At 43.8% G+C, this 144179-nt stretch overlaps 1 protein-coding gene across 4 annotated transcripts; it reads right to left on the bottom strand.

Moving 5' to 3' along the window:
* Positions 1 to 43208: 43208 nt before the first annotated feature.
* Positions 43209 to 126855, bottom strand: KIT (KIT proto-oncogene, receptor tyrosine kinase). 4 transcript variants are annotated; one of them, XM_025435629.3, is made up of 21 exons: positions 126682 to 126855; positions 90545 to 90814; positions 87478 to 87759; positions 86257 to 86393; positions 81508 to 81679; positions 77409 to 77598; positions 74216 to 74331; positions 60081 to 60195; positions 58145 to 58338; positions 56842 to 56948; positions 56622 to 56748; positions 56232 to 56336; positions 56035 to 56145; positions 54693 to 54843; positions 52719 to 52810; positions 52114 to 52241; positions 50887 to 51009; positions 47285 to 47396; positions 47072 to 47171; positions 46613 to 46718; positions 43209 to 45556 (listed from the first exon to the last, which is right to left on the bottom strand). In XM_025435629.3, exons 1-21 carry the CDS (start codon positions 126752 to 126754, stop codon positions 45428 to 45430), a joined length of 2940 nt encoding a protein of 979 aa, XP_025291414.1. In that variant the 5' UTR covers positions 126755 to 126855; the 3' UTR covers positions 43209 to 45427. The 4 variants fall into 4 exon arrangements, with proteins under 4 accessions (XP_025291414.1, XP_025291416.1, XP_025291415.1 ...); XM_025435631.3 differs by having other exon boundaries at positions 58157 to 58338; XM_025435630.3 differs by having other exon boundaries at positions 81508 to 81676.
* Between the last annotated feature and the right edge of the window lie 17324 nt (positions 126856 to 144179).

Raw genomic sequence — 144179 nt, 5'->3', positions numbered from 1 at the left:
GATGCAGGGACAGATAGATGAGTGGGGGGATGGATGCATGGGTGGGTGGGTGGATGGATGGATGGGTAGATAGATAGATGGATGAGTTCTTCTAGGTTTGGTTCAGGCATTATCTCCTCCAGAAAGCTGTTGTTAGCTTCTCCAGGCCCATAATGCTCCCTGTTCTCTTGTCAATCACAGAGTTGACCAGCTCACCAAAAATTCTGCTTATCCATTTGTCTCTCCACCAGCCTATGAGCCCCTCAAGAGCGGGGATCTTATCTCATTTATGTTTGTGTCCTCAGTGCCTTGAATATTGCCTTGCCTATAGTCATTCAACTCATTTGGATTAAATATTGGCCTTGGGCAACCCGCATTTTCTTCTTGATGTGCAGTGAAGTGGTGGAAGGGATGATCTGCCCACCTCATAGTGAGCAAACTTCATAACCCCAAAAGTCTTTGGCAAGGAGTAGCAAATGGCCAGCTAACCCTGAGGCATTCCAGTAACCACTACCTGGAAGCTGATAATAGAATTTTAGATGTTGTTGGTATCTGTTATTGAATTTTAGGATTTCCTTTTATTTTGGTTAACAGATATCTTCCCAGAGAAATGCATATAAATCAAGATTTTGCCCTTTTAGATAGAAAATTATTTAAAATTCAAATTCAAGATGAACTATGAAAGATTAAAAGATTGAAAAATATTTTTGATATCAATCTTGTGCCAGACACTATACTAGGCATTTTGAAATGTGTTATTTCACAACAGCCTAAAACAGAAGTATTTTGTATGTCCAGAGGACAAGCTTGAGGTTCAAGGTGGTTAAGTAGCTTGTCCAAGGTCTCACAGCTAGTATGTAGCAGGATCTGGATTTACTCCTATATGTAAATTCTGTGTATCATGAACAACACCACTAGAAAACAGCAGGGAACCTCTACTTAACCTGATTTTTTGGTTAGAATTCTTGGGTGTTGGGCTTTCTTGAAGAGAGGGTCCCCACAATTCCTTATGCGGCTCTCTATCTCCACAATTCAGCTCCTTTAACTGCTGGCAGGGGTTTAGCATGAGAATTATACTGACTAGGTCTGACATATGGGTATTCCTACTTGAATGACAGATCGTTTGTGTAGCTAGTCCCTTTATAATAAAAATGAAGTACTTGGGAAGATTGAAAGCAATTTGGGTTTAAATCATTGTTGGCTTTGTGGTCCAGGGCATATCAGCAAATAGATGAACAGCTGCTTTCCTTAAAAATTGTACAGAAAAAATGTCATCACTGGGTAAAAATCAAGTCTCCACAAACCGAAATATTTTGGCTACAAATCCCCATAACAATGATCACATTGTCTGCAAGTTCTGGCCATATATTATTAATGCATTTTCAGAGACAGAGTTTTAGTAAATGCAAGTTTTATGGATCTCACTTCAAGCACAGATACTTTAGAGATGTTCCAGGTAGAGTTTCTTCATTGGATATGTTTTGGCAAGTAGGAGGGGAAATTGCAGGGGGGACTTGAGATTTGCTTTAGTTTATTTTGGGATTCAGATTTTTTTTTTTTGAATGCTTGTGTTAATACAATCATGTGGACTTTAAATCTAATATAAATGCCACATAATCTTTAAGCCAACTCTGGCCTTTCCTGTCATTTCTCCTTGGCACCCCTTGTTCAGAAGTCCTGCAGCATCAGCATGGCAAGGCAGCATGGCGAGAGCCGGGGTCACCTAGTCTATGACTTGGGCACACCTCTTTGTATGGAAAGTGTGTGTCCAAATCTTGGCTCCAGCCTTTATTAGCTGGGTGACCTAGAGCAGGTTTCTTAAGCTCTCCAAGCCTCAGTTTTCTTAACTATAAAGTGGAGATAATAGTGCCTACTCCAGAACATTTTTTCAAGGAAAAATGAAATAGTAGATATGAAAGAGCCTGGGATAGTTCTGAGGCCATAGGGGTGCCTCTTGCTTTGCCAGTTACAGGATAGAAAATAATGGCATATGGATAACTCAACCTTGTATTTCAAAATTTTTGACAAATTAGGTGCAGATTCATTCATCTGTTGGATTCACCCAAGCCCAGTCTTTGGGTTGTATGTATCTCTACGTGTGTCTGCATTTGTGTGCTCTCTGGGAAAAAAGAAATTAAGTTGTGATATGCAGAGACCACCTAGATAATGATTAAGAACGTGAGTTCTGTAGACAACACTATATTGATTTAACTTCTTGTTCTGTCTCTTATTGACCATGTGGCTTTGGGTAATTCCCTAACCTCTCTGTGACACAATCTCTTCATCCGTAGAAGGAGGGGATGGGGGCAATAGCTTAGGCTTGATGTGAAAATTTATCATATATATGTGTATATACACTCTTAATATCAGCTGTTTTTATTTAACCCTGTTTTGTGATGGAGCTGGAAACAGAGCTCTGTCTGGCTTTTTAAAAATATTTTATTTATTTACTCATGAGAGACACAGAGAGAGGCAGAGACACAGGCAGAAGGAGAAGCAGGTTCCCTGTGGGGAGCCTGATGCGGGACTCAATCCCAGGACCCAAGGATCATGCCCTGAGCCGAAGGCAGACGTTCAACCACTGAGCCACCCAGGCATCCCTCTCTGACTTTTAGACCCCAAGTCAATAGTTGTGTTCTCCATTTCTAGGAGCAGCAGAACATGACAGAGGAGAAAACTGTGGCAGTGAAGGTGATAGAGATTCTAGGGAGGCTGGTGCTCAAGATGATGCCAGGTCAATGATCCATGATGGGATAGAAGCCAAGAGCCTAGAAGGGTCCAACAAGATGGGTAGAAGGGAGTCATTAATGGTATAGAGCAGAACCCAGGCCCCAGGGTGCTAGGGACACAGGGATACTCTGCCTCCTGTTGATGACTAAAGTTGAAAGTAGGATTTGCAACTTGGGGTTTGGGAATATTGCAGGCTTTGGGGGTCACCGCATGTGGAGATGCAGGTTAAGCAGCGTGGAGGAAGCCTGCAGCTCCTGCTTGGCATCTGCTGAAGTGGTCAGGCCCCATCTTGTAGTGCCATGTTGAGGGTGCTGGCTGGTGGGGAGAGCAGAGGGTTCAAGGAGGCACGTCTTTCCAGGAGCCAGAGAAAGACACAATCACTGCCCTGCATGGTGATGTGGGGTGAAGGCCTCCTGTACGGTTAGGAGGTGACAACTACAGTTAAGACAGAAGAGAAGCGTAATTACATAATCTGTGCTTATTGCTTTAATGTCACTCAGGCCACTAAATACACTGAGTTCTGGGAATTGGGACCTTATTGTCAAGCTAAATATGTTATAGATGATAATGTACAAAGGGGAGCCATACACAGTCATGTCTCATTGCAAGGACTCGGGAACCAGACTTCCTGGGTAGGAAACCCACCTCAACAACCCGTGCAGTAGAGTTTAGGGAAAATCACTTAACTTCTCTTTGACTGAATTTCCTCATCATTATGGGCTGAACTGTGTTCCCCCAAAACTCGTCTGTTGGCACCTCAGAATAGATGGTCTCTAGAGGTAGGGCCTTTAAAGAGATGATTCAGTTAAAATGAGGTCATTAGAATTGGCCCTAATCCAATCTGACTGGTGACCTTATAAGAACAGGAAATTTTGACACAAAAAAAAGGACACCAGGGATGCACCAGCATAGAGGAAAGAATGTGTGAAGGACAGCCATCTGCAAGCCAAGGACGGAGGCCTCACAAGAAACCAACCCTGACACCTCAATCTTAGACTTCTAGCCTCCAGAATTGTGAGAAAATTAATTTCTGTTGTGTAAGCCACCCAGTCTGTGATCTTTTGCCATGGTGGTCCTAGCAAATTAATATGCTTGTCTATAACATGAAGATTAAAAATAGTATGTGCCTCGTGGAGTTGTTAGGAAGTTTAAATGAGATATTCCTTGTAAGGCACTTGTCTTCCCTGGGCCGTAGTTAACACTCCATAAATGTTAGATTATAAAAAGTGCACCTATAAGTTCTGCTGTGTTGTGGGTGTTGAGTGGAGAGGGGACAGGTTCTCTAAAATGCATAGGTCTTGACTTAAGTGACAGCTGTCATGTATTAAGTGTGTGGATCCTCTTTAGAATTAGAATTCCTGAAAGGAATAGAGAAGAAGTATTTAAATAAGATAAAGTGTATTTCTCTCTCCCCTGCCAGTATCTAGAAGCCAACAGTCCAGGGTAGTTACGGTACTCCATTATGTTAGAGACCTAGGCTCTTTCTAGTTTGTTAAATCGTCATGTGTGGATTTCTTTCCCCAAGTCTCCATATTGCCCAAGAAGGCTGCAGGAGCTCCCGCCATCGTACCCCAGTTCTCTCCAGGGTGAAGGACAAAAGAAGTGCAAACCTTCATTTTAAAGACACTTCCAGGAAGTTATGCATACCCCTTCCACTCGCATTTCTTTGACCAGAACTTGTTCCTATCACCTCACTTAGGTGTCAGGGAGTCTGGGAAATATAGTCTTTATTCCAGACAGTCAAGAACCCAGCTAAAACTCCAGGATTTTATTATCAAGGATAAATAAAAGGGGAGAGGAGATATCTGGAAACAACAATTGTCACAATGTACAATGTGTGTCCTTGTGAAACAGGCATCATTATTGTGTTATTTTTTTCAGATAGGGAAACTGAGCCTTGGTTTCTTCTTCAAGGGCCATACAGCTAGAAAGTGGCCAGGGTGTGATCCGATGCCCAGTCCCTGTCTCTGATGTTATGATCTACCTCTTAACAAGTAAGATCGACTGTATGTAATCAAGGACCTTGAGGTGATGGGGACAAGCTTCCCAAATCCCCACTGTCATCAGATGGAAAACTGTAAGTTGGACTGCAGTCACTTGAGTCATGAAGAAGAAAGTGTTACATCTTACCACAATGATGTGTGGCAATGGGTCTGGAAGAAAATTGTGACATCATCTTGCCACTGCTAGGAGGTGCTTAGGGACAAGCAAGAGAGCACTGCGTGGGATGCTTTGGTGGCTCCTCCCTCCACAAGTTGGCCAATGGTGAATCTATGATTAGAACGAAAGGGGCTAATATACATGAAGAAAAAGTTATGATGGCTGTATCTGGTTAGGTTAAAGGTCTCCAGAGAAGAAAGAAATCTGACAGAAAAGTTGAAGGAGCAAATGTTAGACTGGAATAGAAAAAAAAAAAAAAAAAAAAAAAGCTTTCACCAAAATGTCAGGGGAAAAAGAAGTGCTGGGAAGTGAGACCATTAATAAGTGAGCACTGGATAATGCTGGCGGCAGTTCTGAAAAGGGGGGAGCTACTGGGCTACTTTTTTAAAAATGTTCATTTTTTTTCTTTTTATTCAGCTCATTTATAGGTGTCCATTACAGAACATCTAATCTCTTACAGGCAAATAGACTAAATAGAACATTGAAGTAGTCTCGATCCAATGAATTAGGCCAAGTCTGCAGCTCGAGGAAGCTCAGGAGACTGCATGGGGTGCTGGGAGCAAGAGTCTCAGGAAATAAAAGTCTTCCCAAGCACTGCTTAGTTGAAGCCCTGGCTGGGTTGGACTAGGGAGGATGTGGGGATGGATGACTGAATTCAGACATCATCAAGGCAGATGGACGACAAAGAACGACCTAAATCCTACCTGACAGCTAAGATCTTTGCCAGACTTTTGTTGTAAGGGTTCTTTTAAAATGACCCTGACCAAAATTTTCTTTTATTGGCCCGGAAGAGAGAAAAGAGTGCTAGGACTCATCCAATGGTATTCCTCAAACACATCAATCCTCCAAGTGTGCGGGACGTGTGTGGAACGTGTGGTAGGCAGCCGTGACGAGGTCTGAGGGATGCAGGGCAGTTGGTGTCCCACCACAGATCTGGCCTTGACCATCTCCTCATTTTAGAGTATTTGAATACTTATTTGTTCTAGCCTTCCACTGGGTTAAGGTGTTGTTCATCCAAAGCAGAGGCTGAAAGGCAAAGACCCAAAGCATAACCCATTCGCCCTGCAGGGCCTTCACACAAGTGTTTCTTAGATTCAAAATCCAGAGAGGCCCAGGGTTGGCTGACTAGGCCTCACTGAACTTTAGAGACAAGTGGGGAAAGAGGAGGAGGAGAGGAGGGGATGGTGGTGGCTGGGATGGGTACTTGGGATGGGTACTCAGGATGGGGGTGGCTGGGTGGGGATGGGACCAGAGTGATGAATGGGAAGGTGTGGGGCCTCCTGATGGTTTACTCTTTCTCCCTGACAAGTTCCACCAGGGTCAGATCTGTTCTCACCTAAGGGCTCTTCTTCTTCCTCAAGCCCACTGGGCAATTCACCCTGGAGTAAGCATCTGGAGAGGAGACATCTCGATTCCTTTTAATTATTAAAACAAAAAAATAATCATTAAGCATTGGTTCTTAACTTGGGAGAGAGGTGATAATGAAAATCCTCTGAGAATCTGATAAAAACTGTGCTTCTCCTTCTCAAAAAAATGCATTTTATGCACAGCCACACAAAATATATTTTCATTTGATTTATGGACACTGTGGGAGCCCATCTTCAGATCCCATAAGAAGCATGGCCTCCTGGTGTAAATGCTCTGATTTATTTTTTAATAACCTAACACAGATTTTGGTTTTGTGCATTATTTCTACGTCTTCCATATGCATGCAAAATTGTTACTGTGCAATCATAATCTACATACAATTTATGTGTTCTACTTTATAAAATCTGACATTATCTTGTAAACATTTTTCCATGTTGCTATATAGTCTTCATAATTATAAATTTGAATGAATGCATAATATTATATTGAATCGTTGCAGTGTAATTTTCCTAACTGTTCCTCAATGATTAGTGCTTAAATGGCATCTAATTTTGTAGTATAGATAATGCTGCATTGAATATCTTTATACATTTATCTTGCTTCTGTTTAATGTTTCTTTCAGACCAATTCCCAGGAGCGGTTTTACTGAATCAAAGAGTAAGAACATTTTTAATGGCTCTTGTGGCATGATGTCATATCGGTTTCCAAAGGGGTTATGGTTTTTGCTATTGCCAACAACATAGAAGTAGCTCAACTTCACTACACCTTTCCCTGTAATGGGGTAGAATCACTGAAAATTTTTTTTTCCTAATTTAATAGTTTTCAGAACATCAAGGGGACAGACAGCCCGATGTTGGGTTGCCGGGGGTGGGTGGGGGGGTGGTGAAGTGGAGAATGAGAAGTGTGTTGGGAGAGTGGGAGAGTCTGAGTCTATAATGGGAGTGGGTAACTCTCTTCTACTTTTAAGTAGGACCAGGCAGGAGATGTGCATTAAAGAACAGACCATTTGATTTAAGAAATAGTACCTCCTAATCGTCTGTTCAATCCCTTCTCAAGCCTTCACTTCTAAATTCAACCAGTCAAAATGGAAACTGGAAGCTGGGGTTCAGTCAGAACCAAAAGGGTTACCCTCAGTCACTTTATAAGGCTACTATTTAATAATCCATGTTATTGATCTATCCCCTTGGGCACACTGATCCCTCAAGCAACTCCTTGTGCCAGATAGCAATGTCATTCAATAGAAGCATGATACAAGCCATACATGTAATTTTCAATATTCTAGTAGCCACATGAAAAAGAAAAAAGAGGGACGCCAGAGTGGCTCAGTGGTTGAGCTTCTGCCTTTGGCTCAGGTCATGATCCTGGGGTCATGCAGGGATCGATTCTCACATCTAGGTCCCAGCAGGCAGCTGGTTCTCCCTCTGCCTATGTCTCTACCTCTCTCTCTGTCTCTCATGAATAAATAAATAAAATCTTAAAAGAAAAAAGAAACCAGTGAAATTAACCTTTATATTTTCTTTAACCCATCATACCCATAATCTATCATTTTTGAGCAGGTCATGTTAATCAATACAAAAATTAGTAATTAGATATTTTACATTCTTTTTTTCATACTAAATCTTTGAAATCTGGTGCCTATTTTACACTCATAGCACATCGCAACTCCAACTGGCCACATTTTTTTTTTTTTCCAACTGGCCACATTTTAAACTCTCGTTTAGCTGCATCGGTCCCGGCCACTCTACCGGACAATGTAGTTCTATGGTCTCAGCCTGTCAAAGGTGGATAGAATTTACCTCTTCATGCGTTGAGCTACTGGGAAATCAAAACCATCTTTATCAGAAAAGAACATTTTATTAAAAATATAAAATATCCTGGGTTCTATGGCTCGTTGCCCTTGTAGAGGAAACACAGGGAAATCGGGCCATGTGCTGCCATCTATCAAAATACATAGATTCTCAGGCCTCACTCAGACACACTGAAATAAGATCTTTGGGGCAAGGGGAGTCCAGAAATCTGTACTTCTAAAACATATTTTTCATTACAGGTTTTAATGACATAAGACATGGTGCTTGTTATCAACAGGAGGAAACGGAATCCCATACAGAGTAAATGACTTACTCATGTTCTCGTAGTCAGGGGTCAGCCAGCAAAGGACCCTGGTTTGGCCCATAAGTTCATTTCCACACCATCACACTCACTGCCAACTCGTCTTCCAGCACAGTTCCTGCCAATAAAATAATCAGTTGGCAAGTGACAGGTTTCGGAACAGTCAAAATAACTTTCTGGAAAGGTAACGTATATTTAACCATTAACACAAATAAGAGGAGGAAGGATGAATTTCTTTCTCTAATCTGCCTTTGTTGAAATTGCTCTCTTGGCCAATTACAAACTAATCATGGCATAAAATTAGTAGGCCAAAAATGACCCTCGTGACCTGTCTTTAACAAAATATACAGCTCTAGTCCCTCTTCCTGTTATCACTGTAGAAATATGCAGGTGCCTACCCGGAAAGGAACATTTGAAACAAACGCCTCTGACAAGTTTCAATCACAGAGAAGAGCCAGCCGAATGGCCTGCGTCGGCCAGGGCCATGTGGCCAAATACTCTTCAGACCCAAGTGCGATCATGAAACAAGAACGTCGAGAACAGCAGGTCTGTAAACATCCTGATGACAATGGGGGGACAAACAGCTGGGCTGAGGCCAAATCAGTTCAGGCCAACGTGCTCATGCTTTTGATCCAAGAGCAAGATGAACGGATGCAGGGGAGGCAGCAGCTGCAGCACAGCTGGACTCAGGAGGCATGTGACAGCGTGACTTGCAAATCATGCTTGAAAAATTCATTCTACTGAGCTTGGACGTGAACACAGTCACATGGGCCCCCAATCAGCTCGCACACTGCAGCCAAGAGGGAGACAGATATGTAACTGGGCTAATAAGAAGCATTAGCCCCACTTCTGGCTGGACATGGCTGCCTTTCAGGGATGGGACTGCACAGGATATGTACTATATTTGGAAATGACCCTAAATTTAGAGCTATTTGAAGGATGGGGCTGGCTCAAGCAGAGAGAGAGAGAGAGAGAGAGAGAGGGAGCTTGGCTGAGAGTTTGCATAAATGCATTCTGTAATCATGTAAGGCATTTGTTGGGGTCTCTATCTCAGTGTCTTTGTTTTTTTTTTTCATTTGTTTTTATTGAAGTTCGATTTGCCAACATATAGTATAACACCCAGTGCTCATCCCAGTGTCTTAAAGGAAAGATTATTCTGACCTCTTCTAGTGGTCTGGCATTTTGGGTGTGCAAAGAGCCTTACGTTAACTTTCACTTCACAGATGAGTAGATGAGCCTCATAGAAATCAAGTAAACATCGCATGTGTGCGTGCGCGCACACTATTTATGTGTATCCTCCGTAAGCATATTCCCGACACCACATACTTTTATACATCCTGTATTTTAAGATCATATGCACATATGGATGTATATATCTCTCTCCACATAGTAGTAGAATCGTTCATCCCACAGATATTTACAGAGAAATCACTAAGTCCTAGATTAGTCTATAGGTGCTGCATCAATAAGGGGCGGGGATACAGACTCATCACTCATCCAACTTACAATCTCGGTAGGAAGAAAAGGTTAAATAAATAATCACACATGAATATATACTTAGTCTGGAGAATGTGCTACCAAGGAAAAGCACAAGGGGTCACGAGAACGTACAGGAAGGGCCTGGCCAGCCCGGAGGAAAGGCCTTGGAGCTGAGGTATCAAGATGAGCAGGTGTAGACCACAGCCTATACGCAGCATCTGCTGAGAATCTAGAAATGAAACCACGGGTATGGGGGTTCATCACGCTGTGGATGAGGCAGGAGTTTCCTGAAAAGAGACCAATTTCACAAAGCTAGATCCTAAGTCTCAGCCCAGATCAAAAGGTAGGAGGGCTTCATGGTTAGCTGAGGTTAAAGTCCAATCAATTAGTGACCACTTAGAACGTGGCATGCTGTAGAAATGGAAATCTGAACACAGATGAGCTCTCCAATAGGTTTTTCTGCTCTTTAAGCTTGAAAAAAAAAATAGCAAGAAGCACAAGACTTGCTTCTGGCTGTCAGAGCTTCCTGGTTTTGATGTTTTTCTCTCCACTCCCCATCATTTCTTTCTTCTCTGCCTCTACTTCTCTTTCCTCTACCTCTGGATTACTCTCAGCTACTCTATTAATCTTGATTATAAATACCCATCCTCTTCATGTTGAGTGCTGACCAGTTGTCTTCTAGGGTCCAAAATTTAAAACTATATATGACATGGCAAAGCCTTTTACCGTATCACAGAATCAAGCTTTTATTTTGTATTTACACACACACACACACACACACACACGATCAATACCAAGGGTTGTTGGTGCAGGCTGGCATCAAATAGTTTTCTGGCGTCCAACACTGGAGGTTCATACACATTCAGGAGAGCTCAACCTGCTCCTGGATGGTTGACTTAGCCTGGAGGGCCTTTGCAAGCAGGTAGTAAAACCAACACAGCATTACATTACAGCAACGTTCTCAAAAACAAAGAGCTGGATGCTTGCTGTTGCCTTTCCTAAGTAAAGGAGAGATTTCCTGCCTTCCTTGCTCCTATTCAGCAGTTTCCAAGAGGCAAGAACATCAACACTTGGGCAGAAGCCGAGGTGGAAGGGGGGGGGCGAAGCTAGCCAGTGGCCCCCAGTGAAGTTTCCACACAGTGGTTGCCTTGGAGCCCATTTGGAGGTTAACTTGCTCTTGTTTCTCCAACATTTCCTTGCTCAAGGAGGTTTGTACTCCAATTCCTCCCTGGTTCCAGCTCCAATAAAACAGCGATAAGATGCCCTGGAGGGTTGAAGTCAAGCCTGAGGGGCAAACGGGGTCAAATCGCATCATGGGAACAAGATGGGATTTTACATAGTTTGAGTGTTGGCTGTTTCCCACTCGCCAACAGTAGGACGTTTGTTCTTGTTGTTAAATAATTAAATAGGCAGTTTGTATTTATTTAACATACAGGCTCCAGCCAATTCCCGCTGACAGCTACCAAAATAACCCCGCACTGCCTGGGCCCCAGTGGCTGGGGAGGCTGCTGGCTGACTGTGGGGGCACCTGGGCGAGCGAAACTCCCCTCCAAGTCTCCGAACACCTTTTTTCATCACTTGGAACAATAAATCAATTCACAGCGTGGGATCCAAAAACAACAGGCCGGTTTTATTGGATGAGATTCCCGTGCTCCGAGGCGCTTCCCGCCACCAGCGCTGAGCTGTCTTGAAACTATGCTGGGCTGCGAGGAGGATGAAAAAAAAAAAAAAGGCTATATTACGTTCCCTCGTTTGTGCCTGTCCGGGAAGGAAAGTGCTCTGTGCTCTGATGATTTAAAAATAGCAGGGGTGGTGGGGGGGGGAGTGGATGATGAGAAAGGAGAGAGTTTGGGAGACGCAGGCCATGGAGGGAGGGTCGAGGAAGGATGTATTTCAATGTCGGGTTGGGTCACCTGGGGAACTTTGGAACAGTCCCTGGTAAAGTGTAGGCTCTGGGTGGTTCCCAGAGGGGGGTGCCAGGAGCCACCAAAGACCAAAGATCCTCTGGATCAGGAGAGGGTGCTGCTGAGGGGATGCTGGGCATCTTGATGTATTCATTGTCAAGGCTTTTACCCTATCACAGGTGCAGAAAGTGTTAGCAGAGGAGCTAGAAACCAGACGCCCCTCGAGGTTTCCATGGGCTAGTGCTTGGGGTATGTAGACAGTGCCCGCTCAGGAAGGGGTTTTAGTGGAAGCTGGAGCCCGAGGAGGAAGCCCTCTGGGCCTCCCTGTGTAGGGAGCATCGCCCATTGGCCAGCAGTGTGTCGATGTGTGGGTGCCACCAGGCCACATCAGCTTCCTTCTGATGCTCCCATCAAGGTGGGCACCAAAGGACCCCCCACCCCCGACCCCGGGGAGAAGCAAGCAAAGGAAGCAACAAGGGGGATGCCCAGGGGGAAGAAGGTTTCTTTTCCAACTCCCCATTCTGCCCTCATCGCCTCCCTGACTCTGGAATGGTCCCTCTTCTGGGCCGTTTGCCTCTTCGAGTGGCTCTGCGGAGGGTGGGCACCGGGAAGGCCTCTTTATGGTCAATGTGAAAACTAAGCATCCACGAGGCAAAGTGGCCCCGCTTTGAAGGGTTCAACTTCAATAGCAGCACAGGTTGGAAGGAAGGTAAAGAAAACCATCCACACAAGTCAGAGATAAGAACCTGTTCGCATGGCTCAGCATTTCATCTGGAATGTGATGCCCGAACCCTGTCACCTGTACATTTTTAATGGTCTGGCCTCAGTTTCCTCATCTGTGAAATGCACCCCCCCCCCATCACTGTGTCATCCTGAGGACTGGAAAGCATCGTGGGAATGGAAGTCACTCTCTGCCATTCATCATTAGTGCCATCCTGTTAACCAACCTGGGGGCACCAGGGTTCAATTTCTACCTCTTCCAAGATGGGAAACTATGGATCAAACCTCAGAAATAATTTGTTGTTGTTGTTTTTTTTTTTTTTATGAAATCTTTTTTTTAAGAGTTTATTTTGTTTTTTCTTTTTAAGTGGTCACTTCAGCCCCTGATTTTCTCATTTGCAAAGGGAGGAAGTTTTCCTATAAAATCTCCAAGGTTTCTTCCAACCTTAAAGGAGAAGAAGAAGAAAGAAGAAGAAGAAGAGGAAGAAGAAGGAGGGGGAGGGGAGGGGGAAGGGAAGGGGAGGAGGAGGGGGAGGAGAAGGAGAAAGAGAAAAAGAAGAAGAAGAAGAAGAAGAAGAAGAAGAAGAAGAAGAAGAAGAAGAAGAAGAAGAAGGAGGAGGAGGAGGAGGAGGAGGAGGAGGAGGGGGAGGAGGGAGGTGGACAGTCTTCAGGAATGTCACTCATAGGGTCTTGACCAACTTTGGAATGAGAAGCGACTTCTCATTCCAGTAAACCTCAGCTCAACCTCTGTTAGCTCAGCCACAGAAGCAGATGTTCCGGGCTTGGACAGCTCAGGAGCGGAGGCAGAGACCTTGGCATGTTTGAAGGCGTGTTGAAGTGGGCGTGGGTACCAGAGAAGTGTGTCAAAACTGCGCGTTATCCGGGACCACACTCCTAGGAGGCCCATGCAGCTATTCATAGCCAAGAACCATTCCTGGTCACGGTCCCAACTCTCCTGTGGGAAACCTGCTTCGGGTGCATCACCTGTCCCTGGTGAGCTTTGCCATTCCCCCAGACCATGAATCAAGAGACCACTGCCAGAAGCAGTCAGGTGGCTGACTCTGGATTTTCTAGAAGGGTCGCTCACCTCTCGCTGCACTTTATTTCTTCTCCCCTTCTTGCCCCACCCACAGGGACCCTCTACTTTCTTCACTATCATCCCTTTTCTCTCCTGATCCTTTCTCTCCCCTTCATTTTCTCCTTCCTCAGCACCTCCGCTGATGGCAGATGCTGTTTTCCATATTTCTAAGCTTCTATCAGAATCCACACAGCCAGCTTCACTTACATTTCCCTTCCACCCCTCCTTGCCTGTGCCATTATGATTCCTCCCCACGGAGGACAAGGGGGCTGTGTCCAAACTGGGACCAAATGCAATCAACAGGGACTTTAATAACGCCCCACGCCCACAGTACCCTAAACCCCAGTATCATGTTCAGCAGGTCAGAGGACCAAACATCAAGCCCTTATTAGGATGGGATATTTTTGATCCCTGTGGAGACTTCGCCTCTGCCAGTCGAATCCCTTGACATCCATCATACAGAACTGGATAATGGGCAAAGAAAAAAAAAAAGATCACAGTTTGGAGGTTATGGGAAAAAAAGTCAGAGAGACAAATCAAAGTAATGTGATAAATACCGAGCGAGAGACATAGAGCTGAATGAGATGGAGAAGCATTTTGTGGGAAGGGGGGCGGGCAGTGTTAGTGAATGGGAACAGCAGAGTAACACGGGGTCCAAGAGAACTGGGGCGACAAACAGGAGGTAGGAAACATGTCTCTGGGTTATAAGTTGGATCCTCACAGCCGTTTTTTAAAAAAGAGATACATCTTGGAGGCTGGATTCCTTCTTGATTACTTTTGGCTGTTTGATCTATCAGTCTTTGAACATACGTCTCTCTAGAAACGGAGCCATGTGAGTCAAGGAGGCAGATGGTTACACACTGGAGTTTAGGTAAATACAGGAACTTCTGGGTTGTCTTCAGATTAAGCTCTGACCACTGAGGTTTAGGAAGGGTGATAATCGCTGGAATTTCCCCTACAGCACTCTCTCATCAGACAGATATTTTTTTTTCCCCCAAAGGGGAGTCATTTTAGCACAATTGGATAAAGAGATAAATGGCATCCCTATGAGTCTGGTATTTGATGCATCCGTCCTCCCCTGAGAAGCTAATGCCTTCATTCCAGGCTTACCTGAAGCCATTAGGAGACTACCAAAGATTTAAAACTCCTGTGCTAGGCTGAGAGTCAGTAGGTTTTAAAGCTAGAAGAATTCTCTCTCCGTAGTTCAAATGGCATTCAGAAATCCAATTAATGTTTGGTTTTTAAAGCAGAACCTGTAATTGTGTTCAATACCGCCAACTGTTCAGTCTGATAATAAAATAGGCGACTCCGAAGATGACTTTTAGTCATTAGGGAAGTCTGGCTCTGTAGGATAAACTTTCCCTTTGGAATAATAATATCTTACATTTTTATAATTTCTTTTATCCAAGAATTTCACAGCATTTTAAAATAGTTTGGGGGTAGATGAGAAATGTAATGTTTCATAAGTTATGTTACATATGTCAATACTTCGCCTGGGGCCAGAAATTACTTATGCTATGGCAGTGATGTGGGTATCTCATTTTATTCCACTTACGCTGTGAAAGTATCACTGTTAATCATTACAATAGCTATTATTTGTTGAAAGCAGAATGCTTCTTCTGTTAGGCTTCACTGTATTAAGTGCTTTACATGTATTAGCTCATTTAATCTTCCCATGAATCTAATTCTAAACCTCGAGTCATCCTAGTACGAATCTTTGAGACAATTACTGTTTTTATCCTTCCTTCACAGATGATGTAGATTAGACTCAGAGAGGTTAAGTAACTTGTTCCCCTGTCACACATCTACTGAGAGTGATCGTGTCCCTTATTGGGTGGGGATCAGTCAGTAAAAGTTCTGGTGGTCAGCCACTTTTCCAAATGTCATCTGCATGGCAGTTTATGCAACCTCTTAGATCATGAGGCGATGCACTTCTTAATCCTGGAACTGTGTGGCTGAAGTCTCTGCCAATTCTTCAATGTGCTAAGGGGTGGCTCCATTGTCCCTTGACACCTCAGTAAGTAGAGAAAACTCAAGGGTGATTTTGAAAATACAGCAAATGACACCCCTTCTCAACTGTCAGCCAGTTCTCTAGAATTACAGCTACACCACGTACCACAGCCAAAAATTCTAGTACTTGGAGATATAGGGCCACCATCTTTCCCCTGGATTGTTGCAATATCCTCCTCTCAATTGGTCCTCCTGCTTCTACTCTTGTCCCCCACAATCTCATATTGATTGCACATTTAGAAAAATCATCCTAACATGTAAAACCAAGTTAATGCCCTGCTTACCATCTCCCAGGGCTTTCTCATCATATTTAGAATCAAGCCCACAGTGGAATGCTCTACAGGATCTAACCAAGTCTACCGTCAACTTGCTCCCGTCTTATACCACTCTTCTGGTCCACTCCATCCTAGCCTGACCCATTCAGCCTTTTTCAGATCTCTAAACACACCGAGTTCATCCTGCCCATGGGTCTTCATGAATATTGTCACTTCCTGCTGAAACCTCTTACCCCTGGTCTCCTCCCAAATCCTTTCCTCTAGTCGCAGGTCTCAAATGTCACACCTAGCTTTTAGTGACACGCACACACACGCTCCTAAATTCTCTCCTTGCCACATTTTCTCCTAATGCCTTGTGTTTTTCCTTCATAGCTCTCATCCATATGTGTTTCCTATTTTTTTTTTTTTTTGAGTAATGAGTGCCATGAGGAAAAACTCCTTATCTTTTTCGTCACATTGGACTCTCAGCACAGGAGACATTGCCTGGCATGCTAGGTACCAATGAAATATTGGTAAGTTGAGCAACTCAAAATTTGATTCCTTATCAACCACCTAATTGCTAGTTACTTTGGAAATATATTCAGTTTCTCTAAGTCTCTGTCTCTTTCTCCGGTAAGTGGAGCTCACAATAACTATGTCACAGAATCTATGCAAAGAAGATGTATGATATTGTGTATACCACGCTTCATAAATTATTAAACCTTGTATTATAGAATTTTAAATTTTAAATTTCAGATTCAGCTTCACCCCTCGGAAGCAAAGGGCACTTCCTCCTGTGTGCTAGGCTAAGCTTGCAGAAAGAGCAACATGTGGGCAGTTTTCGCAAGGCTTGTAACTGGACTCCAGGGTGCTCAGGGGCTCAGAAAGGAGTGAAACGGGTCCAGCTTGTCCCCTGAGAAGTGCACTGGCCCCTCAATGGAGCTAGATGCTCAGATTGCTTATTTAGGCTTCAGAGATTCAGCCACCTCCTGTTGGCCTTTCATCCTCTTTCCTAACTGACTTCTCCCCCAAAGCACAAAGCCAAAGGGAAACCCACAAGGGCATGTGTATCAACAGAGCACATGTCCTTGGAGGGGCAGGGTGATCTGTGGTTATTTTAGGTAATAAAAAGATGGAAAGGCTCTGCAGTCACCTCAAACACGGGGCTCTTATCTATACTCAAAGTAGACATCACCCTCTTGACTGCTTATAGATGTTTGGAAGGAAGGGCTACGTCTGATGCAGACTAGGACTTTCCCCAGGGGTTTTGATGAAAACCCCCTTGCTTCTTGTTGATCTGGACCTAAAAAAGCAGTAGCATCAGTAACTGTATTAGGGGAAAGGTCAGGATGACTTGAGGCCATTTGCTAGGGGAAGAGGTCACCTGTGGACACCAAGGTCTAAGATATATGCTTTCCTTTGACTTTTTTCTTTGCATCAGTGGGCGAAGCATCTGTGGAACCATCCTTGGAAGTTCTCCAATCTTCTCTAGCACCTCGAAGTAAACAGAGTACCTCAGAGCAGACTACAGAGCTTCCTTGCCTTACAATGACTTACATCTTGATAAATCCATTGAAATATCATAAGTAGAAAGGCATTTAATACACTTCACCTCCTGAGCATCGTTAACTTAGCCGAGCCTGCTTTCAACATGCTCAGGACGCTCACATCAGCCTACAGCTGGGCAACATCATCTAATGTAAAGACTACTTTATAATAAAGTGCTGAACATTTCACACGATTTCTTAAATACTGAAACTGAAAACCAAAATAATTGTATAGGTACAGAATGGGTCAGTGGTTTGCCCACATTCAAACCCAGAATTGTCAAAGTCTGGAGCCCAGATTCCAATCTAGGATGTTTCTCTTGACCTTGAATAATGAGTAGAACTCTGGGATGAGTATTTGAAAGTACTTCTCAAAGTAAGAGTCATAAAGAAAAAAGAGAGGGTGGGGTTGACATGGCACCAGCCTGGGAATCGATATTAGAACAGAAACTTGAAAACTGGTGTGTCCTGCCTGGAGGAGAATGTGCTGAGCGGGCCCAGCTGTGGTTGGTGCACACCTGGTGAGCAAGCAGCCGCAGTTCACATAGCACCCTGGGCTGGCAGCGGGAGCTCCAGGGAGGGGAGCACGGACTCCCTCGCACTCCCTCCAACCAGGCTGCTGCTGCTGGGATCTGCTGTGAAAGCAAAACACTTCCCTCCTTAAACACCAGGTAGGCCCCCTCCTGTTACTCTGACTAGCTGTAATAAGAGCTGAAGGGATGCATCAAAGAAACAGCAGAGCTGGGGATCCCGTTCAGCAAACTTTAATTGCTCCAAAGGAACGGTTATAGTGTGTCTACATAAAAGCCCCTAATTATCTGTTAACCCAATAAAACAAATTTCAAAGGGCCCACAAAGACCTATTAACCAAATGTGTAATCTGTAATTACAAATCATCCATTGGGCAATCAATAGACGTTTTAGCCATTACTTGAAAGTTTATGTACTTCTGCGGGAGGTGGTTTTCCTGAAGCCTTTTATGTTTATTTTTCAACTGAAATATACATAAAAATTGGATCATGGGTATGAGCTACCCACTGTTAAGGGAATCCCACATCAAGACGGAATATCTGAACGCTGATGGGTTTGCAGATGCAGACGACGATGTTGAGAACAGTTCCTAAGTTGTACTAAAGGCAATGTATGAACTTGAAATTGGGTCTACAGGAATAAAATGCTGGTCTTAATTCAAGAACTAACAGCTTTTGGTGTGTCTCAGCCATGATACTAGAGCATCCTGGCCCTTGGGCTGAACGAGACCCTCGTAGGTGGTTTCATCCACGTATATGTTCATTCAGCCAACAGATATTCATACTGTACTCCTATGCCAGACACTGCTACACAGGAGGATTAGATTGACAAGGCCCTGCTCCCAGTGAGCTTGTATTTGGATGTTGGCAAGAAATAAGTAAATGGATAAGATAATTTCAGAGACTGGGTCGCTATTGAGACACTAAAGAGAGATGAGGGGATAGTGATGACCCAGTAGGAGGCTGGAGAGGGACTGATCTAGATTGAATAGAAGGCCTCTTGGGGAATGGGATTCTTTAGCAGAAGATTGATGAGAAGGATCCAGGAACATAAAGATCAACAGTGAGCTTGCCGTGTGTGAGAACCAAACAGAAGGCCAACGCGGCTGGAGCACAGTGAGCAAAGTGGTTACAAAACAATATCGGAGAGGCAGGCAGGGGACCAACTCATCTGGGAAGTTGTCATTCTGTGTTTCATTTTAAGTGCAGTAGGAAAACTGTAGGAGTGTTCAAGTAGAGGGATGACTTGAAAATATACATTTAAAAATAAAGAGCATTCTGACTACTGAGCTGATAATAGATCACAGGAAAGCATGAGTAGACAAGGAGACAGCTCAGAGGCTATTGGAATAATCCACACAAGAGGAAAAAAGAAAAAAAAAACATAGGCTTGGATTACAGTGATAACAATGGAGATGGTGAGAAGTGGTTGGGCTTGGAATCTATCCTGGCCTCAGAGCCAACAAGGCCTACTTCATATGGAGGATGACGGAAAGTGATAAATGGAGGCTAATTCCTGGGATTTGGACCTGGGCTATTGGGTGGATGACGGAAGTGGTCGCTGAAATAGGGGAAGGCAGATGAGGAGGAAGTTTCAGGAGCTGAAGCTGCAGGAATCAGTAGGTCTACTTTGAAAATGAGTTGCATCTGCCTGTTGGGTATCGAAGCGAAGAGGTCAAATTGGCACCGAATGACTTAGAGCTCAGAGGAGAGGTCAGGATTGGAGCTTTTACATATTGAAAAGTATCCCCATGTCAGGAAAACGGAGACTTGGGCAGAGGGGTCGTATATGATTGAGGTCCTACAGCTCATGAACATAACCTCCCAGACCCCCGTGAGGGCCTCCTTCTACCCCTCAGCGGCATTCACGGCCCCCTTGCCTGTTGAATCTCCAGCCACACTGCCTTTCACTCTACTCCTCAAAGGTCCAGAGCTCCTTCCTGCCTGGAGCCTTATAGCTTCAGCCCAGACATTCTTCTAGTTTTCTATCCAGCCCAAAGTCATTTCTCAGAAAAGCTTTTCTGACCCCCTGAAGTAGATCGTGTATATCTCTGCAATCCGTATTCACAGTTCCTTTTATGTGTTACTACGTGCCGTAATCAAATTTAAATAGGTGCGATTATTTGATTAACTTCTGCTCCTCCCCTAGAACATAAGCTTCATCAATGATCTCTTACTACCACAAATCCAGGACCTGGTAATCAGGAAATAGACATTGAAATTGGCAATTCATAAATAGTGGCAATCGATAAATACATGTCAATATATGTTGAAAGAATGAATACGTTTTTAAAATGTTATGATTTTCTTATTGAATTCTAAAAATTAGGGCAGCCCTGGTGGCTCAGCGGTTTAGCGCCACCTTCGGCCCAGGGCATGATCCTGGAGACCCGGGATCGAGTCCCACATCGGGCTCCCTGCATGGAGCCTGCTTCTCCCTCTGCCTGTGTCTCTGCCTCTCTCTCTCTCTCTCTGGGTGTGTCTCTCATTAATAAATAAATAAAATCTTTAAAAAAAATAATTGATGACTAGATGGATAGTTTTGTTGCCTGAATGATGTCAAGGAAGTTATTTAGCTTTCCTTCATCTTCTGCTAGATGTATAAAATTAAAGTGAAAACATCTTCTTTATCCTTCTGGGGATGTTAAAAGGCTAAAGATAAAGTGCTTTGCTAGTTTAAAGATAAGACCTGTATAAGTATATAAGGGTATTTCTAGACACAGAGAAAATATCCGTACTAAATCCATACTAAATATCGTTTAGTTAGCAGTCTACTTTATCAAACCTTTTCTTAGAGTGGCAAACAAATTCATTTGAACAGATTCATGTTTTTCCTCCCTTCTCATCCTTTGCTCACCCACTTTTAGAAAGTGGCAATCTTTAAAGAAAATGTTTCAGTTTGAGAGGGACCAGGAACGTCCCTGGTAATCTTCTAATAACTACGGAGTTAATCCCCAGAGGTTAGAAAAGCTGAGTATTTTTCTCTCCAGTTGCCTTCTTCATTGATGGCCAAAAGACTTGGGACCCAATAAAGCCATCACAGGGCATCTGTGGGCCATGGGAAAAAAAGTGCCCTTCGCACTTGAGCCAAATGTAAGAAGCCCAGCTACCTGCTGGAAAGACCATGTGCAGAGGGGAGAGGTCCTGGGATTACACCAGGGTCACTGGGAGCGTGAGAGCATAGCCCAGTGAGCGGTGCAGCCAAATCTCCCTACCATCCCCACCAAGGTCCCAGAAATATGAGCAAATCAGGTCTGGAGACTTTAGTCCCTTGGCCCCCACCGTGACTATAGGCACAGCTGACACTGTATGTGAAGCAGAAAACAAACTGCCAAGTTAGTCCACAGAATCACACGAAATCATAAATTGTTGCTTTAATCCTCTAATATGTGTGATGATTTCTTAGGCATCAATGCAGAAGATTATTGTATTTTTATATACCACTCACAATATATTGCTTCAAATATCATTTGTACATCAAAACAATTAAATATTTAGGACTAAATATAACAAGAGCTGTTAAGATCTATGCGCTGAAAGTTATAAAATGTTACTGAGAGAAATTGAAGAAATCCTAGGTAGGACCTACTTGCTAAATTGGATGCTGCCTGAATCAAAAATCCCTTAATCGAGCCAATTAGATAGGAGGAGGAGGAGGGGGGAGGAGAAGGAGGAGGAGAAGGGAGAGGAGGAGGAGGAGGAGGAGGAGGAGGAGGAGGAAGGAAAGAAGGAAGGAAGGAAGAAGGAAGGAAGGAAGGAAGGAAGGAAGGAAGGAAGGAAGGAAGGAAGGAAAGAAAGAAAGAAGAGCCAAAGGAAGGAAGGGGAAAAGAGGGAAAGGAAAGACAATAGAGAAAAGACAAAGGAAATCCTAAATAAACTGAAAGCTAGGCCAATTTTCATGACCCAGAGATTAATAGCATAAGATATCCATCTCCTCAAACTAATCTACAGATTTAATGCAATGCTAATAAAAATTCCAATAGGTAATTTTGTCAAAAATTGACAAGGGAATTCTAAATTTTATATGGAAGTACAAAGGGTTAAGAATAGCCTATCTACTCCCTACATCGTGAAGAAGTTCTAATTTAGAGAATTTAGATTACTAGACATCCAGTCTTAATTATAAAGCCCTGGTAACAAAGACCGTGTGATGTTTGCACAAAGATCTACAAATAAACAGAGAGCACAGGATAGATTTCTGCCCAGATGGACACTTTTATTGACTTTAAAAGTGGCAAAGTAAAGCAGAGGGGAAGCTACGCTCTTTTCAGGAAATGGAGCCATTTACTTGTACACTTTCCTGAACGTATATTCCACTTCAATAAAAATGCCTATTAAACAATTACTTTGCCAACGTGGGACGGGCGGCCCTCCTTGGCCTTCAGAGGCGAGTCTTGAGAAGAGCACGTTGCTGGTTTAAGAGTCCAGCTTGGAATGCAAAATCTGCGTCTAACTATGATGAGCATCACTCAAACCCCAAGTGAGGAATGATCTACTTTAAAAGTGTCAGCGTCACGCAGGACAGAGAAGGGCCGTGGAAATAGTCCAGACCAAAGGTAACTAAGGAGGCACAACAGTGAAACACAATACCTGATGCTGTGCAAAAGGAGTGAACTAGATCAAGAGATCTAACTGGACGACGGCACTACTTTCATGAAACCCAATATTTAAGCAAAAAGGGCGATAGTGAATGAAGATTAGTCTCAGATGGCTCAGAGAAAAAATATTTCACATATATACACAAATATAAGTACACATAGCAGGTGAATCTGGGCGAAGGATAGTCGCTGTGTTTTATGTACAATTCTGATTCTGGCATATTTTCTCCAAGTCTGCAGTTATTTCAAAATAAAAAGATTTCAAAATTGCACTGGCTTATTGGATACCTCCGCGGCACAGACACTAGTTGACATGGTTTCTGAGTTTATACGTGTTACAAATAACTGAATAAATGGTTGAATCGCCCGTCACAGCCTGTTCTGCGTGGTTCTCCGGGCCCAGCCACCCAGCTAGGTGTAATGAAAAGGGTGTCCCCCCGTAACCCTACAGGTGGACTCAGCAATCAGATTCCGTAAGTGGCATTGGCAATGACTTACAAGTCATGTTTAGTGTCCCTCAAACTTGGGAATATAGAATGTCTGTGACACTCGCATGTCTTTCCTTCTCATTGATCAATTCGCCCATGGAGCACCTACTATGTGCCAGGCCCTGCTTGAGGCTCTGAGGGTAGGGCTGAAAAGTAGAGAACCCACATACTACCCGAACTCCAGAAGGGAACATTAGAAGGGAGCGACATAAGAACAATTTAATCGAGGCAATACTGATTTCACAAATGCTTATTGACTGGATTTCGATACAATGGGAAAGTTTTTCAAATGATGATTAAATACACAAACAATAGAGCTATAAAAATTCGGTCTACTTACTGGGTAAGGATCCAGAATTACCCTGCTAGGGTAGCAGGTGTGTGGCCATGGCCTTCCCCCCATATATTCAGAGCCGCCCGCCAACCTCCCATGGGGTGCACACCAAAGAGAGCAAAAGGAATGGAAGCAATCATCTGTGGAGAGATTATTGTCTACTGGACGCTGAAGGTGTTCGGCTTGGTGGTGAGTTGAATCATGCCCCCCCCCCAAGACATACGTGGAACGACTAGCCCCCCTTTACCTGTGAATGTGGCCTTATTTAGAGAATAGGCTCTCTGGGCACCTGGGTGGCTCAGTGGTTGAGCATCTGCCTTTGGCTCAGGTCGTGATCCCGGAGTCCTGGGATCGAGTCCCGCATCGGTTTCCCTTCGAGGAGCCTCCTTCTCTCTGTGTGTCTGTCACAAATAAATAAAATCTTTAAAAAGGGGGGAAAAAAGAAAATAGGATCTTGGCAGATGTAATCAAATTAAGATGCAGTCATAGTAAATGAGGGTGGCCTCTAACCCAGTGACTGGTGACTTTGTAAGAGAAAGGACAGGGAGATGAAGCACATGGAAAGCGGGCGAGACATGCCCTTGACATCAGAGGCAGAGCCTGGAGAATGCCCCAGGATCGCCTGCAGCCACCAGCCACTGGGAAGGCAAGAAGGAGTTCTTCCCTAGAGTCTTCAGAGGGAGGCTGGTCAGCCCTGCCCATAGCTTGATTCTCAGCCTCTGGACTCCAGAACTTTCCAACCACCCAGTCTGGGGTGACCCTAGGAAACTAATGCAGCCCTGGTTTATCACTGAGGATGCTGGAGTTCAGAGACGTTACTGCTTGCTCAAGTTCACACAGCTGGTTATTAGCAGAACCAAAAGCCCATCCTGGCACTTTCTCTCCTTCTCTCTCCAACCCTGACCTCTCTCTCTCCTGCATCACACCTGCCATATCAAGACGTCTATCTCGTAGTGTGACTGGATGACGCATAAGCGTCTCTTCCATGTCAAAATTAACGGGTCAGAAATGAACTCTTGAGTCTCCCTTCTCCCCCCCCTCCCCAGACTCCCCATCCCAATAACTTATATCGCCATCCACTCAACTTTTTCATTGAAAAACCAGAGTCACCCCTGCTTCTTATCCCCCATTCCCCAATCCCTTATGTCTAATCCATTAGCGAGTGCTGCTCAGTTCATCTCCAAACTGAATCCTCAAGCTGGCCACGTGTTGTGGCCCTCAGTGCAGCCACACTGGTCAGGACGACGCTAACCCATCTCCACCTGGCAGCCGGGGTGACCTTTGACAAATATAGATCAGGTCCTACCACTTCCTGGTGAAGGTCCTCCAATGACTTCCTATTTGCACTCAAATAAAAAGCTAACCTTTGTCATGATAGAGTGGACATCTGTCATTTCTTTGGTGATTCAGAATCCAAACCTGCTTTCTACATTTGGGGAACTCCCTGATTTGTGAGTTTTGATGGGTGCCAGAGTCTACTTCCCACTCTGGAACACTTCAGATACTCATTTTCCAGGCTGTTGTGTCCCCTAAAATGTGGGCAAGTGACCACTCAGCCAATGGGCTGCGCTTACCCACCACAGTGGTTAAGTTTATGTGTCAACTCGACCTGGCCAGGGAGTGGCCAAACGTGGGGTTAAGCATGATTCTGGGTGTTTGTGGATGAGATAAGCATCTGAGTCAGTAGACTCCGCGAAGCAGATAGGTCTCCCCAGAGTGCGCAAGCCTCATCACTGAAGGCCTGACTAGAACTAAAGGCAGAGAGGTGGAGTTAGCTCTCTCTGCTTGAATGTCTTTGGGCTGGAATGTGGGGATTTTTTTTCCCCTGCCTTCAGACTGGGACTCAGGGACTGGAACTCACACCGTTGGCTCTCCTGGGTCTCCAGCATGCCAACTGCAGATCTTGGCACTTCTCAATCTCCAAAATCATCTAAGCCAATTCCTTATAATAAACCTCTTTATCTATCCGTACACGCATAGCACACATGTCCTACATCCTACTGGTTCTGTTTCTCTGAAGGACCCCGATATACCCACCGCTTGCAAGCTCTGGTGACTTCAGGGAATCGTCCTGACGGTGGTGGCTTGAAGCAGCTTGGTTGCCATCCAGGGAAGTGTCCGGCAACCAGTGCTGGCAGGGGAGGTAGCATTGTCCGAGTCCAGCTGCCATCCCTTCTCTTGTCACGCTTCCATATCTGTCCCTGGCAAAACTACCTAAACTCTTTTCAATAAATTCCTTTTCTGATATAATCAACCAGTCAGTCTCTGTGACTTACAAAGGGACCAGTTTATGGTAAATGTGGCCTGTAAGCCTTACAAATGCTACCTCCTTGTCCAATTTCATCATACCCCACCCTTCCCACTGGGTCCCTACACTCCATCTCTCTGGATCTTTTTTCTCCAAACCCTTGCCCCGGGTCTTTGGTGCTCAGCCTTCCCTGGGGGTCTTTACATGGTGGCTCCTTCTTATTACTGAGGATTCAGCCCAAAGAGCTCCTCTTGGGGAGGACTATCCTGACTGTGTGACTTAAAGCAAGTCCTTCCCCACCAAGATACCTTCATTATTTTTTTAAATTTTCTTGATAACACTTGTAACTACCTTAACGTGTCTTGTTCATGTGTTTACATGTTTATGGTCTACCTCTCCCATTAGAGGTGAGCCCAGGAGAGCAGAGACCTTTTCTTCCCCATCAATGCTGCATATCCAGGACCTCGAATGACATCTGGCACATGGTCAATGTGCAGGAATCATTTGCAGAATAGAAAAAATAAAAATAAAAAAAGAACGAAGGCCCCTCATGGGAAGCACCCAGGGCTAGACTTCTCGGGGGCCCTCTGCCCTGCTCCAGGCCTCACGCTTCCTGCCCGAGCATTCATTTCTAAGTGTAGTAAACTCATGAATTTTTTTCTTTCTGAGGATCTGGGCTTTATCCCCCTCAGGGTGCCAGCAGGGGTGGTTCTGTCCATGTCGATTACTGCCATTTAAACTCTGAAAACTGCTAGAATGTTTGACAGGGAAAAGTTAGAAGGCCAAAGGCCCTGACCACCCCCAGCTACAAATGTCATCAAGAGAGCCCTGGCTGTGCTGGCGACAAAGGGCATCCACTGGTACTTTTCACTGAGTAGCAATAGTAACAAAAAAAGAAAAAATTCTTTCTTTGTTCTGGTCTGTCCTAATCCTATTAGCATGTTTCTTGCTGGAGAAGGGAGGGCACAGGGAAGAAGAGGACCTGGTTTTTCAGGCTTTGGGAGGAATATTTATAGAACCAGGCTGTTTGGGGTGGGCATGGGGAGGAGGATGCAGATAGGGGGAAATCGGAGGGGAGGGAGAAGGGAGGGAGAGAGCCAATCTCAGAGGGCAGCAGCGAGCTGGAGGGAAGGAGGAAATGCAGCAGAGGGATGAAGGATGGAGGCAGGAAAGGGGGAAGGAAAGATAAGAGCAGGAGGGAAAGGGAAGGAAGGGAAGGAGGAGGAAGAGAACCTGAGGCCAAGAAGTGGGACAGGTATGGAGAAGTGTGGATCCCAGCCACTTTTTTTTTTTTTTTTTTTTGTCCTCAAAACAGCAATTTCCCTCAGTGAGGTAGTAGAAGGCGCTCTTGTGTGGTTCATCTGGATCCCGTGCACGACCCTCCCCTCCTTCCTCCATCCTCCAGACTCTGGCCCATCGGACATCCACAGCGATGAGCAAACCCAGCACACTTGCAGGGGGCCCCACACGGCTCATGTTACCCCTTAAGCCTTGCCAAGGCCCTAGGCTGGAAGGCTGGTGCCAGTGGCCCCATTTTTCAGATGGGAAAACCGAGACGCACAGAGGCGAGTTAAGCCTGCCGGGGGTCATACGTCTGATGAAGCGGCGCTGGGGTTCGACTCAAGCCGTCGAGCTCCAGAGTCCGACTGCTGCAAACATCCCTCCCTGCCACAGAGAGTGGAGCTGCCAGTGCACTCGGGGCTCCCTGACGCCTCTTCCACCGGCCCAGGCGAAGCTGGCCACCCCCTTCTGCGCTCCCAAGGTGTGTGTGTGCCCCAGGTGTCGTCGTGATAGATTGTCCCTGGATGATCTGCTTGCCCCGGGAGCCCTGACGTTGCTCGAGGGCCGCTGGCTATGCCTCCTTTCCCACGTGCACCTGGCACCCAGTCGTGCACCTTGCACACAGCAGGTCCCCACGCAGAGGGTGTGTGTTGGCTCACAGGGAGTGCACCACTGCTCTGCCAACGTTACCCCCTCAGAGCCCAGCGCTGCAGGTGCCGAGGCCGCAGTGAGGGCCCCAAGGCAGTGTGTGATCGCCTGTCCCTGTCCCGATCCACATACTGCCAACTCGTGTAGCCCAAGGCGAGCTGGGGGGCCGGGTGGGGCAAGCAAGGGGTGCAATCACCAAAGCGGGGGGGAGGCAGGGGGCATTGCATCGGCAACTCCAATCCCCCAAGGGGCCTTGCCCAGCCCAGGGGGGCTCGGGGCTGGCACAGCATCTCTGGGATGCGAGCCCTTGAGGGGGGGCCCCAGTGGGACAGCACCGAGGGGGCCTCGGTAGGACAGCAGACCGGGGAAAGGTCACCCTCCCTTCTCAGCAGATGCCACCGCCTTCACAGTATCCCAGGCCCCAGAGCTCAACCCACTGGTGGTTTGCAGAACCTTTCTCTTGCCTGAGCAGCAGGACCCTTTCTTCCGACCAGAGCCCACAGTGGAGAAATGTCAGGGGGCTCTGGTTAACACGGGGGGCAGGGGGGGGGACTCAGACGTCCCACCACTCCCACCTCCACACTCACGGAGTGTTTTGAAAACCACAGAGGCAGCACGACTGGCTCATTTCAAAGAGGGCGACCCTGAGCCCCAGAGAACCTGAATGACCTGGAGGAGGTGACCTCGGGGCCAAGGGGCATGTGGGTGGGATGAACCAGACCCGAAGATGTGCCCTCCACTATGTCCCTCTGCTTCTTTTTAGAATAAATACAAATCCACTACGAGCAGTGATGAGAAGGGTGCTCCGAACGCTCCAGTGGGTGGCTGTCAGGGCGCTCGCTGCCTGCTGGAACCCGCCGACTGGCCCCTGGACAAGTGGCAAAGCCCTGGGTTGTGTTCCGTGCGCTGGTGTTAACACCCGACGGGCAGAGAAGCTCTTTTTTGGATGTGGTGGTGTCCTCTGCTGAAAGATGAGTTTGCGTGACAGGCAGATGCTGCTAGAAGACAGACACCTTCTCCCTTCTGTCGCCTTCGCTTTCTAGAGGCTGGGTTCCCGGCAAGGCCTTAGGCAGGTTTGCCCAGAGGGAGTGAGGTGGCAACTGGACTCCTGTGGGGGGCACTGGGGTGGGGGAGGACTTGGAGAGGCTCCTCACAGGGCCTAGGAGCTGCCCTGGAAGGCAGGCAGCTAGGATTCGAGCTCCACACCAGTAGGGGGGCAAGTCCTCAGTGGACAGAGAGCCAGGCCCAAGGCAAAGGTCAGGTCCCCCCCAGCAGTCACCAAAGCAACAAGCGTGCCTGGCTTCCAGGGGACCGTGCATGACTTTTCTTTCCCCAGCTTTATTGGGGTATAATCTACAAATAAAACTGTAAATATATTATATTTAAAGTGTGCGATGACATAATTTGGTATATAAGTGCATTGTGGAAAGGATTCTCACTACTGAGTTAATGCACACATCCATCATCTCACATCGTTACTTTTTGTTTGTTTGTTTTCTTTTTTAGTGAGAACACGTATGATTAATCTCTCGCCAGCTTGGTAGGATGGGGGTGTGGAGCAGCTAAAATTTGATTTAGAAAAAGAAATGTGACTTGTCTTTTGGAGACAAAAATGCTGAGATCCCCATCATAGACAAGATTGAGGGAGCCAAATAAGCCAAATACGCTTGGCGCCTTATCTTCTCGGCTCCGCACTATGACGTGAGGTAGGTAGGGCACGTGCTACTGCTATATTCTCATTTTCTCAATGAGCAAACTGGGTCTCCGAGTGGTTTAGTGTCCCACGGCTACTAAAAGGGTCTTCTCCTTTTTCCTCCAAATATCACTTCCAAGATTTGTCTCAGAAAAAAGGGTATAATTGCTTCTCTCTCTGCCTGTGTCTCTGTCTCTGTCTCTCTCTCTCTCTGTGTCTCGAATGAATGAATGAATAAAAATAAATAAATAAATAAATAAATAAATAAATAAATAAATAAATAAATAAATCTCTTTAAAAAAAAAAGGGTGGTGGGGGATCCCTGGGTGGCTCAGCAGTTTAGCGCCTGCCTTCAGCCCAGGGTGTCATCTGGAGACCCAGGATCGAGTCCCACATCGGGCTCCCTGCATGGGGCCTGCTTCTCCCTCTGCCTGTGTCTCTCTCTCTCTCTGTGGCTCTAATGAATAAATAAATAAATAAAAATCTTAAAAAAAAAAAAGAAAGAAAAAGAATATATTGGATATGATGTCATGGGAGAGCTTGCTACTCTTAAGAAAGTAAGGGGATGGGTGCCTGGGTGGTTCAGTCAGTTGGGCGTCTGACTTCAGCTCAGGTCATAATCTCGGGGTCCTAAGCTGGATCCCCACATCAGGCTCCGCACTCATTGGGAAGTCTGCTCCTCCCTTTCCCTCTACCCCTCCCACTGTTCATGCTCTCTCTCAAATAAATAAATAAAATCTTAGGAAAAAAAAGAAAGTAAAGGGATGGGAGTATTTTTGTAATTAGATTCCCCCACGCTTGGACCCAAAAGGATGCACAGTGACTCAGAAAAATACTTAAAGTGGGGATGCCTGGGTAGCTCAGAGGTTGAGCATCTGCCTTCAGCTCAGGTCTTGATCCTGGGGCCCTGGGATTGAGTCCTGTGCTGGACTCCTTGCAGGGAGCCTGCTTCTCCCTCTGCCTGTGTCTCTGCCTCTCTCTGTGTGTGTCTCTCATGAATAAGTAAATAAAATCTTTAAAAAAAACTACTTAAAGTGTAGTGTAGGGAATTGGCCCCCTGCATCCATTGCAACCTTCTTCTGTCATTTGCAGCTAACAGGATGTCCTAAGCTCCTTGAAGCTAGGGTTCTGACTATGAATTAGATTCCACGCGTTTCAAGTGTTTATGTGAGATGGAGCAGGTGAAAGGGACACAGGGCCATCTTTCCCCTCCCGCCTCAGCTGCTGCGTTGGCCCACATGGGCACTGGGACAGGGGTATTCTTGCCTGGCCCCTAGCTTCATGGGTGTGAAAGGCAGTAGCAGCAACTCACCAACAGCCATGTCTTCATCCCTGCACTGCAGCTCCGAGGGGAGCTTTGGAAGTCAACAATTCCAGTGGCGGCCTCCTGATTTTCATTTCCTGCTCATAGACATTAGTTAGCTGACTCTGCAAAGACAGTTTTTACAATAGAGGTAGCTGGATTTAACTCCTGCAATTAAAAAAAATTCTGAGACAGTGGAAGGATGGGGAAACACCATTTTATATATTTTTAAAACATATTTTTAATATCTTAATATAAACATTTAAAAATTATGTATATACTTATATATAAACACATAATTTTAAATTACACAAAAATATTACACAAAATATTAAATATTACACAAAAATATTCATTATACATATATAAAATATTTCTATAATATTTATATTTATATAAGCAAATTAAAATATAAATATTATATTATATTATATTATATTATATAATATATGCACCAGAGACAGCAGCTTCTTTGGTGAGTCAGTTCAGCAGTGTTTTTCAGAGGGCATACTTACAGGACTGGTCTAGAGCCCACCTTTTAATGCTTTAAATCCCGCATAAACACTGAATCTCCTGTATTAAATCTCTCTCTACTTGAAATAGAACAGTTATGGGTTTTGTATTGGTACCTTGAATGATACACAAAGTTCTATAAGATAACATAAGCCTTAGAAAACTATACTGGAAAATGAAAGGAGGGGCAAACGAGGCATGTGATTAGTACAAAGTGCGTATCATCACACTGTCTCCGTCTGCAAGTGGTGGATCGCTCATTTGGTTCTAACCTTTCTAGGAGTGACTCCTGAGAGGAGAAAGAAGCATTTGATTTGCAAAATTCATTAAGCCAAAACATTCCATTTCAGGGAAAAGCACCATTTGTTTCAGGACCGGAAAGAGATTTCTCTCATGGCTCTTAAAAATGCTGTTAGTGACAATAATGTAGTAGGAGTGATCTGGGCACAGTATTTCACTAATTGATTTAAAAACAAAACAAACAGAACCCCAATACTGATTAAAGTGGGGGGCAATTATTTACCAAACCATCATGATGCAGGCACACCTTATACCTTTTATTTAAATTAATCCTATGAATATATGTTTGTTTCCCAATCTTTTGGTAGGGTAAGGCCCTTTCTTTGATTCTGAATCTTCTGCTTTGAGTTATGGTGTCATCTTTCTTCTGTAAATCACATCCACAATACATCATGACTTGAAGTTAAACTGGAGCATGAAATTAAACAAATTGTGAAGTATTTTGAGTGTGTATTTCTTCTGAGGTTTTTATAGTTTTTTCCCCCATTTTAAAAATTGTTGTTATATTCATACCTACATTGAGAGCAATTTTTCTTGGCTACTGATCTTTATGAAGTTTTTCCAAATATTTTCCTTTATTTTTATTAAAATAAATTGCAGTCATACATATTGGAGCATTTTAATGTAAATATCAAAATATATTACTGTGATAAATTCAACTGACATAAATATGTTTGGAATAAAACAACTTGGCTGGTATGAGCACAAGTGGGAGGGCAGACGGGAGAATAACCCTATTGGCCCAGAGTGTCCAGAAGGTCTGGACATCAGTCTTTATGATTCACAGAGGGTTTAGAGGACTCTGGTGAAAGTCAAGCTCAAGTAAGACCATGAGCTGAGTACCGTACTGCTAGAACTTAACACAGGTTATCTCCTGTAATTCAACAAACAGCCTATGAGCTAGGAGCTGTTGTTATTTCTATTTAACAGATGAGACAGCTGAGGCTCAGAGAAATTACAGGACTGGCCTAAAGTCTTATACTTAATAGATGGCAGGGCTGGGATCAAAACTCAGGTCTTCTCAGGGCTCCTGAGTGGTGCAGTTAAGTGTTCACCTCTTGGTTTCAGCTCAGTTTGTGATCAGGATTGTGAGACTGAGCTCTGAAACAGCTCGGTACCCAGTGGGGAGTCTGCGTGAGTTTCTCTCTCCCTCTCCTTCTGCTCCTCCCCTCACCACTCCCTCTCTGAAATAAGTAAATCTTTAAAAAAAAAACAAAGAAAACAAACTCAGGTCTTTTCAACTCCAAACATTAACCACAATAATGTTCTTTTTATAATATCCTTAATCTAAGGTGGAAGCCAATGGAATATCTCAATGTCTAATTCAGCAAAAGAATTTCTGGGGATTATGGGACAATATAAACCTAGTCTGTGCACACAGCTTTCTTCTGTTCATGGATAGAACTTGACGTTCAAATGAGAGGGGAGATGAACTAATTATTCTTTAGACAATTGTGCATAAGCATGGTTTCTATCTATGTGGTTTTCAATGGATTCTGAATGTCAGGGAGTTGGAGGTTACCCTGCCTGACAAGTACCTGGAACACAGCTATTTTCACTGTCAGGATAAAAGCAGACTAATGCTTTACTAATCAGCCCAAAGAGGGGCAAGGATTGACATTCATGGGAGCAGGGGAGTTGCGATCATTGGGCAGCAGTTCGAAGAAAAAGTGATAGCCTATTGTAGTCTGAACAGTTCACATCTAATGTAACCATGGTGTGGTTTGGCTTTATTTTACTCAGAGACAACTGAGCTCTAAAGCATGGGTGTGATTGAGAAATAACTCCTTTCTTCCAATTTCCCTTAGACATCTAAGAAAAGCTAATAATCTTACTTTTTAAATGCATTGAATGAAAACCAATCCAGGCAAACTAATATTCCTTCTACTTTCTCTGTCCTTTTTTTTTTACCAACTAAAGGATATTATACTTCCGGTCTTCAATAATGAATGCATGAACCCGCCTAGCACCGCTCTGTACCCTCTCCTATGGATCATCTTTATTTAATAAACTGACTAAAATGTATTATCACATACTTCCCCTTGATTTAGCTTCTTACCCAAACAAAACAATGCATGATATCCTCTACATTTGTTAGAAGTGGACCAAAAATATTAGGTCTTAGACTTCCAGTCGCCAATGTGGCAAGCTCTTATCTAAAAACATCAGGTTTTTGGCACGTCCATCCTACGGGAAATCATATGTTTAATTTATATGGGATGATCTGTCATGATAATCACCATATACTGGAAGTTAAAAATGTAAGTTGTAGTATTAATAATATTCCCATTTCTTTAAAAAATTTTTTAAGATTTATTGATTTATTTTAGAAAGACAGAGAGAGTGGAGGGAGGGGCAGAAGGAGAGGGAGAGAGAGAATCTTAAGCATCACTCATCACTGAGCATGGAGCCCTGCTCAGGGCTCGATCTCATGACTCTGAGATCATGACTTGAGCTGAAACCAAGAGTCAGATGCTCAACTGACAGAGCCACCCAGGCGCCTCTATCCCTATTTCTTAAATAACAGGAATGTACATATATATCGAAAGGTATGGAAGGAACCATACCAAAATGATCATTGATTACCTAAGGGACAGGTAACAGCTCAACAAATCTTTTTAAAATAATAGTATATGACATACAAGTTAAAAAGAAATTTAGAAACAAATTGGTGCTGGAGAAGTCTGGAAATATTGCAGACAAGGAAGGTGTACTTTCTTCTCTATCTCCCTACTAAGTCAAAAGGGGAGTCTGTGGTTAAGTGGCTGGGGACTGCCCCTGAAGTGCTGCAGGCCTGGGTGTCTTCCAGCAAGAAGAGGCATGAGCCACAGCCAACCACAGCAGGTGGGATGGCATTTTAAGCTTCTGAACTGCAGAGGACTTTCAGTGGTCTTTGTAAGATGAGAGAGTCTGGGGGTAGCTGTGGGACAGGGGTGTAGAAGCCCGGTAGGTAGACTTCAGGGACCCCATTGCCACTGTTATGGAATTTTCATGTAACTTGGGCTGCAGCAGAGGCAGCAACAAAAGAAGTTGAAAATTTCCAATTCCACTCAGAGGGACTTTGGAGTCAAACAAAATGTACTTCATCTCCCTCTCACACAGCTTCCTCATCTGTGTAACATAGATAAATTCAGACCTTTTAGGGCTGTTAGGAGCATAACAAGAAATAATGCAGTTAGGTACTTAGCATTTGATATATGGTCACTTAAAAGAAAAAAAGGGTCACCTACATGGTAAATAGAGGCACAAGTGGGGCAAGTGACAGGCTTGGAATACCTTCCACTATACCACTGTCTTCGACTTTCTCTGTCACCTTTAGACATTATGCTTTTCAGAGACCTGGGTTAAATGGTCACCAACATGTGTTCTGAGCACCTGTTCATCCTAGGAACTTACTCTTTCCCTGAGAAAGTCATCGCATTTTGCCAGGCTCCTCCCTAAATGCTCATCAGCCTGGGAGGAAAGAAGGCCAGTAGGACACAAAGCTCATGTCTAGTGATTGTGATGGTGAAGACCCCCTTCTTGGATTGTAGGCCAGGACAAAATGCAAGGCCTTTACTGACCCAAGCAGTCTGTCTTGATCGAAACAGGATAATAAATACACAGAGAGGAAGTTTGACATGATGTTCAGAACCCCAACTCTGAAACTAGACTCCCTGGATTCAAATCCTGCCCCAGCCCTCACTGACTATGCGGACTTGGTCAAGTTACCTGCCCTCTCTGTGCCTTAGTTTTCTCATCCATAAAATAAAAACTATTGCATATGCTTGTTGAGAGGGTCAGATTAGTTAATGTACACAAAGCACTTAAAACAGAGCTATGTAAGTGTGCACTATAAGTGAATTCACACACTACATTTCTCATCGACATAAATCGATGACAACATTCTTTTTTACTGAATCTCTTTGAGGTCTCTGTAGCCTTCTGATCAAAGCCACTCTATGTATTGTTAATTGATTGGCTCGCCAAATGAAAACTATTTTCATATCATATTATAATGTCAACTGGAATGTTTAGAGGTAAGCAGTAGAGAGAGTCAGTTCCCTCATACCAGTTCTCTATGTCAAACACTCTGCAAAAGTAAAAATGTATTTTTATTAGAGGCAAATGATGCCATGCAAGGGAGATTGGGCACTCAGACCAGGCAGCTTGCTGTGTGGACACAAGGGTTTTCAGCAGCCCTAGAATGCTTATTCACATCCTGAGACAAGCAGCCATGAAAACGTCCTTTTGCCTGTCCTCATTCTTCATTTGCTATAGAATACGAGTGGCTGCTAAGCCACAGACCACAAAGAAAAAGGTCAGTCTCATAAAATATGCCACAGTCCTGCTGATGTGCTTGAAAAAGCACGCACACTTCAAAGCCAGCTATGGACGGAGACACATGGACGAACCACTCGAGAACATTCATTTCAACTAGGAACATTTACCCTGAGGACCCAGCCCTTGTGAGGTTAAACCCCTCATAGAAGAACCCACATCATAAAAGCTGCATTTAACCAACAAAAGTGGAATCAACAGTGAAGGAGACATATGGCTAACAGCTTGTTAATTTATAACCAACAATAACAACTGTTGAAGGGAAGGCAAAGTGGTGTTTTCACCCCCTACTCTCACTGAACCGAAATTCTTGATTTGCCCTCTCTCTCCTGCTCTTCTCTGCACTTCAGACCCCACCCCCTCCACCAACCCAACATTTTGTTTTTCTCGTGAGGCTCAAATGAACAACTGTTGTTTGAAACATAAAGGGAAAAATGTTCCTGGAGGGTATGGGGGAACTTTGCGTGGTACAAAAGGGAGTGGACAGATGAGGAACCTGCGAGATTGATAGATAATTCTGGAACCTCACATTTAATTTTTACTTCAACTGCCATTCTCGCCAACATTTAGAAGAGCTGGTAATGAGTAGCAAAGTGGTTGATTTATCTTTTCTTATACTTTTGAAGGTGAATGAAATGGCTAAAAGATCACCCAAAGCCAAAAAAATGAATAATAAGGGACTTGCCCATATACCAATTGGATTGGTGACATTATTGTTTAGAATCCTAGGATTCAGAGGTCAAACAAACTAGCACTTGCCTCTCAGCTCCACTGCTCTTAAACATGAGGTTTAAGCAAGATAGTGAGCCTCTGAGAGGCAAAGTTTTTTCATCTTTATTTTTTAATGATTTATTTATTATTTATTTATTTATTTGAGCGAGAGAGTGAGAGGGAGAACAAGCAGGATGGCGGGGAGAGGCAGACAAGCAGACTCCCCAAAAAGCAGGAAGCCTGACTCGAGCCTCCATCCTAGGACCGCAGGGTCATGGCCTGAGCTGAAGGCAGATGCTTAACCAACCGAGTCACCTAGGTGCCCGTTTCTTCATCTTAAATGGAGATAAATCATAGCTACCTCCTGGTGGTAATGTGAGGCATAAATAAGGAAATATGTATAAAACAGCCGATGTAGATCCAGGTACATGGTAGACACTCAATAACTATCATTATCATTATCACCGTCATCATCATCATCATTGATGATGATCCAAACAAGGTAAACCTATCAGTTATCACTGTTAATTATATGACCAAAACATCTAGAAAGATCCCAGAGACAATAAGTGAGACTGGTTGAGTGTGTGCATGCTGTAAGAGAGAGTCAGACATGTGGTGTCATCTTACAAGGCAAGAATATTGAAAATTAATCCATGGAAATTATTTTAATATCTATTAACTACAAACAGGTATGAGAGAAATTGAGGGGAGGATGAGGGCAATGTTCTAAAACTGAATCATAGGGATGGATGAACAACTTTATAAATTTAATAAAATCACTGAATTATATACTTACAATGAGTGAGTTTTATGATATGTTAATTATACCTCAATAAAAATGCCAAAAAGATTCTCCATGGACAGGAGCTGACGGGGAATTCAGATAACAGGAAAACAGAAAATGCCTTGCATGAAGCATAAAAAGACAAAAAGAAGGAAAATGTGAAAGTTGGATTAGAAGACACTGAGAACAGAGTAAGAGACTCTGTGGTGCACTGAGCGGGAATCCCAGAAGAGAAACATGATGGGCAGAGGCAATTTTAAAAGGGCTGACAATGTCTCAATATTGATGAAAGACACCAATCCACAGATTCTAGAAACCAAATAATCCCTCAGAAGATAAATAAAAAGAGATCCGAGTTTAGATAGACGATAGTGACACTATAAAGACCAAAGGCAAAGGGACAGTGTTAAAATCAACAAATAAAGCACAACAACTATCCTTAAAAGAACAAATTGATCTGACTTCTAAACAGCAAAGATGGAAACCAGAAAAGAGGGAAATAAATGTGCTGAGATGAATGTGCTGAATATAATTGCCATTCTTAAATTCTACTTCCTGTGAAAATACTGTTCAAGATTAAATGTGAGGGACCCCCGGGTGGCTCAGTCAGTTGACCATCTGACTCTTGGTTTTGGCTCAAGTCATGATCTCGGGGTCCTGAGATCAAGCCCCAAACTGGGCTCCGCAATCAGCAGAGAGTCGCCTTCTCTCTCCTCCCTTTCCCCATCCCCTGCTCATACACACTCTCTCTAAAATAAATAAAATCTTGGGGGATCCCTGGGTGGCTCAGTGGCTTGGCGCCTGCCTTTGGCCCAGGGCGCAATCCTGGAGTCCCAGGATCGAGTTCCGCGGTGGGCTCCTGGCATGGAGCCTGCTTCTCCCTCTGCCTGTGTGTCTCTGCCTCTCTCTCTCTCTCTCTCTTTCTCTCTCTGTGTGTGTATCATGAATGAATAAATAAAATCTTTAAATAAATAAATAAATAAATAAATAAATCTTAAAAAACAAAAAAGAACAAAGGTGAGATAACACCTTTAGACTCCAAAAACAAGATTTGCCACCTATAGACCTTCACGACAATCCAATTCCTCCTGGTGTTGGGTTTTTGTTTTTTGTTTTGCTATCACTGAAACTCTACATTTCTTCCATGAGTTGGGCCTTGATAGTCAATAATTAGATGCAGTGCCTAACTTCAAGAATCCCCAAATCTAGAGTTATTAGATTTAGCAAACAAAATAAACCCAGCTTAGTGGATTTAACAAAAATGCAACCCAGTTTAGTTTGCATTTCAGATGAATGATACTAGTATCTGTGTGTGCCAACTAGCACACAGGACATTTAACTGGGTAGCCTCTGTTTTACTGGCAACCACAGTCTATTTGAGGGGAGAGATGTCAGAGATAGCACTGGAAATTGTCAGCTCATAGGTGATGCCCACATCCCAGGGTGGGGACTGGATGAGACAGATCTGAGCTTGGTGAGAGCACGTCAGGTGAAAGAAGACAGTAAAGGACCAGGCCCAGCATTCCAACCTTCGAAGAGTGAAAAGAAGAAAAACAGAGAAGAGGAGGACAGGGAGGGCAGGCAAGAAGGCAAGTTCCAACGAGGAGGACTTTCCCATCACATGAAGCTGCATTCATTCGACACGTATTCAGTCTGCTACAGACCAGATAGCCTGGTGGACATTGTTCTAAATAATAAGAAAAATTGAAAAGGATGCCCTGAAATTTGCACTTTGGAGATTGTATTCTTAAAGTTCTTCGAGAGCCAATTTTACTACTCTAGTGAGGACCAGGTCACCGGCTACAATATGGAGGGATTTTGAGGCCTTCCTGTTATGGATTGAATTATGTCCCATCAAATTCATATGTTGAAGTCATAATGGTAACTAACTCCCAGGACCTCAGAAGGTGACCTTATTTGGAAATCAAGTCATTGCAGATGCAGTTAAGATGAGTTCATACAGGAGTAGGGTGGGCCTTTAATCCAACAGGACCACTATCCTTATAAAAAGAGGAAATTTGGATGCAGACATACACACAGAGGGAGAACACCATATGAAGACGCAGAGCTCTGCAAGTCAGGGAATGCCTGAGATTGCCAGCAAATCACCAGAAGCTAGGAGCGAGGCATGGGACAGATTCTCTCGCAGCACTCAGAAGGCGCCAACACTGCCAACACCGTGTTCACCTCCAGAACTGTGAGACAATACTTCTCTGTTGTTTCCACCCCTTTTCCCCCGCAACATGCAGTACTTCATTACAGAAGCCCCAGAAGACTAATACTTCCTTCCACAAAAATCTCCTTGGATGCTGACCAGATGGTACTTCCTTTCCACCCCTTTTCCCCGCAACATGCAGTACTTCATTATAGAAGCCCCAGAAGACTAATACTTCCTTCCACAAAAATCTCCTTGGATGCTGACCAGATGGTACTTCCTGCTACAGCTTAGCTGGTCCCAAGTCCCCTCATGGGGGGTGTTTCCCCATGCAGATGCTGCCCCCCATCAGCCCTCTCCTAAGATCAAGCCTAGAATGGTGGAGGTCTCCCATCAGCAGTTTCTGTACTCCCAGTCCAGGGACTTGTTGGTAGCTCCAGTGCCTTTCCCCCATTCCAGCTATGGAAAGAGAATTTCTGCCACTGCTCCTTCCTGCCTACACTTCCCCATCCACCCAAGTCCCCCTTTTGTCTACTTCTTAGCTCCTCACTCCCACAAAGCAGCTGTGCACCCCTCACCAAGCCTGCCCAAAAGAACTTTCCTAGTTCCCCTTTCCCTTTCTCCCGAAAGAAAGACTTAAAAGCCCTCTGACTCACCTCCCACTAGTGAGTGTAAAATAAAGTCCCACTCTGGGTAAAAGTTGTGCTTTTGTAGAGTTCCTATCTTTCCTGGACCCATGTCTTCCCAGATGGCTCTCCCTTACTCCATGCTGATGGGATGTTTAATTATTCATTCAAAAATATTAATCACTCATGAAGCACTGTCCTAGAATCTTCCTGAGTGTCTGAGACAGAGACCACCTGTGTCTCAAGAAAGGTGAAATGTGGTAATCATCTAAGGGTGACAAGGCTTAGGCTAACTCCAATAGATCTGTATGGGCTCCCTGGAGAAGACTGGGACTTCTAAGGCACCTTGGCTCTTTGAGAAAGAGTGATAGATGAGTGATGTCTGCATGCACATGCAGTGAGGGACGTCAGCATGGGAATACTCGCCACCACCAAAGTACAGACTCCAATCTGGATCCAAATTCTGGCTCCTTGTCTACTAAGTGAACTTAGGGAAGTCTTAAGCTCTCTCACAACCTCCTGAGCAGTTTAACCTTTGGAGTGTTAGATAAATATTTTAACAAGGAAGTGATGATCACTAAACCTAGCAATCCTAGCACATAGAGGTATTTTATGTTAACTGATTTTAAGACAGGATAGAGTGGGGGGGTGAGGAGGAGACATACGAACCAAAATAATGACCGTACAAGGCAGAAGAGATTTTAAGAGCAGTCAGTTTGAGTACAGAACGCCATGGGAATCGAAAGCCATCTTCCAATTGAGATCATTTCTCTGGTCTTGAAAGGTGGCAGCTGATAGGAAAGGAACAGACAATATGAAGTCTGAATGGGTGGAGGCAGAAAGAGTGGGGCATATTCATGGGTATATGGTATATGTAAGAGAAGCCAGGAAGGAAGGCTTGATCAAGGACAGGGAGCCCTGCATTCCTGGCTAAAAAGTTGGAATTTTAATAAAACACAGAAATCTCCATAGCAAAGTCAAATTTCACAGCAAACTAGTGCGATATTGTTTGCATTTGGGGAAAAAAAAAACAACTAGAAGCAAATGTTGACGGTACCGTTCCACATGGGATACCAGCTGGGTTATGCTGGTACAGGAGCATCTTCTTTGTTCCTAGTAAGCCTAACTAGTCTTGACAAAAGTTACCATTTGTGAGCACTATTTATGTATTAGGCATATGAATGTGGTCTCGACAGCTTCACATTAGTACGTTGAGGCAGATCATACTATTACGGAAACATAAGATTTCAAGAGCCGATCTGCCCAATATCACGCATTTTAGTAAGTGGTCAAGACAAGGCTGGAACCAGGACTTGAGCCCAGGTTTAGCCAGGACATCAAGCACCTGATGCTACTGTGTGATTAGAAGCTGAGCCGGTCGACAGACACATGAAAAATGCTCCACATCACTCGGCATCAGGGGAATACAAATCAAATCACAATGAGGTACGACTTCACACCAGTCAGAATGGCTAAAATTTGCCAAGTCAGGAGAGGACAGATGCTGGCGAGGACTCAGAGGAAGGTGGGCCCTCTTGCACTGTTGGTGGGAATGCAAGCTGGTGCAGCCACTCTGGAGAGCAGTATGGAGGAGGTTCCTCAAAATGTTGACGATAGAGCTACCCTATGACCCAGAAATTGCACTACTGGGTATTTACCCCAAAGACACAAACATAGTGATCCAAAGGGGAACCTGCATCCCAATGTTTATAGCAGCAATGTCCACAATAGCCAAACTATGAAAAGAGCCCAGAGGTCTATTGATAGATGAATAGATAAAGAAGAGGTGGTATATATACAACGGACTACTACTCAACCATCAAAAAATGAAACCTTGCTATTTGCAATGATGTGGATGGAACTAGAAGGTTCAGAGAAAACAATTATCATATGATCTCATTCGCATGTGGAATTTAAGAAACAGGATCATAGGGAAAGAAAGGAAAAAATAAAACAGGATGAAATCAGAGAGGGAGACAAACCAAAAGAGACTAGACTCACTCTTAAATACTGGAAACAAACAGGGTCACTGGAGAGAGGGGTGTGGGGGAATGGGGTAACTGGGGGATGGGCATTAAGGAGGGCACAGGATGTAATGAGTACGGGTATTATATAAGACTGATGAATCATTGATCTCTCCCTCTGAAACCAATAATACATTATATGTTAATTGAATTTAAGGAAAATTGAAAAGAATTAAAAAGAAAAGAGAAAAGCTGGGCCAGTCAGGGAACTAACTGGAGGCTAATAATACAGGGGCCGTCGACGGCTTTTAACTCAAGATTTCACACAATGAAAAAGTCTAAATGACACTGAAAACATTCAGAAAGAAAGGACTTCTTTGTTTTGTGGTCAATTAGCATTCATTCCTGTCTGTAATATAATAATGGAAAAAGCTTGGCAGAAATGTGGGTGCTTTCACAGACAATTGAAGTGTTCCTGGCCACACCATTCCCTCCTGTAAAAGGATTCTTCTTCATTGTAGGTCGCACCTTTCACCCTTCTTCCTTTTCCCTTCTGGAGCGAACTTCTGCAGGTTTGGACGCCACGTCAATAAAGAAAATCAAAACTGATGGTGTTTTATGTGCCTAACTCATTTTTAGGAGGATTCTGTGGTTCAGGGTGGTTGTTTGTTTCAAGATGGGAGGACTCGCAGGCCCTGGACAGGTTTCCCTGGTTTGGACAGTATTTCCTAATCACAAAGGATGCTCCGGCCACAGGACAGGACCCAACTAATTGGCACAAATCACCTTCCCCCAAGCAAGAGACAGAGCTTAACTGTTCAGAAGCAAGTGAGAATAATGGTTGAAGGGTAGAGCATGAACATCTCATGATGGACCAAAACTCTTTTCAAAATCCAAGCCAACAAGAACACACACCAGTGTCTTGGGAGTCCTCATGTCAACCCTGTGGATTACTTTACAGTTCACGTTCATTTTTAGGCAATCTCTTTCAGGAGGAAACATGCCAGTTATATCAGACTGAACCACATGAAATTGCTATTTAGCTATCATTTTGCCCACAAAAACGGTCATTTCACACAAATCAACCTAATTATAATCATAGCAATGCATAGTATTCTCAAAATGTTTCCTATATTTATTTTTCAATTTACACGGGGACACTGGGTTGCAAAAATAAAAGGAGAAAATACAGCACATACTAAATTCTTAATATATCTGTTGAATCTTCAAGTATATAAATCCTAGTGATGCGACGGTCTTGCTCAGATCCTAGGCCTGCCAGGAACAAACTTTCTAATGTCAGAGTGAATGCACTTTAACACTTTGAGGTTGGGTTTCACTAAGCTTGAAGAAATAAGCAAAAAATTCCACTTGATTTATATATGTACATTTTTATTAGAATTCTTCAGAACTGTCAACAATTGGACAACATACCAGGAAGAAAAAAAAAAAAAAAAAACACATGGAATACCAACATCCTTTAAACTTGCACCGCTTACTTATTTACACATAAAGTTACTGTATATATAAAAAATATTTTCAAGGACTCATGGGCTTAGGAATATTCAAAAGACATTATTGCTACATTTCAATATTTACAAAAAAAGCCATAAAATAATTTCAAACATTAAGCCACTGCAAAGAAATATCCGATGTAAAAAAAAAATATAAAAATATAAACTTTCAAGAATATCCAAGACAAAACTCTCAGTGAAGTGCCCCTGAAGTACCTAGACATCTACAATTAACAACCACTTTTCTTACCATAATCAAAGTCAATAGAAACACAAAGGAAAGTTTCCGACAAAGGAGAGCAAACAGCGACAATCTCTTACGTGACGACAAAACCCCAAAACCTGTTACCTTTGGAAAGGTGCAAGAGTATAGAACTCCAGTGCAAATGGTTACTTCCAGATAAATGACCACAGTTCTCTAAAATGTAGTCTAAGGGACCCAGGAGGGGGGAACCATGAAGGCAGCATACCTGAATCTCGCAGGACAACACACGAACCTTACCGCAAACACGCGGACCTCTGACAGTTGGGCAGTGAGTTTAATTAAAAAAAAAAAAAAAAAGTGAACTCTAAGAATAATATCGAGGCTACAGCATAAAGGGTAAAATTTAAATATGCTTTAGTAGGAAAGTAGCCTTAGGTCTAAGGAATAGGTACAGTATATTGAGTCTAAACAACAGAGTGCTTGAAGTGTAGGTGGACTGCAAATAAATAAGTATTTAAGCACTCTGCTTCCTATATGGACGCTATGTAAGCTTTTGGGAAGCTCCTCTAGACAGCTAGGTTCAGAGAAATGAGCAGTACTGATGATAAAAGCCAAGCTACTACTTGGGTACTGAAGGACCCTCCTGGTCTCAAGGCAAAGAACACCCCCAGAAATATTTTTCTACAAGCACACACACACGCATACACGCATACACGCGCACACACACTTATATAGGTACTGGCCCGGCGTCCAGGACATGCCTGCAGTTGGAGGCTGGATTTAAATTTAATTTCTGGCTACCGAAGAATCCAAACTAAAAGAGCACTGTATCGTCACTCCCGCGGGAGTCATGCAGTAGTAAATCAAGTCACTTTTTCAAACGGCATCAAATCCATTGAGCGCAATGCCATTCTTTCTGAAGCTGGTAGGCTTGTTCTGGAGAATCTGCAGAGCAAGTTCATAGACTACAAAAGGAGATTTTTGTGAAGATTGTGCTTGGCAATTATGGGTTTTTTTCTTAAAAAAGAAAAAAAGAAAAGAAAAAGCACGGTTTCCTTCAATCCTGTCTGGCTCTTCATCTATTTCTACAACACAGCAGACTTGAGCCAGGGTCGTATCCAGAAACTACATCTTGTGGGTCCCCCCCCCTTCAAATATAGGAACATGTACAATTTATAGATGAGTATATACAGATGCTGGCTGGGGAGGCCTTCTCTCCAATTCTCAGCGTCCTAATAGCAAACTCTATTTACAAACCAGGTCAGTAGTACAAAGGCTCATGCACAGCAGCGAGTCTTTATTCATGCTCAGGGAGCATTTTTCCATGGCCTATGTCTCATTCCCAGCATGAAATACTAGATTTCTTAAGCCCAGACATTCATAAGCTTCTGCCCTTTGTTCTAATAACATTCCATTTTCCACATCAAGAGATCAGGTTTCAGCTTCTAATCTTGCTGCATCATCATATCATTATGGATGGTTAGGAGGCCCAAAGGCGACCACTGCCATTTATTCAAATAAACTATCAACTGTGCTTTTCAAACAGAAACTGGAGAAGCCTTGGAAAGGACTCGGGGTGTCTAGCCCATCCCATCCTCCCTTGCTCCAAGTCTGTATTATTTTTTTTTCATTAATGGGGGCTTCCTTGCTATTGGGAATACAATATGCAGTCTGAACTCTTACAACAGGATGGTGGCTGATGACAAAAGTCACTGGCCACTAATTAGGGTGTGCTCGTAAAGAGGGAGGGACAGAGGGGTGTCCGCTACCCTGGAATAGGATGCAAGCCGAAGGAGGACAGAATAACCAGTATAGGAACCAAAAGAACAGGGATCGCTCTTGTTGGGGAGACCCCCGGCACTCCTCCTGCTTCACACATCTTCGTGTACCAGCAGAGGCTGGGTGGAAGACGCGCTGCTGCCCACGGAATTGATCCGCACGGAATGGTCCACCACGGGGCGCTCTGGGTTGGGGCTGCAGTTCGCGAGGTTGGAATAAATCTGAGGAAAACAAGTCCACAGTTAATATGCCAGTCCCCACAACGGACACAGCAACAAGGGGGGCACATCTGCATTCTCAGGATCACAAATAACTCACAAAGCTTCTTAAGGAGAAGAGATTTACAAGACTTTCACAGCCAAAACCCCATATTGATGAAAGAAAATATAAGCTTTGTCTTATTCCTCATTTCCCCCAAGGTCTGATGCATAAGACGTGATGGCCAAAAAAAAAAAATTTACTTTTTGCTGGGACACATATGGAAACAAGTACTATCTAACCTATTAAAAGAGTTTCTAAACCTCTGTAGCCAACTATAACCCAATGGCTGATGTCATTTACTGGGAAACGGGTGGCCTTCCCAGGGGCCCTCTGCTGAGAATAAACACATAGGTGGGGAACGCTGTTTAATTTGAAACATGCTCTGACACCCAAAAGAGCAAGCTTTAACCCCAAAATACCAGTGGTATGCTTTTAGAAAGGATAGCTCCAGGCCAATCCATCCAAAAAGCAGCTTTAAAAAAATCTGAGTTAAAGTAAGGATCACTAATTCTTCCGTAAGAGGGGGAGGAGAAATAATGGATTTGAGTTGTTGAATTCCACCCCTGCTCCCCTAAATCACTGGCAGGGATCTCCCAAACTCAAAAAGCTCTTCATGTTATATGGCTTGTGGGCATGACAGCTAGCTGCCATTTCTGGCTATGCTTGTTTGAGCAGAAGGCTTATTTCACTGCCGTAACAAGCTGTCTTTTCTGTGCTTTTATTCTAGTTCACGTTACCCCAACCGTCCGAAGGCTGAATGGCCCAGACACGTGAGGCAGAGACCACGCCGACCCCATGATCAGCATTTGGGGTGGGGAGGAACCATGGCAAATCTGTATGGCAGGCTCAGGACGGGGGTTGGTCCAGAAGAACCTGTTTCCATTGCCTTCCTAGCCTCCCCGAAGCCTAGTACACTGCTTGAGCCAAGGATAGAAGGGATGGGTAACAGAACCCCAAGAGCCTGACAATCCCAGGAGAAAGCAGGGAGGTTCTACGGCTGGCGGGAGTGAACTCACATGATTGGTGCTATCTGAAATCTGCTTCTCAATTAGCTGCACGATCTGCTTGAACGTCGGCCTTTTCAGGGGATCAGCATCCCAGCACGTCTTCATGATGTCATACCTGCAGAGCGAGGACCATTTCCTGTCACTCCTCAACGCCCTTAGCCTAAGGTGTCATGCGACAGTCTCAAAAAAAATTCCAGGGCCATGCAAACTGGACATATCACGCATGAACTAAAACACCGTGCATGTGAAAGGCTGCTGAAACTTTCTGTATATTTGGTGACAAGAGATTATGAAAAGAAGCTACAAAAATGACATTTGATCACGACATGTCATAAGAAGGAACCAGGAGACACTGCTGTTTCAAACCATGAAACCCTAGTGAAAACCCTCAATACTCAGGTTTCGGTCTTTGAAAAGGAAAATAAAAGGAGAAGCATGATCTCAAGGGAAATATATCTCGGCCCTTACATTTCAGCAGGTGCATGCTCAGGGCTGAGCATCCGGAACCCTTCCTTGATCATCTTGTAGAACTTTGAATCGACTGGCATCCCAGGGTAGGGGCTGCTTCCTGAGGCACAAACGGTTTGCAAATCAGCATTAATAATAAGCAAGCAGGACCCTGCTAACCCCTTAAAGAAGATGCTCTCGCCCAACCAAGGTGCCTTTGCCCAGGCGTTTTACCTAAAGAGAAGAGCTCCCACAGAAAAATCCCATAGGACCAGACATCACTTTCAAATGTGTACACACAGTTGAAAATGCTCTCAGGGGCCATCCACTTCACAGGTAGCCGAGCCTGTAATGGAAGCACAACAGATCCGGCAATGTTAATTAAGAAGTTCAAAAAAAAAAAAAAGAAAGAAAGAATAGAAAGTATTCCTACAGACATCGCTCCAGCTGAGGGGGTGAGGGTGAGAAGGTGATGGCCATCTCACAAAGGCCTTTTACCCTATGACCTCAGAGGACTCCTCCCCACTTCTGAAATAGGTGGCTCACATGGTACTACCCTCATCTTCAAGATGGGGAACATTGAGGGACACCTGGGTGGCTCAGTTTGTTAAGTGTCTGCCTTCGGCTCAGGTCATGATCTCGGGGTCCTAGGATCAAGTCCCACATGGCACTTCCCTGCTCAGTGGGGAGTCAGTTTCTCCCTCTGCAACCCCCACTCTGCTCATGCTCTCTCTCCCTCTCAATTTCTCTCTTACAAAATCTTTTAAAAAGGCGGGGCGGGGGGCACCCTGAGTCCATACAGCATGGTGGTTAAGAGCACAGATGTCAGAGACAGACACATGGGTTCTATTCTTGGCTCCACCACTGGCCTTGATTAACACAGAGATTTGTTAGTTGCCACTGAATATGTTTTCCCTTTTTTCCTTAATAAGAGAAACATGGCCCTCCTACAATAAAAACTACATTCCCAGCTCCTTTGCGGCTTAGCAGAGCCACGTGACTCAGGGTCAGCCACTAAGTGGGAAGTATGATATGGCAGGTGCAGGGAAGCCTTCTTAAGACATGGCTGGCATGTGCCCTTTGCTCTTTTCCTTCTTGTCCCTCCTCCATCCTGCCTCTGGCTCTGGTGGCTGGCTATCTGGTGGCCATCGCGGCCCAACGAGGAGGGCCACACCAGCCATGGTAAGAAAATAGAAGAGTAGAAGGACTTGGTCCCTAGTGCTTCACAGAAGCTCTACACCTGTTCTGGCCTATGACTACGACACTTCTTTGACTCTTCTTTTGGGTTTTCTCTCATACGAAACCCAAACTATCCTTTACAAATACATTGCAAACGTCACTTAAGTATCTGTAAGTAAGCCTCAATATGTTCTTGTGTCAAGAAGAAATAACGTTTCAAATTTCATGAGTCATTTTGCGGGTTAAATGAGATCGTGTGGGTGGCCAAAGGTGCTTAGCACAGTACTGCTGACTCACTAATCTCTAAGCAAATGCCTCGCATAAGCAGACACACAATGAACAGTAGGGGCTTATGGTGACCATGACTATTCCAAGGTGGCAAGCGGCAGTTCGGGTTTTAAATTCAACAGCTGAACCTCACATCCCAAACCCTTTCTGCTAAAATTGAGCCAAACTTGCTGTGACTATTCCTCTTATAGACACTGTGGGTTCTTGGATCTTAATCTACCATAAAAAGCTACATCAATCCTTCTCTTAATCCATTTAGGGTTGAAAACTGGGAAGACCATCTTTTTTCTAGCGTTAAAGTTATTTTAGCCAGCAGGAAAAAAGAAAGTAAGAAAGAGAGCAAGTGGGTGCCTTGGTGGCTCAGTGGTTGAGCATCTGCCTTCAGCTCAGGTCGTGATCCCAGGGTCACGATCAAGTCCCACATCGGGCTCCCCACAAGGAGCCTGCTTCTCCCTCTGCCTGTGTCTCTACCTCTGTGTCTCTCATGAATAAATAAATAAAATATTTTTAAAAGATAGGAAGAAAGCCTTCTAGTATCCCCTTCCCAGATTTTATGCTAATACTCCCATGGGGGCTCTTAACCTGAGACCTACTACAGGTGTCTTGGGTTCAGGGGCCTGTGAAAGACCTTTCCGAGAAACCGACACAGGGACATCTCAGTGACTGTGGATATAGTGAATTTGGGGTGGTAACAAGCTGTGTGAGCTTGGTGAGGAGAGATTTGTAATTGGTTAGTTCAATGGCCCTGAGCTGGAGCCCCCGATCTTGAAGCCTGGTGGGACCTAACCCATCCTTTTCCATTCCAACTATGGTCACTAACCAGTAACAAGCTAGTAAGAAGCTGCAGCCTAACAACCACTGTCATGATTATTTATATTCCAAATCAGACATCTATAAAGAACAGTTCGGAAGAACAAGTGCCATGTATTAGCTGCAATGTGGCTGGCACTGTTTTAAGCACTTCACATAGATTAACTCATTTAATCCTCACAACGTGATGAGTCAGGTGACAGTTATTATTCCCAAGAGGAGGAAAACAAGCAAAGTTGAGAGGCACTGGGTAATTCTTGCCAAATAATAACACACAGCCACCTAACGACGGAACCAGATTCAAACTGGGGGAGACTGGGTCCTGAACCTGCTGCCTTCCTCCTCGTGCCCTTCATTCTTTCTTCCAATACTGCATGGACCAGGATGAAGAGAACTTGCTTCCATTAACCCTCATAATGATGGAACCTAGTCTTAGAAGAGGTTTATTAGAAATGCATGCATTGAGGGGCACCTGGGTGGCTCAGTGGATTAAGCATCTGCCTTTAGCTCAGGTCATGATCTCGGGGTCCTGGGGTCAAACCCCTGCATCAGGCTCCCTGCTCGGGCTATTTCTCCCTCAGCCCCTCCCCCTTGCTGGTGCTCTCTCTCAAATAAATAAATTAATTAATTAATTAATCAAACAAGGAAAGAAATACATGATTTGATCAGGAAGTAAAGCCAGCAGCATTTCTACAAAACCAAGTCAAGTACAGAGATGCCATGGTGATGGAGGAGAAAATATTACATTATCATAAGGCACATAAATAGTTACCTCCAGAAATAAATCTGGACTGGGGAAATGGGTCTGGGCAAATAGATGTAGAAGAATACATAGATACAGGACTAATATGGCTTCCCATACTAATGGGACGTTGCTCTGGAGATCGTGGGCTCTGGTTTCAGCCTTTACCGACCTGTGTCAGACTTAGTTGATGCTTATTACTAAAATATATAAAATAGACTGAGCTTTAGTTTCTCCAACGCTGAAAATGTGAAGACACTGCACTCCAATGCCAGGGGCTTGTTCTGATGCTACATGGAGAATTGGCAGGGACATAAAGCACTTTGAAATAAAATCACTATGTTCTCTAACCCAATTATTACTTACGAACCTATTTAATATGCTCTCTATTGATTAGAAGATCCAACATTCTACATACCTAATTCTGAACATTATCTTAGATTTTAATCTTTTGCGCATAGCATGTCAATCTCCAAGTAAAATTCCCCTGCTGTGACCTTCAGGCCCACATTTGTTTCACTTGAACAAAATAGAGTTCATTGCTATTCTCAGGCTATAATGAAAATTAAGGCTATTTCTGTTTCCTTCACATGCCCCATAATTACACAATTAGAATTAGGAATTCTATTATCGGAATGTTAGTTGTAGTAATGTTCAGCCTACCATGCAAATTTTGCTGAAGTACACTTAATTTGACTGCTAAAATGCATGGTATCTCAAAGGTAGGATTTGCATTAGGAAACTCATAAAAAGCAATTCTTAGAAAAACTTGAAACTAAAATCCTTCACTGGACTGTCAAGCAGAGTGGGTACTCACGTTTCCTTTGACCACATAATTAGAATCATTCTTGATGTCTCTGGCTAGACCAAAATCACAAATCTTTGTGATTCGACCATGAGTAAGGAGGATATTTCTAGCAGCCAAGTCTCTGTGAATACACTATTAGGAGAGTGGGAGAGAAAAAGAAAACCATTTACATTTATTTTAAACTCTTCAAGAATGAAAACTCTGTTCAACACGAGAATGCTGCTATGTCACACAAATCCAGTACCTTGGCTTTGCCTTGAAACTCTTCGGTGCACCAAAAATAAAGATCTAAATTATGCTCTGAATGATGTTCAAAATTTGTGTTTCACATCGTTTAGGACCTTAATTACGATAATCGCTTTCCAAACCAACTCGAATAAATTTTTTTTTCTTCTTATGACTTGCTTTCATTCATAGGAAAATACATTATAAATAGTCGTATCATATTTTTTAAACCAAAACCTCATTTTGCATGCTTCTCTTTGAATGTCCTTTTATAGAGTTTTTAAAATGTCTTTGCAACTCCAATTTGATGTCTCCCGAGGACACAGGGAAGAGGCTCTTTATTTCAGCCATCCTATATCCCTCTTTTAGTTTCGTAATTGTTTGGAAATGTCACCAATGACACTTAAGGGTAGGATCTGTTCCCTCCTCCTGGTCTGCTAGTCTCATTTGCTACTGAATTCCTCTCACCCTTCCAGAGCCATGTTCCTTGCTTTGGTTCCTTCGTTCTCTTCCCATTTCTACCTTTTTCCCAAATGCTTATTATTCTCTCCGATTCCTTATTCCCCCACACTTCATGAAGCCACACGATATCTGAGGCCCAACTTCAACAAGACCCAAGCATGTGCTTCACCAAGCACTGCAATTGCATGAGGTAACGCCTCCCTTTGCTGATGAAACCATTCTCTATTTTCTAAGAGCAGCTCCTGTATTCTAAGAGCCAGGATTTTTAAATGAATTTGCTGCATAAAAAAAAAAAAATTCATAGAAAGTTCATTTAGACAGGCTTATACTTTAAAGCTTATAAATGAGAATAGGAATTCCAAAAAGATAGCGGTTGGAACATGAAGAAATGAAATTTCCCCTGTTTTGGGTTACCACACTTCAAAACGACACTGTGCATTCTCAAAATGACACTGTGCATTCTAACTATGAACTCTAAAATGCGCCACTGGAGTTAGGGGATTGGGGGGGGGGGGTTGGCAATACTCCTCGAGAACCACATCCACTCACATTCTTCGAGGCCAGGAATGCCATACCCTTGGCCACCTGGTAAGAAAAGCTCAGCAAGTCCTCTAGATCTAGAGCCAACTCATCATCTTCCATGATGGCAGGAGTCACATCCCTTTCTATGTATGAGCCTGTTAAGAGAAGAAGGACTTTCTTAGCAATTAAGCCTCAAAGCTTGGAAAACAGAAGACAGCACAACAACAATACCAAAGGTTGGTAATAAGGAACTGATGTGACCGCGCAGGCAAGTCACCCACCCGGCGTTGAGGAAAGTTAAGTGCCCAAGCACCAAGTTAATATTCACAGTCTGGGGCTTCAGGGGAGAAGGATGGTGGATAAATACACAAATCTCCTATTTTTTTTTTTTGATGTGTAAAATACCTAGTTGATACACATATATCTTCATTCATGCAGTGAGATGCTCCTATACGATAATGAACACTCTCTCACCCCAATGCTCACTTGGAACCCTGACCTGCCACTGACTTTTGCCATCGGGCCCTCCTGGAAAGGAGAACCAGTCACTATGGGGCATAGTAATGTATTTCCCAGCAGCATGAGAAAGCCTTTGTAAATGAAGTTCTTTTTATTATTTGATAGGTACCCACCTATTCTCGCAGATCTCCTTTTGTCTGCCTTGGTTGGCACAACGTAAGAAACGCCGGGTTTCATGTCCATGTATTCATTAGTACTGTCACTGCTGTGAGAGATGAAATATCCATCCATCAAATTATGACTGAATAAAATGGGAAAATGGGGGAGTTCCCATGGGGCAGGCTCTATCTCCCCACTGTCTTTTTACGTAAGAGGCTGATTTTATTCAGAGAAAGTATTACTAGGTTTGAATGAAGAAAAGCTTGTTCGTTATACAGGAGTTTTTAATATTCAACATCAGGGCCCGATGCCCAGGAATGAGACGGTCTCTTTTGTGTTCATAGATGGGACTCACGTTAGAAATGTCCCATCTCTTGACACCAGAGGTGTAATGGAAACAGAGAACCATAAACAGTATCCCCTGTTCCCTCAAAGTCTCTAAATTAGCCCCAAGAGACAAGATGAAAGACACAAGAAAGACGAGAAGAGCAAGAGCTCTGAGATGTGTGATGGGGAGGAAGGCAGGGATCGCTAACATAGAGCGACTGATGGAAGAAGGTTTAAAAAAACCAAGTTTAGTTCAGATAAACACCAATAATTTGGATGATTTTCTGAACCATCTGGACCTCTTGAATCTGCAACATTTGGCTGGAAAGTCTTCAAGATTTCTAGTACTTCCTGCTTCTGATTAGCATAGAAACACTATGACAACAATCTCCTTCAGAGTGTGCTGGTGGTTCCAGTCCCATATGGGATCCCAAAGCACAAAGAACACGACATCGGATAGAACAATTTGAGCCATTATTTCAGCAAGTTGAAAAACATGTATGGGGCCAAGGTTTTAGAAATAAGGCAAAGTGGCTCATTTATTCACATAAGGAGCATATGCTCTGGAGAAACTAACAAAAGGTGGTTTGTAATGTGTTTTTACTACCACTTGACACTACCCAAGTCTATAGGACTAAAAAAAAAAAAGTAAAATGAAAAGGCTTCACCTGGGGTGAAGAAACCCTTTAGTCAAGGGGTACAGAAAAGGTCTTTAAGAAGTAACCACCCATCAATAATAGTTGCTGAGGCCTTCTAGAGGGCCTGGAGCTAAGTTTAAGAAACACAGTCTTGCCATCTCAAAACGTAGGGGACAGAACGAATAGAAAGGAGAGGAAAAAATCCACCACACAACTTCAAAAATATAAAGTATAAGGGATTGGGCATGATGAATATGATTTCTGTTGGGCTGGGTGCATCTAGGAAATCTTTCTCAACCTTTGGAAAGAACAGGCAAGGCTAGGCAGAGAGGAATCCTATTCTGGTTGTTAAGCCACACTAATTGTTCTTAAAGGAATCTGAAGCTCTTTGTACGTCATTCAAATTCAGAAGGATATTAAAGAGGAAAAGAGATGAAAATAAGGTACAGAATTTTTAAACACGTGCTAGAATCGTTGTGCCTTTTTATAGCATGATTGAGTTTTTTTTTTTTAAAGAAGGGCAAGGTATACGGAAATAATTCAGAGGTAGATGGTGAGAAACCTATGTGCAGAGATATGTTCAGAGCTCTTTTGCCACTCCGTTAAAGGTTTTCAAGAAATTTACCGAGACAACTTGACAGACTTTAGCATTTTCCCTACAGTGTCTCACTGCAGAGATGCATACAGTACCAAGCCCAACAGAATAAATGAAAGGACACACGAGAATAGAGCCCTGATAAGTGAAACAAGTACAGAATTATTCAATTGAACAGAACACTTTGAAAAAAAAAAAACTAAAGATGCATTAAAAAAATCAATAAAAATCTAAGTTCAACACTATTTAAATCTTTACAAACGCTATTCAAACTTTCTAAATTGTTGACGACACCTAAATGATTTAATAATTCTGATTTGGCACCTCGAAGTACCTCTGTTCATTTGTTTAAAGAATCAGCCTTGATTGCAAACCCTTTCGACCCCCTGAACTGCCTGTTGACAGCTATTTATGTAAATCAGTCTTACCAGGAAGACTCCTTTGAATGCAGAAGGTTCTTATAAAGTGCCACTTCTCCGTGATCTTCCTGCTTTGAGCAAATAAATGAATCACGTTTCCTTCGCAAAAAATTCAAAAGATCACCATAGCAACAATATTCAGTAATGACCAAGGTGGGCCCTGCAGATATGTAAGAGAAGGTTAAAGAGAGGTGAGCTCTCTAGACGATCCTGCCCCCTTTAAATAGACTCAGGGGCCATCATGACCGTTTTCATTCAGGTTCATTGATAAGGCAAATACTTAGCAGGCTTAGCAAAAACCAGCATTCTGAGGAGGACAACTCAACAAGTAAGCCTCCTTTTACCCCTTCCTAAGTGAGGTCAGTGCTCGGGGCCTGGCCTGACTTACATCCAAGTTACCAACTTTCAACAATATCCTACAATCATCATAATTTCCTGCACTAATCCTTCCATCCACTTCGATATGCAACAGGGCTTCACACCCTCTCCTCGTGTTATTATGGAAATGATGAAGGGCAGAAAGTGCAGCCTCAGAGGAAAACCGACAGCACAGGATGGCCAGCTGAGATGACCCTGGAGAGGGTGAGCACCTGGCACGCCAGGACACCACCTGCCTTCTGAGCACTACCGGCCACCAGTGTTTCCGGGGCTGTAATTAAACCTCACGCTGCAGCTCTGAAGTCAACAGGCACCCGATTAACTTGGGCAGGAATTTTTACCAACAGGTCATGATGTGGAAGCAACATTTATAGGGGCTGTTTTAAGAAGTTAGCTAAGCTGTCAACTTGACCGTGAACCTCAGTACATCTTGAGGAATGGCTCATTTTACACATCTCTGTCCTTTTAGACCAAAAGGTTTTCTGGAAACATCGCAGAAATCCTTGATGGAAGGCTCTACCTCAGAATTGCTTCCAACTGGAAATTTACTTTTTTTTTTTGCCGAGGTGAAGTGTTTGTCTCATTTGGTGTGTACTGGAGAACTTGCAGGCTTCAAAGTCTATCTTTAATTATGGATAGTAACCCTTTAGTGACTAGATAGGCTCCAGTAAAATAGCTTGAAAGATAAAAGAAAAGTTTTCTGGAGGAGATGAGAGGTTCTCAAGATACTCAAGAGGTTGATACTGATGCAACGCCCATGACAGTAACTAGGGTATGTCCCCATGATGATAAAACTCAAATATACATTCTTAAGAATGGCTTTTGGGGCAGGGGTGTGAAACATCTACAAGAGGTAACAACCCGGGTAAAATCCTGCAATAAGATATAACCAAGCACTGTCGCAATGGTATTAAAATCTCCCCTCTTCAGATAATTTGAAAGATAATGAAAGTTAATTTGGTCATGGCCCTACCTCCAACGGTGCACGCTCCAAGAAGATTCACAATATTCATATGATTACCGAGGTAACTCAAGACTTTGAGCTCAGACATTAGGGCTTCTCGTTCGGTTAAATGGGCACTTGCTAAAATCAGAAAAAAATTTCATTTTAGCAAGAAGCAAATTTGGCAAGCCAATGTTGAGGGCATGCAGCCACCTGCAGAAACTTACGTTTGAGCATCTTAACGGCAACAGTCATGGCCGCATCCGACTTAATCAGGCCATATGCAGTGGCTTCAACCACTTTCCCGAAGGCACCAGCACCCAAAGTTTTCCCTGCAGAAAGGAAGAAAAGAGTAAGGGGTGGTGATAGGACCAAAGGAGCATCTGGGTAATTTCAAAGTCAACAATCAAGGAATTGTTAAGGAATTAAGGACAAATCCAGCTAAGGACATTTCTCTATAAGGTGCTTTATGAGGAATCTATCAAAAATGATGAAACTTCACAGAAAATACTTATTGTCTCAGTTGGAACAGAACAAAGGAAGCTAATGGGGTTCCCTAAAGTCATTGTTACACGTACACAAAAAGGTTACATGGAAAGCCCCTATTTCATACTGACCAAAGCTCAGCCTGTTTCTGGGAAACTCCCATTTGTGATCGTAAGGAAGCTGTGTTGGGTCTATGTAAACATAATTGTTTCCATTGATCTCCTCAACAACCTTCCACTGTACTTCATACATGGGTTTCTGGTGGGGGGAGAAAAGAGAGACAGATCATCTTTTAATGAATAACATTTCGATCATTATAGCACTTAGGGTAGAGAACAAATGAATGATTACCTGTAGATACTTGTAGGTAAGAATCATCACGATAATGCACATCATTCCAGCTGCGATCACAAAGCCAATCAGCAAAGGTGTGAACAGGGTGTGGGGATGGATTTGTTCTAAAATGAAAGGGGAATGTGGAATTACAACGTATTAGCAGGGGTGGAGCTTCATGACAACCACCTGACCCCAAACTCACCCATCCCCCGCCTTACAGACCACGGCAGGATTCAAAGCCAAGGGCATCTCATAAACTCCTTGCCTTGCTAATACTACCTTCCTCTGGTTATTCAAAGGGATCTCATGAAGGAACAACTTCAAACCAGACTACTGTGGAAGTTGAGATTTCTGTAGCCCACAAATAATTTTATGGCTGTTTTGTCAATAAAAAGCAACATTATAAATGAACTTTGTATTTCAACTAAATTCCTGCCTTGGACAACTTTAAGAAGTTTCCTTTACGGATAGTTATATTTTCTTCCTTACGCTTTCCTGTATTTTCCAAATTTTCTACACTGATAAGAATTTCTTTTACAACCAAGAAAATATCTTTAAAGTGTTCTTTTCATTGCCTGAGGGGGAAAAAAAAAACCTGTGATGAAGAACAATGTAAGATTCTCCCCCTCATTACTCAAAAACTGGAAGTATACCACTTATTGGCACACATCTTTGCCAACTCAAGAAAACAAAACTAAGCCCTGGGAATGTAGATGCCCAGCTTCTTTGTCTTCTAACTTCATACCAATTCATCAATGTATCCACAAGGATCATTTCACTTAATGTTCAGAGGTAGTCCCTCATGAATCAAATCTGACAGACACGAAAGAAATGGCTCACTGACATAACTTCATAAAAGGCAATGTTAACTTTCTTGTATAGCATCCGGCAATGTGTTCAAATACACGATTTTCAAGGACTAAAATTTTAAACTCAATTTAAAATTTTTAACTGCCCTAATTCTGGTTATATCTGGCTGTGAGGCAAATATAATTCCCTATTTTCTTTCCCCGCCCCTTTTCAGTAGGAATGACTGGAAATACGCAATTCACTACATACACACACACACACACACACGCATGCGTACATACATACGTGCATATACACATGCAAATATATATGTATGTGGTTAAAATCACTGCGTACATGTTATTAACAGACTAGTACAGGATGAAACTTAGTGAGTTTGATGACAGCATGGTACAATGTGGAAATTACCAGAAATGACATGGCCATTGATGGAATGGACTTAAAATCATGATTGATATGGCAGGCAGAGCCTAAACATCCCCTTAAATTGGATTAAAAAGAAATATACCTTTGCTGTTACCTTTAAATGCAAAGTTAAAAAAGGCAGAACTCCTGCCTACATTGTTGTAAGCCCTACACTCGACTGTGCCATTGTGCTTGAAGGCACTATAATCGATGGAACTCTGAACCACTAGTTTTCCAGACGGTGACAGAGACGAGTTTTGCATCTGCACATCCATTGGCCCAATAGGGACAGAACATCTAGAGGGAAGAGAAAATAACAGCCTGGATTTACTCTAGGAAAATCAATCAATCAATCAATCACATTGGAATTGGCATACGTTTAAAACTAAGAGAGTAGGTCATAATCAGAAATGTCCTTTTTCAAAATAAATAAATAAATAAAAATAAATAAATAAATAAATAAATAATAAAAAAAAATGTCCTTTTTCAACCAAGGGTGTGAGGATGCATGAGCACTCCCCTGGCGCCGTGAGCAAGAGAAGCAGGGCGGAAAGGAAGAAATAGGGAGTGAGACAGGAGTTTGAATCCGGATTCAAATACCTGTTTTGTTGACAAGCTACTTAAAACCCTCCAGGACTCCGTTTCTACAGCTAGAAGGTCGGGATGGTAATACCCACTTTGGAGAGTTACGGAAAGGGTTAGAAATGAATGGAAGAAAGGTAGTAGCTGGCACACAGTAGATCTTTATAAAGTAAGTGTGAAAGGGTACATGCGTGAGGGTTGAAAAAAGAGCTTAGAGGAGGAGAGAGTTCAAGTCTACAAGGATGAAGACAGGTCAGCCCCCCAAATCCCAGCAGCTGAGATCCTGATCCAGGTTTTAGAGGGAGACAGAGGCCAGACCACTGGCTTGTACTCGAGGTAGCAAAGCCCATCCATCAGGGGCTGGACCCCCATTTTAAATTACGTCCCCCATATACCTAATATTTTTCTATTCCCTTATACCTTGCTTTATTTTTCTCATTAGCACTTAACTGTTTATTTCATCTTTTGCTCACCTCTCTCTACCCATTAGATATAAACTCACAAAGCTGGGACTCCGAGGTGTGTTTGGCTCACTAGACCAGGGTCTGGCATACAATTGACGCCCCATAAATATTTGCTGTATGGAGAACAGTAACTGCTGGGGTTACTTCCTGCAAACTGTAGGGGCTTTTCCAGGGGCCTCGGGTCCTTCTTACTGTTCCCCGAAGAAAACATTCCACTAAAACGCCGCTGAAAACAACAATCCTATGTAACCTCTTCCAACGTGTTGTGATAAAAAGGACTATTCTGTGAGAAATAAAATTTCTATTATTATCCTGACTATTCAATTGTGATGTTACACTGGGCTTTTAAAGCCCGAGCGCAAAATAGCATTTGATGGATAAAAACAGCCATGGTGACCCCATTTTCATCTTCAGGTAATGTGAAAGGACAATTTAAGGCTTAAGTGCAGATTGGAAGGGAGAGGAAGCACCCTGCCAGATGTGCTCTGCTCAGGGGCCGGGCACCTAATCAAGGAGAAAAAAAAAACCTTTTAAAAACACGCAGCTTACAAATGCCATATGTATGTTGTAACTGCACGATCATTACTTTTTGGTAACTTGGCAATTAACTTCTGAGGCAATTTTTTTTTTCATGAAAACTACAGCCACATCTCCCACACACATTGCCTCCTGTGTACAGAATGGAAATCTAATTACTCTGTCCTGGAAAATTGCTTTATCTACCTGCAGGCTAGAAATTGCATGATAAATCCAAAAGATAACCACCAAAACAGAGAAGTAAGTCACTCAGTAATCATTTCTCAGCAAACAAAATTAATGTCTACCACGAAAAATATAGCAATTATGCCCCCCTTAAAAAACCACATGGATAGGGAAAAAAAGGATAATCAAACAAAGCTTTAAAAAAAAGAATCTGAAAACCTATCTGAAGTTCAACTACCCTGCTGTCCTTCCCTCGTGCACATTAAGTAGTAGCCAAAATAATCCTCTCACCTCTGCTCAGCTCCTGGACAGAAATACCAATCTACTGCGGGCTCTGGGAATCCTGCAACCACACACTGGAGCATGCCATTCGTGAGACTTTCATGAGTCAGGATTTCTGGTTTTGCTGTAGGAAAAGAGAAATGGCCATAGGTCAGACTGCTGGAACACCTCACCAAGGCTCCCCGCCACGGTTTCCAAATCCTTAGAACCTTCTTGAGTTTGAAGAGGACCCTGAGGGAACATATTCAAAGGGGAGCATCGGAACCAGTGAGTGAAAGGCACAGGGAGGCAGAAGCGAGGGTCAGACCAGGAAAGGGTTTCCCCCATTTAGAGCTGCCTGGCCCCATTGTGGACTGTCCACACTGCAGGTGAGAACTCCCTGTTTGGGGTTGAGTGAACGGAGGTGGGGTTCACAGGACCCCTGGCCGGGTTTCTGCTTCCAGTTGGGGGGTAGGGGGGCAGAATTTTCAAGACTGCTTCTAATCCAAACTTTAGGATTCCAAACTGTTGTGAAGGTGGAAATTGTGTTTAAGATTCTTGCCATCAGACTTTCAAATTACTGAACCTGTCATAGAGAATTTCAAGTTATGGCACAGACTGGGATGGATAAAATTAAGAGGAGTTCTAGGAAATGAGAAGCCCCCCCCACCCACCCACCCACTTCCCCCCCTCCAAGAATGTCCTCCTTTTTAGGGGTGGGGGCAGAAGGGAGTGGGTGGAAATAAAAGAACTGAATCACCCTATTTACGGAGAAGCCAAAACATAAGAGTAAAATACAATATGGGCTTTTAAACTCCAAATTTGTATTTCAAATGCAAAATATGGACAGAAAATTTTAAGAGGAAACCAGCCCAAGAGTTTTATTCACATGTCTATCTAAACCTGTATATAATCACTGAAAAAGTAGGTTGTATCAGCAGGCATGCTCTAATTTGACGTTTCTGGGGAACGACAATAATCAACTGATATTCATTCAATCAAGGGTGCCTAAAAGCACTGCAAATTCTTGAGATTATTTTCTAAAGTGAAAGGAAAATGAACTTATTATATTCAGTTGTTCTACTGGAAATATAAGTGAAGGGGTCTAAGCCTTGGAAAATGAGTAAGCCGACCTGTAAGGATCTGATGGCAGGGGCGGGGATGCGCTCACCCTGAATCCTCAGTATGACATCAGACACAGAATGGGATGCACCCCACTGTGTGTGTGTGGGGGGGGGGGGGGGCGTGAAGGGTGTCCTGCCGCTGGCTCCCACGTTTACCAATAATCTGTCCCTCCATCAAGCCTCCTCGTGTGTCATGTGGGAATAACAACAGTCCCCATTTCATAACGATGCTGGGACAATTAAATGAGATGGAGCACCCAAAGGAGGAAGAATGTTTCGCAGACACGAGACAGTTTTATTAACCATTAATTTATTAATGATTCAGCTATCATTTCCTATTTCGGAATACCTACCCTCTCTGGTTAATCAAGTTTGCTACCCCTCAACTGTGTTTGCCACCAGGAATATTCTCTTCAGTGATCTAAAAATCTTCAGATAGTGTGATAATGAGTGTTTTAACCCCACGCGTTGGGAATCTGACCTTGATTAGGTTGCAACTGATAGGAAAATTGTACATGGTGAGAAGATAGGGACCGACAGATCGGAAGCTCAGGAGCGTATTTCTTCAAGGGAAGGGACCACTGTAGAACCACCTCTCAGCACCTCACCTCCTTGCAGGCAAAACGGCTTGGCGGGGATCAGTGTCCACATGCATGGCACACCCACCTGTCACTCAGCCTGGCCCGATGCATGGGCAGGCCATTTGGCAAATACACACAAAAGAGTGGCACTCCAAAGCGATCTCAAGGTAGGGGCATCCTTGAGAGTTTGGATCCAATGCCAGCTTTCACAAATAGAGCAAGAAGACGAGCCATCGTCTTGCGAAAGTATCCATCTGGCAAGTCTCATTTAATTATCATGGGCAACTGTGTGATTGTGCTGAAAAGTAGGACAGAACACAAAAAAACAGTGGAACTTTAGGAGAATGCTATTTGCTGAAGACGGCAGGCGCCATAAGGCAGGTCTCTCTGGACTCCATTCAAGTGTCATCTCCTGTTCCAAGCCATCCTCAACTCTCCAAAGCCAAGTTGGTTGGTCTCTCCTCCCTCTTCCCGCAGCATGCGAGAGCACCTGACACTCTTACACAACCTCCTGGGCTGCCTCCTCCATCAGACTCTACATTCTCAAGGGCAGAACCACATCTCCCTGATTGCACCTCCAACTCGGAGCAGAGTCTGACCTGTGGCAGACACACAAAGGAAGAGCTGTTTGAACCACTAAGTCCCCTCTAAAAAACCAAGTTCCTCGGAGTCCAAGGAATTCGATTAGAATCATAAGAAGGGACCTGGGACAAGAGCCCGATGTTGACTTTGCTGTGTTAGGGGCTCTATTCCCACTCTTACAAGAAGCTATCCACACATCTACCTGGTCAGGTGAATTCTTCTTTAACACAGAGATTATAGGTGAGAGGGGAGGTCTACACAGAGATGGCAAAGGTAACAGGATAGGACTTAGACTGGAATCGAGGTCTTAAGATGGATTCCCTCCTATCGACATTCCTTTTGTCACCCATCCTTCCTAATCCAGATGATTAGATTTCTTAGAGTGGAATTAAATATTAATTCAATAGGGAAAAAAAAAGGCTGAAAGGGTACCTTAAGATGTTAATGATGGTTACCTCTGGGTAAAAGGATTATGGATAGTTTCTACTTTTTTCTTTTGACTTATTTTCTCTCTCTTTTTTTTTTTTACGGTGAACGTGTAGCTAATAATGAACCAATAAAACATTTTTTAATTAAAAAAATTGGAACAGCTCAAAATTACATAATCAATTACATTCAGCTCTGGCTATAAGTGCTCAAGATCCAAGCCTTCCAGCGTGACACCTGGTGGCAGTTACACAACGGCCAGGGCTGGCAAGTGGTGCAGTCCGGCTGGCCTACTTGTTCCCGTGTGCTGGTTAATTGGGCAGATTTTTAAGCTACCGTCTCAGGCCAGTTGTAACCCGAGGCTAGCAGAGCAGCTTTGTCCTGTTGGTCCTTAGCCTGGCCAACCAAGCCCAGAAGGTCTCTAAACATTAATGTGTGTTGGAAGTACTAAGAAAATAAAGACTAAAAAAAATAGACATTTCTGCCCCCTACCCCCATCCCAGAGATTCAGTAAGCCAAGGATCTGACCCAGCAATGCACCTTTTTAGTGGACCTACAAAAAAAGACCCTGACTGGGGGTAGGATGAGGGTGAGGCAAGAGAAGCACATCAGATGTGGAATTTAAGAAGGCACTCACCCTCCTCAAGGTCTTGCAGATACAGGGCTGGCACCTCGAGTGAGCTCTTCCTTAAATTCTACACCCCAGGCGCCTCGCCCTAATCCCAGTCGTGTCCCTAACATTGGTGATGACAGACCTCATTTTGAAAAGGCTAAATTACACGAGTACAGTTTCAGCTCTACATGGCAAGTTGCACTACGAAAATGTTTAATGCATAAAGAATGAGCTAGGTATAAATCTGATTCCTAAAAATGAAAATCTGGGCTCATCTGCATTTTGTAAGTGCCTCAATGCACTGTGTAAGGCATTAAATATGCATTTTGCTTTTAAAGACACATAACTGCAATTCTCCAGGTTAAATCTGAGCTGTGGTTTCTGAGATATTCGGCAATCAGCAGTATACCAAATGACACATTCCCTAATTCCTCCCAAGTTGGAGGTTTGGATAAGCCTAAGAGGTGCATGAGTTATGTATTTCCTGCGGAGATTAAGAAAATAGCCTTTTCTCCTTTCAAAGCGTTGAGGGCCTGGGTCATTCCAGCGTCTGCAACAACACTGATCAACTTGTAGGCTGATTTCAGAGTGCTTACGACTCTACTCAGAATTTATGGCTCGTGCAATTAAAAAAATCCTAACCATTTGCTGATTTACCCCAAAGATATGTGATCTTGAAAAAATACTCCTTCTCACCACCATCAGGTCCAGACGGGAGGCAAGAACAAAACAAATTTTTAAGACACAGCACAGATAATAAGAGCTGGGGTGGGGTGGGAGGAGATGCACGAGTCATTGATGGGGAAGCATTTCTGAGTTGAGCTCCCCTCTTGCCCCTGAGCACCTCGACCAGTTCCTGCTAATAAACCACATTTGCCCACACTCTATAACCAGCAAAGAACATAGACTGAAGCCTCCACAAGCAATAAAAGACTAAATGAAGAGGGATCATAAGGATGCATTTTGTTTTTACGATTGATTGTGGGTCTGCTGTAGTTTTAATGGCCACACAGCAATGCTTTCCAGCAATTTGGCCCTATTTGGGCCTGGGTCAAATCCACATTCCTGCCATAACACTGCTATGATAAAGGAACTTAAGTCTGCTAAAACAGGACTATAAAAAATTTCAGATTAACTTTCACTTATATAAGGCTATACTTAAAAAAATAAATAAATAAATAAAACTGGAATAGATGTCCTGAGATTTAGCTCCGCTGAATGGATTCAGGCTCCATGCTGGGCAAAGAGCCTACTTAAGATTCTCTCTCTCTCTCTCTCTGTCTCTCTCTCTCTCTCTCCCCCTCTGCCCTTCCCCTTCCCTCTCTCCCCTTCTCTTTAAAAAAAAAAAAGATTGTTAGAAACTGGCATATGGGCACTTTGATAGAAGTTTGTTTAACAAATCAAACAAAACTTCAATTATAGTTGCCTGTATCCAGCTGTCTTTAACAGAGTTTTTACTATTAAAAAAAAAAATCACCCTCCTAACGCAGTGACATTCTAAACTAGGAGTAAGCTAACTTTTATGGTAAAGACTGAGGTGGTAAACAACTTCGGCTGTGTGGGCCTTAGGGTCTCTCTTGCAAATACTCAACTGTGCCACTGTACCTCAAATGTAGCCAGACATGCAAAGCCATGTGCACAGCTGTGTTCCAATAAACTTTACTTATGGACACTGACATTTGAATTTTATCTTCACGTCTCACAAAATCTTCTGATTTTTTTCAACCATTCGACCAAAAATCTTAGTTTATGGGCCCTTTGAAAAGAGGCTGCAGGCTGACTCCGGCCCTAGGACTACAGTTTGCCAACATCTGTTCTAAACAGTCAGTAAAGATCTCCTAGTCCTGAGATTAAGTTAAAAAAATTTAAAAAAGTGATACAACTAACTGCACAAAGCCTTGCCCAGCCAGAATCACGATGCTCGATTTACAGGGCACCACTGCCATGTGACCCAGACACGCAGAGAGCAGATGTAGACACACACGTGGAGGACAGGCATGTGATATAAATGCTATTTCTCTATTCAGTAAAAGCAGTGAATTCATTTCCAACATAATTCAAAAGTGGAAGGCAAGGGTTATTGCCATAAAACCCATGGAAAAATCATGCACCTATTCTCGGGTTAATTTAAATTTACACTAAATTATAGATGAGCCTGGATCCACGTATAAATGAAGGGAGCTAATCTGATGTAAAAACATATATGGGCTCAGATAGCAAGGGAACTTCCACAGAGTCGAAGTTCCACTAACACGAGGGAAGAGTACTCACACCGTCTTTAGAAAATTATGCCCCAATTCAGGGTCCATTCCTAGCAGACACTGACAGTCGTATAACTTAAAACTGTTTCTCCTGCTTTTCTACCATAAGCACTAAATGATGGCCAGACCACACCAACAAAGGGCCCAATGATCTAGACGGGTTTCCTGTTCTCAGTTTCGGCCTTTAACTAGATCCTCCAAATTAGCAATACACCCCACCCGACCAACTTTCTCATGATACACGAAGGAAAAAGAATACTAATACATTTCCTAAATTTTTTCAGAATATAAGAGAATCAAAGTAGACTTTAAAAGTAGGTTGCAGTGATATCCCTTTTTTCTTTCAACTCAAACGTCTATAGCAATTCTTGCAGACATAGAGATCTTCATTATGAGAAGGAGATATTAAAGTGTCACATCAAAACAACACTCATAACTCCAAAGCATTTAACAACAAGAACTCATTTCAAATTCAGTAACAGAATCTGAAAAATAGAGCTCAGATGCTGTCAGGTATCACAAATGAACATGCACTACCTATAAAAAGATTAATATAAAAAGACAAGAGACTACTTTTACATAGACTAGCAACCATACTAAGAAGACCTGAAAATTATTCCTTAATTTAGAACTGCCCCAAAAGCCAGGAGAGTGAAATCTTCTGTGACATATGTTTAAGACATGGGCGAGCATGAAAGATAATGACAGATGATAACCTTATTTACTGCCAGGCACTTAAGCTAGGTCACTCATTTGAGATTAAACAAGATAATTATAAACCTTAAATAAGCATTTGATGGGTTTCTTTAAAACCCCAGTCAATCATTTGTGACCCATCCCATACTATACAATGTCTCAAAACTGCACCAGATGTGGGTTAAAAAAAAATGATGCACTATCCATGCAACAGGATACCAAAATGAGGTTGCAGACAGGTATCTCATGTCATGGAAAGGTGTACGCAATGCATTCATTATTCAGCATCAAAACACAAGTTCATGAAGCATTAGGACCTCAGTTTTGTTAAAAAAAAAAAAGTTAACAAAAAATGTTCACAAAGAACATATACAATAAGGGATATATTAAGCAACAGTATAAAATGTAAACCAACTTTAAGAGGCACAATTAAAATGTGCTTCTTGTTTTTGCTTATTTACATTTTCCAGCTTTTCCTATCCTTTGCGTGACATTTTTACAATAAGAAAAAACTGTTTTAATTTAAAACTGTTTTATGTATACATATGTTTGCACTAACCAAGCTACATTTCTGGTTACTGTGATAGCCTTACAGCAAATTTTCAAAAGCAAGTAAATCAATCAGAAAGGAGTTCTATTCAGCACTGGTTTTATTTAATGTTTAAGAATTCCAGTCATTTGGGGGCACTTGGGCGGCTCAGTCGGTTGAGTGTCCGACTCTTGATTTCGTCTCTGGTCATGATCTTGGGGTCGTGGGATCAGGCCCCGGGTGGGGCTCCACACTGGGCTGGGTGTGGAGCCTATTTGGGGCATTATCTCTCTCTCTCTCTCCCTCTCTCTCTCTCTCTCTCCCTCTGCCTCTCCCCACTGCTCATGTGCTCTCTCTCTCTCTCTCAAAAAAAAAAAGAATTCCAATAATTTTAGAGTAGATTTAATAGAATCCACCTAATAGGGGGAAAAAACACTAAAAAGCAAAACCTCTTAAGCAAAACTCAATGGTCAAGTGTGTTAGTCATAAGCCTTATTAAAACGTTTAGCCTCTAATGCAAGAATGGTTTGGACACCCAAATGTTTGAAAGGTCCTATCAGCCCTAAAAAAGGGAGACAGATGGTAGAAAACACTTCTTCCTCCCAAAAAGGCAAAGTTCTAGTAACTCTGTTCTCATCTCACAGGGATCATGAAAGACACAGACCCAAAGCCCCTAAACTGAGCAATCCTTGAAGGCCAGCCCACATTACCATTTAACCCTGGGTGAAGGTCCCTGAGGACTTCCAGCCAGGTGGGTGACTCAGAGGGCTGTCTGGCCAGGGGGTCTAAGCCATCTATTTACGTGGCTGACTTGACACATCTGCCCTCACCTTTGGCAAATGTGCCACTTTGTCTGCGGGGTGCTCCCCTTCAGAGTGGCTTCTCCCTAGGAGGACAGATTGAACTATGACCAAAACTACATAAAAGGCAGCCCAGATTTTGCAAACGTGGTCAAAGAGAAACTTACTCCTCATCAAGAGACCTCACTCCGGATGATTTATTACTTTGACTGATACGGGCACGCGGTATGATCTATAAATAATTGCTCATACCAGACAGGATGTTAATTACATGATACGGTGATTTAGAAATAATGCATTATTTAGCATTTCCTTAAATCGTTTCAACCCACTGTTAACACTGCCGTAAATGAAGTAGAGTCGGTGACTTTGAAAGTTAATTTGGTGTACTTCTGCAGTCATTTTGGATAGCCGGTCTAGCTTAACAGGACCTGTGTTCCACATAAGCCCGATGGTGAAGGGCAAGCCCCTGAGTTCTCTCTATATGCTTGTCCTCCCTCCCTTCCTGTGACCACCCCCTGAGCCCCCCAGTACCACAATACTCTGACTCACCTGGCGAGGTTTGTCATTAAAGGGCAGACCTTTAAGACTGGCCAGAGATCTACTTATGGCCCCTTGATACCATTTCCCCCAAATTTTAGATTCACAAAGCTGATCTTGGAAAGGTTACCCGATAATGTGTTCAAGAGGCATTTTAAGACTATGGGTGAATCAAAAAAAGCAAAATGAGGTGATCACCCACACCGTTAGCACGTGTATTACCAAAAAGATAAGAAATAACAAACATTGACAAAGGCACAGAGAAAAGGGAACCCTCATGCACTGTTGGTGGGAATGCAAACTGGTGCCACTGTGGAAAAGAGCATGGAGGTTCCCCCAAAGAAATTAAAAACACAACTACCATATGATCCAGCAAGTCCCACTTCTTGATACATATCCTAATGAAACAAAACTATTACCTTGAAGAGAGATCTGTACTCCCATGGTCACTGCGGTATTACTTACACTAGCCAAGGTATGGAAACAACCTAAATTTCCTTCGATGGATGAGCGGATAAAAGAAAATGTGATACACACAGACACTGGATTATTGTTCAGCCTGAAAAAAAAGGAAATCCTGCCATTTGCGACAACAAATTAGGTTGGATAAACCTAGAGGGCATTATGTTCCATGTAATAAGCCAGATAGAGAAAGACAAATACTGCATGGTATCACTTAAAGGGAGTCTTTAAAAAAAAAATCAAGTTCATTGAAAAAGAGTAGAAAAGTGGTTGTCAAAGCCTAAGGGATGGGAGGAATGGGGAGAGGCATTAAAGGAATACAAACAGGTGTAAGACGAGCAAGGTCTAAGCATCTAATGAATTACATGGTGACTATAGTTGATAACTCTGTATTACATAATCGAAATTTGCTAAGAAAGTAGAGCTTAAATGTTCTCACCAAAACACAAAACAAGCACCCCGCCCCCCCAAAACCCCGGAAAATCAAAAACAAGAAGGGTAAACATAAACACGTAAACTGATGTGTTAATTAACTTGATGTGTGTGTGTGTGTGGGGGGGGTCTTTTCAAATGTTTACATATATCAAAATCATGTATACACTTTAAAATCTTATTTTTCCCAGCTTTATTGGGGTACAATTGATAAAATTATAAGTTTATTAGATCTTCTTAAAATCATTCCACAGGAAAAAAAAATCATTCCACAGTTGTGAAAAAACAATTGTTTTATCATATTAATCATACTTTCCACCATCATGTAGGTTACTTCAGGATTCACATGGGGCATTTGAAATTATATGTCAAAATAAACTCATTAAATATGTACATTACTAACATTTAAGTCCACTGCAACGTTTGAGATTTAATCAAGAAATATTGGGTGGGGAGGGAAAAGAGACAGTGGATCACTTAGAGTTAAATGTGCATTTGGCCTTTTATTTGTCCTGGATCTGGTAAAAACCTCAATTGTGTGACATTTATTGCAAACAAAGAGACCATAGGTTTCTAACCAAGTATCATAGGCTACATATAGAACCTTGGTGGTGTCGGTTTTTCTAATACCTCTAAGAATTTTAGAAAGAGTAGGTCCTATTAGGAAAGCACTTTTATCATGTATATTATGTCATTGTAGCTAAATATATTTTTTAAAAAAAGAAAACAAGAAAGCATGTTTGGGTAGCTCTATAGATTTTAGAACTCTTTCCTCCCAATTTTGATCTGCAAAGGAAACAAATGGCCAATTTCACCAAAGATCTCAAACTTAAAAAAAAAAAAAAGATTTTATGTATTTATTTGAGAGAGAGAGAGAGAGACCACAGAGGGAGATGAAGAGGGAGAGGGAGGAGCAGATTGGTCACTGAGCGGAGAGCCCGACGCGGAGCTGGATCCCAGGACCCCAAGATGATGATCTGAGCCAAAAGCAGATGCTTAACCAACTGAGCCACCCAGGTGCCCCTCACACTTCTTTTTGGAACTAAGAACCTGATTTCTTTTTTTTTTAATTCAATTTTTTAAAAGATTTTATTTATTCATGAGAGACACACAGAGAGAGAGGCAGAGACACAAGCAGAGGGAGAAGCAGGCTCCCTATGGGGAGCCCAATGTGGGACTCGATCCCAGGACTCCGGGATCACACCCTGAGCCAAAGGCAGACGCTCAAACACTGAGCCACCCAGGAGTCCCAGAACCTGATTTCTATATACATCTTCAATAAGTAGGGCAAGGGTGACTATAGTAATGCAAATTCAATGCTTTTGTTGTTTGTTTTTTTTAATGAAAACTCCGCCCCTCCTTCCCCCCAGCCAAAAAAAAAGTGGGGTGGGGGACACCTGGGGTGGCTCAGTTGGCTAAGAGTCCTACTCTTGATTTTGGCTCAGATCACGGTCCCAGGGTCATGAGATTGGAGCCCCGCTTCAGGCTCCGTGCTGGGTGTGGAGTCTGCTTAAGGTTCTCTTTCTCCCTCTCACTCTGGCCCCGACCTCAACTCCACACACTCTCTCTCTCATTCTTTCTAAACAAAACCAAAACCAAAAAAAAACACAAAAAAACAAAAAAACAAAAACTCCCATCAGTTTCCACTGGGAGTTATGCTCAAAAATAGCAAATATGTCATATAGCTCTTGTCCTTTATACACCACCTTTAATGCCATGGAGCCAACTAACAGACCCATGTAAATCATAGCTTGGTTAGAGGAGTTAAAAACAGACCTAAAACATTATCAAGTTTAATATGCTACACATTTTTCTCTAACACAAACTGATAGAACATGGTATTTTTTAAAGCCTCCCACATAAGCAATTAAAACACACACACACGCATACGCACGTACACGCACACGCTCAATGTACTCAAATCTACATGTGGAGTTTTTAAAACAAATGAATTTTTCAACGATCAAACATTTAACCATTCAAAATCGGGGATTTTCATAAGCATTTCTCCCAGTTGAATCTATTAAGCAATTATGCAGCAATGTCACTGAGGAAAAGTCACTGAACTTCTGCACTAATATTATGCATTTATTATTCTGATTTTTATCAATTCTAATTTTTGCACAGCAGAATTCCTTCCCTCCTTGGGGCTAAGCTTATTTACAGAACAAATCACACAGTGGATCTACTTGGCTCAGCTGAAATGTTATGTCAAAACGGACACAACCGCTCCGATTTTAAATTTCAAAACTATTTTTAGCTTTTGATTTTAAAGTGTAACATTAGAAACCTTTTCCAATTAAAAAAAAATCGACAAAGTGATTAGCTAACTTTATCTGTAAAGAGCGATTGGACACACTTCACAAGAGGTAGATGTTTTTTAAGTTTCACACAAAAAAATACCACCTCTGTCAAAGTATGTGGAGCTCAAGAAATCCAACGTGTTAGGTAAATGAAAGAAATGCCTTTTGTCGCTTAAGGGTTTATAACAAACTGACAGCAATGAAAGACTTCCTGAAAAACTTTACCTAAGTGGAAAGACACTAAACCACCCTTATCTGTGTGCCCAGTGCCATGGAGCAGCTGTTCATCAGTTGATGCTGGGTGGGCATCTGAGACCTGGGCCCCCAAATAAACAAAGTCCTGCCCCAACAGGGAATCCACCCCCTCCAGAAAAAAAAATCATTTGGGAAGCTTAATGTGGTTCCCTATCTAGTTTCAAAGAGGCAGGAGTTCACCAGCAGAGGTGACTAACACCAATCGTGCGGGATGGCAAATGAGCCTGGTAAGTAAAATGGCAGCAATTTTGTCACCAGAAAAATGGGACTTCAGAGACATCTTTCTAAGGTCATTGACCCACAGCCTCCTTGACCTTGAAGCCAGGGAAAGACAGATGCAAATGGCACTGAGTTTTACAAAATTCCCGCTCCCAAGTAGGGCTGAAGTGAGGCCTGTGGAGTAGGCCGCGGCCATGATCTGCTGTTACTGGTCCGCAAAGAGGTGAGGTGCAGCTGACAAGAAGCATTTAGCAGGAGCAGTTTTCTATCTATGGAATCTCCTTAAAAAAAAACAAAAAAAAATTTAAACTTGGGTTTTGCATACATCTCTATTCTTATTCAATTCACTTTCCTAGTGATAGGTTCTTACCGTATTTTGTAGCAAGGACTGATCCCGAATAACTTGGAAATTAAAAAAAAAAAAAAGGTCCTTTCCCATAGACAGTCTGAGAAGCACTGCACTAGAGCACCCAAAAATCCAGTTTTGGGTGGATAATATGCATATTCGGCTTGTAAGAATACTGATTTACCTGTAATCGTCTCTTAAGTTACTTGAATATTGAGATTTTTCAGAAGCAGGTAATTTTGCCCATGTGCGCTATGCTAAGCTCCTCTGATTAACATCTGAATTAATCTAGAGCTATTTGAAATGCAGGCCAATGAGATACCATATAATCAACACTGTTCTGAGGAAGGGAGACGTTAATGAGTATGATTCCCTCAAAAAAAAAAAAAAAAAGGTAAGTTCTGTGGTCAAACAAGTTTGAGCTGTATACCCCATCCCACAGCCTCCTCCTGGCACATTAAGGATCCTGACAAGGTCTGTAGTTAAGAAATTCGTCTGGCGGGGGATCCCTACGTGACTCAGCGGTTTAGCGCCTGCCTTAGGCCTAGGGCGTGATCCTGGGATTCCAGGATCGAGAGCCACGTCGGGCTCCCTGCATGGAGCCTGCTTCTCCCTCTGCCTGTGTCTCTGCCCCCTCTCTCTATGTCTATCATAATTAATTAATTAATTAATTAATTAATTAATCTTTAAAAAAAAAGAAAAAGAAATTTGTCTAGCTCCACAGATGTGATTTTAAGGATCCTGACAAGGTCTATAGTTAAGAAATTTATTTAGCTCCACAGATATGACCCTCTTGTTCTTGGAAATGAGGACAGAGTTAAAAGGCTCCAGATTAGGAATCCAAAGCCTTGAGTGTCACTCTCCTGTCTTCATTTGCAGCTGGATCATGCTACCCCTACCCCGTAAGGCTGAGCTGCAGCACCAATGAAGTAACTTGTAAAATGACTTCACAGAAGGTCAGCTCTTTGAGGACAAGAAACTGGCACCCCTTTGTTCCCACAGCCCCTCCTGCACCCCAACACACACACACACACACACACACACGAAGCACTCAGCACAGTTACTAAGCTATCCCCTAGGGAATGTTCCAGATTGTCTCCTAATCCCTCACCTCCCAACACACACCCAGGATGGCTAATCCCAATGGTCCTGTTGTGGACCACTCCCCTGGAATTCTGTGTCTGTGGAGGCCTCCCATCCCCTGGTCCCCTGGTCCTCTGGCTGGTGTGGTGCGTCAGACACCTGCTGTCCTTCCTTGGATGTGCAGATGGGCCCTAGAGTAGAGCCAGGAGGGTGCCCTGCACGGAGCAGAAGCCCCCCAACTGGCGAGCATGCTCCCTTGGCCTCAACCTCTGTGCAAAGCCATTTCTCTGAGATGCTGCAGGGGCCACAGCAGGGCAGGACTCAGGTGTTCAGGTTCCCACGCCCAAAGCCATCCTCCCGCCCAAACCACCTGCTCCCTCTCCCACAGTCCCCACGTGCTTTGCAGGAGGGTCTCGTTGAGCTGGATCGATACTGCATTCGTCTTAGTGAGAGAACAATCTCAACACAAATAATATCACAACCCTGAAAGAGAAAGCGCTCTAACAGAGAAATCATGACGGAGCCTGATAGCATCTCTTGCCCAACTAACACCATAATCCAGGTCCTATTCAACCTCTGGCTCCCCATTTCAACAATCAATAATAATACATTTTCCCCCCTCACATGACGGTTATTTTTAACTTCTCTGGCTCCTCTGTTTGCTTCAACGGCAGCACCCGGAATCCGAGTGACCTCTGCAAGGTCGCGTGGTCAGTGAAATGTAGGGCAAGGAATTGGTTTTCGTACACATTCTTCCAACCACCAAACCACAGGGTCTTTGTTAAGGTCAAAATTATCATGAAACATTATTTACATAGTACACAACGAGCTCAGTGCTGCAGCTGTTCCAAGCACGAGCCACAACTTAAAATAATAAAAAATAAAAAGATAAGGGACCGTTCGTTTTACTCACTGTTCACATAAACATTAAATGTCACCGAAGAATTGACATCGGAATTGGACACTTGAAATGTGTAAGTGCCTCCTTCGTTCCCTTTTAATCTGGTTAGATGAAGTTCACTCACATATCTACAAAAGATAAAATAGAAAAGAAAAGAAATCAAGCACTCGTGGACGGCCTGCCTCGGGTGCGCATCTTGTCCACAGTTTCTCTCTGGAAACACATGCCTGTGGGAGGAAGAACCAGACCAAGCACTTAACTCAGTATTAACAGGATCCATGTTAACAGATACAAACCTATAGGCATGTATTGAATTTGGGCCCAATGGCTGAGTGGGGAGAGGCTTTCGTGGCCTCGTGGAGGCCGCAGCCTCTTTGGCCTCCTGGCTGCCCTCATGCCCAGGCCCCCTCTGCCCATAATCCTTCCCCGGTGTCCTGAACTCACCCGCCCTGCTGCCCTATAACGCTGTGCTCCTGGCAGGGCCCCCAGACGAGCAGGTGCCCACATGGAGGACCCTCACCTTCCTTCTTGCAAAGATCATAATCTCCCAATTCTCCTTTCACCCCCACTACTTCTTCCTGGCATCCTTTCCAGTATGTGCTATTCAAGCTTCTGTTTTCCTACCGGGATGATACTAGATACGGCTGTGTAGACTGAGCCCACAGGCCTGCCAAGGGAGTTCCCGACATGGGCGCTGGTGTGGGTGGAGCGCCCTGGGCAGCCCTTGACCCATGTGAGCAACATACACAACCGCCCAGACATACGCAGTGGCCTCTTCAGACTTTCATCTCATCTCACAATGCACACGCCCCCGAGCGATCCACTCTCACAATGAACTCCTTGCTGTTTGCTCACAGCTTTCAAATCTTTACCTCTGGTTCAGAGTTCTCGGTCCTTCGCCTCCTCTACAGAGCTATTTGCATGCCTGCATCTCCCTGCCTCGTGGGTACAGCTTATAATGATTCACACCTGCAACATCCTCCCAAGTCTTGCCCTTGGACACTTGGCCCCTTTTGGACACTGACTGCCTCTCCAGGTCTAGAGCTGATGAGTGACTGCCTGTGGGGAGGGACAAAAGCTCTGATGAGCGCCCCTGAGATCAGCCTGCCAATCACCCTTCCATCCTTTCTTTCCTCCTTTACCCTTCCTGCCCTGCTCTCCCTCTCCCTTAATGAAGCTCTTGACCCAGAATCCCTGTCTCAGGCTCTGCTTCTGGGGAACCTGCCCTCGATACTTCCTACCTGAATGTCCACACTCAAGAGCCCATGGACATTCTCAAATTCAACCAACCCCAAAAACTCATGGTCTTTGCCATCCCAACCCTTCCCCCTCCTCCTTGAAAGACATCACCTCTCACCATCCAACGTAGCTGACAGATACAGAATCTGAAGGGGTATCTTCAGCTCCTACCTCTCTCTCCTATCCCCTCAGTCGCTGAGTCTTACTAAAGAGGTAGCCTGGATACCTCCCGAATCTAACCTCCTCCCTCCAGCCCCTGCACCTTGACCCAGGACAGCCTCATCTCTCACCCATATTCCTACAACAGCCCATAGCTCTTCACTGGAAAAAAAAAAAAAAAAAAAAAGTCTATGAAGGCATCCACTTCTGTTAGCAATTTGACCTTGGTCAAGTTACATCAAGACTCATTTGTGTCTCAGTTTCCTCTTCTCAGAAATGAAAAGAATAAAAGTGCCTGTCCATGGGGTTTGTGAGGACTGAAATTATTGACTTAATATATGGAAGGTACTGAGAACAGTGCAGCGCAGGCAAGAGCACCTGCAGCCTACATAAAGTAAGCTACTTTTATGCTTTTGCTTTGTAATTTTTATTAATTTTATTTTTACTTACTATTTTTATTTTATTTTTTACTATTTTATGATTGCTACTGTTTTTGTTAGAAATGTCTTGAGGGGGATCCCTGGGTGGCGCAGCGGTTTGGCGCCTGCCTTTGGCCCAGGGCGCGATCCTGGAGACCCGGGATCGAATCCCACGTCGGGCTCCCGGTGCATGGAGCCTGCTTCTCCCTCTGCCTGTGTCTCTGCCTCTCTCTCTCTCTCTGTGACTGTCATAAATAAATAAAAATTAAAAAAAAAATTTTTTTAAAAGAAATGTCTTGAGGATCAAATGAGAGATGTGGGGGCGCGTGGGTGGCTCAGTCAGTTAAGCATCCAACTCTTAGTTTCGGCTCAGGTAATGATCTCAGGGTCGTGGGACTGAACCCCACATGGGCTCTGAGCTCAGGGAGGAGACTGCTAAAGTTTCCCTCGGCTCCTCGCTGTGTGCGCTTGCTCTTTCTCTCTCAAATAAATTAAATCCTTAAAAAAAAGAGAGAGAGAGAGGTGTGATGTCATAGAACTTGGGAGTTCACTGCCTGGACCAAAGCTACTGAATGAATGAGACTTAGTTTTCATATAGTTGGTTGTTTTACTTACTTACTTTCTTATTTATTTATGACAGAGAGAGAGGACATATTTATTTATTTATTTGAGACAGAGAGAGGGGACATGCGAGCTGTGGGGCCAGGGTGGGAAGGAGCAGAGGGAGAGAGGAGAGAAGCAGACTCCTCACTGAGCCGGGAGCCCAACTCCAGGCTTGATCCCATGACCCTGAGATCATGAGCTGTGCAGAAATCAAGAGTCAGAGGCTTAATGACATAGGCACCTCTCTTTTTCTGACAGTTCTCATTTTTTATTTTTAAAGATTGTATTTATTTAAAGATTTTTATTTGCTCATTTGAGAGAGAGAGAGAGAGAGAGCGCACAAGCAGGGGGAGGAGGAGAGGGAGAGGGAGAAGCAGACTCCCCATTGAGCAGGGAGCCCAACCCAAGGCTGGATCTCATGACCTGAGCCAAAGGCTTAACCCACTGAGTCACCCAGGTGCCCTTGACAGTATTTTTAAAAAGTTTTCAAAACACTCACTTTCCTCTTTCCTCTGAAAAATAATTTAATGTGTCCGTAAAATATGCCATTCCCTGCTTTCAATCATCCTCCATATCAGAAATGTGAAAACTGATGCACAGACTTTTTGTGCGGGTTTTAAACCAACACAAAAGGAAACACTGGCCTGAAGACTCAGGAAGGAGCCCCACACTTCCTCCTATGCCAGGTGTCCTCTCACACACTTATGGGCCACAAAAATAGGATCTGGTAAGCCAAGGGAAGTGGGGGGAAATGTCTAATCCCCAGTGCGAGGCTCTTCTCTTACCTGATATTACTTTCATTGTCAGACTTGGGATAATCTTCCCATTTATCAGTGAAGGTTCTGTTCATATAGATCCACTGCTGGTGCTCCGGTTTGGGATATGCCTCATATTCAACAATCAGATCCACATTCTCTCCATCATTTACAAATATTGTAGTACTCATCATGGGGAAGATATTAATGAATCCTTTATCTAGTTATAACAGAATAAAACAGGGAGAAACTATGATCCACAACCACACAACAGAAAACACAGCTTCACCTTTGGTTATAAGGATAGCGGACTGGGGTCAGGTATTAAGAATATTTTGACTTGCCATTGTACCTTTTTTGGGTCTTTTTGCTCTTGTAGAATCACCATCATAAAGTGAGAAAGGACAGCCCTGAAATGTTCATTCTCCCACCTGTCTCTCAAGCAACTCTCTTAAAGATCTAGCACCATCTTGTTCAAAGTCTTCTAGAATGACTGGTCCTGATGCTTCTTAGGTCAAAAAACCTTTGGACTAAATAGTCATACCCAGACTCAATATAAATGTGATGATATGAAGGTGTCCAAAATCAAGATGAAGAAGAGATCCTAATGGTCAATGAAGATGTTGAAAGAACACCATTTAGTATTTGAAGAAAAATAAACATCCATCTTCTCATCACATCATGTATCACAGATGAAATGAAGGACAGCACCTTAATAACCCTACCATATTTTTAACTAAACAGAACTAACTCCTATCAAACTTCTAGGTGGGGAGGGGGAAGGGCAGTTTTCTAGGCTTTTTAGGAACCACGGAAGAAAAAGAATCATAAAATCATAAAAATCCCGAGAATCTGAATATATAAGCTTTTTTAAATGTCTATATAGTAAAAGTAAGGTAATAAGAAAAAGAACATGAAAATATAGATGGAGAAATATTTAAACTAGTACTTAAAATAAGGCGTCACTCTTCACTTATTAAAAATAGCAAAACTTCAATAAAGCTGCTAAAAAATAAAGTATATCCATCCTGTGGAAAAATAGGAAAACTAATTTGAAAGAAACTCAATAATTTTGCGAGTGTGGTAAAAGTAGCACGCCGAATTACACACTGTAAATTGGCACAACTCTTTCAGAAAGCATTTAGCAATATAGATTTTCTATAATTATCTATTCTCCCATTTAACCCTGTAATTCCCATTTGAGATCCCTTTTTAGTGGATAACTACAGACCAAAGGAACAGCTATCTACCCTGGACATAATAATTTTCAAAATCAGAGAACTGGTTTCTCAAGCAGCCCTTAGAAATGGTTATATAATAATAATATAAGAAAGAGTTTGAAAAAAAAAGTAATAAAATTATTGCCAATATTAGTTTTATGGCCACCATTTATGGAATGTTTACTATGTGCCAAGAACTGCCCTATGCAGTTTAGCATACACTCTAATTAATAATTATGGCAAATATATAATTGTATAACAATACTGAAAGAGAACACTTAGAACTCCTAATTTATACATGAAAAATATCCAGTCCTGGAAAACTAAATGGTAGCTACCCAAAGGCAGAGCCCAGATCGGAGTACAGGTTCATGAGAAGCCAAGGCTGGCCTCTTCTTACAGTAGCAAATTCCCTAGATTCTCTACTTTCAGTTAGAGAGAGAGAGTGACATCCTATGTGTAACTGAAACCCTGCTGCGTACAAAAATATAAGCAATTTACCAAATCTTAAAAACAGTTATATCACATTAGTGGAAGGGTTTTCACATTTTATTCTTCCATTTCTTTCCCCAAATTTAAGAATTATAAAATTTAAAATTATTCATTATTTTTGGCACTACTCGGTTGAATATGTTAAGGTCCTACATGAGTTGTTATTCTAGTATTTACTGCCCTTTAGTTTCCTAGAGATTCAGAATAAGAAAAAGAGTCCAACTGTACCAATGAAAAGGATGTGTCACAGATGAGAATAAAAAATCATCCGGGTGAAAGCTGGAGATGGAAACCACCACCCTGTTCTAATGCCTGAATCATAAATGAAGCTCCCTCTGCCATTTTTAAAGGAAAATTTAGATTTTCGGTTAATTTTGAAGGAATAAATCTTTCATCGGAGTGCTGTGTTACAGTTTCAGGTTCTTAAGGTCATAAATTGATCCCACACAATGCAAAATACTCAAATATTACGGACCACAATATTTGCACTGAAATGAGTTCCCTCATCATCACCATACATAAAATACTTAAGTTCCTCCTGAGTTTTCCAGAGTCCTTTGGCTCAATATACTTTTATGTCCTTCAAATTCATGAAGTATCAGAATTATTCAAATCAAAGAATTCCATCAGGGTTGTTTTAACATAAAGTATGATTTTTTTCAGGTACTTCTGCATTAAGAAATTGGTGATGATTAATATTTAATCAGTACAAACGTTATGCGAGGTACTTCTATGAAATCTATTGCCTTTTCTCCTCTCTATAACCTCTGGAGTTAGAGGTAGGGTTTCTCAGAAGAGAAAATGCAGGCAGAGTTAAAGTAGGGTGCATTCAAAAGTTGGGTGGCATGGCCCCAACTTAAAACCAGGTGGGGACCATCCCAAAGCCACTCCACATGGTATCCAAATCCTCCTACCCCAGCCCCCAAAGAAATTACTTTTCTCTTTGTCTCCTCCTGTTCGTGTCCCATCCCAACCCATCCCAAAACAATAAAAAACCAGATTCAGGTTTCAGAGCCACAAGCCTTTCCAGTTACACAGTTATATTCTTGGAAATTGATGAATGGATTTTAAAAATCTGATTACATACAATAATATGCTCAAAACATCCTTACTAATTGCTTTCTGGAGCTGAAGCTGATATATCAACATGCTCCCTAATCAACTTAGCAAATTAGCACTTATGGAGTTTAATATTTTAAAAGCATAGCTTTCCATTCAAATTAATAAATGGTTCACAATCACGTTTAGGGAAAAAGTAATATTCTTTCTGCATGCTGGTTCTATCATTGCAAGTAAAGCGTGTTTCCCACGTTTAGTCTGGTGAGATGCTTTCCATTACAACATGGGCAGAAATGCCAAAATTATATGAGATTATTGTAGGATAAATCACAGACCTCTAACACTGCTTCATAAATTATTGAGGAAACACGGGGGAAAGAGGAGAAATGAAAACAAATATCACATCATTTTATTATTGCTCATGATGAAGAAATTTGCCACCCTACCAGTACTTAATCAAAGTCAAGCACAGAGACTGTACTTGCATTAAAAAAAAACACAAGAGATTAAATTCAAACAATACTCACAAAACAAAAAAAATGTGTAAATAAAGCAATTTAAAAATACTATTATTTCCAGTAAATCAAAAAACATCCAGGACATTCACTATCTTCTGCTCCCATTAAGTAAATCTTGGAAAATAAATATTTAGTGAGATTTCCAGAGTAGGGAAGGAAACTAAACCACTTGTGCATACCAGCTATGATGGGGTTAGGATTATAGGGTACCATGACCCAGTTTATGCTGTGCAGAACCAATGATTCAGGCCCCAGGGGACCTCCTTCCTGAAGGTTCACACCATGGCCTACAAGGCTGGAGGATGGGGTAAAGTGAGCGGTGTCCTAGGAAGAAGCAGCCCAATTCAGCCCTTCCTGTGACAAATGAACTAGACCCATGAGTGGTAAAAGATAAACCAAAGGCTCAGGTGCCCCCCTAAAAGATTCAGAGAACTACTTCAGGCTCTCAGCATCTGCACTCCTCCACTGAGAAAGTCCACACCCATTTCTAAACTCGAGTCATTCAGTAAAGACTCGAATTTTTGAAAAAGTTCCACTTAACATCTTATTTGTTTAGTAGGGAGGGGAGAGGGGATGGGAGAAAATGACCCATTTAAACAACTTCAGTTACAAGTTTCCACTTCCTCTCTATTAAACTGGTGGAATTTGCATTTGTGCTCTGGTTGGAAAAGGCGATAGTGATAATTTTCATTCATTCATTCATTCATTCATTCATTCATGTGGTGACAATTAAATTTCTAGTAATCTCTTCATCATTCTATTAACATAAAAAGGAAGCTATCTAGCAATTTCTTCTTTCACTACTGCCAGTAATTTATACATTCTGATAGAGATATTTACCTACTACTTCCAAGGTTGTTGTGACATTTGCTGATCCAAAAGTATTATTGGCGTAACACATGAACACTCCAGAATCATTAACTCTTGCTGAGCTGATAATCAACTTTTCCTGACGTTCAAAATTGAAGTCACCATGATGCCAGCTATTACTCTGTGTCTGTGCATTAGTCTGCTGGTTTTGGAAAGAGAGAAAAAAAATCCAAGATTACCATAAAATTTATATTCAGGATCTTTCCTAGATAAATTAAAAATAGCAGCAATTAACTTCTCCATATTAACATTCATTATACACTACTTAAGTAAGAATAATAAAGCATCATGACAAGTCTGTCATTGGAACACTTCATATTACAGGATTATATTGAAAGATAGTCATTATTAATGATTGGAAAAAACATGAAAATTCATTTCATAATAACCATGGCATACATAATTCCAAATTCTCTGTAGCACTAAATATTTTAACAGTGCCAAATTTTAAAAGTTACTATATAAGAAATATTACTGAATACTGATACTATACATTTAGTCAGCATAGTTAGGTCATATCAAGAACTCAAATCCAGTACATTCACTACATTCTGCTCTCAGTAAGCAGATCTTAGAAAATAAATAGTGAGATTTCCAGAGTAGGGGAAAAAAAGCGACACCAATTGTTCATAGTTAGGTCATATCATTATCTCTATATCCCAGTGATTGAAAGGAAACACATCACTAATAATAATATTCTATTTTATTAACATTTATATTATTTTCACGAATAAAAACTGAACCACAATGTCTAAAACTAACTTGGAAACTCATCCTACAGTTCTTATCCAGTAGAATTTTGGCAACTATTAAAAAGAGTTCCAAAGTATGTGAGACGTCTAAGACCAAACCCCAAATTATTTAAGCATGAGTGGAAGAGAAAAAGTTGCAAATTTACTCTTGTGATATCACCATTCTACTCGTATTATTTGCCTACAGACAAGACACAGAGAGATTTCTTGTATGAAAAACATCATGGGAATAAAACATAAACTATAGTCACTCTGAAAATATTAGAGGGAGTACTATAGAGCTTTCTGCATCTTCCAAATTTTCGGTAAAATGAACACATTCCTACAGAAAAAAATAACTGAAAACAAAACAAAACAAAAAAAGGAAACAGGAGCTGATGTTGACATGAAATGAGACCAAGGGTAATGCGCTGGCCAGGCTATGGTCAACCTATTAGCATGAGACCATTCTGACACTATTGTAAATCAGAACAAGCCCTGTGGAAAGCAACTTGGCAATTTGTTCATACCCCTGATCAATTCCAACAAATTTATCTCAAGGAAATAACTCAATTTCTTAAAAAAGTTTCAAAATATTTACTGCAGTGAAATCTCAGAGATGGCCTAAATGTATACCAAGTATCAAAATTATAAATGTGAAAATAAGAAAAAGGTTTATATTACTTAATAAGCATAAACTGAGTGTACCTTAAAACTGCAAACATGTGGTAATACATATGCATGGGAGCAGAGGGAAAAGAAATATGAAAAAAAAAAATGGGCAATATAGTATTTATAAAGACCAGACACACAAAGACTACTGAGCTCTTGGAATGCTTGAGGTCCAACTTGTGTTATAAATATAAAGTATGCCCCAGATTTTGAAGCCTTAATATGAAAAATAGTAGTGCAAAATAACCCATTGATATTTTTTATGTTAATTACATGATAAGATAATATTTTAGCTATACTAGGTTAAATAAAATGTATCGATTTTACTCTGACTCTATCATGTGCCTACTAGAAAATGTTAAATTACATAGGAGGCTCACATTTTATTTCCCATTGCATAGCACTACAACATGCAATGGTGGAATTATATCTGTTTCTTTTTTCCTCATGTTATTATATTTTTGGAAATTTTTTTTACATTAAAATGAGCATACATAAGAGCAGACTGCCAAAGCGGAATGTTTTGAAATAAAAAGAAGAGAAACCTGCTTTCTTAACTAACTGTGAGATCTTGAGCAAGTCAAGGATACTACTAGTCTCAGCTTTTGTTTCTATAAGGAAATGAGAGGGGGGCCGCCTGGGTGGCTCAGTAGGTTAAGCGTCTGCCTTTGGCTCAAGTCATGAACTCGGGGTCTTGAGATGGAGCCCTGCGTTGGGCTCCCTGCTCAGCAGGAGTCTGCTCTTCCCTCTGTCTCTCTCCTTCTCTGTTTCTCCCTCCCTTGCTTGTTCTCTCTCTCTCTCTCTCAAATAAATAAAAGGAAATAAGAAAGCAGAGATCTTTAAAGGCCTTTTCATTTTGAAGCACAATGCAGATATGAAGACACTCTCTTCCAAGAGATTCTTCTAATAATTGGCAGAAATCTGCCATCTCACTGCAGAAGAGCAATCAAGAAGATGCAGTAGCAAGGTGAGGGGACACTGTTTTGTCCTCTCCCAGTTCACCAGGTCACAGACTTCTCTGCAAAGGCAGAGTGACAACAGACAGCTAACATACCACATTCTAGATTTGTGGTATAGATATATGTAGCCCAAGGGTCTATAACAAGGAGCTAAACAGGAACAATGAACACATGTCAGCGCAGGAAGGAATAGCTTGGTCCTATGTGATACAATATCAACACCTAAAATCAAAGACCGTAATTCAAGATGATGTCAAATAACATAATTAAAAGTAAAAATACAAGGGTTTAGAGGCACTAGTAAAGCTAACCAAGATTCACAATTGTTGAATAAACTCCAAGACTCTCTTAGGGTTTAAAACAAACAACTGCAAAAACTCTAGAATAGTCATTTTATCCTAAATTTCTCTGTGAGTTTTAAACTTATTCTAAACGGTCAGAATCAAATACCAGGAATTTTTAAGATAATTTGATAGCGCTCACAGTGCTAAGTATTCCGAATGAAGCCAAAGGATATCAACAAAAGATTCATGGATGAACCTTGGCATGGAGCCACGAGCCCCATCTGCAAGTCACACATTACATATTGTTTGCATGTGATTTGGTTTTCCTTAACCCTTGAGGTGCACACTGGGATTTCCCCAAAGAGCTCCCAACACTGAAGGCTTATCTAGCAGCGCCAGTGGATTAATTGGGAATGGCATGCAGGACTCCTGGGAAAAGTGGTTCAGAACAAAACTGCCTGGGGCAATTGAATTTCTCATGAAAAAAGGCTAATTTTCAAGTTATACAGAGGCTCAAATACACACATGGTCTAAACTGTTCTCTCATCTGAAATCAAGGATTATGGAAAGCCAATTAATATAGGATTGCGTTCCGTAGGGTTAGTCAAAAATCCATACATAAGCTATTGTTTTTATTAAATTATATGATATGGAAACTAAAACTTGTTTCTTTGAGCCACTGGTCTGAAAGAACAAGACTCTAGTACAATCCATTCTCTAGTCAATGGCAGGCTTCATTAGCAAAGTATCATCCATCACAAGTCTATGTGAATACCATCATAGTACTTTGCATTATGCTAATCACCATGGTTACTTATGGAGCAAAAAATTCTTTAAAGAGGCATGAAATTGCCCATGTTGAATACAGAGCATGAGAAGGAAGAAGAAGAGGAGGAAGAGGAGGAGGAAAATATATCATTTCTTTTCTCCCATGTAATGCATATGTGTGTTCTGAAGAAAAACCACTGTGATAGCAAATTACCTTAGATGGCCAAAATTATGCAAATAAAAATTACTGAAAATTCGGTCAATGGGAATTTTAAAGCAAAATATTTGGGAAATTAGAATTTGAAAGACCTTGCTATTAATGATTATTTAGAGAGAGGGAAAAAAAAAACTTCATATAACTGGTTAAAATTTACTTAAAATCTGCCTTCCACAGTATCTGACATATAGGAGACATTCAATATGCATTTGTTAAATGAATGAGAACTTAAACATGTCCAAATGTTTCAGATTAAAGATAACCATTTTATTAATAGTGACTAAAACAAATAGAAAACCATTAGCAACTTGATCTCAGGTAACCAGCCTCAGAGGGGAGAAGTCAGATCAATAAAAAAGGAAACACAGCTCTCAAATGGATAGGCCACTTTGTGGGAAAGGAGGGAGCGCCCCAGTTAGTATGAGATCATTGACTGTTTTTAAATATGGAAGGGGAAAAAATTGACAACTTTTCCCAATATTTTAAATCATCTGGCCTGGATCCTTGGGTGGCGCAGTGGTTTAGTGCCTGCCTTTGGCCCAGGGCACGATCCTGGAGACCCGGGATCGAATCCCACGTCGGGCTCCCGGTGCATGGAGCCTGCTTCTCCCTCTGCCTATGTCTCTGCCTCTCTCTCTCTCTCTCTCTCTCTGTGACTATCATAAATAAATAAAAATTTAAAAAAAATAAAAAATAAATCATCTGGCCTGGATAATTTTAAGAGTCTTAAAAATCAAGGTTAACGTACGTGGCTAACAAGAAGTGTTCTTATAAATTTCCCTATAAAAGTCAAAGAAACAGCACACGGTATAGAACAGGAGTCTGAAGTTCTCTCTTCGGTCTTCTCAAAATAAATTTACAAAATGACACGTATTTGTCGCTAATAATGAATATACACATCCACATATGGTGTTACGAAAGGGGGAAATGTGCATCTCGACACACGCCCAGACAGCCCCACCTCAGACAGACACACCAGCTGAGCCATCCCCAGGATAATTAATAGACTGTTTTAAGGGGAAAACCTTAAAATGTCCCCCACAGAGAGAACAATGTATTGAGAAAAACAAAGGAAATAAGCCACTTACCTGGCTGTTTTCCTTTATCCACATCGAGTCCACGAAACTAGACACATCTTTTATAAAGCACATCACAGAGAAGGCTTCCCCTTCCTTCAGGAGAGAGCTTGTTTTGGATACTGACACAACTGGTACAGCTCTGATGGCTAGAATAAGAAGAAACGTGGCCCTCAAATTATTTGTTCCGTGATCATATGCCATTGTCACCTACTGCTTTTCCTCAAATGCACCCAACTTATTTGGGCGTCTTTTAAATAAAATCTCAAGTACTAATCAATCTGTATTACTTGACTATCTGAAGACATCAGCAATTAAATCTTGCATCCTTCAAGCAAATTCATTAATATTGAGTGAAAAAAATAGGAACGTCTGCTTTGAGATGATAATGCTCCTGGCCAAAGCTATTTTGAAACAAGTAGAAGCCCTGGCACAGGGAAAGTGGCTTTAACCCTGATGGTTTCATGAGGACGTGACCTACGACTAATTTATATTCTTTCAACCAAACAGGCATCATTCCCATGTGCCGTAGTGATAATATCTTGCTCATTTCTGGAAAAATCTCCATTTTAAATAGTCAAACTTTCCTTAATCCCAATGAGCACCCTTTTTCAAAAGCCTTCATAAAAACCCCTCCATAGCAGAATGTCACCCAGTGTTGAATTTGATGATCTCGGAGACACAAAAATCTAGACATCTTCCGGCTACGAAAATAATCAACATAATGCCACGATGATAACAAGGGCCATACTCAGTTGGCGCTTTCCTCCTCAGACTGGGAATAAGTCTGGGAATGCATTAAAATCAAATCGCTGAGGAGAAACTCAATTCCTCTATCAACAGTAAATCAAGGGGTGAATAATGTATATGCTAATCTTTCCCAACAGTGGAATCAAAGCTCCGCAGTGAGGTTCCCTTGGAAGCACACCTCATGCAGTTATGAAACTCTGAGTGTCCTGATGTTGTGAGGTTTCACAGCTGTCCCCGGGAGGGTCTACACACTGGTTTCTGGCAGATGCACCTGCCAACGGTGGCCGTGCACTGGTGGTGTGGGGCTTGGGGCTATGAAACAAAGAATTCGCCGGCCACTGACAGTAGTTGGGAGCTGGGGAAAGTGATGAAGAGCCAGCCACCTGACCGCTGAGAGTAAGACAGACCAGGGAGAGGAGACAAGTCACCCCTCCATCAACAGATGCTCCGCCTCCCCACAAGAAAGAGAGAAAGGGCCCCTACCTGCCCTCACTTTCAGGGTGAATTTCTTGGACAGCACCGTCCTGCCCTTCTGGTCCGCAGAGCAGTGCAAGCAGAGCCGATGATACTCGCGCTTCACGTTTCTGATCGTGATGCCAGCTTTGGGATCAGCGACGAACGTCAAGTCCTTGGGAAGAGGCTTCCCCTCGCACCCCCTGAGGGAGTAATTGGTCACTTCTGGGTCCGTCAGAGGGCAGCGGACCAGCGTATCATTGCCTTCTTTCCCATACAAGGGAAGGTCAACGAGGAAAAGCTTTGCAGGATCTAAAGCATATCAAAAATCAGTCGTCTGAATGGCAGGCCACAGGCACCGAGAACATATTTAAAACATCGCGGACGACTCCGCATTTTGTTCGCTCTTTGCAAGCAACAGAATTTATCCAAATACTACGAATTGAGTAACAGTTAACATTTGTTATACACTTCCCATGTGTCGGACACTAAGCTCGGACCATTACACTTTAGCTCATCTCATCCTCAAAGCACCCCGACGTGATGGGCACTATGCTTACCCCCTTGATGTGATGGGCACTATGCTTACCCCCCCCCTTTTTAGAGGTGAAGAAACTGAAGTCTCAAAAGTGACTCTCCTAAAACAGTGACATGGCCCAGAAATGGCTGAGCGGAACTCAATTCCCTATCCAACTGATACCACGATTTGAGCCCCTAAAACTCGGAGGGTATTTTACTATAATAGTTACTATTCTTCTACAACAGGGAATACTCAAGCAGCATAGGCTAAGACAAAGGCTGTGTGATGATACCCATTAGGGTCAGGGAAAGGTGTTCTTTCTCTACCCTTCTGGTGGTGGGGTGCGGGCCTTTCCAGAACTCCCAGTGGCCAGGACCTTTCGGCTTCTGCATAGAGCCTGGGAGACCATCAGCCGGCCACCCTGTACAAATGTCATCATGGGCCCCACTCTCCCTATTTCTTGAAAGATATGTATAAGCATAAACTTCTGGAAATCAAATGAAGCCATATTCCCAAGGGGGGTCTTATGAGTTTCGGGAATGCTGTGGCAAATACTTCATCATCTGAACCAGGACACTCGTGAGTGAAGGGGAGTGCCATTAATAATTATGCCAGGACACCAGGTGTGGACTGGAAAAGCCTCGGGCACACTGGGACCTCCTATAAGCAACAACAAACCTCATTCTGTACACACAATATGCGGCCACCCCTACCGTGTAAAGATAATACAGATAGACGGTTGGGCCAACAGATCATGTTTAAAATGTTTTTGTTTTTTTTTTTTAACGGGCACTGAGGGGGGCACTGGATGGGATGAGCACTGGGTTTTATACTATAGGTTGGCAAATCGAACTCCAATAAAAAATATACAAAAATAAACAAATAAAAATAAATTTTTAAAATTTCTTTATTTATTGTCCATTCCACTTGGAATTCGGTGTCCCACAAAAAATCAATTTGACATTGGTGAAATATATTTATCATTTGATTTTAAGAAAAAAAATAAAACTTCTAGAATGAATAATACGCATGTCCCAGCCTCACTCCTTTGTTCTATGAATAAAGCACCTCATGAGGATAGAACTGAGGTCCGAAGCCATCGCTGGTTATCATTCCATCTCCTCTTTCTCAGTTGCTGGAACCCGGCTCCTACAATGCCCCAATCTCCTTCACTGCTGTAACAAACTACTCAAGCATCCAAAACATCTCAAATCAGTAGTAGTTTGGTGTAGCTCTGATTTATTGAGGAAGACTTCCCTTCTATCCATGAACTCTGCGAGACTGACTTGGCTACTTGAGCAGTTTCCCCCCATTTATTCAGTCATCTACCCACTGTATTCATATGCAGAATGAGACTTCATTACCACCTGGAAATCAGAGTATCTTCTCGAATGCCAACGACCAGCACACAGGATACCTCCACAATTACAGAAACATACCCAGAGGCTAAGCTGTGCCTTACCAATGGGTAGGTCTCAGTTTACCCACGTAGGAGAATAACAGATACACCGAGGAGAGGCAACCTTCTCTACAGCGAATACGAGGTGAGTCAACTTTATGAACCCTTGAGAGAGCTAGAATTTGCACGATTCTGGTCTCCTGAACGACAACAATTACACCAGGAAGACAGAGCAGGAAACTCTCAGTGTTCCGGTGAGAAACCGAAACTCTTGAGGTCCCTCAGACCTGCAATCTAGGACAGATGTATTCATTATTCCCCCACAATACTGTGGATGAGGCCTCCTACGTAGTCCCGTTTTCACTGGACAGAAACTCAGAGCCAGACCCAGGACTCTATTCTTCCTCCTATGACCTGAGGATTCATCTCCTAAAGCTCGAAGTACTTGTTTTTACATCAACAGAAAGAGCCTCCTGCCTCCCACACATCAGCAAACCTCCTCTTGACAAGGATGTTAAGCAAACACAGGCGAATCACCGAGTTTATCATAGGAAATGAGGTACGGAAATCCAACAATCATATTTTTCTTCTGTTTCTAAAAAGGTCACCATTTTGTTTTGGTTCTTTGTTTCTTTTTCTTTTCTTTTTTTTTTTTTTTTTTTTTGTAAATGAATCAACTGACAACTATTAAAGAACCTAAGAGGGACATGGGGTGATTTAGCTGACTGGGTTATTTTTCTGGAATTTGCTCCCTAAAAGTGGGTCAATTCTTTTTGAAGTGTTGGTCTGTTTGGGCCTTCCGAGGCCTTTCGTTCCCTGAAGTGTTTTTACTAAGTGGGAGTATCTAGGATCTCAAGGCATTAAAATGCAGCTTTCCCAAAGGGCCTAATTTATTCTCAGGGTTTACTCAGAGTGCCAGGACAAATGGGCTAACCATATTGTAATCTCATTAGGAAGAGCAGCGCAGGCTCACAGACCTTCGGCTGAAGTCATACCCACAGCCACGATGTATCAAGAGATGGTGGGGGGGGGGGGGGACCAACAAAGAAAAATTTGTTTTAGGCTTTCTAGACCTAGCCATATTTTCTCTATGGCTCAGCCATCTCTATGTCATCCATAATTAAGAACAGGATATTAAGTTCTCTAAAGCATAGCATGAAAGAAAGCCACACATTTACCTCTGACAAACACATAAATGGACCTGCTCAAGCCATCTCTGTTGGTGCACGTGTAATTGCCCGTGTGGCCAGCCTCTGCCTTCTCTGTGATCCATTCGTTGTGTGTGTTCTCATTCAGTTGACCCAGGGTCTCAAAAGTCCACTTGACAAATCCTGGGTCGGTGCAGGACAGCCTAAGCTCGTCGCCGACACTGACTATTAACTCTGATTTTGCTGGATGGATGGATGGGAGAGACGGTTCCCCTGGACTCACAGATGGTTGAGAAGAGCCTGCCAAGAAAAATAAGAATCGTGTTGAGTATGATCTTTTCCTTGGCGAAATAAAGCAACTCTTCCAATATTGATTTCCATCTTCTGTGCGCTCTACAATAAAAATAGGACAAAGCTGCCCCACTATTTATAGTTAGAAAGAGTTCTGTTTAAAGTTTCTTAAGTTCATCGAGAAAATTATTTTCTGCAACTCTCCATTAATCCTGAGGGTCACACTTGGTATGCAAGCCATCCTCACGGGATGCCACGCATGGCCCTTCTCTGGGTCAAACACACAGCTGGGTCAAGTTTCCACTCTGAATATGGGCCATCGAAATGGTACTGACATGCTGACACCCTGCTTAGAAACAACAAAAACAAAACCCCACACTATTAAAAACAAACAAAAAACCTACTGGCCTGTTACTCTTCTGGCAAAACGTACATGACCATGACATGGGTTGGCTGTGAATTCAGTTATTTGTGTGAAATTCTCCTTATACGGTGATGTTCCCCAAAAGGAGAACTATTTAAAAGTCTCAAATAATAAGGCAGCACGTGAAAATCCCATTTTAAAGATCAGACCATGAGGGCAGCCCGGGTGGCTCACACCTTCAGCCCAGGACGTGATCCCGGACACCCAGGATCGAGTCCCACGTCAGGCCACTGCATGGGGCCTGCTTCTCCCTCTGCCTGTGTCTCTGCCTCTCTCTCTGTGTATCTCTCATGAATAAATAAATAAATCTTAAAAAAAAAATCAGACCATGACATATCTCATGACATATGTTGGGCTGCAGCCTAATCAAACTAATGCCTAGATAGGCTTCTTAATATAAAGATGCAAACTTTAGACTCGGAGTATGAAACTTGAAGCTTAGAAAATTCACGGCAGTTCATTCATTCATTCATTCATTCATTCATTCATCCACCTATCTGTTGCATGAATGCAAATGTACCTGTTCCTTATTCATGGTCTGCAAAAGCTTCGAGCTGGGTGTTGGGGAAACGTACACATAAGTGCAACACCTGGTTCTTACACGCAAACCAAAGTTTAAAGAATACACTACTCACATGTCAGAATAAGTGAAACGCAGCTGTTCTGGCTTCAAGCTGAAGAAGGAAGAGGTGGGCTGGACCTTGACCATATCAGAAATGGTGAAAGAGAAGACAGACACGGGCCATAGATGTATACCATAGAGACCACACAGACCATGCAGAGACACTCGATATTTTCCAGCAGAAAAGTGACATGCACAGTAAGATACCAAGATCTTCCAGATTCAAGGAACTCAGTGAAGAGCTCCAGTCCTCAGAGGTTGGCAGAAGGAATAAGACCTACAGTAAGGGTCTGAGACTAAAGGAGCATTATTATACCATCAGAGGAAAAACACATTAATGGTTCTAGTGTAATTAAAACTACAAAGACTGACTCACATTCGACCTGGGTGAGTGAGTGGGAAGAAAGGGTCCCCGGGTGAGGTAAGCTAGAGCAACAGGGTAACAGCACTCCCCCCTGAGGGGGTGGAGGGGGAAGGAGCTTTCAATCACTTTTGCAGGGTCATAGGCAAAATGGCATATCTATCCCCTCCGCACACATACAAGGTCGGAGACAAGAAGCGACCTGAGTTCTGATGTTGGAGTAAAAATCCTCCAATCCAGGTGGAGAAAGGAGCAGGTGGGAGGCAAAGGCAGCAGGTAAGCCGCGCCAGGAAGCTCTCCCCAAGTCTGGCATGACTGGGGGTGGGGAGACCTGATCAGAAACGTGTGGGGCCAGGAGGGCCAAGAGCCCTGCTCTCAGGGGCTCCCGGGCCAGTGGATGGGACTTCTCACCTTATGACCTGCATTTCAGATGGTGGAGAAAGAGCAAATAACGTGTGAAGTTAAAAGACAGGATCAGGGGACGCCTGGGTGGCTCAGGGTTTGAGCATCTCCTTTGGCTCAGGTCATGATCTTGGGGTCCTGGGATCTAGTCCCGCATCAGGCTCCCCCGCAGAGAGCCTGCTTCTCCCTCTGCCTATGTCTTGCCTCTCTGTGTGTGTCTCTCAGGAACAAACAAATAAATAAATCTTTAAAAAAAAAAAAAGGCAGGATCAGATAGTCAAGGGTGAGGGCTTGTGGAAAAAAGAGGCACACACAAAATACCAATCTTGAAGAGCTCTTCCAGCTAAGAGGGTATAGATTTGAGATTTAAAAGTCAAACAAAAATGAACAAGCTACAACAACAAAACCACCACCAGAAAGGAAGAGGGTGGGAGGGGAAGGCAACACATCAGAAGGTTTCAAAGAGAAGGTGGTGGGGACTAGGGCAGATGCTGAGCGAGATCAAGAGGATGAACAAAAGTGACCAAGGGAACAAACCAAATCTATTTGGTGAGAAAGAAACTGCAGGAAATGCAAGAGTACAATTTCAGGTGAGTGGGAATTTCCGTGTGCTCCCAAGGTCAGAGGCTCTACGTGTAGACCTCTCTGTGAGAAGCTACAGCACAGGAAGGCACAGAAACAGACATATAGTCAAATGAGGTGAAAAGTTCCAGAAGAGGGGCGCCTGGGTGGCTCAGTGGTCGAGCGTCTGCCTTTGGCCCAGGGCGTGATCCTGGAGACCCGGGATCGAGTCCCACATCGGGCTCCCTGCATGGAGCCTGCTTCTCCCTCTGCCTGTGTCTCTGCCTCTCTCTGTGTGTCCCTCATGGATAAATAAAATAAAAATCTAAAAAAAGAAAGAAGAGAGAAAGAAGAAAGAAAGAAAGAAAGAAAGAAAGAAAGAAAGAAAGAAAGAAAGAAAGAAAGACCCAGACGAGACTTGTTGACACGCGAGGACAGAAGAGGAGAGGGACAGACCAAGGATGCTCTAGAGCAACAGTGAAACCATCCCCTGCAGGTGCATATAGATGATGACTGGTCTCAATTCCAATTTGTTACCCAATATTTCATCTGGGCACCTTTCAACCATGGCTTCAATTGCAGCTCCGTGAGGTCATGCCAAGTACACCCCAGATTGAAGATACTCAGCAAACCTCGATTCGCAGAAGGTAACAACAAGGTCGATTACAATCATCAAACATTATTAAGCACCAATAACACATGAAGGGCTATAGGCAAGATCATCTGTCCCTTGCTGGGCTCAGCATCTAAATGCAGGGGGCCAGAATAGGAAACGAAGTGCTTGGGATTGTTTTCAAAGTCATATGCAGTGTTAAATAATGAAAATGGGCATAGCAATAAATGGAGACGCTATTATGTCAATTATTTATCCCCTTTTAAAAAGGGGGTTGTTGCAAGGGAATAGCAGTGACGTTGACAGAAAATTTAATCCAAAAATCCTTAAAGAATTTATACTGCAATACACTTCAACCAATTTAGCTTTCTCGGGAGGGGATCTTAAGGGCCATAGGTAGTATGGCAATCCAGCTGAATAACCATCGCCAACTTCTGGAGAAGTACCGTAACCAATGGAAGCTAAGCCTCGCTGCGTGACCTCAAAGGCAGGCCACTCTACTTCTCTGTGACCAAGTTTCCAGATCTGGAAAATGATAAAAAATACCCTCATCTCATAGAGTCCTTATGGGAATCAAATGTGACAAATCCATACAAAGAGCTTAAGACAGGACAGGGCACATTGAAGATGTTGGCTATCACGCTGAGATGGTCGAGCATACTCAGTAAGAGCTTGGCTCTGGAGTTAAGACTCTAGATTTGCATCCTGGCTCTGCCAAGGAGTTAAGTGTGTGATCCTGAGGCGAGTTACTAATCAATTCTGTCTCGGTTTCCTCATTTGCAAAGTAGGGACAGCAACAGAACCTATTTCATAAGGCTGTCATACAAAGCACTCAGAACTCTTTCTATTACGTAGAAAATACATAATAAATGTCAGACACAATTTTTCTAAAAACAGAACCTCTTATCACCCCTCCAGTCAGTCCTGACTCACTCACTTCCCATGAATGTAAACGGTTCCATCATTTCCCAAATGGGTTCCTGCCTGACTTCTGCCTCCTTGGCAGCAAATCCCAGCCATTTCTCCTTTGGAGCCTCTGCCTCTCATCCTTGCCTGCCTTTCCTCTCCTGCTGCCCTACCCCAGACTAGCCACCTACTACCACCCAGACAGATGACATCTTCTCCTAGGAGATTTCTGTGCTTCCAGCTCATCAAACTCCCAACTCATCAAACCTCATAGCCCTGAGATCCATCAGGCCAAAAAAAAAAAAAAAAAAAAAACACTGTCCTTCAACAACACCAGTCCCAGCTTCAAAAATCTCTGTCAGAGGCAGCAGCAGCTAACACTGACCTCATGGATAGCTCACAAAGCACCTGCATGGGACTTAGTTTCTAGCTGCTTCCTCTGGACTTTTACCTCCCTCTCCAGTAAGACAGAGTCTTAGGCTGGCGGGCTAAGGAGCCTATAAACAATTCCATCCCTTCATGGGCCCATCTTCCCGCCCCCATTCCCAACCCCAGAACACATCTACTCCACCAATTCACCTTCTTGCCATGTGGAAAGCCCTGTTTTTCATAGGCATTGGTCCCTAACCACGATCACCTGCCCTCACTAACTCCATCCAACATGTCCAGCCCCATCACCCATGTTTGTTCTGATGCTCACCGTGTTCTAAATCTAAGTCCTACCTCCTCCACCTACTCCAAGGATCCTAAATTGTATTTTCCCCCTGGAAAAGCCATAAAAACATACCCTTCAATCCCTGAACATAGAAAAGATCGGAGGAAGGACAGATTCCTAAATACCTAGCCCCTGTAATGGGTGTCAACAGTCCACTGACCTATCCCCAAAAGAGGACAGATGTCATTTCTGGTGTTCCACTAAGAAAAGGGAGTGGGGTTCTATGCATCCATTAACCTGCTATGGATGCTTCTAAAAAAGAGTCCTCCGAACTTGAGGTCATTGGTTTCTGCTTTACCTCTAGAGCTTTAGAGAATAAATTTTAAGATAATTGGCACCAAAAGATTAAGGGTTTTATTTTCAAAGTAAATTACTTATAAGTTCAACCCTCAAACTCATCCTATAAAATGAAAATAGAGCTTATATTAGAATGGGACTCTAGGTATTATTTATTCTCTTTTTCCCAAACTATCTTGAATGTTGTTATGAAGCTCTTACAATAAAGACTAGAGATTCATGTTAAAAAGTATGTACCTACCCTTATTATATTTAAAATTCAATACCAATAAGGTATTCCAACTGAGCTTAGAAATTGCCCTGAAATTACACATTTTAAAAAGGTGTCTGGTACATAGCAAGTTCTCAACAAATGTTTGTTGAATTGGGTTTTATCTACATTAGGAGTCTCTGCATTAGAAAATGTACTTCTCTAATTATGTTTGGCTAAGGCTAATTTAAGAGTCGTTTTCTATTCCCTGAACACATGTTAATTAATGAGCCAGAAAAAAAAGAAAACAAGATAGATGGCAAAACCTACCATTCTGGGGGCCAACTACTAGAGCATATGATGGTTCTGGACTAAGAATTCCAGGAACTAATCAAATATTGATATATTTATCCCAGGTACCTGGCTAAGGGCTGAACCTAGAAGGCAGTCCGTGCTCTCAAAGAACAATAAGGGAGAACAGGAGCATTTATGAACAGTCAATAAGGTTGCAAGAGTTTAACAATATCACGATAAATGCCAACATACCCTCTATAACCCCTTTCGCTCATGTAAAATCCAACCATATCCAAGAGAACCGAGAAAGTAGGGATGCAAACAGATATTGGCACACCCATGTACACAGCAGCATTATCTACGATAGCCAAAAGGTGGAAACAACCCAAGTGCCCATCCGCAGGTCAATGGATGGACAAGTGGCAAGATCGTGCAATGGAATATTATTTGGCCATGAAAAGGAAGGAAATTCTGACACAGACTACCACATCCGCGAACTTCAAAAACATCCTGCAGCGTGAAATTAGCCAGAAACAAAAGGACAAATGTCGTATGATTCTACTTACATGAGGCACCTCGAGTACACAAATCTGTAGAAACAGAAAGTAGAATGTAGACACCAAGAGTCAGGGGGAGGGAGGAATGGAAAGTTAATGGGGCTAATGGGTACAGAATTTCCATACACAACATTGTGAATACACCTAATGGCACTGAACTGGACATTCAGAAATGGTACATTTTGTATTGTGTGTATTTTACCACAATAAAAAAAAAACCCTAGGGGCACCTGGGTGACTCAGTGGTTGAGCGTCTGTCTTTGGCTCAGATCGTGATCCCAGGGTCTGGGATCGAGTTCCACATTGGGTTCCCTGCGAGGAGCCTGCTTCTCCCTCTGCCTGTGTCTCTGTCTCTCTGTGTCTCTCATGAATAAATAAATAAAATCTTTAAGAAAAAATTTAAAAATTTAAAATAAATTTAAAAACCCTAACATTAAACAAAAAACAATTCTTCAAAGCCCTGGCTGGTGAGCCTCAAAGCTGCTCTGCTCTCCTGGCTCTTTCTTAGCTGACTCCTCTGACCTCTGGTATTGGCCTCAGTGAGCCCCCTGCCTTTGTTTTAAATCACACCATCTAAAAAAATTAATTGTTGTCATTATTTGTATTTGTCCCACACAGTTGTGCTTGCGGGCAAGCATACCATCTTGGTTCCCATCTCTCCGCTACCTGACACAAAGCAGGCATTCATAAAAGTGCTTTCAACTTTCTGGGCTGAATAAGCTCTAAGTTTTAAACCGGGGGACTTTGAGTGCTCAAGACTGTGAGGTTCTTCTCTCTGGCACCTCTGCTCTCCTGCTTGCACCATCAGAGTCACGTGGTCTTATTCTCAAACTGTCTACAGAAGCTAGACTTGTGGCGTATTATATATACAGATTAAGTGCATGTTATAAAAATTGATGAAATAAGAGTGTGTGTGTGTGTGTGTGTGTGCACGCTGAAAAAGAGCTGTTGATTCTCTGGTAACAAAGAAACCCTCAAAGGGTGACTCAACTAAATGGAGTGTCCAATTAAATGGGATTGAAACATGAGAAGCCTGGGGGGGGGGGTTACCCCCAAGGGGAGGGGGGCTCTTTATCCCAAGTGCTATTTCATAAGCACTATACTAAAGGAAACTGAAGTTAGAAACTGCAGAACTGGCTTGCATTCTGGGTGTGGTGTGTGGTCAGAACTCCCGCCCCTCATCCCAAACTCAAAGTCAACCAAAACTCAAAGAAAAGGTTCTGCTTCTCCATCAAAATGAACACAGCTGTCCATCTTTCTTAAGGGAAAATAAACTATTCAAGATACACCTGTCATCTTTGCCATCTGTCGATTAAAAGACTAATTGAGAGTCCAGGCTGCGCTGGTCCTATAGAATGTTCTCGATGACCAGTGTAAGAGCCACCTGCTTGAGTGCAAGGCGCTCCCTGGTCAGCTCCGTGGTGGCTGGACCACCCATTATTATTGCAAATCTTGTCCCAAAGATCCCCCCCGCCCTAAGGGGTCTGTGCACTTCACAAATGTCTAAGCTGCAAAGACTGGATTTATAGCCGGAGTTAAAAGTAAGGAAGTCATTTCAAAACCTTTTCTCCTTTGGACACAAATATAAGGAACCAGGTAAAATAACGGCAGGGAGGAAAACCCATGTAGAGAGGCCTATTCTGGTTTTGAGGAAGTAGAAAAGGACCTATAGCAAAGACAAAGCTCCAAGCTCCATTGTAGTCCAACTACTCTTTAGTTCATGTACTATTTATTTAAATATTCTATTTAAATTCAGTTTGCCAATATATAATGCCCAGTGCTCATCCCATCAAGTGCCCTCCTCAGTGTCCGTCACTCAGTTACCCCATCCCTCCACCCACCTCCCCTTCCCCAACCTTTTGTTTGTTTCCCAGAGTTCAAAGTCTCTCATGGTCTGTCTCCCTCTCTAATTTTTTCCCCCGCTCACTTTCCCTTATAGTCCTTTTCACTATTTCTTATATTCCACGTATGAGTGAAATCATATGTTTGTCCTTCTCCGACTGACTTACTTCACTCAGCATAATACCCTCCAGTTCCATCCACGTCGAAGTAAATGGTAGGAATTCATCCTTTCTGATGCACTATTTAACCACAATTTGTGATTCAGGAAAAGAAAAAAAAAAAAAAAAAAAAAGCTCATGATTTGTATATCCTACTGTTTCTGACATACTTTTAGATCCCCACAGGAATAAACTGGATAAAAACCAAGATGGAAGGATCCTAGTAATTGCCCACAACACCCATGAGGCTTTAAAAACAAGTAGATGATACTGGAAATAGAATAAAGCTGGGGTGGGAAGAGAGAGAGTATGAGCTCAGTGAAAACCAAACAAATCTGAAAAAAAAAAAAAAAAAAGCTCTTGCCCAGAGAGGGGGTGGGGGGTGGCACTGTAAATCCACTCTGGATCACCCTTACAGAGTGAAGGAAGCCATGCAACGGAGGATCCCAGAATGGCCCCCACTCTACTGTGGTGAGTTCATGCTACCATAAGCACTGAAATCTTTGGCTTCACCATGCATCTGTTGCATAATCATTAAATCGGTAGTGAACCAGATGCTGATGGAGGAGCTCAGAGACCAATGCAATATAAATGAAATAAAAATATGGAAAGACATTCCAGGACTCAAAAGGAGCGGCTACTCTTCGCCTAGAGCACCATGAAAATGTCCAGAGGGATGGGGGCCCTGAGAGCTGGGCCAGTAAGACTTGGTCCATTTGCATGTGTCCATGTTTATGTGTAATCAAGGAGGGGAAAGGCAAAGGCAAAGCTCTCTGAGTGCAGAGGTGTGTGGTAGTCAGGAAAAGCTCCTCCCTACAAGCACCCCCCCTCCTGCTCCTACCTCACCCTCAAACGGTAAGCTCTCAGAATCCAAAGCAAAGTCTGTGTCTCTCTCTCCATCCCCAAAGCCTCACAGAGCACCAGAAATATGGAAGGGGACAATAAATGCATGGTGACAGAGTTACTACATATATTAACTGGGGAGGTGCAGGACAGGGGAAGGTAATTTGGAACACCATCCTACAGAGGAGTGCTTCTCGGGATCTCGGGTGCTTTCACCCCGTCTTCTGGGAGGTCCATTTCTTGCAGGGACAAATCATTTTTTAAACGCTTTTATACTATCTATCATAATATGGAAAGTAAAAGAAAAATTCTGGTGGAAAAACATGAGCTTTCCGAGAAACTTAACTACCTTCCAGCCACATCCTCCCAAACACACCACCCCAATCCCTAACTTTTAACAGCACCTCCATGGACAAGTTTAAACAGTCCCCTACTGCATAGCAGGATTCCAGATTCACAACTCTGCTGTTTCCAAAGGATTTTCTGGGTAAGGGGGAGTTCAGATGTATCTCTAACCTTGTAATACAGAGATTAAAGCACTTACCCAGAAAGAGCTCATTGTGAAAATCTACTCGGGTCAGACAGGAGGTAAATACTAATAATTGACACGATCTCCTCACTGTCTTAAGTCTTTCACTGCCCTAGTCCTGTGTCCGTGGACTCAAAAACCAATTCCTTGGCACGGTGCAAATTTGTACTTAGTCCTTAAAAACAAAATAACTTTTCTATTTGCGGGCCAGGGCTCGGTACTACAAAATCATACAAGACGTGTTTCAGTATTGGAGACGGTTCACAGTTTTCAAGCCTTGTACAATGATCAGCCATTTGGAAGTCAGTTTAAAATCCCAAAATAAGAAAGACTTCACTGAAACACAGTTTAAAAAAAAAAAAAAAGGCAGCTCCTTAAGTGTATTCCAGCGTTGGCCTAATGATGATGAACTAATTGACAGAAGGGAACCGAAGGACAGGGAAATAAAAGCTGGAGCATTAGTCATTACTGGCAGAGAGACGGATCAGTAACAACGCAGGCACTTCTCAAACTGTCCTCATTGATGAACCGGTAACTGAGCTCCTACCAGTGGTCCTGGGAGAGGCTGGGAACCAGGAATACAGAGCAGGGGCTTGGGGCCCAGTGGGGAAGATGGACTCAGAGATAATCACCGTAGAAGCAAGCCAGCACAGCCAAAAGGGGAAACTGGGGCCGCGGGAGGGTCAGAAAAGGATTCCCAAAGCTCAAATTAAAGAATGTGTGTGACGTGGTGAAGCCCAGGGGTGGAGGAGGAGAGAGGTCTATTAGGTGTGGGAACCGCAAGAGCAACTATCCCAGACCTAGTAAGGTGTGTGCCTAGTATCACAGGATCGTTCAGAATCGCTGCAGCATCAGGGTGTGAGGCCACGGGTCCTGGGGGGCACCATCATCTCAGGGCCCCCTGTGTCACAGTTAAGGGGGTGAGCCCACCCTGATGTGCGCTTGGGGGGAACCCCTCAGGGAACAGTGAGGGTTAGGACTGATGGGTAAGGGTCTGGGCTGGATCTGGGCAGTGAAGGAGTGAGAGGAAGAAGAGAGGACACCTGTTTTTGGCTTAGGTGATGGGGAGACGGGGTGCCAACAGAAGAGAAGAGGAAGAACAGGTTTAGATGCATATGTGGACCAGTGGGAGGCACTGAAATGTCCTGGAGATCAAGCCAGGGGTGGTGGCCGGTGTCAGGGCCACCAACGTCCTCCGCAGCACACTGTAGGCAATGCAGGGGGGCGAGGGGTGGTAACCAGCCGTGTTCATAAGATCATCGAGGGTGGGCGTGGAGAGTACAAAGAGATGGCCCAAAACGGAATGACAGGTGCAAGGTGACTGGAGTTGGGTAGAGACAGGGAGCAGAAGTGAACAGAGAACCAGGCCCGCCACCCCCCGCGCACAGGACTGGTCCCTGACCGACATGAGGAAGGACAGGCCATGGCGTGTCCTGCATCCCTCCTGACAACCCTAGTCGTTCACCCCACATTCACCCCTGACATCGCCCCATGCCCATAGCACCAGGATCTCCCACGGTGCCACAGTCCTGCCAGGTGGGAGAAGGAGCCTTGACTGGCTCGGGCTACTGGGGGAGGGCAACGTCAGGGCCAGCCAGGGGCAGGGGGAGGAGCAGAGGGAGGACTCTCGGAGCTGGAGAGCAGGGGAGCCAAGGGCTCCCAGTGGGGGGTGGGGGGTGATGAGCATCCTCAGGGGTGGGGGGAGGATCACAAAGAGCAAAGAGGATTGAAAGGCAGGCAGAGAGGACCGACCAGCAGAGAAGGCCAGAAAGTATCCCGGCCACAGGCTGGTGCGCTGTTCTTGCCTGACCCTGGGGGCTGAGGCATGTGGCTATAAGGGGCATGAGCCCACTTGGGGTTTAAAGGCACCAAAGCCAAGGTGAAAACACCAATTTCAGGTCCCTTTTGCTCCGGGCCTACTCATTTCAGAAAAATACCTGTGGCCCAAAGGGGCCAGGGGTACCACACGTGGGTCCTGCATTCTCACGGACGTCCAAGGAAACAGTGGTTCACCAGGCCCCCCGGTGCTAAGAAAGGGATGTCCCCCATCACCAGGGGTGGGTGTTCTTCTCCGGGGGGGCAGGGCCAGGCCGCATCACCCATCTTACCTTCTCACCCACTTGCTTTTCTGTGGTATTTTCAGCCGGGGGGTGGATTCACCTGTGGTTTGGACCCTTCCTGCCTCTGCAACTGAGAGCGGTTTCCTCTCGGGGGCCGGGCCGGCTCCTCTCCTTTCTGCCTTAACCGCGGAACCGGTAGGGTGCGTGCCTGGAGAACCCCAGGCCTGCTCAATCACCTGCGTGGAGCACACCTTTCCCGTTGCACTATTTGCATTCGCTGCTTTTCCGGCCGTTACCGGGATCCCTGGTCAAAGTCTGCACGCCCGGTCCTCTGCCTTTAAGTACCTGCCACTCAGGTCCCCCCAACACCGCACAGCGGGGAGCTTCACTGTAGCCAGAGCCTGGATCCCTCCCTGTCACTAGGTCCTGATTCACAAGCATGCCATCTGATGGCAAGAGAAGACCCCCACCCCCACACCCACCCCTTGAGCTGACTCTGATGTTTGAAAAGGACCCCCCCAAGATCAAGGAGATGTTAAACATTCTGCTTGCCTCTTAGGACACTTACACTAAGAGGACCTAGGAGCCAAGGTTCAAACTTCCGGTAAATGCCTTTTCAAGATACAACATCTATGAAAGCTTTGCTCAGGTTGAAGGAGACTAGCAAAATTATTAATTGTTTGGTCTCTGCTACGATATGCAATATTTGTAGGCTTTAGATAAAATGTATAACAGCCTGTTTTTGCTCTTAAGCAGTTCAGGGAAGGAAGGGTGTGAAGGAAAAAAAAAGTCATGGTGGAGAAATGCAGCTCTGGATTCTAAATCTTGGGCAAGTCACTGAGGTTTCTCTAGGCCTCCGTGTCCTCTTCTAAAAAATTATGAAGAGGTCATCAGAAGCTCTAGGATTCTAGGGTCTGTTATCAAATACGTAGGCCACGCAAGGGTCAAGATCCCGAACAGTGGCTGGACAGACCAGGTACTCAATTCACTGCAGCAAGAATGAAGAGCAGTGATTCTCTTGTGACATAAATAATGTAACTCATCACTTACTTTGTTTTAAAACTACTGTGTGAACAACAGAATAAGGGCCTAGACGTGGAATCTGATCCCTGGCCCTCACATCTTATAAAAGGAACAGGAAGGGGGCACCTGGGTGGCTCAGTGGTTTAGCTCCTGCCTTCAGCTCAGGGTGTGATCCCAGGGTCCCAGGATCGAGTCCCACATCGGGCTTCCTGCGAGGAGCCTGCTTCTCCCTCTGCCTGTGTCTCTGCCTCTCTCTCTCTCTCTCTCTCTCTGTGTGTGTGTCTCTCATGAATGAATAAATAAAATCTTTCAAAAGGGGGAGGGAGACAGGAAGTGTGGAAAGGTACAGATCATTCAACCCTGGAAGAAAGGCCCTTCTCAGCTGATTATTTTGCAAAATTTCTTCTCGCCAGCAGCAGAGGCTTTCATAGGACGACTTAATGCATTTCCTACTCACTCACTGTAAGAAAAATACAAGCCAGTGTCGGAGGAAGCAGGACTTCCTCTTTTGATCTCAAAGACACACAGGGAGAGGAAACCTTTCTCAGCCATTATGAAGTCGGTCTTTGGGGAATCAGATAAGGTCTGGATTTGACAAGCACGATATATTAGGATCCATCCCTGCAACAGAAAAGAGGAACTTTCTCATTTCCAAGGGGGGTTTTCCCAATAGCCCAGTACAGCTCCTGTTGTAAATACGCAGACTTCCGTGTTTCTGAGTTCTGGAAAGCACTCACTGAAATCGGAACCAGATAAGAAGCATTAAGGGTTTGAATACAATAACCACCACAAGACCCTCGCCATCTGTGGGGTTTGGGGTGGGGGTGGGGCAGGGGAGCTCTTGACTTCTTTCAACTTGAACTTCCTTAACTTAAAGGACTGAGGAACGACGTGAAAAGGAACAGGGCAAAAAGAGCATGGGGAATGTCATCGACCAGACGAGTCAGTGGCCAGCTCTACCCCAAAACTCACCAAGCTCTAAGGAGGCGCCCCACATGTGGGTGTCTCATCTCAAGGCCGACCCTTCAGGCTGCACGGCCCAGATCCTCGCAAGAAGTTGCAGGAGGACCTGTTGGGCATCAACTGCCTTCACCTTAGCATCGTCCTGGGAATTGGGAGCAGTGTGGGCAGGTGTGGCCATACCATTTCCTCCCAGCAGGAGCCAAGAACTCCTCAAAATGCAACTCCCAGGTTCAGGAGGGGGAATGAGGCTGAGCTCACAGCCACTGAAAATGCAAAGACATAATACATACCTGCCAACCATAAGCTCTCTTCTAATTCCACAGCATCTAATTCTAATGACGTCAAATAAAATGCCAATGAGTAGGGGGTTTGGCTCACAAGCAGAAAGATAACCCCAGTGGGGCATTGAAAATTTTGCTTTAGATCGAACCTAAAATCTACCATTTTTACCATTTTTAATGATACAGCTGAGTGGCATTAAATACACTTACAATGTTGTACCACCAACACTGTTATCCACCTCGGGAGCTTTTTTATCATTGAAACTTTGTACCCGCGGAACAGAAACTCCCCAGTCCACCACCACCTCCCCGCAGGCCCTGGCAACCACCATTCTACTCTGTGTCTCTACGAATGGACTATTCTAGAAACCTCATATAAGTGGAACCATAAAATGGTTGTCCTTTGGTGCCCTGCTTATTTAAATCGGCATCATGTCTCCAAAGTACTTCGGTATTGTAGCATGTAGCAAAATCTCCTTTTTAAGGCGGAGTAACTAACATTCCATCCCAGTACCTACCCCGTTGATCTTCATCCATTCATCCTGACATCTGGGCTGTTTTCCTACGGCATCTTTTAAACCTTGTCTTCAAACGTGGATCTACGCTTCTGAAAGGCCTCCCTGATTGTCTAAGTTATAAAAAATGCTAGGAATTATGCTTGGCTCAAATGGATATTTAAGCTGATTTCCCCCATAATGGGTAAATCAGTAAGTTTTACTGATGAATAAATTCCAAATCCTGCTTTTAATGGACCTGTCGGATGAAGGAAATTGCACCTTCCCCTCCATCCCATACCCAAACCGGACAGAACGTGTTTTCCTTCTTTTTCCACTTTCAAAATGTCGTTTTCTAGCCACAGGGCTGGTTTACACCAAAGGAAGTAAAAACAAAAGTAGTTTTTTTTTTTTTTTAAGGGAATTTTATCTGAGCCAGTGGCCAGAGAAAAGGGTTAGCAGCATTGATAACTGTCTTTGCAAACAGACCTTGAACTAGCGGAGACCACAGTTTAGCTGCAGGTCTGGATAACAAGCTGAGGGATTCGGAATCCCCCCCTGTCCCCCTTGCCATAAAATAGGTAGAAACATACAAAAAGCCCCTCTCTATCTGCCCTTGTAGTGCCCTGTCAAGAACAGGTTCTGGGTTTCAGGTGCTAGAGAGGGCCAGTGTCCGGGAAGGTGCATGACTTTTAGGGTCTAGTTGAGGGCAAAGTCAAGAAAGCTCAGAGGTGTACCTCCTTGGAGTCATGGTCCCATGCTAAAAGAAAGAGGGAACCACCCTTGGGTTGAGGACAGAAGAAGGCAGTCAGTCGTTCTGGGTGGCCCTCAATGCTCTCATAAAATACAAAGCAGAGAGAGAGTTGCCTTCAGAGGGCTCTTCAGGGAGGGAGGCATATTAGCAACTTATTCTCAAATGGTTCAGAAAAAATATAGTATGTATATACACAAAGGAAATGTGTCGAAATGTTGACCATTAGAGAGTCTAGGTGAAGGGTATCCCGGAGTTCTTGCGACTCATCTTGCAACTTCTTTGACTTGATTCAGCACTATTTTCAAGGCTTGAAGCCAGCTCAGAGGCTGGAGGTGATGGTGCTCCCCTGAGCCTCTGGGAGCAGGTGCAACAGGGATGGAATGAGAAAAGGGTGTTGGTTTTGGAGGCAGACAAGCATGGCTTCCAATCCAAGCTCTGGGAGACTTCGGGGAAGCTCCTTGACCTTTTCCAAGCCTCAGTTCTCATGTATCTCACTGGGGGCAAAATATTTCAAGATTCTGACCTCGTCTCCAAATCCTGCATGTACCTGGCAGTTGCAAATGGTCCTGTTACAAATCACTTGCTAAGATGACTTGGCTGCAACAAAGGAGGGCGAGGGAGACCCAGAGAAAGCACCAGAGCCAGGCTGGAACCAGAATGGGCCTGAGAGCAGGGGGAGGCAGCAGGGATGGGGAATGAACCACAGTTGAGGAGGGAAGATGGCATCTGATAAACAAAGGACACAAGCACCAAAACATAAAATTACAGCCATGTGTGCCATCCCCGCTCCTGGCCAGCTCAGCAGATTACAGCTATTCTGATGTAGCTGTTTGAGTGAGAAATTGTGTTTATGATTTTTGTTGCAAAACACATTGCATTTATTACATTCGCTTAATCTAAAAGGAATTTACAATAGGTCTAAGAGTATGTTAAGCCTCAGATGTAAAAAAAAAATTTAAAAAAAATACACAGCATAACAACCAACTATGCTTGACAAATAGGCAACGGATCAGTTCTATTAATAGCAAGATTCCCATAAGCATGTCAGCATCTTTACCCTCTAGGTCTTGAAAACCCTATCTTAAAAAAAAAAAAAAAGAAAGAAAGAAAAATTGAGCCCCTGTTCTCCATGTATGTATTTTTATAAACTACACACGTGCAGGCTCTTGGCAATCCTATTAAATATCAGCACAGCTTACTTGGTGTCTTATACGAAACAGATGCCCCCACCTTGAAGCTACTGCCTCTGGGAAGCAAATGCCATGCTCTCTCCTTCTGGAACAGAAATAAAAAGTCTTACTTTATCCAGGTCAAGACCAACAGACTAAAATAAGGCAAAGAAGGACATCTCTGTTCTATTAAATGGACTTGGAAGTGGGTGGGAAGACACATAGTGCCCCAGCATCAAACTCTATTAGCAAAGCAGGCAGCCCCCTTCTTGGAGGCTCTTGAGGGGAGTGGGGACAATAGTCGCTTCCCTGAGAACTTCTCAGGTGCCACTTCCTCCACTAGAGCTGCTGGCTTCTAGCACATGTACTATGAACGTCTCCAAGATCATATGATCTCTCTCCTTCTTTCCCATATTCCTGGGATAGTAATACTCAAGAACTTCTATTCTTGGATGTCCCAAAAATCAGACCCCAGATTAGAATCAGGTTGTGAGACTCCGCTGCCACTGTGCAAGGGGCTCGCCAGTCCAGTGGTAGGATTCGATGGTGCTGACAATCGATCCCATAAGTAAAATTTATTAGGGGACACCTCTCTCCAAATGCATACATTATCCAGTCCTATGACCCAGGGATAAAAAGAGGACTGTGCCCTCCCATTCATTCCTTCATTCATCCATCTGATAATGTTTACTAAAAGCTTGCTCCTTGCTGGGCCCTTGGGCAGCAGGGAATATGCAAGCTCTGTCCCCCTCTTGGAATTTATATTGAGCTCCAGGGATGAACATGAGGAATAAACCAATCATTATATAATTGTATAATTACAATGTGATGAGTATGATGAAGTGCACTGTACAGTGAGAACTGACCTGACCCACACTGGGGGGTCGGAAAGGATTGCAAAGGCAACAAGCCAGTTGCAATCTGAAGTGCACTAGAGACCAACCAGGGAGGCAACAGGGTTCCCTGGCAGCTGGCAGAGGGGAGGCTCCTGCAGAAGCCACAGCTCCAAGGAGCAGGATACCTGGAAGGGGTGAAGAAAGCATGGACAGCGAAGGCAGGTGTTGTGTGCAAAACATAGATCTGAAGGAGACCCTGGAGGCCTCCAGTGGGATCTACCTGGATTTAATCAGAGAGGGGCATGGTCATATTTGTCCTTTCAAAATACCACCTCAAGGCACAGCCGGTCAGGTCATGGGTCAGGTCAGGTCATGACCTCGGTCCTGGGGGGTCGGCTCAGATCATGATCTCAGGATCCCAGGATTGAGCCCAGGGAGGCTCCACACTCAGTGGGGAGTCTGCTTCAGATTCTTTTTCCCTCTCTCTCTCCCTCCCCCCTCTGCCCCTCCCCACTTACATGTGCTCACTCTAAAATAAATAAATAAAACCTTTAAAAATTAAAATACAATACAATACCACCTCTAGAGGGGCCTTCCTGTCCCCTCTCGCTCTGGCACATGCACTGTTCTGAAGGCCCCCTGCAGCCTCTACTCAGGCACCGTCCGCCAGCACTGCGATTGTCTGTTTTCCTGTCTGCACTAACCGAAATTCATATCTATCTTTTTAGTGCAACAGAAAGAGAACTGAGAATTGCACCCTGGTCTGGCACTCACAAGGCCACACGCGCTTTAGCTTTTCAATTATCACTGCCTGACGCCGTGACAAGGCCCAGTAACTATAGACTCCTGGTTTGCAAACTTCAGCCTGTACCAGAATCACCTGGAAAGTTGTTGAAATGGACTGGGAGGCCCTTCCCGGAGCTTCCCATTTCAGTGGGTCTGGGGCGGGGGAGGGGGAGTGCGGGGGAGGGAAGAGTCTGCACTTCTGAGAAGTCCCAGGTGATGCCCCTGCTGCGGTCCAGGACCACACTTGGAGAAGCAGTTACTCAACCCCACAAGACCATCAGCTACCAAAAGAAACCCATGAATGGCATTAGTGCCGAATAAGAGAGAGAGACAGAGAGACAGAGAAGGAAAGAAAGGAAAAGGAAAAAAAATGAAACGAAAAGAAAAGAAAAGAAAAATTTTACCAGTATCTGTATCTTGGAAGTCAGAGCAAACCTACAAAAACAGATTTTCTTGAGTGAGCAAATCTGCCTGGCTTTTACACCTAGAAATCGGCCTCGCACTGGGTCCCCCTGACAAGCTTTGGCAGCCACTCGGGCACCAGATTTCTCGAATCCCCAAGCTTTAGAAGTGGGAAATGTTGCAGAATTCACCAGTCACAGCTACAGGACTCCAAATAGTGACACTGGGTGGCAAATACAACTTCTGCAGCACATCAGACCTCAATCTGGTGCACTCCATCTGAGGGCCCCGAGCCCAAGCCCACAGCCCCTGCTAATCCAGTGCGGGCCTCTGAGCTCCCATTTGCAGCGGGTGAGAAACAGAGCAAACAGCACAGGCTTCTCCCGAGACCGTACGTGTTCTTGCACATGGCCCTATCAAATACCAGACATTTCTTGGTGAGGAGTCAGATACCATCCACCAATTTTCTAAATTGCTAATCAGAAAATTGCTGCAATAGTTAACTCTGCATTCTACATTTGAATAAACAAAATAAAAAATAATTAGACCAAAACAATCACAATGGTCCTAAAAGCACACTAATGGACAAAATTAGCTTATTCAAATTTGTTGCGACATTCATCAGAACACTTGCTGGTCAATTTGCTTAATGAGTGCTCACTTTTCCCTTAATTTTTCTTGGGTGACATTCACTTAGAACAACACATTAAGCTGGCTACCCTTCTGCAAAGAATTCTTAATGACCAGCTCTGTTTTCAAAATGATTTCTTCTCATCTCTTTGTAGAAAATAAGAGGAAATGTCTGAAAATGATCTTACTATGTTTTCCAGAACTTTTTTAAAAAAGTTTCCAATATGTCCGTTGAGAAAGTTTTACTACTTCCTTATATGACTTTAGAATGATGGCTATCCTTAAAAGCAGGAGGGATAAAGAGGCCAATTCTAAAATTGTAACCTTCTAGTAGGTAATTTAAATCAATGGCCAGTTGAAAGAAACTCAAGCTGGAGGAAAGAAATTTAGTATTTTTGGAAACCTAAATTAATATTACATCAAGCCCTGGGAGCATATTTTTTCAAATGACTATAATTAAAGATATGTGAATTTTTCACAGGAGAAAAAAAGCTGAAAGTGAAAAATGCACCTAATTAAGTAATGATTTTATCTTTATTAGATGGTATTAAAAATATTATGTGGTTTAATGCTTTTAAAACCATAAAATAGCATTCTCTCTTTCACAATTCAAGGAATATTACACCAAACAATGGCAAAAGTGTGTCACTTTCTGTATGTTTTTCTCAGAAACAATAGCTCAGATATGAGTTTCCTGGTACTCTGATGATTCAACCATTACATTTTGTCATAAATAAGCTTAGAAAGCTAATGCTAGGTAGACCATGAAGTGTTCAGTTCTGGTTTTCAGATAGCTACAACTACTAACTTTTCTCTCTACACCACATTTTTAATAACTTATTTTGTAAGAAAAAATATTTTTAAAGTCAGCTACCAGTGATGTTTCAAGACTTTTCTACTTTGGTCCCAATTTGGTAGACCAAAAAGTTACTGAATCTTATGTTAAAAAGTCTATGTAGAGGCACCTAGGTGGCTCAGTTAAGTGTCTGCCTTTGGCTCAGGGCACGAGCCCAGGGTCCTGGGATTGAGCCCCTCATCTGGCTCCCCACTCAGCGAGGAACCTGCTTCTCCCACTTTCCCCACCCCCAAATCTTAAAAAAAAAAGAAAAAAAAAGTCTATGCAGATTCTGGCAAGGTGGCAGCAGTGGTAGTAGCCTAATTATTGGATCTCCCCTACCTGCACCTACCTTAACGCTAAAAAAAAGACAAATAGAGCAGAACCAAAACCCCAAGAACAACATCTACAACAAACCCAGGTGATAGAGTATTCCCACCAATCCTATATATGACAAGATGAGGAAAACCAACCAACAGCTTCAAGAAATTTCAGAGAGCCATTCTGAGAACACCCCCTACAAACTGGCAGATGGCATTACAGTTTTTAATTTCACTAGGTAAGTGCAGAGGGAATTGTGACCCACGGATGTCTCAGTGCTGGAATGTCCTGGGTGGGGGGAGGATTGATTCTTATAAAAAAACAAGAGAGGAAAAAAAAAAAAAAAACAAGAGAGGAGAAAGCCCCCGTATGGAGGAGAAACTGCTGAGGATGAATCTAAGATGAGCAAAACAGGGGCAAAGGTTGGGTGGGCAGGTGGGAATGGGAACCAAAAATGTAACATCTTAGACTTTCGAAAACTGGAGTCCACATACCACTCTGTGAAAACGACATTAATGGTACTCCAGAATTGTGAAACTAGGAAAGCTATACTGGCCCCACTAAAAGCACAGGAAAACTCATAGTGAGCAACAGAAAGGAACCACAGCTGAATTCCAAAGTTATTTAAAGAAAAAATAAGGAGCAGAATGACATCCCCAGTACAGACAATAAAATCATGCCAGAAAGAAGGAAAACAGATGTAAACTACAACCCGGTATTTCAAAATAAGCTAAAAGAAATGAAATCAAAGAAGCTATAAAGAACCACGTAAGAAGTTTTAAAACCCAGAAATTAGTTGACTGGAGAGAATGGAAGAGTGGAGATAGTGAAGAAACCAAGAAAAGAACTAAGAAAAGAAGTAAAAGAAATGAAGGGTAAATTTTTTTAAACACACACACACACACAGCACATAAAATGAATTGTGCCTTAAAAGAACTGGAAGATGGAGAGGAACAAAATTTTTTTTTTAATTTTTTTTATTTATTTATGATAGGCACACAGTGAGAGAGAGAGAGGCAGAGACACAGGCAGAGGGAGAAGCAGGCTCCATGCACCGGGAGCCCGATGTGGGATTCGATCCCGGGTCTCCAGGATCGCGCCCTGGGCCAAAGGCAGGCGCCAAACTGCTGAGCCACCCAGGGATCCCCCGGAACAAAATTTTTTAATTCACATAAATAATGAAGACACTGAAAGGTTTTGGGAGAAAGTGATCATCATAGAAGACAGGCAAAGAAGATCTAACACACATATAATGGGAGTTCCTGAAGCCAAAGAAAAAAGTATAGGACAAACAGCTAAAGCTATGCTACAAGAAAACTTTCCTGAGTAATTACACATTTAAGTAGCATTATTATGTGACTAGAAAACTCAACACAGAGTGGCCGACACCGTAAAATACTACTGGACTTCAAAGAATAAAAGCAAAACACATTCCTTTGGGTATTTAGGCAAACCTACCATGTTAAACGTGAGGAAAAGAAAATCAGAGTATCAGCAGACTTGGACAACACTTTATGGCAAAGGACAGTACCATAAAATATTAAAGATACTTGAGCAAAGAAAACATGAGCCAAGGATTTTACATCAGCCAACCTGACTTTGAAGTAGAAAGGTGACCGACAAGCTGTTGTGAACATGTAATTCAGGAAATACTTCCCATGAGTGCTTCCTGAAGCATCTAGCAGAGAGGATGAGCTTCAGAAAAACAAACAGCCAGGAAAGACAGGACATAAGGACCAGGGGCCAGCATCAAATAGATATTTACCAGGAGAACAGAGCAGTAACAAAGAAGAGAGGAGAACATGTAATTATCATATATTCTGATAAAGCAATTTTAGTACAGCTATCATTAAAATTAGGGGAGGGAGGGAGGGGCATTTGAAAAGTAGTATATGATCAACCGATTGTATAGATAGTAACTAGGATGAAAGGCCATGACTTCAAATGCCAAGCTGGGGGTGGGGGAGGGAGAAGAAAGAACAGGCTTCTAGCTAATTTAAATGTTACTCACAGTAGGAAACCAATAGAAAATAGCACCCCACCACTACTACCAAAGAGTGAAACAAGGATATTATAGAAAAGTATCAGCATAAAAGCAACCAGCAGAATGAAAAAATACCAATCTTTGCCAGCACCCCAAGGAATACCAAAAGAGCAGAAAGAAAGTAGACTAACAGAAGAACACTCCAATTATTAAGTACTCTTGTTAGGGGAAAAAAAAAAAAAAATCAAACCTGAATATGACCAAACCTCTAAATCACAAATGCATAAGAAATACAGGGAACAAAGAGCCTGTTCACCAGCACCATGGGGATGCAACCAGAAGAATCAAGAGAATCCTGCACAGGACCAGTACTCAGTTCCTTCAATGGAAATGGGGGAATAGGACCTATGGGTGGCCCAGCAGTTTAGCGCCTGCCTTTGGCCCAGGGCAGGATCGAGTCCTGTGTCGGGCTCCCAGCATGGAGCCTGCTTCTCCCTCTGCCTGTGTCTCTACCTCTCTCTCTCTCTCTCTCTCTCTCTCTGTCTACACTGAATAAATAAATAAAATATTTTAAATAAATAAATAATAAATAAATAAGAAATGACTTAAAGACCACATGAACCAACTGCAATATGGAAATCTCATTTGGATTCTGTATCAAATGTGTACAAATTGGTGTGTGTGCCTATTTTCATACATATTTTTATAGGTATTATATTTCCACAGGGAACTGTGACTCCTGGGTAATCAACAACATCGTGGGAAATACATTGACTTGGAAAGCTGTGACACTGGCATTATCACTACGTGGGTAATCTTTGTATTTCAGAGCTACATACTGAAAACATGTCTAGATGAAATCCCATGATGCGTGAGAGGTGCCTCGAAATAATGGAAGGATGAAGTGGACAAAGATGAAACAGAAAACGCTGCTTGCTGATCCAACTGTTGAAGCTGGATGGTAGGTATAGAAAAGTTCATTACACTATTACCTAGGTCTGAAATAGCCTTGTGCTTTATATATTTAGATATGTAGAGATATATCAATTTTTATGTATATACACATATATCATTTTCGTTTTTCAGAGAGAGAGAGCATGAGTGCCTGGAACAGGGTTTGAGGGAGAGGGAGAGAGAGCAGCATCTTAAGCAGGGAGGGCTCGATCTCACAACCCTGAAATCATGACCTGAGCCCAAATCAAGGTTTGGATGCTTAGCAAACTAAGCCATCTGGGTGCCTCTGTATTTTAAAGTTAATGTGAGGTTCAATTGCTCCATCTTTTTTTTTTAAGGTTTATTTATTTCTTTTTTGAGAGAGAGAACCCATGTGTCAAAACAGGGGGGTAGGGAGGGGGAGAGGGAGAGAATCTCAAGCTGACTCCCCGAAGAGCACGGAACCTGAAATGAGGCTGGATCTCACCATCCTGAGATCGTGACCTGAGCCAAAACCAAGAGTGGAATGCTAATGCAACTGAGCCACCCAGGTGCCCCTCAATTGCTCCATCTTAAGATAAAATGGCTACTACTAGGTTTTCAGACAACCCAAGGAATAGTCTAAAAGTTCCAGGCCCCCTACATTTTTTTTTAACCCTTCTCTAGTTAACTGATAGCAAACTTAAACAGGATCTATTTAAACTAGGCCCTGAAATTCTCACCCAAAACAGTGGGAACTAACCAGTGATGACCGACCACACTGGATAAAAATAATTCCCTGACTTAGAAACACCAGTCTTTTGTCAAACGTGAAGCAAGTATATGACAGCAACGGGTCCCATCATTACTTAAGGACCCACACTTGTATATCTTAAAGCTGGTCATCTCAGCAAAATTGTTAGCTGACACCCTACAAAGCACCTGGGGAAATCTTGAAGGCCTTCCCGCCAAAGCTGTGGTCACTGGGGTCACACCGTCTTGCCCACAACTCACAGGGGTACCACTCTTCCATCGCCAGATGGTCTGTATCTTGGATTCCTTCCTGAGCATCAACCCACACTATACCAAAGGTGACAACAGTCCTACTCGATGCCCAAGAAACCGACAGAGAAGGAACTTTCTAGTCCTCAGTAATTCTCATTTGGGGGAGTCCTAGATTTGAAAACTAGAGAGCTTATCACTTCATGGATCTTTGAGAGGCCACTCTCAGGCTATGCAGAGTCACCTGAAGCCAAGCTGCTGCCACCCCACCCCGGCCACCTACGGTGACATGAGAGTGGCACACGATGCGCCCAATACCTGTCCTGGGCTGAATGGCCCGGAGTCGACACAAGCTGCCATCGGCGGATCGTAGTTATCATTAAACCCAAAGATGGTCCGATTTTAACAAGAAAAGGCTGAATTTAAAAAGGAGGTGAAGAGCCTCTAGTCCTTGGAGATGACCTGAAGAGCACTCAGGCTTGGACCCCTGGAGGATCTCTCTCAGCTGTGAAAAAGCATTCTGGTACATTCTGAGAAAATGATTCCAAGCCTCCAGCCGGTGGGTCCTTCCAGGAAAACCTGCTCATGTGGCTCATCATTGTTCTGGAGGCCCCTTCCCTGGGCCCCTCGCCCCTTCCCTGTCTCTCCTCTTTCCCCTTCTGGTTTGCCTTCTCCAGTCCCTCCTCCTTCCTCGTGAACCCAGGCCGCCCCAACCCCCTGAGAAACCTTTACCTTTCTCTGCTCCCTTCCCTAAGTGACCAGAACACAGAACTGAAATAAATCTATATGAAGCCGCTTTCTATGAGAGACCCTAGGCTTTCTTCTTCTCTTTCTGGGCTCTTTGTGGGGCCTGGGCTCATGAGCCAAAAAAAGAATTCACTGGAACAGAAGCCCCAAGATGATGTGGATTTTTGCTTGGTGCTCTCCCCACTCCCCCAATGCTTTAACAATCCTGGATGAGCCAACCTATGAATGTTAAAAGATCTTAAATTTTAAATTTTAAAAATTAAATTTAAAAAGATTTTATTTTAAAAGGTCAGTTTAAAAGATATTAGAAGGGAGCAAGGGAATGAAACTGAGTCATAAGCCTACAGAGTCATAAGCCTACAATTTTATGGATAGAGCTGCTGGTCCAGATTTCCCATAGGGACACAGAAGCCGGCTTACACCCTGCTAAGGACTGTCCTCACCTGCTGGCCCGCCACCACCTCGGCTCTCCAGCATCCCCCTCCCTTGGCCAGCCTCTCTTTGGAAGGCAGTCATTCCAAACCTAAGGTGATCATTTAAATAATATCCCTTGAAAATGCGCAAATGTAAATTAGGCTACACATTCAGATCTACTAAAAAATTCATAAACCCTTCTACATATGCTAGTTTATTTTAAAAAGCAAAAGAGGAGGGGGGGTTCTTTTTTTTTTTTTTTTTTTATGAAAGTGATGCCTTTGGGTTGAGCTAGAAACGTGTCTACTATTTCCCTGCAGTAAATACCCTGGCGATACTATAAGTAGAAAAAAAAATTTTTCCACATCCCAATTAAACCTTTTCAAGTGGCTCTTCTAATGCCATCTTTTGGATTAAGAATCCGGGTTTCATTTAACAATGACAAGAAGCCTAATGACCACCCTGTGTGGTTTTTATTACCAGGCCAGTTCTTAAAACGAAGATCTTCCCAAGGTACATGGACTCAACGTCACCCATTAAAAGAGAAATCAGTGGAAATCAGAATGGAAATGCATTTAAAACACTTCACAAGCCAAAAGACCGAGTCGGTTTAAAAGTACCCATAGCCTTTCCAAGTAGAAGAATTCTCAATTTTTTTTAACATGCTCTTGTTTTCTTTCAAACCATGCGCCAGCCCAGTAACAGAGAGCCAATGCCCCCACCTCCCCACCCCATCACACTTCTAAAATCGCCAGTGTTTTCCCCAGAAGCCAAATCTATATTAGAAACCTTTCTATAAATACCTCCTTCCAATAAAAAGACACACCAAATAATCCCCAAAATTCTTTGTGATGATACCCCCTTTGTTCTAACTCTGCTAAGCAATTCTGCGGCAGCTTACCAGCCTACCTACATAGGTCATTCTATGTAAATGACTGGCAGCCCGGGATTGTTTTTGAAGAATTTTCTAACACCCTTTGAAATAACCTGAGTCATCTGGGGTAAAAATCCCAAAGAAGCTAGGTATTTTGCCTCACTCACTCAACTCACTCGGGAACTTAAAAGATGCAAGCGAAGGAGTGAGGGTGTCTCCTCTTTTCGTATTTCCCTATTAGTTTTTTTCCACTTGGTCAGGAACAAAGGCACTCCCAGGTGAGTGCCATCACACACCTTTATTTTTTTTTTCACACCTTTTCTTTAAGTGATTGACTTTTCCTCTCACCAACAGCCACCTCCTCACCTAAGGCTCTCTGCTTTGGGGAGGGCAGGAAACCAGTGCCCCCAATTACCTTCCCAATGCCCTCTAGTGCAGGGTGGAGAACCCAGAACAGAACCTCAAGATGTCCTAAACCCTACAGGAGAGGTTGATTATCAAGGTTGAGAGGCTTTGCTTGTTCCTGGTTTTTTTGGAGTGGGTTTTTTTTTTTTTTTAAAGGAATGGATTTATGCAGATTGCCACACGCCTGGATTATCATTTTACTAAATATTTAAAATCTGCTAATAAGTAAAGAACCAAAAAACCATCTAGTGCCACTACGGGACGTTGAGCCTATGAAATCTGTAATCTTGGCTGGCGGTGGGGAGGTAGGAAGGTGAGGGAGGGTAATTAGCCTGGACTTAAAAGCGACTCAAAATACGTATCCGTGGCCCTACTCTGGATTTGCATTGTACATGCATCATGTGTAATACATGCAAAAGGAAAGTCTGTAGTTTTTCCATTTTTTAAAGTTAATTTCTCTGAATAAGTAACTACCTGACCAGATTACACTTGACAAAAATCTCACATATGGCACCGGAGGAAATACTGCAATTACTGACGAATCAAAAAAAAAAAAAATCCTCAGAAATTACCCTAGCTCATCTTCCAGTAGATTCTTTCCATGGGAGTCTTTTGGCTAGCTGAAACCCCTTCCTTTAAGATTCACACCTTACCCCATGCCTTCACCGAGATTTAACTCAGGCCCCACATCTTCCTCTGATTCAGCCTCTCTCCTCCAGAAGGGATGCCTATGCCTCTAATCCAGTGGTAATGAATATGCATCCTGGCTTCTGGTCCAGGACTGGTATTTAAATCTTATTACAAATCCTATTACATTAGCACCGACCCCAGCCCTTATCTTCCCATAGCTCCCAGGCTCCTTCAAGGCAGGGATCACATCTCAGAGCATCATCACACATTTCAACATGACAAGTGAAATGGCATAATCAACTGGAAGCTGTTGAATTGCAATTTCATTTCTACCGTCCTCCCTACTGGACGGCTGACTGATCTGATCTGTGCCATTGAGCCATGACCATGAAATGACCCAAGGGAAAGGGCAGGTGGGAAGGGAAGTCTGGGTGATGGGTAAGCCACCGGGCGAGCAATCCACCCCTGAGCAATCAAGGAAAAAGGACTTCCTTCATCCTCACAGATCTCTGGGCCTAGCTGCAGCACGGCTGGCTTTCTCTCAAAATTATCAGTGGGGGGATCACAGAGCACAGTGGTTCTCAGGTTAGGGTGAATTATGATCAATTATAGATTCCTCTGGACTTCGGACTTCCTTTTGTTCCTCTTACTTTGGCACTTGGCTTAAGTGATCCCACAGCTGCATGATCCACTCTGGTGAGATAGCCCCAAACCCTAAGAGATCAATAACCCAGGCTTAAGCCGTGGGTTCTTTATTGGCTATTTTCAATATGGCCAAAAACTGTGAAGAGTGGTGGATCGTGTTAGAGTCGAACCAGAATTTAGAGAAACACTCTCCCCAAATCCAAGGCAGGAAAGAAGAAAAAAGTGGCTGGTGATTTTATTTAGAAACGATTTCAGACAGGCCCTTAAAGGGTCGTCAGACCAGCTGAGGTAAGCAGGACCTAACCATTTCAAATGACAATTATCTGACTCTCCTCATACTTGCAGCAAAGACCCTATAACTAGCTCTGGCAATGCAATAACGTATTTTCCAAAGCTCCAATCAAGAATCCCCCCCCCCAAAAAAAAAATCTCAATTTCCTTCTGGGGCAATTTAAACTATTCTCACTTTGTCCCATTCTTCACTCACATATTGCAAATATTTGAAGACTGTCATTCCCTAAAACTTCCTCACCTTATCTTCTCCAGGCTTAATAAATCCAATTTCTTTAAGTTGCCTTCAAAGGGCCTATTTGCCAAAGCTTTAATCAACTCTGTCCTCCCTCACACCCACACTGTCCATTCTGTTCTCTGAGAAAACCAACAAACACTTTTGGAAAATGGCTTCATGTGGAGAATAAATGCAGAATTATCCTCCTGCTATGTATTTCTTTTCGTGAAAATTTACCTTTCATTGTATGACTGACACACAACACGCAATTCCTTAAAAATCCCCAAATCCTACCATTCATATCACACAGCCATGTCCTGTTGACTTCTGGGGCACAGTTTTGCTCTTACGTGGACCCGACCCTAAGAAGTATCCCATTTGTATCTACCATCATGAAATGGAGTTTCAAGGAAATGTGGCCTGTAAATAGTCAATAAATAAACACAACAGAGTCCGACACCATATTCCTCTTCCTCCCCTCAACCGGACTGCTCCTCCTCTGGCTTTATTTCCATGTATGACATAGTACCTACCACCAGTTCTCCCAGTTACACATGCCTACTGGGAACTCCTGCTCCCCTTCCCCTCAATCTCATCCATGCCTGACACATCCAAGATGACTGTAAATTTGCCAAGTGAATTAAGTCTGCCATCTTGATCTTCCCCACATCTCATTAGCGTTTTCCCTGCTTCCCTGAGCATGCACCCTTCACACTCAGGCCCTCACCCCTCCTTTCCCCAGAGGCCATCTAAAGAGTGACCATCGCTCTACCCTGCTCCCCATCAACACACAGCTCAGCCATGAGACTGACTGTCCCCAAAGAGGCTCCTGAGAAACTCTCCCTTAGGTGTCTATACGCCCATGTTCACAGCAGCATTATTCAGAACAGCCACCCAGTGGTCCATTGATGGATGAAAGGATAAACAAAATATGGTATAAACTTATATATGTGCATATGCATATGCAGACATACATACACATATACATACATTTCCCTCCTTAAAGAGGAAGGAGATCCTAACGTATGTTACAACGTGGATGAACCTTGAAGACATTATGCCAAGTGAACTAAGCCAGTCACAAAGACAAATCCTGAACGATTCCACTTCTATGAGGTCCCTAGAGTAGTCGAACTTGTAAATACAGAAAAACAGAATGACGGTTGTCAGGGGCTGGGGGAAGGGGTAATAGGGAGTTAGTGTTTAATGGGCACAGAGTTTGTTTTGCAAGATGGAAAACGTTCTGGAGATGGACTGCCCAACAACGTGAACGTACTTAACACTACTGAACTGTACATCTAAAAATGATTAGGATAGTAAATATTACGTTGTGTGTATTTTCCTAAAATGCACACACAAGCACATACACACCTCCCTTGGTCTTGGTTACCCACAGTAAGGGGGTGCCCAAGTTTTCAGGGGAGGTTGGGGATTGGATGGAATGGTGGAGCGAGCAGCCCTGGCCTGATGGTGAGCAAAACCCAGAGAGCCACTACGGGGTCAGGTCCACGCTAGTCCTGACCTCTCAGCTCTTTTCAGAATCTGGACCAGGACGCCTGGGTGGCTCCGTGGTTGAGCATCCACCTTCAGCTCAGGTCGTGATCCCAGGGTCCTGGGATCGAGTCCCACATGGGGCTCCCCGCAGGGAGCCTGCTTCTCCCTCTTCCTATGTCTCTACCTCTCTCTGTGTCTCTCAGGAATAAAACACTAAATAATCTTTAAAAAAAAAAAAAAAGAATCTGGACCAAACACAACAATAAATATTCCCTCCCTCCAATGTTCCTTGAGGCTAATCAAAGAGCCCACCTTTCCTGCCTCTCTTCCCCTCCGATTCCCTACCCACCCCAACCATCACACCAACTGGAAGATGTGACAATCCTCAAATAAGATCCTAGGACTTGTCCCCTGTTCCCACAGTTTTTTCCCAATTGAAGCCTCAACTACACTCTACCCTCCAACGCACAGAAATCGCTTTGCACTTTTTTTGACACCAAGTTGGATTTAAATTGGAGGCTCTGCTCTCAGGTCCCCCTCCCCTCTGGCCCACACCTGTAGCTCCTGCGAGGACCAAGGCCTAGGGATTGACAGATCTTCCCAAGACCCGTTCTGAAAGGTTTACTGAGCATTTACTATGTTCAAATGCTGCACAAGTGCTGGAGATCGAGAGATGTTAAGCTCACATCCACGGAGCACCGCTGTGTGTCCAGCCTGAGGCAAAGGCCAAGGTCAGCCAGGTCCCTCACTCCTAGGGAAGGTGGTCACAGAAAAACCCCTCATTCTTGAGGTGCTTTCAACCCCACTTCACAAAGTAACAGGGTCCCTGGACCCTAAGTGAGCTACCCTCACTTATTCACCTTGAGAAAATGGCCATCTACAGACCTGTCCCCTCCTAAACTTTCATCTGGAAATCCGGATCCACCAAGACAGGGCTAAGAATAAAGTGGAACAAAGAACCAAGGGGAGAACTATGCATTGCCACTACCAGCGGATTTTTTTTTTTTAAAGCTAGACATGAAGTGTACACATTTCTCACCTTAGTACCAAAAACAGCCCTCTACAAAATCTGGTTTAAAACCTATTTCCAATTTTTTTTTTTTTAAGAGACAAAGCTGAAAGAGGGCCATGGAATCAGCCTGATGTGGAGTTCCCATGCTGTCCCCGTGAGACACCATGCTAGGGCATGTGATCCCCTTTTGGGAGCCCATGCCATCATCCCTGGGTCACACATGAAGGACTGAGGCTTACAGAGAGGAAGAGTCCTCACCCAGATCGCACAATGGCAAGGGGCCCAAGTGGACACAAACCTCAGGTGGTCCCGTTTAGGAGCCCAAGGTCTTAACTCTGATGCCACCCGCCCTGGATAACAATTTAGCCTGACGTTTGCAAGTGTGGAAAACGTAACCATCAGAAAAGGAGGCAGGTACCCAACAAAGTGTGTGGTAACCAAAATAGAGCATGAAGGCCAGAGCATAGGATGAAAGGAAAAATCAGCAGATGTGAATGTTTTCACTGGAGAAATCTTCTGAGTTGTTTGTCTTTCTGGGGGAGAAAAAAAAAAAAAAAGTTCAAGATCCGTCCAGTCTCCGAGTAGGGATTCCCAACGGTTAGGTCAAAAGCTATATAAAACTCAAAACAAGAAGTAAAGTTTATTTCACGTTAAAAGCTGTCATGTTAGTACTTAATTGGTACCTTGCATGAAAGGTTCCAAAGAGAAACCGTCAAATTCTACATCCTCACAGAGCTCACTCACTCATTAGGTGCCCATCCCATCCCAGGCCCTGTGCCAAGCATCTGGACAAGAATCTCTTTCTGATTTTTAGGACAATCATATGAGAGTAGGCATGATTTCCATCTTGGGGAAAACAGTAATTCCTATTTTACAGATGGTAATTATTGACTGACATGTATTGAGCTTGTACTGGCAACCATTCTAAAAACGCTACACGTAGAACAGATTTACTGGAACAGAATGGTTTCGTAATTTAAAGTCGCACAGCTGAAACGAGGGTGAAAAAGGAAATTCAGTGGGGTGACAGACTTGCTCCAAGCCCCCAAAGCTCTCAGCCACGAAGCCAGCAGACTAATTAATACAAGGCTGTCTTCACTCCTTAGGCCTGTGCTCCATCCCCTAGGTACCTGTCCACCAGGTACCTGTCCACCAAATACCTGTCTACCAGATACCCATCCACCAAATACCTGTGCACCAGGTACCTGTCCACTAGGTACCTGCGTGGCCCATCTATGCTCACCAGCGCCTGAGGCTTAAAGCCTACAATGTCTAAGGGCTGGCAGCAAAGAGTGGTATCTCTTGGAGCCTCCTAAGGAGCACAAATCCCATCTAAAGAGGCAGAGTTTTCTGTTCTTCAAGAGAACAGAGAAATCGAGAACTTGACATAAATTCTCCAGATTTTTAAGCACTGCCTCGATGTTTTCTTAAAAAGCAGCATGTGGAGGAAAACAAAACAAAACACACATGTCCAGGGGCCAGCAGCCGGTAACGTCTCCCTACCTAGTCTGAAGTCAAAAGCTGGGCTGTCTCGGGTCCCAAACGTCCAGAATCAGAGGTCCTGGGCCAGGCTTCCTCAGAGTGCCCCCCTCCCTTTGACACAGATTTACCCTGGCTTTGCCCTGGACTCACACCGGTACCTCTGCTTACTCCCTGGCAGGTGCTCCTCGCTCTGGACTTGCAGTCACAAAGCCACCTTCTTCAAGTTACAGAAACCGCCTATGAAATTTTGCACACTTGAGATTCCTTCCAAGGCCTTTCAGTCCCTTATTTGGAAAGTCCCCTCCCGTGCCTGCTGCAAAACAAAGCACTTCCCTCGTCCCAGCCTGTGGACCCTCCAAATAAATCCATTCTGGAGCCAACGCTGCTGCAGCCTTGACCACTGCCTCGGAGAGGTTCTCATCCTGCAAGGCCAGCTTTAAGATTTCTGCTCGGGACACCGGGACGCCGTGGCTCATTTCCCGGTGTCCTCTCATCGGCTGGGGGTGGGGGGGGGAGACTTGAGGAAATGAGTCAAAATCCTAAGGGCAACTTCTGGCAGCTGTCAACAACAGCAGCAAAATCCATCAGCACAACAACATCTGTCCCTAAACAAACGCGCACGACCAGGGAAGCCCAAGAAACACTTGGCACGTTTCTGATGAGGATGTGTTTGGGGCTATGAGTGGTAAACTGCCTTTCTGGCTCAACTGTGCCCATTCAGGGTAAATAGCCAGTGGTGTGAACTCATTCCTGGGAGTCTGCTCTTTCACAGCTATGCCACAAGTATACGATAACGCTAAGAGCATTTTAATTTTTTGGAGAGGGGGATGGAAACAAAAAATCTCAACTGACTTTCATCATCATTTGAGAGACCATTGGTCTTCATTTCTGAGGCCTTCAGAATGGGACAGCTAACACCTACAGCCCTCAGGAGCAGGGTCAGTTGCCTAAGTACCCCCCCAGGGAAGCTATATTGAATGACTCCCCCTCCCCAGTGAATACTTCCCTCAAACTGAGAACACTTTAAGTCAGACATCATAAGACAGGCAATTCTAGGTCTTTTTTTCACCAAAATTTGGAGGGCCATCCCATATTCTCAGAGCCTCCAGTGATACCCTGGCATACAAGATATGCTCAGTGAATAGCTTCAAATGATCTCACAACTGATTCTGTTAAGGCTGTGAATGGATATACAGTTGGGCTAATGTCAGGCTTCACCATTGATGACTTTGATAACAGACTTATCCTCAGCCAGTGTCTCCAGCTATAAAATGGTAAGGATGGTAAGACTACTGCCTCCAGGGCTTGTTGGGAGGACTAGAAATACCACATGAAACCCTCTCCCCGACTCCCCCACCCCAAAACACGGACCTGGCCCAGTTTTGAATAAAAAACAACTACACAACACACAAAATGAAATGTAAGGCACATCAGAGAATGCATCGTAATAACACAGCATGCAGACTTTATCAAGTCATTAAAAAAAAAAAAAAAATGTGTGGATGAGGGGGAAGGACCAGAATGGGGCTAAGTGACTTTTCTGGGATCCCTTTACAGGACCACTGTATTATTCCCAACAGGATAAGAACCAAAATGTCCCTTGGCCAGCTGCTGGGTATGACTCTGGCCTCACACCTGCAGGAACGAGAGGAAAGTGTGATTCACTATTCCTGGCAGGCTCGTGTTGCCGGGCACAGGGGTTGTAAATACTGAGGGGAGCGGTGATGGAGGGTCCTACGGAGACGGCACCTCCTAGGTTGTATTCAAAGGGAAACTAGGCAAAGGTGGGGACTGGGGAGGGAGCAGGAATAAACCACACCCCCCTGCTTTAGCCTAGGGCTCGAGCAGTAGCAACCACCAGTGATCCCCGGGAGGGGAGAGGCAGAGCAATTTCAGGGAGCCAGAAAGGAATCAGGGAAAGAATTCAGAAAAATTGTAGTCTACACCCAGAACACTGGAAGAGGAGAATGTGGAACCCAAAGGATCCTTCATGATGCCGATGCCTCACTGTTCTCTGGAGGACACTGGGACCTCCAGAATTTAAATGACCTGCCAAGGGCACACCGCTAATACATGCTGCAAAAAGGAGAACGAGAAGGGCAGCTCAAGGCTCTGTCACTATACCACACTGCCCCCCAGGAGCCAGCCCTAAAACTCCCTCTGCCAAAAATCTATTGAAGGGAGCAGGATATTCATGAAGACAGAGGCGACCGATTCATGTAATTTTTAAAAAGGGAACTATTCTGGGTGGTCTGTCTTTTCTGGCGCCCTATTCGGGTCCCTGAACATACCTTAACTGCAATTTAAAATGCCAAGGCACAAAGACAGAAGGACCAAATGTGTCATTTGAAGCTTAAGCGGTCAAATCCGCCACGGAAACCGGGCCCTGGTCCATGATCCACGCCCCCTCCCCCCCATCTCACGGGGTCCAGATGCAAGGCCTCTCTTCCTCCACAGGAAAGCCCGCACAATGCCTTCCAAGCCCGGGAGCAGGCCGGCTGGACCTGGAGACTTTAGGGGAAACCGCCCGGCGGTCAATGGAGTACACGACAGTTCATAACGATGCTTCCTTTTCTTTCTTTCTTTTTTTTTTTTTTAAGCCCCTTAAATTCCAGGTCAGACTCACTTTCTGTCCTTGCACCATCGGGGTGGCCTTAAAGGGTTTTTCAAAAAAGAAAAAAAAAATGACCTGGGTTTTATGGCTTAGCCGGGCGCCCAGCACTCCCTCGTGCACTAGCGACACCCAGAAAAAACAAAAAACGGGGGAGGGGGGGTGGAGGGGAGGGGAGGAATCTGACCCAGGGCTTCCAGGAGCCTGCAAGTCCTCCTCCTCCACCACCACCACCACCTTCAGACCCAAGTTCCCGCGCACACAGAACCGGGTTTTCACTACAGATGCAAGTACGATTTGCAGAAAGTTCCACTGCGTCTCCCACCCCCGCCCCAGGCGGCCCCGGAGGAGTGTAGCTGTCACGTGGGGCGGGGTGTTGCAAACCTCCCAGTTCCCAGGGAGGACGGGGCCCCGCGGTTCCAGGGCGCAGACCCCGGCTCGAGCGGCTCGCAGAGCCCCGCCGGGCTGTCGGGGGCGGGGGGGGGGGGGCCCGGGGCGCCCCAGCGCGCGGTCGCTGCCTCCCGGCCGCTCGGAGGCGCGTGGCAGGAAAGAAACGGCCCCGCGGCGGAAAGGGGCGAGCCTCCGGCGTGGGATCAACAGCAAAAAGTCTGCAGCCTAGCGGCTGCTTTGCACGCGCCCTGCCCCAGTGGTCCCCGCAGCCGCCGCCTCCAGGCTCAGGGGCCCGGCTCCCCGGCGGACACGCCTATAACCGGGGGCGGGGGGCGACCCGGGGGGCGGCGGGGACGGGCGGCGGCGCCTCTGTCCCCAGCTCCGGGCCACAAAGGGCGCCCGCGGTGTGCAGAGCAGAGGCTCTCCAACTTCGCCCTCGGCGCGGCCGCGAACCTGCGCGCTCCGGCCACACACGCGCAACTTTCAACAAAAGGAAGCAGCGGCCGCGCCTCGCCTCGCCGCGCCGAGGTAACGCGCTGGGTGCGGACCCCGGACCCCGGACCCCGGACCCGCCCGCCTCGGCCCCCGCGCGCCCCGCGCACAAGAGCCGCCCCGACCCGCACAGCTCGCGCCCTCCCGCCCCGCCGGACCCCAGCCCGGCGCCCCCGCCGCCCGCCCCAGGGGCTCCCCGCGCAGGTGAGCGAGGCGGGGCGCGGGGCCGTCCCGGGCACGCCTCGAGCCTCCGGGGGCGGAGAAGCACGGGCACCGGAGGGTCGTCGGCCCCCGCTGCGGACCCCCACCCCCACCCCCACCCCCACCCCCGGCCAGCGGGCTGCAGCCCCGGGGCGCGCCGGCGGCGCCGGGGTGGGCACGCGGGGGGCGCGACCCGGGGGCCCACCTGTCTGGACGCCGAGCAGCAGCAGCAGGAGCAGGACGCAGAGAAAATCCCAGGCGCCGCGAGCGCCTCTCATCGCGGTGGCTGCGCTGGGACCGGAGCTCCGTTCCCCGTTCCTGCTCGCGCCCAAGTGCACGGAGCGCCGCGGAGCCGAGCCCCCAGAGCGGCGAGCGGCGAGCGCCGAGCCGCGGCCGCTCCTCCCGGCGCCCTCCCTCCGCGCGCGGCCACGCCCCTCCCCCGCGCCCCTCCTCGCCTCCCCCCGCGGGGCTCGCGGGCCGCCGCGCCTCCGACGGGCTAATCCCCGGGGCCCTGCATCTCGCCGGCTCTCCGCCTCCCCTGTGATGTGGTCGGGGGCCCGACGCGGCTCCCGGGGAGGGGCCGTGTGAAGCCGGGCACCCAGCGCACCTTAGGGCGCGGGCCCGCCACCTGGCAGGTGCTCCCCAGACAATAAGGTCCGCCGCCCGGTCCCGGGCTCGCCCCCGGGCGGGGGTGCAGGAGCCGGCAGGAACGGGGGGCGCCGGGGATTAGCGGTGAGGCCCCCGCTCGCTCTCCCCTTGCTGTCCACCCTGGGGGCCCCAGGTCATTCACTCCGCTCGGCTTCTCCACCTGCTCCGCGCCGGGAGCGCACCCGCGGCTTCCACGGGGCGCTGCGGCCTCCGCCCGCCGAGCCCCCGCCGCGGCTCTCGGAGGAGCGGGCTTGGCTTGCGAGCCGGGGAGAGGCGGCCGCGGCGAAGTTTGCTCTGGGAGCCCGAGTTTTTAGACGACTTTGCGCCACAGATGCAGCGCGAAGCAATCCGGGAGCCCCCCGCCCCGCCCCCCCCCCCCCGACCCACCGACCTCCCCGCCCCCGCACCCGGGCGGATCGCAGGGCGTCCCTGCCTCGGAGCCAGAGCACCGTCCCCGGGTCCCCTTAGCTGCCCTAACCTGTACCAGGGGCAACGTACTAGCAAAATAATTCTCTTAAACCAGCTTCCACTGCCTGGGAAGGGCTCGATCCGAGGCAAGCCCGGGGCTTTGCCGCTCCTCCGGGCTCTGAATCGGGTTTGAGGCTCACAGCAGCAGCTTTGCGAGGCAGGGAGAGCGCAATGCTCCTTACTTGGGGTTTAAAAGTGGCCTCAGATCTCACAGCAGGTACAGGGGCGAGGGAGTCCTTTTAAGGCTGACTCCAGGTATGAGGGCCTTTCCCTTTGGCTTTTTAATAAACCCAGTAAAACACCTTACCAGAGAGTTTAAGAGTGGAAAATAGACAAAAAAGGGTGCCCATCGGAAAAAGTGGTCGAATAATATAGATATACCTGGACTTTTCTCTAAAATGACATCCAAAATGTGTAAGTAACCGCCCCACTTTATTTAATATCGAAAGCTCTCCTGTTTGATAATGAAAGGACCCAAGTTAGTTTGTTTTTTTTAAAGAAATGAGTTTTAAAGCTAATCACTTAAAAATGATCACTGCTAGGGGTGCCTGGGTGGCTCAGTCGACTAAGCCTCTGACTTCTGCTCAGGTCATGATCCGGGGGTCCTGGGATGGAGCCCCCCTCATCGGGCTCCCACTCAGTGGGGGAGTCTGCTGCTCTCTCTCCCTCTGCCCCTCCTTGTACTCATTCTCTCTCTTTCTCTCTCTGTCTCAAATAAATATATAAATAATCTTTTCAAAAAATTATCACTTTGAGGTCAATATGTATGATTGCCTCTCCTTAAACTCATGTATTCATTCAACAAGCATCTAAGTGTCTACTCTGAACAAGGAATAGCTGGGTACGGGGAGGACCATTTTTAATAGACAAAGGTGGACCCTGCCACCCTCCTTAGAGTCAAGACTGGGAACCCCCACCCCCATGTCATGTCCTAGCAAATAAGTCATACAGCTGTGGGAAAACTGAAATTCAAAGGTCTCTCTTTGTGCTCTGGGCCATCAGACCACATCTTTTTCTTGGGATGACAGAGATAAAAGCTACCACTCAAAGCAATCATAAGTTTCTGGGATCTTGATTTATTTCTAAAATCCATTTTGTAGCAAGAAAAAAAAATCACTGTGAGTTAAAATATCAACATTATGCCTGAGAGAGAAAATTTACAATTTTCTTCTTCAATCAACTGATATTGGAGAGGATAACAAGTCTTCAGAAGAGCGGGTGAAAAGGGACCATATTGCAATTTAATTCTAGGCAGGAAACTTCTTTCAGAAAAAAAAAAAACAGAATAGGGAATTATACAATGCTGGCCTGTCAGTCATCCCAAATATCTATTGAGCACCTTGGTAGGCACAAGACTCCCAATAATTCATAAAGACAAAGTCCTTGCCTGGGAAAGTAGGCAGATCCCCCCAAAGAAACTCTGATCTCTGCTAACGTGGTTTGTGTTCAGCCAAGACACACCAAGTTGGCCATACAGGTTGTTAGAATATTGAAGTCCTTCTGAATCAACTGGGAAAAAAAGTCACTGCCCCAAACCCCCAAGTACCCCTTCATTCACTCCAAGCTCTTTCCTGAGAGACCCCAAATCTCCTCAGGTCCAGCAATGAAAGACTGAATGCCAGGCATAACAGGAAACCGCCAGCCGCTGTGCCTTTAGGGTTACAAGCTATTTTTAATAACACCTCATGCCAGCCATGTACTGAAAGAAGGCATATAGGAGGTACTGTAAGTGACCTGCTACGCGAGTGAACTCTATTTCAGAACACGTCCAATAGAAACACAACGATGGAAATGTTTTACATCGTCAGGTAGGGTGTACAGGGCCAATTCTGTACTTTTTTTGTGGGACAGCCCTCCTACAGCCTTTTATAAATTATATTTTACATAGTTCATTGTTTTCATAACTGTGTTAGTGAGGACTCTTGATTGCAACTTGTAGAAACCCAGCTCAGGGCGCCTGGGTGGCTCAGTCGGTTAAGCATCTGCCTTTGGCTCAGGTCATGATCCCAGGGTTCTGGGATTAAGTCCCATGTTGGGTTCCCTACTCATCCAAGTGTTTGCTTCTCCCTCTCCCTCTGCCCCTCCTCCCCTATCAAATAAATAAATAAAATCTTTTAAAAAAGAAAAAAAGAAGAAGAGCACCTGGGTGGCTCAGTGGTTGAGCATCTGCCTTTGGCTCAGGGTGTGATCCCGGGGTCCTGGGATCGAGTCCCTCATCGGGCTCCCTGCAAGAAGCCTGCTTCTCCCTCTGCCTATGTCTCTGCCTCTCTCTCTGTCTCTCATGAATAAATAAATAAAATCTTAAAAAAAAAAAAGAAAAGATACTCACCTCAAATGGACTCAACCCAAAAACCAAAAACCTAAAATTGTGGATCTCATAACTGGAAAGTCCAGTGATGATAGCATTCGAGACTTTCCTAGATTCAAGAATTCAAAGTCACCAGGACTTGAAGGTAGTGTGTGTGTGGTGTGGTGTGGTGTGGTGTGGTGTGGTGTGGTGTGGAGTGACGTGTGTGTGTGTGTGTGTACATGCATTTTCTCCACGTCCATCTTTCAGCAGCACACGCCTGTATGGCTTCCCTATCTTCATATGCACTTAGGCAGCTCTAGGCTCACAGCTTATTTGTATGAATGTGAGCGGAGCTTTTCTGCCCCCATGAACATCTCCTATAGAAGTACTGATCCGGCTTAAGTCAGATGCCCACCTGGGACCCATCACTGAAGCCAGATGGGTACAATATGATGATTGACTGCGTCTGGATCCCACAGCCACCCCTGGAGCCCGGAGTTGAGGGTCCACTTCACCCACACCATGAGGTCTAAGAATGAGGAAGGATGTGTCCCCAAAGAAAAACTGAGGTACTCCCATGGGAGGAAGAAGGAGCAAAACAAAAGATGCTCATTACAACTTAACAATTTTTGTAGTTCTGACTGTAAAAGCAAAGGTGCCCATTGTAGAAAATCAAGGAAATGCCAAAGATTATTAAAAAAACAAAAACCACCCAAGACATAACTACTAAAGAGTTCATTTTAGTATGTTTCTGTCAAATCTTATTTCTCTGCTTATTGTAAGGGTTTTTTTTTTCCTCATTTATGTGATTTAAGATTTTATAATTTTTGTTAGTTTTCTATCCATCTTTTTTTTACCAGGCATAACAGAAGCGTTGTCCTGGGTGATTAAACATTCTTTGGAAGCCGTGTATAATGGCACTATAACGTTTAGTTGCATTATGTACCATAATTCTGGATGTTGAATTATTTCTCTATTTTTTCCAGTATTTTTTCTATCATGAATTACTTGGTGATGAGCATCTTGGTGAATAAAGCTTTTCTGCTTCTGATTATTTAGGAGGGATTTCTAGAGGTAGAATTACTACACAAAGGGTACAATCCTTTTCCAGGTTGTCACTTCGTAGTCCCGACTCTCCCGGTAACTGTTTGAAAGTCTCTTGTCTGTAAAGTGGAAGAAACGAATGTACGAGCCTTATTGGTAGACCCTAGTCTAACCCTAGCCACCTCACAGTTTACGAAGATGAAAGAAAATGATATATGCCCTTGGCTCAAACTTTCATTCAGTATTTATTGAACACCCTCCGTGTGCCAAATGTGCCAGCCGAGGTGCAAGGAATACAAAGTTAGGTAAGACTCATATGCTGCCCTCATGGGACTTGGAGAGAAAGAAGGGACACGTAAGGGGGTCAGAGATGAAGCTGTGACACATACTCAAATGGAGATATGCACAGAGTGATGTCTGAACACAGATGAGCAGCTAAATCACGTTGTGTAGCTCCCCCAAAGAGGTGGCGCTTAGATTCGGAGGGGTCAGGAGGAGAGGAAGGCAGAGCCAACAGGGGACTATGTTCAAGAGACAGAAAGCACAGGTGTGAAGGGGCCAGAGGCAAGACACAGCACCAAGATTCCAGAACCCTAAGTCATGAGGCACAGGACAGCTAGCGAGATGGGGCATGCAGGGAGGGGAAGTGGGGAGCACAGAGATAAACAAGGCCCATATGGGCCAAAAAACATGAACTTCATCCTCTGAAGAGTCACTCCAGGACTTTAGGCTGGGGCCAGATGCAGTAAGGTTTGCATTTTGGAAAGAGAGTGGGGAAGCCCAGTCAAGGGTGAGTTGAAAGGGGACAAACCTTGGGGCCTGAAGAAAATAGCAGGGAGCCTGGTGGGGTGATCCCCAGGAGAAACAGTGAGCTGAACCAAGTTGGTGCAGGTGAGAAGGTGAGAGGGGTGGATAAGAGAGAAGGTAGGTAACCGGGTAGGCCCCCATCACCCACAGCCCTACGGAAGATGACTGCGAAGAGCATGTGCCTGGGTTTCAAGTGTGAGCTACAAGGTGCTTCCCTTTGGCCAAACAGGAAAGTGGGGTTGGAGTGGCAGCTGGAGGTCTAGTGGCTCAGCATATTGAGTTCAAGGTGCTCAGGAACTTCCTGAAAGCTCGAGATGCAGGCCTGGAGCTCAGATAGGATCAGGCTATAGGGAGGTGGCTGCTGCCCCCGGAGGACCAGGTGAGGTCACCCCAGCCAGTGCCCCCCACCAGGAGAGCAGAGGGCTGAGGCCAGCGCCTTGGGCACCACCCACATGTAAGAGACAAGCAGAAATGGGTTCCACAAAGGAACCTGAGAAGCAAGGGTCAGAAAGGCAAAAAAACAGAGAGGGGAGCCGCAAAAGGAGATTTTCAGGGAAGTCGGAGGATTCGGTTGTATTTGCTCTCTTAGGGAAGTCAAATTAGATAAGGGCAGAAAAGCATCCAGTGCAGTTTGTAACCATAATAGGAACTGACAACACCTAGTTCCGAATTCTTTATGGGCACAAAATCATTTAATCTTCACAGTAACTCTGCCGGATAATTTGTCCGTCTTTTTCCACTTTACGGTTGAAGAAACTGAGGCACAGGGAAATTAAATAACCTGCATCAGGATTTGAACCCCTGGTGGGCTGAATCCATAGGCACTGTGCTTAATTACTGTGATAACTCGCTTTCTTGGTTAACCCAGAGCTCTTTGGTGATTAAACATGTACTCTCACCCTTGGACACAGACACATACACACACACACACACACACACACACACACACACACACACACAGAGTTTGTGGGGCCAGAATCCAGGCTGCAGCGGATTGAGTAATGAATTTGAAGCAAAGAAGTGGACCCAAGGATTTATTGTTTGATAAGTTTTCAAAAGATGTCATGGTGCAGGGGCGCCTGGGTGGGTCGGTGGGTTAAGTGGCCAACTCAAATTTCAGCTCAGTCATGATCTCAGGGTCATGGGATGGAGCCTATGTTCAGCTCTGCGCACAGTGTGGAGTCCGCTTGAGGTTCTCTCTCTTGGCCCTATCCTCTGGTCAATCTCATTCTTGAAAGAAGAAAGAAAAAGAAAGAAAAGAAAAGAAAAGAAAAGAAAAGAAAAGAAAAGAAAGAAAAGAAAAGAAAAGAAAAGAAAAGAAAAGAAAAGAAAAGAAAAGAAAAGAAAGAAAGAAAAAAAAAGAAAGAAAGAAAGAAAGAAAGAAAGAAAGAAAGAAAGAAAGAAGAAAAAGAAAAAGAAAGAAAAAAACATAATGGTACAAGAAGGGAGGGGATGGGGCAAGAGATTGAGGGGAATCTGGGGAGCTTGAGAAATTTGTGGGCTAAGGAAGGTGACAGGACCAGAAGGGGGAGATTTTGAAGATCTTTTTGTTGGGGGAGGATGGTCGGAAAACAGGTGGAAACCCAATGTGAAGCCAAGACAAGGGAATGAAGAAAACAGAGAAACATGAGAAAAACAGAAGGGACAAGTGAGAAATGGGAGAGATGCAGGAATTGATTTGAAAACCCTAGAGTCAGACGCCTGGGTGGCTCAGTGGTTGAGCATCTGCCGTCAGCCCAGGGCATGATCCTGGAGACCCGGGATCGAGTCCCACATCGGGCTCCTGCATGGAGCCTGCTTCTCCCTCTGCCTGTGTCTCTGTCCCTCTCTCTCTCTGTGTGTCTCTAATGAGTAAATAAATAAAATCTTAAGAAAAAAAGAAAGAAAGAAAGAAAACCCTAGAGTCATACACATATATGATACTCTCCTTCTCTCTCTCTACATATTTATATAGGACTTAATATTTTATACATATTATATATATAAATATATATGGATGTGTACGCATAAATGTGTGACGTGTATTATATGAACATGCCTTACATGTATGTGTGTAGTGTACATGACTATCTGCCTCTAGTACTTAAAATGTGACACCACAAGATTGCTTTATTGTAATTATCAACAACCATTGCTGAGAACTTCATATGCCTGGGCCACTCTACAAACATAAATAAATTAAAAAAGCAACAAGATAGGGCTTCTTATCTAAATCCACGCTACTTCCCAGAATTAGGAGTATTTCTCAACTTTAGAGTCACATTTGTGTCCTATAAATCCCCACAGCACATGGTTCAGACATCTCTCTCTTAAGTCATATATCTTTCATTGCTTTTTAATAGGATTATTTGCAACCCTGTCATAGCCTCTCCACTAAATAATACATTCTTTGAGGAAACCGTGCTATAATTCCACTGTGGATCTTACTGAAAGGCTTGCCCCATACAAAACCATGATGCACGCAGTAGGCGCTGCCTGTCTGCAAAATGGAATTAAGTGACAAATTATGCATCTGGGTGTTTTTTCTACGATTTTTATTTTATTAGGATTTGTTTTGGCTCCAAGAAAGCCAACTTAAAAAAGAATGTATTACTGTTGTCATACATTTGTATAATCCAAATCTGTCTTATCCTCATACTAAGCACCATGACTTTTTCACCTTTTTACATTTTCCTAAGGATCTGATAGAGAAGTCATACTGCAGGAGTAAGAAAAACTTGCTTTAAGACTAAAAGTTACTGGGACATCTGGGTGAGTCGATGGTTAAGTGTCTGCCTTCAGCTTTGAGTGTGATCCTGGAGTCCCGGGATCGAGTCCTGGGATTGAGTCGCGCATCGGGTTCCCTGCACGGAGCCTGCTTCTCTCTCTGCCTACGTCTCTGCCTCTCTTATGAATAAATAAAATCTTTTTTAAAAAAGATTAAAAGTTATGAAGTGGGTTAGTAAATACAGGGAGTAAGAAATGTATTTGACGCACAGCACATATAAATCAGGTCTCTTGATTGGTAAGGGAGGGAGGAAACAGACATTTTCATATATTTGCAATTCCTAAAATTGGCAGCTAAATGATCTCAGATTAGGGATCCACCACTCATTCTTTTTTTTTTTTTTTTTAAGATTCCATTCATTCGTTTATTTATTCATTCACGAAAGACACAGAGAGGCAGAGACACAGGCACAGGGAGAAGCAAGGAGCTCCCTTGCTCCTGCAAGGAGCCTGATGTGGGACCTGATCCCGGACACCAGGGATCGTGACCAGAGCCAAAGGCAGATGCCCAACCACTGAGCCACCCAGGCACCCCCCCCACCCCTCATTCTTGATTGATAGAAATGATTTCCATAATTGCAAGGAGAGCTATAGGAGCATGGTCCTTGTTACATGACCCAAAACTGTAGCATAAACCATTGCTAGTGATAGAAATAAGTAGCTCTGGGCAGAGCTTGTCCATGGGCCTTTAGTCGGCAAGGTGACAGCGGAGACCAGGGCATACCCCCCGCAGGGTGGGAGTGGCAGGTGCACAGGGGTAGAGGTGAGCAACAAGGTAAATAGGGGAAGGGTGACTCCAAACCACGTTTTTTAAAACATGCCTCATGTTTTAGGTGTAGGTAGGGTGATCACATAACTCATCACCCAAACTGGGACCGTTTGGGGAGTGGAAGAGGACAACCCGCACAAATCAAGCAATCCAGGAAGGACGGTTATCCTGAGCATAGGGATTACAGCAACGGCTTTGCTGCTATCCCATTTCAGTTAGGAATCAGATCTCTTGTATCGCTTAGGCCCTGAAGGGAAGAAATGCCTTGGAGATCCTCAGGGATCAAGCCTTTACGACCTTAGCTTGGAGAAAAGTGTGAGCAGAGAGAGAAAAAGAAAGAGAGAGACAGAATATGAGTGCAAAAACACTTGTGCGTTACAGGTAATTGACAATTAAAGGCAATTAATTTTAATTGACTTGCACATTAAAAAAATAAACCCCAGCCCAAATCATCATCATCATCATTATCATCATCATCATCATCATCCACAATAATTATTATTATGTATTATTATTCGTGGCATAATAAGCAGAACTATCCACCTTTCACCATCCACTACAAAGTGCCTCCAAGACTTATTAATGGGTCATAACCATGCTGGGATATTATAATAATATCTAGTGTTTAGTGCATAATTATGATGTTTCAGGTGCTGATGTAAGTGTTTACCTGTATTATCTCAAGGCTTTGAGGTCGGGGTATTACCAGCCCCATCTTACAGGTAAGGAGGGGAGGGCACTGCTAGGCCATGTGCCTTACTTAGGGTCACCTGGTGAGTCGGTCGTGGAGGTAGGCTTAGGCCCAGGCAGCCAGTAAGCAAGCCTCCATCCACCCTGCATCGCTTCCCCCTGCACCACCGTGTACATTTGATCCACTTTAATAGTAGAGTTTCAGATTCATTCTTGACCTTTCAGAGCCAAAGGGTAGGGTTTGTTTTTTTTTTTTAACCATCCCTGTGTCCTCCACACTGTCTTGCATTTGCTAAAAGTTCAAAACTTGCTCACTGCAAACCAACTATTAAAAAAAGCGTGCAGGAAAGAGGGCAATTTGAACAGTAGCAGCAAGCCACTTGATCATATTAAGCGATATTGTTATTTTTGAGGTATGGTAATAGCATTGTGCTGATATTTAAAAAAAAAAAAAAGAGAGAGTGTCCTTAGTGTTTAGATTTATACTGAAATGTATGATGCTTGAGATTCCCTTCAAAATTCTCCAGCAGGGGTTGGAAGGTGGGGAGTGGGCAGGAATATAGATAAAGCTAGATTGGCCGAGTGGGTGATGGCCGGGGAAGCCGAGCGGTGAGACACAGAGCTCTCCTATACTATTGTTGAAATTTAACTTTCTCCAAGATAGACAGTTTTTTTAAAATTGCTTGCAGTATTTAACCCAATGGGAAAACCATGCAAAAGACTGAAGGCAGGAGGCAAAATCTATGCCCCCCATGCTCATCAGCTCTAACTTTGCCCAACTCCCGTGGATGCGTGGACTTATGTCTTCCTCTTTTGAAAGGAAAAGTGTACCCTTGACAGTTTCTGAGGGTCTGTCCAGCTCCAAAATTTTCATGATTATCTAATTTGGGGGCAATAAGTCTGAGAGAAAAAAAAAATCACCAAATTCTTGCCATGAAGGCCAAGCAGAGCTGCCCAGAACACTCATTCTTCTTTAACCTTCACACGTTGAACCTCTTGCTTCCACTCCTCTTACTCCCTAGCTGTGTGACCTTGGACCAGTCATTTAACCTCTGCACCTATTTCCTTACTATACAATGGGATAAGAAGAGGGTCACTTCATAGGGCTGCCATGACAATTGCGTGAGTTAATACACGTCAAGTGCGAAAAGCAGCACCCGGCATATAGGAAGCACCCAATAAATGACAAGGTATTTTCCACTATTTTAGTTTTACAGCTATTCAAAGGAATTGTGGTCCACCGAGGAGAAGTGGTTTAGTCGAAGTCTATCAGTTTTCATAAACCATAGGGCAGACGTTCAAAGGCAGGTTTTTCTGACCATAAATCCAATGCTGCTTCCCCTCCAACTGCCCTCTGAGGGCATTATTATGAAAGATAGCAATTATGAAAATTTATACTAAACAACAATCTGGGAGAATCAGGTACTACCCTCCGACTCCAGCAGTCATCAGAAACGAAGTTAACATTTATTGTTAACACAAAAACTTAGTCTGGTTGCAGACTGTGGACTTTGCGTCTCGGAGCCAGCCAGCGTCTCTCCCAGACAGCCTGGAGCCCAGCCCAGAGCAGTGGAAGCTGGGTGGCGGGGAGGTGAGTCACACCAGGCCGCAGGAGTCCCCACCGCAGGGAAAGGGCTGGGGGCGGGCCTCCTTTGCCACCCTGCCACCCTCTTCACCCTGTAGGGCCTGCCCCCTTGGGAAGAACGGGGCCTTCTGGGCATGACCTGCGGTGACCAGTTTATTTTCCAAGTGGGAGCATGTTATGCATCCTTTTTTCCAGCAGTTGTGCCTTCTGCAGCCTCTCTGCATCTCTCGGCAGCATTCATTTATCTTCCCAAGATTATTTTCTTAACAGCTCTTCTAGAAATGTCATGCAACCCCCCAAAATAAAGGCGATCTCTGTGTTCACATCGAGTTTCAGGATGGCTTGCTAGAGAAAACGAGGAGGTGGCAGGATGACATGTGCAGGATGACCCAGAGCACGTTACATAGTAGGTGGAACCATACAAAGGTGCTGCAGGTTGTGCCCTTTTTGAACCACAAAGCCCGCAGTTTTACCTGGTTCCACCTAATATCTAACCCATTCTCTGCAAGGCTACACTCCAAACCATCGAGGGGCCGTCGCCTCTGGCCAGAAGGGCCCATGTGGGAAGGAGGAAGGGCAAGTAGGGAAGGAAGTTCACTCCATCCCCCCTTTCCTTGCTGTGCTGTTGGAACTCTTCTTCAAGGATGTTCATGCATGACTTTTATAATTTAAAAATGAAAGAATAAGTTGGGATTTCTTTGGCCAAATGGAGCCACGTCAAATATTTTCTGCAGCGAACCAGGGAATTAATAAATATTTGTGTCAAATTAAACATTCCTAGTCTCAAGTGTTTTTGCATTTTGCACAGACTTGGGCCACACACTTTGGATGGCACAAACTTCCAGTTTCTGCGCCTTGACTGAATTTTGTATTTTTCTCCTCGGCATGACTTTATTGAGGAGGAGAGGGTAATGGGGATGGTTTTCTTTTCTTTTGTCTTTAAAGGAAGGCAACATTTCTCACTCCTGAGAGGGCTGAGTCGGGGGCCCCCCTGCCATGTGTTTTAATTGGTGGCACATCTGTGATTCTGCGCTTCTCACCCCTTTACCAGCCTGTGTCTCCCAGTGCCCCCTTCTCTCCCTTCTCCACCTGTCAGCAACTAGAAAACTAACACCAACTCCACCCCTGAGCCTCCCTAGCATGCAGTATCCAGCACAACAGGGGCTCACCCACATTTGTTCAATGGGGGGGGGGGGTGCCTGGGTGGCTCAGTGGGTTCAGCGGCTGCCTTGAGCTCAGGTCATGATCCTGGGGTCCTGGGATGGAGCTCAGTGGAGAGTCTGCTTCTCCTTCTCCCTCTGCTCCTCCCACCCCCCAACTTGTTGTCTCTCCCTCTGAAATAAATAAATAAAATTTAAAAAAATCCGTTCAATGGATGAAAGCTTGCATGCATCAGAGGGACACACTCTTTTCATAAATCGTTCATTTTCATCTCAGAGAAAAATACATGCCACGGTTATAAAAATGGCAGAGTGGAGCTTTAAAGAATTACTCATGTAATGGTACAAGGGCAAAGAGCTAAAAGCAAGTCAGAAACTTCTTCATGTTTCGTTCAAAGCCCACTAACACTTCAACATGTATTAAATGTTAATAAGCAGCTCTCTGGGTCAGTGGGTTAAGTAATAGCGATGCTGGGAGGCGAGAGGTGAAGAAATGCATGGAAATGACATTCGAGGACAGCAGCAGAGCAACTCGTGTAATCGCAGGCAAGTGACTTAACCATATTATCTTTTTCCCTTGTCTCATACAGCAGGCCTTGGGAAAGTGACAACACTCTCTTACTCAGGCAGCCGGTCAAATCTGGAAAATATCAGGGAAGATCCCAGGGTTCGGTCACCTTCTTCTCCTTAGTGGCAGAAAAAAAAGAAAATCACTACATTTAACAAAACTGTCAGGAGCTGATTATATAGTTTGTGACCATCCTTTCCTACTCCTTGCATTTGAACATTTTTTTTTTATTCTGCACGTTCTCATGGAGGCCAAGGAAAGAAACAAAGAGATGTTGTAGACCGAAGTGACCGCTCCTTTTTAAAAGCAATACAAAATGATAATAATAATAACAATAGAGAATGTCTTTTGAACACATTGCTATGTGTCAAGTAGTTTCCCAAGATCATTGGTTGGGGGAGGGGGGCAGTGGATTTGCCCAACTGGGGACTTTTGGCGATGCCTAGAGACAGTAATTGTCACCACCGAGGAAGAGGGGAGCACAGAGAGATGATACTGGCATTTGGTTGGATGGAGGTCAGGGGTAGTGGGGAGGCTGCTAAACCTCCTACAGGGCACAGGGCTACCCTCCCACGACAAAAAATGATCCAGCTCAAAATATCGAGAGAGTGCCAAGGTTAATAAACTATTAATAAGCTGCTTTAGATGAATTAGCTCATTCAATACTGAAAACAGCCCCAAGAGAGTATTGTCTCCATTGTACAGATAAGGAAACTGAGGCATGAGCTGGGTTAGAGTTAGAGTAGCTCTTTCTAGCCACATAGCTTGTGAGCCGCCGAGCAACTGCTTAGTCCGAGCCTGTCTGACTCTGGAGGACTTCACCTTGATACTGGGCATGGCCGGAAACAGATGATCTTGGCTTAGCTGTGGACTCTGTGGTTGCATAACAGAGAATCACTGACCCAGGGACCTACTGTCCATCGCTGGCACTCTTCAGGAACCTCGAGGCTCCACCTCTCCTCTTTGCCCAAAATGTGAACTCTGGGAGTGTACTCACTGCCCTTTGTCATCTTTCAACTAAAACGGTCTGAGATTGTTTTGTTTTTATTAAGATAACGAGTTATGATTAGTAACAATGCTATTTAGTAAGAAAGCAATTTGCAAATAGTTCTCTGAAATAAGAGAAGTGTTAGCAGAGTAACAAAATATGAAATCCAGCCTTTCCCCATTCCATGGAATTTCTCTTCAGCTATGCGTATCAGTGGGCAAAATGTGCCCCAAGTTATGTGAAAGTCATGAAACAGCCTTACATTCCTTATCAGCTGTCATTTTCCATATTTTATAAGAATTAAACATTAAAGTACGTCTCGACCAGTGCACGGCAATAACCCAGACCCGGCAATAAGATATTTCACATGGTTGTAATTGTATTTTATACATGAAGCGTCCCTTTTCTCTTCAAAACCCCCAAAGGCCTGTCATTGGTAGACTCCACTGAAAATCATCCATTTTCCGTGAGCCTGAACGAGTTCCATATACAATGGACCAATATAAAACATTAAAAATATTAGTATGTGTGTCCTGTTTTTCCCCTTCTCAGTGGGCTATGCTTCTTTTTCATTACTACTTCTTGTCATAATCAGATTTCTTGTTTATTGGCTTGTTACTACATTTGATTGGATAGTTTCCATCTCATACATCTTACAACCCTTTCAGCTCTTACAACCCCGTTCAGCTCTCTGTTGTAAAAAAGAACAGGGACATTGAGGGTCCTTCAGACCCCCAAACCATATCTGAAACCCTCCTTGCTTCAATGCCTGCCCATCCCTGCTTCAATGGCAGGCTTCGCATTACTGCTCTAGAGATACCATCACTACTCAGAATGCAGTGAAGGGGAAAAGAGGGGAAAGGAGGTAAAAAGCCTAGAAAAGTCATGACGAGGAGGGGGTTATCTTTTTTTTCTTTTCCTTTTTCTTTAATTTAAATTCAATTTGTCAACATATCCTATAACACCCAGTTATATATGTGTAGTATAACATCCCATCAAGTGAAGGAGGAGGTATCTTTAAATAAATTTATATATATATTTATTTATATGTATATATATCAACATATCCTATAATACCGTTATATTTTATATATATAAATTATATATATAAATTTATATATATAAATATATTTACTTATATATTTTTTATATACATATAAATTTTATATATATTTTATATATATTATAACATCTCATCAAGTGAAGGAGGGGGTATCTTTAAATAAATTTATATATATATTTATTTATATGTATATATATCAACATATCCTATAATACCCAGTTATATTTTATATATATAAATTATATATATAAATTTATATATATAAATATATTTACTTATATATTTTTTATATACATATAAATTTTATATATATTTTATATATATTATAACATCTCATCAAGTGAAGGAGGGGGTATCTTTAAATAAATTTATATATATATTTATTTATATGTATATATATCAACATATCCTATAATACCCAGTTATATTTTATATATATAAATTATATATATAAATTTATATATATAAATATATTTACTTATATATTTTTTATATACATATAAATTTTATATATATTTTATATATATTATAACATCTCATCAAGTGAAGGAGGGGTATCTTTAAATAAATGTAGCTATTTTTCCACTTACACTACTTTTTAATGAAAGAGCAGATTGGAACAAAATAATATGTATATGCTTTAATGAAATAATTCCATTTGCTAGGAGCACAGTGACTCAAGTATAACATTACATTAACGTTAAACCACACCACAGAACCAAGTATAAATTAATAGGTATTTTTTTATGTTTTAGATTTGAGGCAGAAGATAGAAATCAACCTAACTTAGAACCCTCAAAATAACTTTGACTCTTGCCGTCCCACACCCCCACCTCTCCAACCCATGCTGCACACTGCACAGAGAGTTATTTTTCAAAAATGAAGGGGTGCCTGGGTGGCTCAGTGGGTTAAGCATCTGCCTTCAGCTCAGGTCATGATCCCAGGGTCCTGGGATCCAGTCTTGCATCAGGCTCGTTGCTCAACGGGGAGTCTGCTTCTCCCTCTCCTTCAGCAGTAACCCCTGCTAGTGTGCTCTCTCTCTCTCTCTCTTTCAAATAAATAAATAAAATATTTTTTATTTTTTATTTTTTTAATAATAAAATATTTTTTAAAGAAAGAAAATGGAAATATGATCACTCCCATGACTACCTCAGAAAGCTTTCACCATTACCTAAAAATAATATTCCAAAGCCTTAACATGGCCTTCTCAATTCGGCTGGTATAGAGCTTTCTAGCCTTATTTCTGGCCAATTCTCCTTCCTTTTATTTCTCTCATCACTCAGGAAGCTTCCATTCCAATCAAAGCAGGCCACTCAGGATTCTCCAAACATGTGTTCCTATTGGCAGGCCCTTTGTACCTAAATGCTCCTTGTCATCCTACCACGCAGCCCAACCCATCTTTCTAGGCCCAACCTAAATGATATCCTCCTTCCTTTCCCATAGCATGTTGCTCATTTCTCAACAAATGAATCCTTTAGAACAGCCAATAGATATTTTTCTCTCTCACATAGATATCTGTAACATACCATGACTTCTGGGGTCAAAAATGATTCATCTTCTGTAACCTAGAATCATGCGCATAATTAGGGGGTAAGAAATGTTTGATTTGAATTAAGTGACCATAGGGAATATGCTTTTAGCACTAATTGGTCTTGGCAAGCTGAGAATAATATCAATACTTGCCACTCTTTACATTTGGTATATTTTGAAATAATTTAGGTGGAAGTGGTGAGAAAACTATATCCCGAGTCGGTCAATCCCCCCAATAACCGTGAGATCGGAGAAATTCCAATCAGGTTTATATCAGTTCAAATGCCTCTCCTGAGACCCCCACCCCCACCCCAACTGCCCACCTTGAGGCTGAAGATGCTTCTGCAAAACTTGAAAGAATTTTCCCCACTTGTGTTTTCCCAGAAAAGCCACTTCCTTGCAGTAATTCTAGTCATACAGTAATTATTATATTGATACAAGGATTTTGGACTCCATGCCATACAATTTTCATTATAATTTGCAAAGACCTGGCAATTTAGCAATGTCTTTACCCTTGCTGGCACTGCACATAACCAGTGATACAAACATTTGGCCTAAATTAAGGCCCATTTGGGTGTATTGTACTTAGGAATTTGTAAACATAGAAATTTTAGTTCTTTGGGTCCTTTCTGGAGAAGCAGTCACCACATTCCTTCAGGCTCCTACTTCCTTGCTTCTTTCTTAAAGACTCCCTGTGCCCTGAAAATGGAATAGCAGAAATTGCTTTCCTGACTCAAAAATTAAGGAAGAACAAGCAGGCACAGATCTGGTTAAAAGATCTACCCCTAGAATGTAATCTAGAGACTCAAAGGATGCTAGTATTGAAAATGACCCTGGGGGCAAGCAAGAGCCAACTGCTGGACCACTTCTAGGCACCAAGCAGAAACATCCACATGTGAGTAGGCTGGTGGACGGAAAGCATGGCTACTATTAGAATATAAGAGCTTGTGGCCTTTTTAAAAGGAGCAAACTCTTCTTTTCCCAGGTGACATTGACTAGGTAAGAAGGAGCGTCCCATTATTGCCCAGAATTTCCAATTTTCCAAGAGAGGCTAAAAATCTAAGTTTGGTGGGAAATCTCCCTGTGGGGAAACTAACTGAAATTTATTTTCAAACGTCACGTAGGTCCAAGTAAAGTCAATCTATAGCCTGGAAGTGGCTCGAAGCCCCAGGGTTGCAATTCTCATTTTAGGGAAATCTTAGCCTATCTCCTTCATCTTACATATGGTAATGCTGCAGGAGAGAGAGAGAAAATTCACACAGCTGGGTGGGAGCAAAAAAGATGGCTAGAACCCCAGTTCTCTGATTGCCAATCCCCTTAGAATCAT

This window comes from Canis lupus, chromosome 13, assembly GCF_003254725.2.
Source record: "Canis lupus dingo isolate Sandy chromosome 13, ASM325472v2, whole genome shotgun sequence".
In the NCBI taxonomy this organism is placed as follows: Eukaryota; Metazoa; Chordata; class Mammalia; order Carnivora; family Canidae; genus Canis; species Canis lupus.
This window is presented reverse-complemented; position numbering and strand designations above follow the sequence as displayed.

What these genes read in the sequence shown, in the direction of transcription:
- KIT (XM_025435629.3), bottom strand. Translation starts at nt 126,754, where the DNA reads ATGAGAGGCGCTCGCGGCGCCTGGGATTTTCTCTGCGTCCTGCTCCTG. An exon ending in GGATAAAGGAAAACAGCCAG is followed by an intron (nt 81,680 to 86,256) that starts GTAAGTGGCTTA and finishes TTCCAAAACCAG; the next exon opens with CAGACTAATGCACAGACACA. An exon ending in CATTCCTGGCCTCGAAGAAT is followed by an intron (nt 51,010 to 52,113) that starts GTGAGTGGATGT and finishes CTCTCCTAATAG; the next exon opens with TGTATTCACAGAGACTTGGC.